Genomic DNA, 136,381 nt, shown 5'->3' with positions numbered 1-136,381 from the left:
ACTGGCCTTTCCTAAAGAGCCTATAACCTTCCATTCCAACACTCCAGTCATAGGAGCCAACCCACCATGTTTCTGTGATGCCAATGATATCATACCCCTGCAGCCATGTACACATCTCTAATTCCTCTTGTTTATTGCCCATACTACAGGCATTTGTATAGAGGCATCTGAGCTGAGCTCCAAATGAAGCCGACTCGTTGGCTGGAACAGCTGAAATAACTCTGCATCACTCAAAACATTTATTACAGGTGCTGGCAACTGACTGGGAGTGTTGGGATGGAATGATGCCCCCCATCCCCCAACACATCTAGTTTAAAGCTGCCTTGACCAGCCTGGCAAGTCTCCTACCAAAGCAGTTCTTTCCCTTTGTCAAACCAGCTTCACCAGGCTCCAGTATACCTGGCCTCCCAGATAGAGTCCCATGTTCTAAATAACTAAACCCCTGAGTGTGGCACCACTGTTCTAACCATTTATTAACCTGCCAAATCTGCTTGTCATTTTCAAGGTCCTCTCCTTGACCTAGAGGATCAATGGAAAAATTATCTGAGCCCCAGAACCCCTAACCACCTTTCCCAGGGCTCTGTAGTCCTTAATGATTCCCAGACTACTGCTGTCAGTATCACTGGCACCCACATGTACCACAAGAAGTGGGACTTCCTAGACCAGGCAGCCTCTCCGCAACATCCCTGATGAGAGCCCCTGGTAGGTAACACACCTCCCTTGAGACTGGGTCAGGCTGACAGATGGATGCCTCTGTGCCCTTCAAAGTAGAGCCATCTACTGCTATGACCTGCCACTTTTTCCTGAAGGCACCAGTAGTGATCCTCTTTACTGGTGCATCTGCAGGATGTTCATTTGATGCTGTGTGGTTTTCCTCGTTAGCTTCCTGCAGAACTGCAAAGTGGTTCTGGGTGGGGGCACCAGATTTTGGAGGAAGCCCCTGGCTTTTAATTGTCCTTTTCCTCTTTTTTTGTTTTTGTTTTGTTTTGTTATTGTTATTATTGTTGTTGTTACCGCTGTTGTTACAGCTCCCTGGGTTACTGCTCTCCTCCTTTTCTGCATGCGCTATGGTGGACGCCTGTGGCCCCTGCAGAGTTCAGGCCTGGAGCAAGCAGCCCAGCTCCCCTGACACCTTTCAGGTACTGACAGTGCCCCGCAGCTCAGCCCCTGCTGCAGGAAGGCCTCCACCAGGGCACCGAGTGCAGTCCTGCCCATGGCGCACCCTCCCCTCACGACTCCAGTGCAGGCACTTTCTGCCCCCCGAGCTCCCCGCTGCAGCCTCCCCTCCCATCGGCTCTGTCTGGTGCCGGCGCTGCCACCGCCGGGGCAGCCAGAGCAGAGCTCCCACAGCTAGGGCATTAGAGCTGCAGGGTCCTGCAGAGCAGGGGTAGCCAGTGCTTTTCTGCAAGAAGCAGGTGAGGCCATGAGCTGATTTCCCCTGCAGCATCATTGCAGAAAGAAATGCCTTGAGGAGCTAAATGAACTGCAGTGACTGATAGGGTGAAAGGATCTCAATATCACACAGGATTTCAAGTTTTGGAATCGTATTTGGCATCTGTGAGAAACTCCGTCCTTCCTCTATTAACAAGAGATTTTAGGAAGGTTCAGTCATAGTCTTTTGTAATTGCAAGGAAACATAACAGTTCTTATTTCATATTACCGTTCTTACCTCCTTAAAAGGCAGTCAATGGCAGTCAGCAATATGCCTGTAATGTTCACATAAAACTGGCTGAGCCATTTATTTTATAGAAGTCATAAAGTTGTTGAGAGCATTTTTGCTGTGCAAGGATTTGGAGTCAGTATACAGAGTGTACCGAGTACTTTCTGCTCTGTACTAGCACACACATGTGTAGTTCCATATTTATTCTGTGGGACAGGCTGCAGCATCTCCCCTGCACAGCAATGCCTGGCAGTGCCTCATGGTAAGGAGGAGAAGCGCTATCCAAGCCCAGTGTTTGGTTCATCTGTTCAGTGTTATCCAGATTGTCTTCAGCAAATGCTATATGCAGCAGTTTGAGGATGCACACTGACTGCAGTGGATCCCCAGGGTCTGCCAGGGAGGGAAGTCATCCTGTAGTCTATACAGGATTTACTGTGACTTTTCAGGAAAAGACAAATTCAATTACACTGCCTCCTCATGGTGAATATGTATGGATGTGAAAGCAGGTCGATGACAGACACTGGCCTTGCAAGCCAAATCCTGCAGCAGGTTGGCAGTCAGTGGTGGAAATTGATGGGAGACAGGTACATCTGCAGACTCCAGACTGTCTCTGTCTTCCAGGGATGACTTGAGGATGGCCAGTTTTCAACAGCTGTGGGCAAACAAAAGGGAGAATCAAACTGTTAGAAGCTGAGGGGCTCAGATTAAAATATCAAAACTGGGAGTGATGAGCTCCAGTGAGCTCATTAGACACCATGTGTTGTTTTGGCACTGCCAATCATTCCTTTCACATCTGTTGCATGGTCTGAACATCAAAGGGTGAGTGAAGGGAGTGTAAGCCAGGCATTGTCACTAGACTACTTTATATGAAAGATCATATGTGCATCCTTTTTCCACTCTCTTTCAACCTCCAGCGTGCAAAAATCCCACTATTCAGAAAAGCACCACCCCCTACTGTTAACTATATATAGAAAATTCCAGTCCTTATCTGAAACATTTATCATACCTTTATACCCACGCTTAGAGGTCATGCTTATTTTGTAGTATAGTTATTTGGTTATCAAAGACTGTTGCACACAAGCAATGCTATGGAGTTGTCTAAGGAACCGGAACATTAGAAGGGTAATTGCTATATCCAGAGTCACCTCCCCAGGGTCATGCTACTATTGGCCTCCATTGCCAGTGCAAAATGGGATGCTGGGGGCTGTAGCATGAAATCTGAGTCACGACTGCATCACTCCTGCATGGCTGCAAGTGGCTTTGCTGGCTGGACAGGACACGGCAAAGCAGCATGGCCTCAGTCATGGTCCTCTGGTAAGGACAGAGGAGGGGTTTGAGCAGAGACATGCCTGAGCTGATTAGCAGAAAAGAGTATTTATAATGAGGGAAGAACTTGGCTGTTATTTATTCCCACATCCCCTCACTATCACAGTGCCAGAGCTAGAATTGCTCAAATCTGTCTCACAGAAAAAATACATGTTTCAACAAAAGGGTTTTTTTCCTCTCTCACACTGCACATTCCTTTCACTTTGGCTTGGTTCCTCTAACTAAATCATCACCTTGTGACCACAGAGGCTGTTGTCAGGCATAAATATTGAGGTAAATTGAACATTGTCTAATTTAACTGTTGACTTAAATAAATGCATGGAAGAAATATAACAGAAATGGTGAAATAAAAGACAAAACATACTTGTAAATAACTAGAACTGGTTATTAAATGATGACTCAGACTTTCGAATTCTCCTTTTTGGCTTTGTCAGGCCATCTTATATCAACATTTAAGAAAAGAAGAGCTATTCTTCAAACCCAAATGCCCTGGAGTCAGTTATATTTTGGTACTTTTTTATCAGTATTTTAGACAACTAAGGGCTGAATGAAGCACACAAGTGCTACCCATGTTAAAATTCAGAAGGTGTATTGAAGCAAAAGAAAATGAGATTTCAAGTAAAAACTACAGGATACAGCCCATGATGAGAAAGAGTTTAATGGTTCTTGGTCTGAAATGGCTTCCTGATTTCTTAGCCTGATACCACTCTGGACACTTAAGCTCTGTTTTTCAAGTCAGACTACCATATAAATGCTTCTTGAATTGAACAATGGAGAGGGAGATGTCTAGCTGTCCAGATAACTCTGTGGGGCTTTTTATTTGCTAAAGCATCCTCTTGCTAGGACCAGAATGAGAAGACTTTGTTCCTTTTTAACCTTACTGTGCCTCACCCTTCAGGCCGCATCTTCCCTCACAGAAAGGCTGGTTCAGTTGTGATCATCCTGTGGTTTGCTCAAGGTGAGATGTGATACAGACTTTTAACTGTCACCACTCTATGCCCTGTTTTCTCTTGATTAAGTTTCTGAGTCCAACTGGGTTTACTTTTGAAAGCCACCCATCCCAGCAGTGGTGTTGTTATGTTTCAGCTGATTGGTACTCCTGGAGACCAGAGGGAAACACCAAGCTGTGTGGTTCTGTTGATACGCTAGAGGGAAGGAATGCCATCCAGAGGGACCTTGACACACTTGTGAGGTGGGCTGATGCCAACCTCATGAAGTTCAAGTGCAAGGTCCTACACCTGGGTCAGAGCAATCCCAGGCACAGCTACAGGTTGGGCAAAAAGGAAATTCATTGTAGTCCTGCGGAGAAGGACTTGGGGGTGTTAGTCAATGAGAAAATGAACATGAGCCAGCTTCAGTGTGCGCTTACAGTCCAGAAAGCCAACCGTATCCTGGGCTGCATCAAAAGAAGTGTGACCAGCAGGTCAAAGGAGATGATCCTGCCCCTCTACTCTGCTCTTATGAGACCCCACTTGGAGTATTGTGTGCAGTTCTGGTGTCCTCAACATCAAGGAGGACATGAAACTGTTGGAACAAGTCCAGAGGAGGGCCATGAGGATGATCTGGGGACTGGAGCACCTCCCATATGAAGACAGGCTGAGAAAGTTGGGGCTGTTCAGCCTGGAGAAGAGAAGGGTGCATGGAGACCTCATAGCAGCCTTCCAGTATCTGAAGGGGGCCTACAGGGTTGCTGGTTAGGGACTATTCATTAGGGACTGTAGTGGTAATACAAGGGGTAACAGGTTGAAACTTAAACAGCAAAGGTTTAGACTGTATATAAGGAAGAAATTCTTTACTGTTAGGGTGGTGAGGCACTGGAATGGGTTGCCCAGGGAGGTACTGAATGCTCCATCCCTGGCAGTGTTCAAGACCAGGTTGGATGAAGCCTTGAGTGATATGGTTTAGTGTGAGGTGTCCCTGCCCATGACAGGGGGGTTGGAACTAGATGATCTTGAGGTCCTTTCCAATCCTAACTATTCTATGATTCTATGACTTTTGCTGGTACTCTTTGCTTGTAAGAAAAGCCTTATAATGGCAAGAATAAAAGAGCCCATGACTTTGCAACCTTTTTCTGCTCCCAGATTCAGTGGGTCTATTAAGCACTTTAAGCAGTTTGCTGATTCAAGCTTTATATGAATCATCAAATTGAAGAACTCTCTGCTTTCTCGGAGATGTCCACGTTGACTTTCTTTACACCCCACATTGCCCTCTGAGGTTGGAGAACTCTTACCAGACATGAGATCCTAACCCCGGCTGTCTCTTGGTGGCCTTTATTGGAGCTTTTGAAAGTTACTGTCACAGTGCTCATGGCAATAATGGAAAGTTGAAGTTTGCTGATATCCATGGCACATCACAGTGTGTGCTGAGCTTTCTGCTGAGCCTTATTTGAGACCTCTATACCAAGTCCTTGCATATCTACCATAAAGCCCTGAAATTCAGGCAGACTGCATAGCTTTCAGCCAGAATGCTTCTATGAAAGAGAAAAGGAATAAAAAAGGAGAGGTTACTGTCTCATAGGAACAGTGTAATGCTCTGCTGATCTGTGTATCTAACCTCAGTTCTTAGGACGTGATGTGAGAAAAGAGATGCCTCTGAGCTCCCTTCTGTGGGTGAGTGGTTTTTCAGTGCCTAGTCCTAAATGTTTGAAGACAGGGTTTCTTATTCAATTTGTCTGAAACAGGATTAAACCCTCTAGGAAACACAGTTCCACTTAGAAAGGAATTTTTTTCTCTGACTTGGACCATAAATATTTTTGAGAAATCCAAATGCCATTAAGGGTGTGCCTTACTTCGTTGGACTCTTCAATTATTAAAATACCAGGACTTTGGAAAAAGGAAAAAATATATATATCCAGGGTAAAAACAACTGACAGGTTTCTAAGATCATGTTATAGCTAACAGGTATTGAGACAGATACTCTTACAAAAGTGCAGCAGGCTGTGTTGGAATGTAGCAGTTCTGTTAAGTTTGCTGCCTTGCACATATATAAATATGATAGTTGGAAATTCAAATTGTAAGTTTAGTCCTTTTATTTTACAAGCAAGGGGTCACATTATTTATGGTTCAAAAGAGAGAGGACAGGTAATGACTAGTATGCAAACTATGTGAGTAAGAGGGCTAATGCACTGAAAATGGTTCTTGGTGTTTCTATGTTATGAAGGAGATGCTTTATGTACGTCAAGATACAAAAGATCAGAGTTCACTAATGAGAACAAGTAATCTTGTTGGCCTGCATCAAGAATGCTTATTTCAAAATGTTTTGGTTTGCCTTTTATTTTTTTTTTTAATAGACCATCTGGGAGCACTCTAGGAATCAAAAACATGTATGAAAAGACAAAGGCTATATATTATTTGTCTGAGTCAGAGTTAATACTTCCTTTAGATGCTAAGTTACAGTATATTCCATTAAAATGAAATATTAAAACCAGTTAATCACATTCCCAAGAAATTCATACACATTAAACTGATCTTTTTTGTAGGAAGAGTTAAAGAGCAAGTGCTGAGTTAAGCATTGTTTTCATTTGGAGGCACAATTGCTATTCCAAGATCTACATGGATCCCAAGACTTCGTATTTTTCCATTCTTTTGAGGCTTTCAAACACAAATCTAACAGAGGTTAGTACTAATGTTATGTAGTGCTGACAATCACTGTATAAAAAAGAGGATTGATCTTGAAACTAGCAGTAAGTGGTGTGTCAGGATTAGTCTCCACTATTTCTCTATCTTAAGCACTAGACTTGTCTTGTCAGGTCTCCAAAATGAGGGATACTCAGAGGAGAGGTAGAAGGTACTCTCACCTAAAAGCATCAATCCCCAGCTGTATAACAGATGGGGATCAAACCCCCCCGTTTCAGTGGAGGAAGGTCTGGAATCTGCTACCTTGGGTAAGCATGTATTCTTGCTGCAGCTGTGCAAAAGTGAGGTGGTAAAATCACCAAAGCAGTTGACAGTAAATGCAGCGCAGCCTGAGTAAGCTAAGCATGCTCTCAGCATTGGCAGGAAAACTAACATCCTTTTTGTACTTGAGTTTTCTGTACGCCAAATGATTTTACACAAATACAAATTCCCAGGTAGTTCCTGTAGAAGCTCTATTCCACAAACATCTCTTTTCAGCATTGCAGCCTTCTGCCATTCCCTGTGAGCCTGGTAGCTGGAGAGGAGCAAAGACCTCTCATAGACCCTTTTCACTGCTTGGAGAGCAGCTGTGTTTCACCACTGTAATTTAGTAAGCAGGCGACCTGGATCACTCTGAAGTCAGACATCACAGTAGGCGCCCAAATCCACCTAAGTCCCTCAGCTGACTGCTCAAATACAGCTCTCAGCTCTCACGTCAAGGGTCACTTGCTGGAGCCAAATAAGTATTCTGAACAAAAAGTTTTGATGTTCCTTGTATAAAAGGGATCAGAATTACCCCTTGTGAAGCTACACATCTACATTTACTTTTTTCATCTGTCCTTCCTATGGGTCTCTTATTTTTTAAATTGAAGATCTTCCCGACTCTTGTTTTGATTCCTTTAGAGTATTGACAAGTACATTATTGACACATAAGCAAGATCATTTTATGGTGTTTAGAAATTGTACCATTCCTCATCCTTGGAATAATATTTTAAAATGTAGTTCTTTTCAACAGACTGTAACTCTAGGAAAAATTTCATCTAGAAGATGAAATGCAGCAGATGCTCAGGGGAATTAAGTCATCATGTTCTACACTTTGATGAAATGACAGTAAAGAATTTTCTCTACTTAAAGAGATCTCATAATTAATACTTAATTGAATAATATAATAAACACTAAATGAATTATCAGTGGGATTTTTCAAAGGTGCTAGGTATTGACTTATCTCCACTTTCATTTATACAGATGTTCACAAGTCAGCTGCCCTAAACTGAGGAAAATTCAGTTATGCTCATTTAAGTTTTCTTCATCCCTCCTGCCTGTCCTGCTCCTCCTCATCCACCCTGCACCTCTAATATGTGGAATCAATTGTGCTGCTGGGATCCCACTGCTAATGTCAGACACATCTTCACTTTGTCACATACAGGGTTTGTCCAAACATTCCCAGTAACTAGGAATAGGATGCTGGAATGAGAAACCTGTGACTTGCTGCAGCAAGACTGTGCAGTCTTAAAACCAATTCTGATTTTGTATGAGCTAGATATGTTCAAATGTTACCACCTCAGGGACTAGAGTTACTACTGCCTCACATAATTCATTTCCTTTGAAGAGCAGGAGAGTCCCTATACTGGGAGAACCCACTCCTGTGCTTCCTAATTTCTTACATGTTGTTTCTTTGTTTATATTTGCTGTTGCCTTTAAGGCCTTGAGCAATGAGGATCCAGTTCCACCTCTCTTCCTTTGTACTCTCCAATTTGGAAACAACCTCATGGGGCAAATTTATGCATCATCATCCTCTATAACTGAAGACTTCCCTCTCTCGCATCTAGTTTCAAAGTTTGAATAATGTACTAATTCTGACTTTTCATCTGCAAGCACTGTAAACTCCAGAACATCAGGCTATTTTGTGACCTGCTGTTGGAAGCTCACTACTGACTACTTTCTGGTTTTTTTCCTTTAAACTGTAATAACAGATACAGGTATAAGTGTATGTGCACACATACACACACACACACAGAAAGAGAGGGAAAGTAAGACTGTGTTTACTTTGGGGTGGAAAAGGTTATAGTTTCTAGCCTTGACTTGGATAAGTGATTTTCCCACAGCTTTGTGGGAAATGATTTATATTACAGTCTTTCAATGATTTATAAAAGAGAAGCATGCAAACATGCACACAAATCTACTCATATATTCATAAATGTATTTTTATGCATTTAACCCCCAATAATGTCATTACTGCAAAATAACTGGATGAATGACACAATAAAATAAAAGATAATAAATACAAAATTATGCTAAGTCAGCAGCATACCTGGCTGCAGGGGAAGCAAAGGGCATTACTGACTGCTCCTACATTTTGCTGAGTAACCTATGGCTTTTCCTGGAGGTGGAGCACAGCATAAACCTCAGTCATGATTAAATCCCTGCGGATACCTTCTCCCTTCTCGGAAAAGAGCTGGGGCTGAGCCTTTAGGTGGAGCTCACTTCCCACTGCTCCTGGAGCTGACCTGGCCCAGCCCTGCAAGAGAGAGCCAAGAAAGCAGAGTTAGTCTCCTGAATTTCACAGCTCCTGTTAATAACCAGGTTACTCACATGCTGAAAAATTATTTCTTTCAAAAGCTATTTCAAGGTGACTTTTGTCCTGCATGCACAATGTCAATTAATGCATATAAGGGACATAAGGCTGCTAGTGGATCCACCTTGGCTAGATTACATTGTCAGGGCTGGAGGTTTTGTGGGCACCTGGCTACTACTGCAGGATGAGTATGGTATCAGAGACTCTTTATATAGGTCCACACTGCCAGGGAAGCTGTCTTCAGATCTACATCACGTCCCAGTCTAAACGGACCCCATGGACCTTCAGCTCCAGAATGAGATGTAGTGTGGCCCAGAAGCACAAGACAGTGGAAGCACTGGGCACATGTTGCTGCACGGCTGCAAAAGGCTGTGCTGAATTGTGGGATGGGGAGGGCAGTGTGGAGGCTGTATGACTGGAAGGAGGACCATTGCACAAGCAGCATGAAGAAGCAGGCTTCTGTGCAAGTTTAGTGCTCAGCAAGGGAAATTTGGCAGGCTTGCATCAACTGTGAAGTGAGTGGTTCCCAGTTCTTCCCATCCCTTCTGTGAGATCTGGCAAGCTGGAGAGTAGGCAGAAATAAGTGGAAGGAAGCTTCATGCTAGCAGCAAACCCTAAATGAGTGGACTGCAAATAAGTCACATGTAAGGGCTTGCAATTTTGTTTAACAAAGCCAGTCTTGTAAAAACTGTTTATATCACACTGCAAAAGTCATACCAGGCATCACAAACAGATCATGTCTTAGCTCAGGAGGATGAAGAAAAGGAGGGGATAGCTCTAGACAGCAGAAGAATGTTCCTTACTTAAAAACATGAAAAAGCAAAATCAATGCATTCCACTTGTCTTATTATTCATGAAGCTGCCAGCAATATCACTCCACATTCACAGAAGAGTCTGACATCATCCTAAATCTTGTTCACCGTATTTTTACACTATCAAGCCTCCTGGGATGAACAGATATTTGGACTGTAAACTTTTACAAAAGCAACTTTACACTGAGGCTGTCCTGTTGCCATCTGTGGGATGGTGAGGATCTTGCCTGGATACCAAAGAAAGATAAGGAGATGCCAAATACCCTGTTGAAACCCTGGAAGTGAATGAAAAGGTTAGAATTATAACAACTGCCCAAGCTTGCTGCCCCAGGGCTGAACTAAAAAAATTGGGTGATTAGAACAAACCAAGGCTGTGGGATCAGTGTGCAGACAGCTTCTCCTGACTCTGCTGCCAGAGTGGTGATGTGTGTTAACAACAGGGTTGCTCTGATGCTTTTGTCATTTCATGACATTTTGTGAAATACCACGACTATGAGCTCTTGCTCCTTCTTGTACTTAATGTAAGTTGACACGAAGTTTGGTCAGGGAAAAACAAGGGTGATATTGCCAGTCTACAGCTTTGGACAGCAGAATCTGTCTTACAGCATCTGAGTTTATGAAGCTAGGACAACTGAAGGGGAGTTAAAGTTCAGATATTCGTTTAGCAGCCAAGGCTTTTGAAGAGGAGATTTTGTGATACAGCTTCAGCTTTGTACTTAAATGATATTTAAGTCTTTACAGCTGAGAATCAGTAACAGGTAGAAGAGGAGATGTAAACTGATGCCGCTAAGGAAGAACTGTCAGCAGCAATGCTAGAGACAAAGGACAGTCCGGAAGTTCAAGAGGCATTTTGAAAGAAAAGAAAAACCAAATCTAAGCCTAAATCCAAACCAGACAGACTTTGTAATTCTGCAGTGTGCAGAGCTATCCTTCTTTCTTACTTTAGTGCCTGCTTATTTTTATTGGATTCTCAAAAATTCCTGGTCTTCTTCTCTACTTGTGAAAGAAAAAAACAAAAATTCTGAAGATTGTGAATATCTGTAAAATATCTAATGGTTCAGTGAGCTGTTTTCCAGACAAAACTTCATCAGCTGAAACTACATCTGTACTAAAAATCCTTCCCCATTTTGTGATCTCTCTTACCAGTATCCAAATCTCCCTCTCATGCATTTGATATGAAGTTTTGATAGGAAATCAAGTTACAAGGGAAACCAAATTTTAAGTGTTGCTGGTGCATGCTTCTCATTCTGTTAGTACTTCATTTTCCTTTCTAGTACCCTGTTATTTTTCATGTGATAAAGCCCAACTACCAGAAATGCAAGCAACATGAGCAGTTTAAGATGTTCTCATAGGTCAGGGTTAGGAAGATTCACCATCTCTTCACACAACAGACCACAACCCACTACAGTAAGCAGTTCTGAGATCAGCAATGACAAATTCCAGTGCTGTAGCATTACTCCTATTTGTAGGGTAAATACCCTTCTCACTGGTTTCCTTCCACACTCTAAAAATGTGTGCCAAAACATGACTGAATATAGTGAATACAACATATCATCCTGTGTGTTATACAGAACTTAGCAGGAAAGGTTTGGCTCACAGATCAAGGCATGAAGAACAAGCCCATGTCTAACTTCCTGATGCAGTCAGTGAAAATCCAGTTGAGACGACTGGGACTAGAATCAACTCACCTGACTCAATAGTAATGTATACCTCTGTGTGAGCTGAGTAGCCATCTAGAGTGAACTGTCTGTCCTGACTAGATACCTGTGGATTATAACAGCAGGTTAGACACCTATTGCATAGGTAGACATATCCTCTCCAGTGTTAAACTGCAAGGTGATCAACCTGCTATTTCTTTCCTCCAAACAAAAAAAGAGAGCAATTCCATTACTATAATTTATTACTTTTACTATTATTCTTACCACAGAACATCACATGTACATATCAATATACTGTACACACACGAAAAAGGACAGTTTTAAGTCAGAGAACCCAGATCAAGGTACAGCAGCTGTAGAGTTTAATAAGTGTCACAGGGATGTTCGCTCTTACCATAGTCTCTCTAGCGATATCCTCACAAATAAAGTGAGGAAGCATGGTCTCTTCTGAGGGGTGAGTGAGCAACTACTCTCAGAGAGTAGGTACTAGTGAACACTGTCAAAATGGGAGATTACATCAGTTGGGGCCTTTTAGTTTTTCACTGATGAATGAGATGATGGAATAGACGGGATTTTAGTGTATTTGCACATGGCATTAAGTAGGAAGGACTGCAAATACAAATTAGTATTCAAAGCAATTCTGACAAAGTGAAGTTACTGCCCAAAGTAAACAGAAGACAGATATGAAAGATGCAGCAGACAGGAAAAAATAATCAGCTGTGCAAATACAAACCCTCACCAGGAGAAGATACAGGGGTTATGGTGAGTCACAGCAGAGCGTAAGTCAATAACAACATGTTGTTATAAGAAAGCTAAACACAATAATTGGTGGCATCATGAGGTACCCAAAGCAATCCTTCCACTTTATTCAGTGTTAGTGAAGCTTCAACTGCAATAGTGTCATTGGTTTTGAGCTCCAGAAAGAAGTTTGTTAACTAAAGAAAGTATAGAGGTGAGAAATTTTAATAAATCAGAGGGCATGAAATCATGGCCTTCAAGAAAGAACTGAAGGAGTGGGTTGTATAACCTAAAGAAGACTGAGAAAAAATTGGCTGCAAATATTAAAATATGCAAAAAGCAGCTGCAGAGATTAAACTCAGTGTATCTATACTGAAAAAAAAGTTCTTACATGAAAGACAATGAATGACTGGAAATAGTTGCAGTAGGTGTCTGTTAAGACATTTCTTTAGGTGCCTTTAAGAGCAGTTTAGAGAAATATTTAGGTATAGTCAATCCTATATCAGTGCAGCAAATTAATTATCTCCTCAGATCTCTTTCCGTGCCCATGTATGTAACAATGCATCATGACCGTTTTGTGACAATACCTTTATCTTGAATAAGTTCATGATGCATGATCCCTAAGGAGAGGGTTAAAAAAATGTGCACTAAGCTAAGCAGAGGAGGTCAAGGCATGTGTCCTCATTGCAGGGGCTGCATGGAAAAATTATGTCAAAGTGATTCTCTGATTGGGAAGCAGAAAAGGAGAGTCACTTGAAACTGCGCTAAAAAGACAGCAGAGCTGCAACATTTAGAAAAAGTAAATATACCATGAATTTGTTTCACATATCGGGGCAGCCTGCACAGGCCTGACAGTATTTGGCTTGTTAAAGTGTAGGCTAAGGTAGCCTATTTGGCCTGACTTTTCTTTGGCAAGAGGAAATCTAGCTTTAGCTTGCAGCTGTGAGCTTGAGCTCTTGGCAGCCACTGCAAATGCCTGTAGATCTGGGGTAGATTTAACATAGACAAGTCTTGAACGTACCTCTGTGCATCTGTTTTTACCCTTTCCCCCCACACTTTTTTTCTCTGTGGGTGACTTGATTCTTTTCCTCCTGGTTTTCATTTTCTACTACTGTTCTTGATTATACTTTACACTTTCCAAAGACCTTAAAACTCTTATCATGTAGCCAGGGGGCTTAGAAATCTCTTGAGGCTTGAAGTCAGGTCCTAGACACAACCAATATCAACATAAATCCTTCCTTACTATAATGCTCCAGCAATAAACAGATATGCCAGTGTTCTAAAGTATCAAGATCATAAGAAATAAGATATCTTGTTTTTGAAAAAAGGAATGGAGAGGTTTAAGCTTCATAGCCGTGAAGGTCTATAGGAAAGTGGATGGGCAAAAGGTGGGGAAAAAAAGTGTTTTGAAACCTCAGAAAACAGCCCAAGAGAAGGTATTTGAGGGTAGAAGGTAGTGGTAAAGCATAGGAATATGACTTCTAACTGCAATTCAAAAAAGGATGCAGGTGCTGGTTCCACAGAGCTACACTGTCTAAGAGCAGTCATCTACTGGAGCCTCTGCTAACGGCAAAGAGCAAAGGTAAAGTGAAGTTGTGTGAGGAACCTGAGACTTTCACTGAGTGAGCTTTGCCATGTGTACACCTCTGCTAAAGCACTATAGCTCTAAGATACCAATTCAGGAGGCTCCTGGGCAGGTTTGCAGATTGCTTGTAACACAGTATCACCTTTTACTAAACCCTGTTTTCCGCTAGAACTGATCAAAGCAAGTACTTCCACTTTTAAAAAGAGCTGATTATGCTTTTCTCCTATTTTCCACCTCCCTACTATACAACCCCAGCTAACGAGGGAGATATGTGTGTACCCCCTGCTTTTCTACCTAGTTATGGGGACTCTGGAAACAGCTGACTTTCAACTGAAGCAACATTAAAATGCCCTCTCCTGTATTCACAGACAAGCTCGTGGGGGAAAAGACCACAGAAACCACCAGGAAGGAGCTAGACCAAATTCCTCATCCTTTGGATTCAGCAGAGCACCTCGTCATACAGCATAAAGATGTGTCACACCATACTTTTTCTGGTTTTAAAGTTTGTGACATTTATTTTCCCTGTCTGCATGGATAGATAGCAGCAACAGCCTGCTGGACATTGGCTCCTCTGCTACCTTGCAACATGTGAAGCAAGGAGCAGATCCATGTTGCCTGAGGCTTGTGGTACAAATTGTTCATCTTATGATATTTCTCTTGAGTATTTATTTGTTACAAACATTCACAAATAATTCCTCTTGTAGAGCACTAATAACGTTGAAACACAACAAAAATTACTACAGTTTATGATTAATATTAGTGCAGGATAGGATGGGACTAATGCTAACTGCAGAATATACACAGTGATGGCTTGCCTTTGAAATGAACAATATGATGCTGCATGTGGAATACATGACTTTTAAGCTACAGCTTGTATCTAGAAGTGCTATAAGTATTTCTTCACAGTAAGACATTCAAGACCTATACTATTTCTAGTTGACAGAACTGAGATATGCATTTCATATCAGCCAAAGGCAGACATACATTTATGAAGAGAAAGGCTTTTTTCTTTTTTTAGAGCATCTCTAATAATTATCACAGAATGGTAGAATCACAGAACAGTTTGGGTTAGAAAGGACCTCAAGATCATCTAGTTCCAACCCCCCTGCCATGGGCAGGGATACCTAACACTAGACCATGTTGCCCAAAACCCTGTCCAGCCTGGCTTTGAACATTGCCAGGGATGGAGTATTCACAACTTCTCTGGGCAACCTGTTCAGTGCCTCACCACCCTCACAGTAAAGAACTTTCTTATATCTAACCTGATCTTCCCCTGTTTAAGTTTTAACCCATAACCCCTTGTTGTATCAATACAGTCCCTGAGGAAAAGTCCCTCTCCAGTATCCTTGTATGCCCCCTTCAGATACTGGAAAGCTGCTACGAGGTCTCCACACACCTTTCTCTTCTCCAGGCTAAACAGACCCAACTTTCTCAGCCTGTCTTCATACGGGAGGTGCTCCAGTCCCCTGATCATCCTCGTGGCCCTCCTCTGGACTTGTTCCAACAGTTCCATGTCCTTTTTATGTTGAGGACACCAGAACTGCACACAATACTCCAAGTGGGGTCTCATGAGAGCAGAGTAGAGGAGCAGGATCATCTCCTTTGACCTGCTGGTCATGCTCCTTTTGATGCAGCCCAGGATATGGTTGGCTTTCTGGGCTGCAAGTTCACACTGAAGCTGGCTCATGTTCATTTTCTCATTGACTAACACCCCTAAGTCCTTCTCCACAAGGCAGCTCTGAATCACTTCTCTGCCCAAGCTGTAGCTTGACCCAGGTGTAGAACCTTGAGCTTGTCTTGGTTGAACTTCATAAGGTTGGCATCTGGCCACCTCTCGAGCGTGTCAATGTCCCTCTGGATGGCATCTTTTCCCTCCATCTTATCAACCAAATCACACAGCTTGGTGTTATCTGCAAACTTGCTGAGGGCTCACTCAATCCCACTGTCCATGTCACTGACAAAGATGTTGAACAGGATAGAATCATAGAATAGTTAGGATTGGAAAGGACCTCAAGGTCATCTAGTTCCAACCCCCCTGCCATGGGCAGAGACACCTCACACTAAACCATATCACCCAAGGCTTCATCCAACCTGGTCTTGAGGATCAGCCCCAACACCAATCCCTGAGGGACACCACTCCTTACCAGTCTCCAGCTGGACATTGAGTTGTTAATCGCAACTCTCTACACGTGGCCATCCAGCCAGATTTGTACCTATTGAGTAGTTCATCCATCAAATTTATGTCTCTGCAGTTTAGAGACAAGGATGCTGTGCGGGACAGTGTTGAATGCTGTGTACAAGTCCAGGTAGACAATGTCACCTGCTTTGCCTTTATGCATCTGTTCTGTAGCTCCACCATAGAAGGCCACCAAATTGGTTAGGCATGATCTGCTCTTTGGGAAGCCATGTTGGCAGTCACCAACCACCTTGTTGTTTTTCATATGCCTTAGCATAGTTTCCAGGAGAACCTGCTCCATGATCCTGCCAGGCATAGAGGTGAAACTGACTGGTCTGTACTTCCATTGGTCTATAAAGAATAATAAAACAATTCCTCTCAGAAACAATATTATTCCATACTTGGGAATTAATGACATCATTTGAATTTGATGTTGTACCTTTAAGCTGTCCCCAGACATTAATATTCATTTCTATTTTATCTTCACTCCTCCATGACACCCAGAAGTTATGGAGTTTGGAATTCATTGCTTAGTGAATTACAGATTTTTATCCTTCAGACTCATGTCACTCCTCAGAATTTCTGTAGGAAATAATGCATCTTCAGTACAATTTGAACTGGGAATACTATGAAGGTGATGATAGCTGCATGATCATCTGCAGATCACTTGCCACAGTCTTACAGAACACTATGATTTCAAGTCAAACAGTTCCTCAGGACTCATTTACAGGGTACAAAGAATAATTTCCTTTAAAATTTGGAATAACATTTGGTGGCTAATAAGTAACACCATTGTTTCTGGAACAGGCCCTTGTTCAGGATGTATTTCACAGGCAGTCAATGATAATGATCAGCAGGCTATGAAGGTTGGAAACTGAAAGAAATTACATAGTTACTGCCCATGACATATCATCTAACCTCAGTCATTTGGGGAATGGTTAATGCACAGTACAATCTAAATATGCAAATCTCAGAGCCAGGTTACTATGTTCCTAAGTTTAAAAAGGTCCTCAAATCTAACAGAGAGTGCCCTAGCCAGTAAGACTTACTGTATGCCTGCAAAATTATACACAGAGGAACTGTGCTTGAGTCTGCAGTATCCTTGTGCTTACCTTTATTAGAGTGTGTCCTGTCCACAGGTGCCATTCCTGTTTCAGTGATTGGTCACTGGTTAACACTCATGTGGAGCTTGGGACACCTAACATAGCCTGTTTTCATAATTTTTGTCAGAGGGGAGTGAAAACAAATACTGCTATTCCTAATGAAGACATGAGTCAACAAACAGCTTTCATGACAATACTATGTCTGGATCAATTAAATGTCAATGCATGCACACCTCTGCAGTACCTGCTCTACCGTAACCTACTGTCATCATAAAGTCCTTCATCTAAGCTTTATTTGCACTTCCCTGTGTACCAAAACCTTGTACACCTGTAGCTTCTTTTTCAAGCATAGCAAACCACTGTGAAAGTAGGTGCAGCAACAGTGCCAAGTCACAAGATGAGGAGATAGGAAATTTCACAACACAGTTTAGAAGGCATGAGCACTGTTTACTTTAAAAAGGCTTATGTGAAGGAAAACATGACATGAAAAACTGCAGGCATGATACTGGGAAAGATAAATCAAACTTCTTGATAAAGCAAAGTTTCCTGGAAAGAGTCCGTGACTCACATATCTTCATATTCAGAGTAGCTAAAAAGATTGTTCAAGTGAACAACAGCACTGCTTATTTTTCTGGGTTCCTCTACACCTTCTTAGGCCAAAATCTCATTATTTTTTCACATGGATTAGCAACGTGTTCTGTGTCAGCACTGCCTGAAATAGTGTGAATGCAGCCTCCATCCTGGCTTCAAAAGGTTTCTACATCAACACTGAGCTCATGTGTAACCTGTGAATTTGCCTCTGACCTTTTGAACAACCTGGGTAAACACAGACACTACTGAACAGCCCAGCTCTGCAACACAGTTTTGCAGTAGCACTGAACCTAGAAGACAGTTTTATGTGTAGTGATCTCCTAGGGGTATAAAAATGCTGCTGGCTTTCTCCAGGAGACAGCTCAAGGGCAGAACAGAGGGTTTTGAGTTTGACTCTCAGGTATATAATTCAGTGGCTACTGGCCAGCTTTTGCAAGATCTCCCACCATTCACCATGGGATCAAGTCTATGGAGCCCAGACCCCACCAGTTGTGCAATGAAGTGCTAATCCATGCTGTACAACACCTTCTTCAGAGTCAAACCTTCTGGTTCCCAAGAGGATGAGATTTTAGCGCAGTAAAAGCCAGTATTCATGGGGATATGGCTACTGAATGCTGGTTTAAAAGATACAGATACATCAGAGAATCTCACTTCAGAATACATTCCCTCATTAAGCAAGCCACAGGGTTATACAATGTTTACAATCCCATAATCTCCTATGAAAATGTTAGGATATTTTTCAGAAATACCACATATATTTGCTAATTAATCATAGTATGTTTACTTTTCTTATCTCTACTGTTTCTACTGGTCAGTTAATCCCAAACAAAATACCCTAATGAATTCAGGGTATTTCAAATCACTAACCAATATTCAAAAGGCCCTTTCTTTCTTGTATCATCTATACATACTCTCAAAGTATGAAAGTATGCAAATATACTTAGTTTATTAAAATCTTACATCAGTGCTAAGACATTTATGAATGTGAATTTATAAAACCTGACTGACAGACTTGCTTCAGTTGCTTACTTGAGTGACATAGCTTAAAAGTCACATTTATTTGCCAGAAGAATTACCAGATGAGACATTTCTTGTACCTTTATCCAGATATCTCTTGACTGGCACCAGTTCCAGAAACATGTGTGGCTTAGACAAAACTCTGTCTAACATCAGCAAACTGTTTGCTTAAGTTAATGTTCTTTTCATCTAAAATCTTGTATGAAAAACATATTTTTCCCAAACCCCAGGAATTTTAGAATAGTGATAAAAACTTTAACACAGGCTCTCAGAAAACAGTTCCTGACACCAGTACGAAACTCTCCACCATCCTTGATAGTCACCATAACAAGATCACAAAATATGTCAATGATCAGCAATATACCAAGCAAAAAAAAAAGTGGCAGAAGCTGCAGATGACTATAAAGAAGAAGCAGCCCCTCACAGCACCATCTGCCGTACTAAAAAAATTCAAACAATGAAATTTATTTTCTGACCTATCTCCAAACTGGTGGGCATAGTGGATGGACCAACCTGCAGCTGAACTAGACATATGCACAACATAAACAAGTGCAGTAAAGCAGTGCTACTATATGCAGAAAGATATCATAGCCATTTCCCTGACCACTATGCTTATATTGTGGATATATGCAAGTAACAGGAATAGAGACAAGGAAGTTCAGCCTTATTCAGCAACAGTAGAGAATGCCAACAATGGGGAACCAGAAAAAAATAATGCAAAGTAAGATAGACCAAAAGGATGTTAGGGAAGCAGGGAAGACTTCAGAATGATTACTAACTCAAATCAGTGCATTGTCTGAACCCAGGGCATCATCTGGAGTTCTAATAGAGCATTTTAAATAGTAGAGTTCCTGTCTGCACCAACAAAGCAGCTGGAAATAGCCTTGCAGAGTACTCTGCTGCAAGTGCCTTCATACAATGAGTTACAGAAGTCTGACACACCACCACTGGGTATTGACCATTCCCCAGAAGGGCATGGGAGAAATCAAAGGCCACTGTATACAGAAAGGAGGCAATCAGTGAAACACACATGATGGCTCAGGACCAAGATTTTAATCCCAACAGAGAAAACACAGAAGTCTCACCTTGATTTTTTCTGCCATCTGCTATGAAATGATAATTGCTAAATGAAGGATCACTGCAGTTCTCCCAGACATGCAGACATTAGGGTCAGGTATTTTAATGTTACAAGCTTCTATTTTCATACCACAACCTAGATGGTTGATGGTATTCTAGATTCTAGATGATATTCTGATTCAAGAATCTTGTTCATTAAGATAGATACAGGACCAGGTGATGTCTTTAGGTAAAATAGTTGAAGTTGCTCTCAATCCTAACAATTCCATTCAATGCAGTCACCAGCAACAAGAAACTAGATCTCCTTGAGCTGAGGCATGGAACAAAGACAAGGCCTCCTGGTGCTGTCCATCTGGTTGCTCACCTCTGTAAAGTAACAGCTTTTTAAAATATCCCATCTAGTAATGACCTCCTCTAAAATTCACCTTCTGTGAAATACAAACCACAGTAATACTAACTACATGCTGGCTGCCTCATGAAACCAAAATTCTGATCACGAGAAATGTGAGAGGACATCAAATAATAATTTTACCTGAAAACTGTTGTTCAGTATCTATCTGTGACAGTTAAAATTCTGAAGTACCTAAACTCAAAATATTTTTATTTTGTTGAAACTTCAATATCAGCTTGTGGAGGTGATCTGTAAACATAAAGGGAATGCAGCAGGCTCATTTGACAAAAAACAGAATCCTGTCTGATCCTAGCTGTACTGTAGAGAAGTGTTAATATAAACATAACACCTTTGCAAGTTAGGCTTATTAGAATAACCAAGCATTTAAAAATAAACAGGCTATAAAATCAAAGACAATAAGTGAAGACAGACCTAAATACTTAGAGTGATAAAAATAGCATGGAGACAATATGTAAAGCTCTGCTCATTATTAGACCATATTCTACAGATATTTTTGGATTTAGTTATCTGTAGGAGGTTTATCTTTTATGGAAATGAGTGAAAGGAAGCATACAAAGAAAATTTATAAGGAGCTGGACTTGGGAATATATAAAGTAAAGCTTTTGGAGAAAGTTTAGGTCTGAAAAGAATTAAAACAGTGTATACAATGGAAGGGAAAAATGAGTATGTAAAATCTACCCCAGTTCTCAAAGAACAGGATCAAGTTCTGATCCAGCAGATTTTGCAGAGGAAGACTCAGATTAAACTCAGAACTTTGCAATGCTGGCATTTTGAAAGTTTAGAAAACAGAGTGCAAAGGGCAATTATAAGATAAAGACTTGATTCTGATCCAGTATACAGCTAATGCTGTTTGTTGGTGATTAAAATCTGTGCTATGATGTTAATAATTAGCAAGGCCTCATTCTTCCTGTGTAAAGGGGTTTTCCATGCCCATTTAAGAATCTCTATCAGCTTTGCTTCAAGACACTGAGGGGCACTGATGAAAGGCACAGAGTATGAGCAGGACACTTGGAGCTAAACTTGGCTAGGGATGTTAAAGATAACAGGAAGGGATTTTATAGGTAAGTAGCAGCTAAAAAAACAGACCAGGGACAATGTAGGCCCCATCCGGAAGCTTTCAGGAGAACTGGCTACACAGGATTTGGAGAAGGCTGAGGTTCTGAATGGCTTCTTTGTCTCAGTCTTCACTGGCAAAGGCTCTGACCACACCACCCACGTCTTGGAAGGCGGAAACAGGGACTGTGAAAACCTAGACCTTGGGCCCACTGTAGGAGAGGATCTGGTTCGAGACCATCTTAAAAACCTGAACATACACAAGTCCATGGGCCCTGATGAAATCCATCCACAGGTCCTGAAGGAGCTGGCAAATGAAGTTGCAAAGCCACTGGCCATCATATTTGAAAAATCATGGCAGTCAGGTGAAGTTCCTGATGACTGGAAAAAGGGAAATATAACCCCCATTTTCAAGAAGAGGAAAATGGATGACAGACCAGTCAGTCTCACCTCTGTACCTGGCAAAATCTGGGAGCAGATTCTCCTGGAAGGCATGCTAAGGCACATGAAAAACAACAAGGTGCTTGGTGACAGCCAACATGGCTTCACTAAGGGGAAATCCTGCCTGACCAATTTGGTGGCCTTCTATGATGGGGATACGGAACTGATGGACAGGGGCGGAGCAGTTCATGTCATCTACCTGGACTTGTGCAAAGTGTGTCCCTGTCCCACACAACATCCTTGTCTCTAAATTGGAGTGTCATCAATTTGATAGGTGGACCACTCGGTGGATAAAGAACTGGCTGGATGGTCACACTCAAAGAGTTGTGGTCAATGGCTCAATGTCCAGCTGGAGACCAGTAACGAGTGGTGTCCTTTAGGGATCGGTGTTGGGACCGGTCTTGTTTAACATCTTTGTTGCTGACACGGACAGTGGGATTGAGTGAGCCCTCAGCAAGTTTGCCGATGACACCAAGCTGTGTGGTTCTGTTGATACGCTAGAGGGAAGGAATGCCATCCAGAGGGACCTTGACACACTTGTGAGGTGGGCTGATGCCGACCTCATGAAGTTTAACCATGCCAAGTGCAAGGTCCTACACCTGGGTCGGAGCAATCCCGGGCACAGCTACAGGTTGGGCAAAAAGGAAATTCATGGTAGCCCTGTGGAGAAGGACTTGGGGGTGTTGGTCAGTGACAAAATGAACATGAGCCAGCTTCAGTGTGCGTTCGCAGCCCAGAAAGCCAACCGTATCCTGGGCTGCATCAAAAGGAGTGTGATCAGCAGGTCAAAGGAGATGATCCTGCCCCTCTACTCTGCTCTCGTGAGACCTCACTTGGAGTATTGTGTGCAGTTCTGGTGTCCTCAACATCAAAAGGACATGGATACTGTTAGGAACTAAGTCCAGAGGAGGGCCACGAGGATGATCAGGGGACTGGAGCACCTCCCATATGAAGACAGGCTGAGAAAGTTGGGTCTGTTCAGCCTGGAGAAGAGAAGGGTGCGTGGAGACCTCATAGCAGCCTTCCAATATCTGAAGGGGGCCTACAGGGTTGCTGATGAGGGACTATTCATTAGGGACTGTAGTGATAGGACAAGTGGTAACGGGTTGAAACTTAAACAGCAAAGGTTTAGACTGTATATAAGGAAGAAATTCTTTACTGTTAGAGTGGTGAGGTACTGGAATGAGTTGCCCAGGGAGGTAGTGAATGCTCCATCCCTGGCAGTGTTCAAGGCCAGGTTGGATGAAGCCTTGGGTGATATGGCTTAGTGTGAGGTGTCCTTGCCCATGGCAGGGGGGTTGGAACTAGATGATCTTGAGGTCCTTTCCAACCCTAACTATTTTATGATTCTATGTAATCCTAGCTTTGAGGGAACAGCAAGGAGCCAATTCATCTTGACATTACAAACTTCTTCTACTTCTCAGGAGGAAAGACAAGATTCTATGGTCTGTACAAAATAATCTGAGTGGTAAGTTTCCAGGAAAGATTTTTATTGGTTTCTCACTTTTTTCTAGGTAACAAGTATTAGCATTTTTATCACCTTCACTGAAGAACAACATGAGTAGCAATTTGCTTCCCAAGTGCATACCTGGATTAAGACTTAGTTCACTAGTTCTAATCACCTGAGCATTGAACTAGATAAAGTTCAAGTCAATTAGTTAAGTGTCCTTGGAGAAAGCCAGGTATCTCAGGAGGAAAGTTGTCCTACCTCTCTTGATTAACTAGTGTAGTATAGTATATATCAGTTTACAGACCTACCTATCTCCTCCACTGCCCAGACAAGGGATCTTCTTGGCCAGTGCAGATGGTCAACATAAGGAGAAATGATTCCACCTGTAAAATCTATAAACTCTTAACATTCTCCTCTTTAATTTTAGATTTTTGTCACTAGAAACCATATTTCCCAAAGTTAATTATATTCAGGCTTTTCAATGGAGCCACTTCAATTTATACAGGGCCATCTTGGAAAATGGAAGTGTGCACAGAAGTATAAGCAACATCCCCCCGGTAGTCACAGCAGCATTATCATATACACACATAGAAATACATATATACATTAATAATAACCTCCTCAGTGGTAGTAACCTCCATATCGGTACATGATAGCCCATTGTTCATTATTTCAATTCTTTCCTAACTTTGCACTGTAGTAGCCTACAGAGTACCTTCCTGAATACTTTTTCCTGCAGAACATGAGCTTAGCTACTGATGTCAGTCTATTTCACCAAAGCTAACAATTAGAAAATGAGGCATTAGAAGAAGCATGGGGGGAAAGGCATAATAAGGAAGCACATGAATGCAAGCCTAGGAATGACTTTTGACTCCACTTCAGGTGAAATAGGTTAGCAGTGAATTAATGAAAGTTGGCAGTGGCCAGACTGAGAGGGAACTATCTTCCAAGTGACAGATGGAAACAATGTGCTGTGACTTCAATAGATACAAAGCAACAGGACCAGCATGCTTAAGAAAAAATAAAAGGTCACCTGCCTTATTCACTAAGAAAACATTTGACATGGGTGAGAGGCATAACCTATCTCTTCAGGAACTCTTCAGATTAGGCTATTGGTGAAGGACATGGCAGGTATTTTTGTTAAAAGGATGAAAGTGTTTTATCTCCTCATGTGTTTTAAAGTATGCCAATGCATACTATACAAGCACTGTCTGTTTAAAGGTGCAAGAAGGAATTTCGCTGCTATCATCTGCTTTGCATCTTCGGCCTTTGCTCATTTGGTTCAAGAAGAAAAAAAAAAGCTCAAAGCTCAAACAGATTCTAAGCAAAGATCCAAAATGAAAAAAAAAGGCATTACATAGTAAAAACTATTTTCAGTTTTCAGATTTTCAGTTCAGAACATACGTCTTTTGGTCACTGTTTAAAAAATGTTGATTATTTTTGGAACAATGCCCTTCGACTGCAAATTTAAGTCTGTTCTGACTGAAGCAGAAAGATACTCACTTGGACTGCTCTCTGCCATTCCAGGTCATGCTCTGCCTGGTTGTCAATTTTGTGGCATTCAGGCCTTCAGAGCACCTCATTCAAACTCATTCTCCAACATGGACAATGGGGGAACCAGTGCTCCACCTTGCCTTGATGCACACATGGAACTAAGTTTAGCTGCTGTTGCTGCGATTTTTTTTTCCATTTTCCATTTTTATTACCTTCTAAGGGATTTTAATTTTCTAACCCCTTTAAATCTACTTAACATGTTGCTTTCCATTCTGTCTTTATCTTTGTCTGCCTGGGTTACCTGTGGGCCTGTCTGCTGGTTTGCTTGCATGGCATGAACTGGCATTGCCTGTGAATGAGTGCAAAGTGTCTTCTGAAACTGGTAGAACTGTACGTTATAGATGCCATGGCAGTACCAGGCACTTGTCCCAGATATACATGCTCGTATCAATAGTGAACATCACTGCAAATGTGATGGTGGATTTCTTTTGAGGGAAAGTTTTGCAAAAGGGAAAAGGCATAGGAAATTGGACCAGCCTAAACTTCCAGCTAATAGTCAGGAAGAGATTAGCATAACACAAGGATGAGTTTGACGCTGGTAAAATAATTTATGATTTTTTTTCCCTGTTTTTATTGTATTTGCTATACTAATAAGCATGCACATACTTGTATAATTATCATAATTGTTATTAATCTCTGCAACAGAATGGTAGTTGCATCAGTCACAGATTAGTAAAAGCAGGCTTATAAAGAGTGGGAAAGGGAGCTAGAAATTATGAAATGGACTAGATGGAATGGTTTGAGACATCGCATTAACTTTCCTACATTCCTTGGGATTTCATTACACAAGCCGTCTTGATGAATGGGTTCTCCATGAGATCTAATGAGGGAACATGTGATTGACTTACTGTTGTGTTACAGCCTATATGTCTTTGCTCCACTGAACTGGAGGCTGCGAGGCTGCCTCTATATTCATTACAGATGATTTTGGCCAGGAGGATCCTTAAGTCTAAATAGATGAAGAGCTAATAAGAAGAAAGTCAAAATTATTTGGGGTTACAATGCTGTGGTCTAGAAACTTGTGCACTTGTGTTTAGTAATTATGGTATCAGCAGGGACATAATTTTGCTGGTCTTTCTGATAAACCTGAAAATATGCAAAGCCGTTTTCACTCAACTTGAGGGCCCTGAAGCCCCTGAAACATCAGCTCTGACTGCCTCTTGGCAGCTCCCCAGTGCTCCCCATACCTGCTCATGGCCCAGGACCTCATATCACCCCTTTGTGGCTGTCAGCCACTGCCCCAGGGACACTAGAGCTGGTCTCCAGTTCCTAACAGCCCTGCTCTGCCTTGCCATAAACCCAGCTAAGCCATGTCCACTTGCAGGACTATGGCCTTGCCCTGCCTCACTAGTCCTCATTCCACAGGGATGTGCTTGATGCCTGGGGCTGGGACTGCCTCGTGCCCCAGCTGCTCCAGTCTGGGGATAGGAGAGGGTTGCCAGGACCTGCCCTGTTGCCATCCCATGGGGTCTCCCGTGATCCCAGCCTCTGGCCTTAGACAGCTGCTTGGCCTGACTGCACCATGGTACTCAGCCCCTTGTTCTATTCTTGCGCTAAGGCTCTGTGTGCTGAGGAGTAATGTGTTTACATTCAGTCATTGCTTTTACTAATAGGCTTAATCTTGTAGGTTTTACATTTAATGATCAGTCTTACTTTGAATGGAATCTGACTGGTAAAATATTCAATTTTTGCTTATTAGCTCTAGATTAATGTCAGACTGTTTCACATTGGATTAAAAATCTTGGCTATTAACATTTAACCTCTCCAGTTAACATTCACTGCTAATTAAGCTGATGCCACCATAGGGCAAAGGAACAGACTAGACAACCTCCAGAGACTCCTTCCAGCAGTTTTCCTTTATTGGAAAGCTTGGCATGGAACTTATGCTCATATAATTGTATGCTATTTCAAAGGCACTGAGATGTGCTTTCAAAGGCACTGAGATGTGCTTTCAGATTTTCTACACTGATTGCTTTAAAGAAAATTGAAATTATGTAAAATATATATTAAAAAAAATATTTAACCCTGCTGGTCTTCTGTAACATCAGTATTCAGAAGACACAAAGGTACTAATCAGAAGAAAAGCATGACCTGGCTGCAGACTAGAAGAAGCAAGCCATGTTCATTCTACCTTCAAAGGATTCTTCATCACCAACTACTAATGAAGTACAAGTGCCAAATTCACTAAGTGCCTGAAAGCACAAGTCTCAGTGTACACTCCCTGCTGGTAGAAGATGCAACCTTGCTTTTAATTACCAATCTCTTTGTTATCTTTCTTTTTGCAGTTTCCCTGTATGTGATGGTGATGCCCTAAAATTGTGTCTAGACTTGCCTGTACTCCTGAGCCTGAATCTCTGACCATCAAACAGCCTAAAACTTGTCTTGTGCCCTGAAGAAGTTATGAAGGTCTGTGACCCACTGCAGTGTACCATGGTATCCACCCAGGCTGTGTGTCCAGGTTTTCCCCCTGTGCAGTAGGGGATGGTGGCAGTGGCAGGGAAGGGTTGGAGGCAGGATGAATGCCCAGGGCTCTCTGACATGGAGTTGGAGCTGTGGGAGTTTGCATCCAGACCCAGGAATTTAGGAGAATTCCTGGCTCTGATTATATCACTGTTGCTGAAGCATCTTAGTGATGCAGGTGCTAATATAGCTTGCAGGTAATGGAGGAATCCATTCTGATGCCTTGAGTAAAGGTGATGTCAACATTTATTACCTGCCAGCAGGAAATTTCAGCAGTGAAAACTGGCTTGTCCTGAAGCAGAGGCTTTCCTACTGAATCTGATGAAGAGGGACTGTAACATGTAACAAAATAACGAAAAGGGGGCTTATTAAATGCATTGCTATGTAGGAGCAGAAGCTGAGAGGACGTGTAATTACTGTTTTTACCAGCCACTGACCAGACATCCATGAGTGATGTGTCTACATTCTACCTCTCAGTCTTTGTGAATTTGAAGATCTTTTGCTTTGACCCTGTGTCCATCAATTTTCCACTAATTTCTCAAAATTAACCCAGGGCCATCAGTACATTTTCTCCCAGACAGTATAGCTATTTATGCCATCTCATTGCCACAGTGTCTAAGTGCCTACCAGTTATGAAAACAAGATACTTTGTCTCAGACAAGTTCTCTTCCGAGGTGAGAAAATGTGGAGGCTCTCAGTTGCTCTGTTTTCTCAGAAAGTTTGCTCTGCTTTTAACATTTAGCATTATACAGTCAAAGGATAATGCACCAGAATCCAGACAGAAGGCTCTTTTACTTGTTTAATCAGTTAGAGCATCATGGGATGAAAGAAGTAATGGGGCCATAAAAAACAGAAACAGAATCCTAATATGATTAGAGGTGAGGTTTCCAGACCCCCCAAAATAAATAAATAAAACAGTCAAATTTTTATGCAATCAAAGAGGCTTTATTAGGATTATGTCCACCATTCTGGTCATAATTGTTGAGAATAGATATGTTTAAAAAAATTCAGATGTATAAAAGATTAGCATCAAATGTGTATCCCAATATGTGAGGATACTAGTGTGCTTGACAAGCATCAACACTGCAAACAGAAAAGCAGAAAGGGGAATACAGTATATGTTTAAATGCATCATGGTGTAAACATTTTGGAAGCAGAAGCTACAGAGATGAGAAAAATGAACATCTGAAACAGACTTTTTGTGGGAGAAGAAGGAAAGGCTACTTACCTGGCTTTTGGTTTGGCCAGACTTTAATTTGACCTGCTCTAGACAGAGATAGATTTATTCATTAAAGAAATACACAATGTCTCCATTATGATAAAAACAGATGTTTGCTTTATTGTATATCAACAGCAGCTTTTTGAGGACTTTGTGCTCTCAGATACTTCCATGGACCTTTGTATGGCTCTAGGGCACAAGCCATCTACCCTCAGTTGAAAGCAGTACAGCCCTGTTTCAAACCCTCTCATTAAAAAAAAGAAAAAAAAAAGATTATTCCTTAGCACCACAGGAGGGAGATAGGGACCAGAGGAATCCCAGAAATAAGTGTTACATATTGTGGACATTTGGAATCTGTGGCACTTGGCATTAAGTATAGAGATGTAACCATAGCTACCCCTGTGAACAGCCCAAATAAAATCACCTACTTCTGCATTTGAAATAGCCTCCCCTAACTTTCAGTGGTTCATATGGGGTTTGAAATAATCTCTATAACTATTATTTCTGACAGCCATTGGATAATTATGTGTCTCCCACTATGAAGAGTTCTTGGAGTCTGATTCATCCTTGAATCAGAATTGTTCTTTTAATCAGAGTGAGAATATGTACTTCTGGGTATTTTCTGGCTAACAATTCAGCCTCATCAGTCTCTCTGTAAGTTTTTATTCCAGCTGTTTGGAAAGACCTCTTTCTTCTCCACTAACCATGTACTCAAAGAACACAGAATTTCTCCTTGCAAATGCTCAATCATGTACTGTTACTTCAGGCAGACCAACCAAGTATCACTGAGGAAAACTGTTTTGAGAGGGAGATACTTATGACACTTTTAATGAGGCAGAGGTTCTTGTCTTCACATATCTTCTAAGTAGAAATGCAATAATAAAAGTAAAAAGGTAGATACTCTCATTAGACTGCTTTCTTTTGTAGGATGTTGATACTTATATGGCCTCAACAAGAAAAAGATCACATCTGAAAGTACACAGAAAGGGTATTAAACAGCTAGGAAGAGATCTAGAGAATAGACCTTAGATGGAGCAAGAACAAAAGAGAAAATTGGGGTAAGGAGCAATGCTTTCTTTTTTTTTTTTTTCTTTTTTCCCACAAATTTTCATAATTTTTTAAAGTAAGATCAGTTTGATCAAAGCAGACTTCACCAGTGCAAAACAGAATTGAATTCTAAAATAATCTGGAATTGCAGTGCCAGATACAGCACCTAATCACAGTTATGGTCTTCATAACTACAGGGATGAAATGAGACCCAAATTTCATATACAGTAAAATATCCTAGATGTTAAACATATTAGGTATGGCAGACCCCCAAAAGAATATGTTTACTAGCCAACTACTTCTTAGGACTAGCATCCTCAGAATGAAATCCAGTTCAAGTTCTGAAGTATATTGGTTGATTTCTCACCTTCGGAAAATAATTAAAAGGAAATGAAAAAAAAAATTGCACAGAAAAGAGGCAAATAAATCAGGGTTACTGCCCTCTCCTCTTCCTCTCTCACACCTTTTCCTTTTCTCATTATTTAGCCTGATCTCTTCTCCTACCAGCAACCATCCTGAACTTCAGAAATATAAATGTAGCATTCCAATAAGCATATAAAAAGTCCTAAAGATGATGGCTCAATCCCTGACACTGTGACAACCCTTGCACCTCTGGCATTTCTTCTCCCAGCCATCCCAGAAAATAATCATCATCATGGGGGAATTTGTTTGCTGGGTATCACTACTGAAGTTATAAATCTGATAGTCACAAAGTAACACAGATATCAGGTAAATCAAATGAAAATTTCATACTTCAGATAGTGAGAACTGTGATAAACTAGTTTCAGCTAGATATTGTTCTTTCTCTAGGTTTTGGGTTTTGTTGTTTGTTTCTTTCAATTTTTCCTTTAACCCAAACTTCTCCTTATGGGTTTATTTTGCTAGTTCTTCAGGTTTGGGGGCTTTCATCCTAAAAGCTGGACTTCATCTGTCAATTGGCACACAACTTGGAGAAAGATAGGTGTGCAGGAAACCAGCCTAAAGGCTTCAGGCTAATTTGATGACGCTATTGCTTCTGGGTGAGCCAGTCCTCTTCCCTCCTGATGAGCCCCTTGGGAGTCTCGGCAGCCCACTCAGTGCTCCTACCGATCTGGGGGAGCACTGACACATGCCACCGGCACACAGCACAAACCGTGGCTGACACAAGGTGCTGCTCATTTTGAGGGGCTCTCGAGGAAACCGCTGGTCTTTCCGGAGTCTATACAGCCTCAGCAGCCACAGGTCCCTTCTGGCAGCTCCAGGGAGGCTGCAGAAGTAGATAGACTTCAATATTTCCATTGCTTTTGGGAAGCCCAGGGTAGCGAGCCCGCTGCTGCTCTGCCTATGGGGCTGCTCTCCTCAGCCAGGGGCTGTGCTCAAATAAGGGCACGCTACCTCCCCAAACCGTCTGGCAGGTAGGAGAGAAAGTAGCAACACACACGGCTCTCGCTGTGGGTGAGTGGAGCTGATGCGAGGAGGGGTCAGCCATCACCTAGAGGGTCGGCGGCCCCTGACCCAGCAGCAGCCCTCGCCACCCCCCGACGCACAATCCCCGGTGCGTGTCACCGCCAGCCCTCGGCCGTCGGGAGGAGCGGAGTGAGGAGGCGCCCACCACCGGGGCGGGGCGGTGTCCGCCGGGGGACGCCAGAGCCGGGCTACAGCTGCGGGAGGGAGGGAGCGAGAGAGCGGCCGGTACCCAGCGCAGTGACATGGCTCAGAAATACGACGTGGTCGTGATCGGGGGCGGCATCTCAGGTGGGTCCGGGGGCACAGGGCGGCGGATGCTGTCAGCCCCTGGGGTGCCGAGCCCGAGTGGGATGGCGGAAGCAGGCGAGGCGCAGCCTGCTTGGGCGCCGTCGCCCTGCACCCTTCACAGCCGCCGGCCCGCCCGGCCACCCAGACGGGTTAAGCGGCGGTACCGGTGTGGCGGGGGAGAAGCTGCGCTGTCGCTCGCCTCATCCTCCTCGGCCTGAGAGGGAGGTGCGACCGCGTCCCGAGCGGCTCGTAAAGCTGGTGGAGTGGAGTCCCCGTAACTGGGGTTGAATGCCACATGGGGCAGGCAGTATTTTATTGGTTTTGATATTCTTACACTTCATCTGATGTCAATTAATATTAATTTTATTAATTTTTATTTAATCAAGGCTTAATGTTAATTTTATCCCTTATTCTTAATCTATTATTTCTTATTAAAGTAAATAAATTTTATTTAATTAATTTCCAATTTATTGCTTTTCATTTTTTTACTTTTCAATTTATCGATGTGTATTTTATTAATTTTAATATAATTTATTTTAATCCTATATTTCTTGGTTTGTTTTTATGATTTTATTATCTTTGTTTCATTATTTAATTATTTTTAATATTTTTATAAGTTGTAGATTATTATTTTTGCTATATTATTACCACATTACTATTTGATTTTTTACAATTATTTAGATTTTTTATTAGTTTATTAATATGTCCGTTTTTAATTTATTATCATTTATTTACTTTATTTTTTCTGGTTTTTTATATATGGAATGTATGGACAGCAGGCCTGTAAGGCATCTTGCACTGAGTAGCAATCTGCTGTTCTTAACCTAATCCTGGCTAGAGCACCTCTGTGTCTGCCCAGAGTCAATTTGTCTCATGTTTTGTTCTGAGATACATGTGCCCAATAAATTGTCTATGTGCAACAGTTTGGGGGTTTTTTTTTGTGCCTTTGACATGTCAAGCAGTTGCGTTTTGTTTTTTTAGTGTTGGGAGGTATGTAGTGTAATAACTCCTGTGCTGTGTGTTAATCTCAGTGCATCTGAAAGGTCTTTTCCAACCTAAATGATTCTATGATCCTGTACTGAGTATGCATACAGCCACAGATCCAAGTAGTATCTCTTGCCAAACTGCAAACAAATTACTCAAGATATGTGACAAAACATGATTTTATTAATCCTTTTTTTATATGGCTTTTAATTTTCAGTACTTATTTATATATATTTCTAGATGTCTGTTTAACTGTTATATTGAAGTGTGCAGTGTGCAGTTCAAATGAGGTACAAAATGCAGTGAACAAAATCATTGGCATTATTTCCTAAGGATGATTCTCTGATAACAAACTGCTGAATAATTATTGAATTCAAGTATGTTTATGCAGTTAGCAAAAATTAATGATCGTTTTTCTATGAAGCAAGGTCGATTCTGTTATGGTGAATTTTAATTTGTGCTGTGTTTTGCAATGAAAGTCAAGTATGAAAATTAACCAGTGGTAACTATCTAGTCATGCCTTCTTAGCAAAAATACTTCCAATGGCATGTTTTTATGCAGCAATAGTGCTACCCTCCCTATGTTGCATGAGTTGGAGTGAAGGAGTTAGTGTAACAGCTTTTAACATACCCTTATCTTTCATGGTTGCCATGGGAATATTTTCATGGCAGGTCTGCACAGCCCACGTGTTTTTCTGAAGCAGCAGTTAGAGCCGAGAAGCAGTGCTATACCATATTAAATCATGTGCTTCACTCTTTGCTACCTGCAGGCAGCAGCAAGTGGCGGGGGGGGGGGGAGTATAAGGAACCAGTTTTCTATTTACTTCCTTTTACACTAAATCCTCACCAAATCACTGGTTTCCTGCTGTTGCAACTTTTCTCCTAGCTGGAGAAAGCCAGGAGAGACCACAGACACTGAAAAAATTTACACAGATAAAAATTAGTATTGACTAAGCAGCTCTCTTCAGTCACTTTCACTACTTTGTACTGCTTCTGATTCACCTTTGTCTTCTGCCCACATACTTCTCTGTGAATCATTGACCTTGCAGCCAGGTGCTGAAGCTATAGTTATGTATCTCCTTGCTCAGATTGAAAACTCCTGCTGATGTGCCAAACTGCTGCAGAAATCTCTTCTCCTGTCCACTGGAGAATGAAGTACATGATTTTTAAAATGGGTCGCTCCTCAGAGACCAGGCTTGTTATTGCTCCAGATTTGACGATTATTCCTTCAGAAAGTCACTGGTTTTGAGCCTTTTGAGGTGCATCCAACCAAGACTCTATGATTACTGCCTTTAGGGGAGGAAGGCATCAGTTGGTGCACAGCTGTAAAACAGCAGAAAGTGCTCATAGCATTCAGGTGTGCTTGAGTTATGAGCTACAGCCATAAGCAAAGCAGGTAATTGCAGAAGAAATAAAGAGCTGCGGTGCTGATGTGAGCAAACATGTTGCAGAGATGTCACTTCGCTATTTCTTATTTAATTATTTAGGTTAATGCAAACTGTCTCTTTGCAGTGCTTTGACCCTCTTTGCCAGCGCTTCTGCCCATTTTTCACCCAGATTTAATTAGCATGGTCTAAAATTTTAGGAGTAAGAAAACCTGATAATGGAATAGCAGTGCAGAGACCTTCACAACCCTGAGAATCACTGTTCTACTCTGAAGGGACTGATGTTGTATCTGAAGATACCACTGCCTTTGCTGCATCATTTTCAGTGTCCTTTAATACAGGTTTGTTGAAAAGCAAAGAATAAAACTGAGGAACTGGCTAATTTAAGTGTTCTGTAATGAAAATCTACTCTAGTTTAGTCTTCATTAATTTCTTTCAAGCATTAAAAAAATGGTCTGTGTCTTCTCTGAAGATCTCAGATCATCTCAACAGACCTGATAAACTCTGAGGAACAAGGAGAATTTACTAAGGAGTAGATTCTGTTGTATGAGTAAAACATTTTCTGAAGTCCTTGAAATTTTTGTGAATAGTGTAGATTAAAATGAAATACATTAAAAGAAAAATTTCCTAACTTAAAAATGCATGTGTGAAAACACTGTGTTGCATGCCTGGTATTAAAGATTGTTTAGATCAGAAGCATAAAATGGCCTTATGGAGCTGGAACTTGCATTGTGACAGGTTCTTCTGTTGGCTCAGAGCTAACCCTTTTTCTTTGAAAGGCTCCTCAAGCAAGAGGGTGGAAACAACTGTAGGAAAACTATGAGGTTATGTCATCAAATTTGCTTATAATCTTAATTGAGACATCAGTGACAGAAATTTTCTTAAAATCAAATTCTGGAATCTGTTCAGAGGTTTCATTTAAATACTTCCTCCATTTGTTTTCAAAAGTGCCTTCCGGTCCCTGCTTTTGCTATGGGGACCTGTTTCCTTTTTTTTGTTTTTAAAGAAGTTACCAGATTTCATCCTAATGCTAACAACACTCCTATCTGAGAAAATGCTGCCCTTAAATTCCTGGTGCACAGATTTTACAATCAAAGTGAGGTTAATTGATTTTTTTTTTCCTTAATCTGAAAGGTGAAGCCTTTTCTTAATTATGGTGAACCAAAACCTACTTTAATATTTCAATAGAAATATTTTATCTATATCTAATATTTAGATACCTATTCTTCCATTACTGAGATACCACTACACTCTCTAGTCTTCTTCTTACGCCTTGCTTTCTATTTATATGGTGTTCTAATACTCTGTGTAATTACATCAGCTCTCACTGCATCTGTGAGCCATTTTCAAATTACTTTAAAAGAAACAAAACAAAATCACAAAACAGATCAGGGGCTCTGTGGCCTATTATCTGAATATTTTCCATTTGTTTTAAAATAGACTGAAACTGAGGGCAAAATTGTTTTTCAAAACAAAAGTAAGGGATGTTGTAAGTAGAAGTATACATGAGACTCATAACCTCCACTAGTTACTTGTTTCTCTTTGCTTTCCAATAGTAATTTACTATGCTATAGTACTCCTAATTTGAAAAGATAGTTTGCTAGACAAGCCACTGTTTTTGGAGTCCTATATTAGACAACCATTTGGAGAGGAAAAAAAATCCCGGACCAAAACAAAATGTGGCATGAATGTAATAGCTATTCATAATGAAGTGGAATGGATCCATCTGTGGGAGTACTATGACCCTCACCAGCAATTTATTTCACCCTCTCTGGGATGCATGCTGGCAAAGGGAGTCCATGTCCCCACCAGTTGACATGATGAAGCTCTTAATTCACATTCTTGGTCATCTGTCTCTATATCTGCCATCAGGGGGTACTTCCTTTTGTATTCAAGTACTGTCATAGCTACTGCAAAGGAGTCTGAGGTAGTTTGGTGAAGCCTGCTGTTTGACTTCTAGGTATTTTGCAAAACCACTTGGCAATTCACAGTAAACAGGACAGAATGTAAACAGCTGCATAATGCTGTGAAATATTTTGGTAGCCTAGGCAGCAAGGACAGTACTTGCAGTTCACTGGCTGATTCACTGATTGTGATTCACTCCTAATTGGTCTGAAAGTTGATTTGCTAAGAAGCTTTTCAGTCTACCTGCAGGAGCCATCCCATCTCCCAAGGCTCAGAGAAATGCGTCATTAAAGAAAGCTTTTACATTAGCTTATTTAACCATTATGGAAGGGTGGTATTAGAGAAAGTTCATTCAGTCTGTTCAACAAAACGTGAAACCCCCCCTGGAAAGAGCAGAAAAGGTAAGTTAGGGTGCCAAAACTTTGGGCAAGGGATTCCTTAGTGTTATGGAAATAACTGATGGAGAATCCAAGTTTCTGCGTAGAAGCTGATGTCAGGGCTACAAACTGCACAGACCACAGGGTTATATCCTGTATTGATGAATTGCATTATTTTTTTAATTTTTTTGTTTTTAACAAACAAGATTAAACACAGAAGAGGATGAAAATTCTTTGTAAGGAAGTTCAGTGCATTGTTTACTTGGGCAACCACCTGCAGTGGTGCTTTTAGTTTGTTAGACCTTTCAGTCTAAACTAGCACTTGACTAGAACCTAATCACGCTGCTTATGGTGGAAGGTAGTCATCTGCATTAATGTATTGGTTTGGATCACATGTGTACCTTGAGTAAATCTCCTGATTTACGCTACTTACTGTGGTGTGCACCAAAGAGCAGGATCAGAGCATATGCGTTGGACAACTTTTTGCATGAGACTGGAAGTTAAGAGATGGTCTAGGAACTCACCTTTTGAGCCTGTAAGACCATGCAAGACCTTGTCTGAAATAAAGCCCCTTTCATGGATATAGTAGGGATACTGAGTATTCAGGGTAGAACTGTTACACTTATCAGTTCTGCTCTTCCGCACTATTTGCTAACACAGACACTACAAATTTTCTGTCTTGGGAAACTTTTAGTTTTGTGGATCAAAAGTAGTAATGTAGAAAGAGTAAGCATTTCAATTCTGTGCTCTTCCTTCATGAAGACACAGTTCAAAATAATTTACTTGGTCATCCTGACCACAGATACGCACCTGTGTCCTCTACATCTTCTTGCCTGCTTTTTTCTTTTCTTTATTTTTCTTGTAACATCAAGAGATAGCCAAGAAATCACATTACGTGCACTGGCGAATTTTGTTTTGCTCATATTACTCCTCAGCAGCATCAAGTACAGGGATAATTTTAAAGGCACATAATGCAGCATGCTTCCCTTGCTGTAGCAAGTGACTGAAGTGCCAGTCTCCAGCAAACAGTAAAATGTCAGTCACCACAGTGATATGAGTCTGGGTCAAAAGCTGGTGTCCACAGTCCAGAGGCTGGCCCACTGATTTGGCTTCATCCTTGGAGCATCCAGGCTGTCCAACAGGATCTCAGGAGTACATCAGGACTTAAGGACAACTGATGAATGGACATAGTCTTATCAAAAGGTGGAGAACTGTGGCAAGAAACTAAGCAAGCATGTTTGTACTGCCTAATTAGCCCACACTGCTCAGGCTGCCTTACACAGCCCTGATAGTCCCAGAGGTAAACTTCCAGCGCTGCTTGTAGTATCATAAACTAACAAAGAGTTTGCTTTATGTTTACATATCTCGCATGGCAGCTAATGACAATAAATAAGGTCTTATACATAATTTAGTCAATTGAGAAGGCTTTTCTTCTTCAGAAGTTACTGTTCTGTATGTAAAATATCTGGGTGCTGCTGGCACATTTCCCTCTGGCACAGCTTCATTCTTTGTAGCACAGGGGACAACTGTGGCTAAGTAATTCTGTTATTTGAAGATAAAAAGCCATATTCTCAATGCCCTTTCCCAGAAGAGAGTGGCTTGCCTCTGTGTTTTTTCTCAGTTCTATAGCAGCTACTTCACAGAGTGCTCTGATACAATGGTGAAGTTTACCGTGCTTATAAAAATTTGCTGAGCAATGCCATAGTGGATTGTAGACCTTCTTTTGGTTTTCCTTTACAGAGGATGTGTCTTGGTGCTATTAGAGCTCTCAGATATGTTTCTTAAATCAGTCATCAGCCATAGAATCGCACAATAGTTTGGGTTAGGTGGCAGCTTTAAAGATTGTATAGTCCAATTCTCTTCTAATGAGCAGGGACATCTTCAACTAGATCAGATTACTCAGAGCCCCATCTAGCCTGACCTTGAATGCTTCCAGGGATGGGGCATTTATCACTTCTCTGAGCAACCTGTGCTAGTGTTTCACCATCCTCATTGTAAAGAATTTCTTCTCTATAGCAAGTCTAAGTCTACCCTCTTTTAGTTTAAAACATTACCCCTTGTTCAGTCATAACATGCCTCACTAAAGTATTTGTCCTCATCTTCCAGTACCTAAAACTCCCTTTACATACTGGAAGGCTGCTATGAGGTCTTCCCAGAGCCTTCTCCAGACTAAACAGCTTGTTCTTGTAGGTGTTCCATCCCTCTGATGATATTTGTGGTCTTCCTCTGTACTCACTCCAACATGTCCATGTCTTTCCAATGCTGAGGGCTCCAGAGCTTCAGCTGGGCTTCAGTCCTTGAGGAAATTCCATTAATCTCATTACAGTTTAAATAGTTTATTTTTTATGCAGCCATTTTTGAACTTAACATGATTTTCCTTCTGGGCTGATAAGCTGTTTCATCTCTGTAAACATAAGTCAGATATAAAGGTTCCTGCTGCCTTGTGAGATGTTTTAAAAAGATGTGATTTTTCATCTAATTAGCTGGCTTTATTTCCTTATGGACTGATTTGTGTTCAAGGTTTATAATTTTGTAACGTTACATGATCCTCGTTTAAAGGTTTTTTTGCTGATTTCTGTGGTCAATGAGAGTACATGACACCATGCTGGTATTTGAAACAATTTCTAGCATCCTTTTAAATAAGGTACCCATGCACTTGTATTTTGTGCAGCCTTTTCTGTCAGACAGTTTTTTGTTTGAACAGCTTGCTTACCAGTAATGTCAGTGTGAAGTACCACAGAAACTCTGCTCACTCCACAAACTGTTACTATGACCATAAGACAAAGTAGTGTAGTCTAGAAGATTTGAGACTTTGTGAGCTATTTCTGATAACTGGTGTAAATGGCACAATACATCATAGATGTGCTAATTTTTAACACTGACTTAACACTGAAGAGTCTGGCTATGATTCATTAGAGCTTCTGGTATCTTGCAGTTACAAGGCTTAGGTTATGGTGATGACCACTGTTCAACACTTCATGTTTCAGTCGGTTGAAGAATTCCATAAAGTTTTAATTAATTCGAAACCTGTTCATATTACAAATACTACTTTGTACTGTTCGACTTCTTCACATTTTTCAGTTGCTACCATATAGCTCAGTTGGGTTTGGGGGAGAAGGGGTAGAGGAAAGGTGCCTTTTAGCCTCTTGCCTCCCAGCCAGTTTGTCTTTATTTTGGTGGTATAATTCATACGTGAAGCATTGAACACAGTCTGTTTGGTTGACTGCACATGGCAACAGCTGATCAAACAGCCGCTGCATACTATGCATCATGGTTTCCTGGATAGCTTGCATATAAACTTGCAAACTATATTGCTAGAGTGATAGATCTGTGTTTGAACATATTAAATACTGGAGCAAGACACCTCTTTTGTTCCAATATGAGTTATTTTTTATAAGGCTAGTTTAGCCAGAGTCTGAATCAGTGAGTTATATTAAATAGTGAGCACAAATGAGAAAAGGAAAGAATGTAAATTGCTTTCTTAGATACTTCTCTCTTCCTCACCTTTTTTCTTTTCCCCATGGATTTGATCAGAATGGTATAAATCTAACAGTAGTATTTTTTCTTCCTTTATACTAACCTTTTTATGAGCTGTCTGGCTGAGGCTTTCCCTGCCTGCATTTAGAGATGGAGGGAAGACAGGCACTTGAAAATCTTTTTGTTTAGTTGTTCCCTTTTGGGCTTCTCTGGATGACACCTGTGTTCTCAGCCTTTGGTATCTCAGCCAGGGAATGGTTCATCAAGAGATGAAGTGGGCTTTCAGCAAAGAACTGGCTGACGTGAGACATGATTATACAGGATGCTGGAAAGTAGTAGCATTCATCTTCATTTTTCAGGTGCTCAAATAGATAAAATGTTCACAAATCCCTGTAAGCTTTACACACCAGTAGTGTCTAGCCTGTGTGTGCATGTGTGTGTACACTTACCTTCTTGTATATATGTGTGCTATGATGACGATAGGAATTTCCAGAGAGTCACTGGGACATAGCTTGTTGGGTATTTGGAAATTACACCGAGATAGGCTCAATGTAACTGGGTGAAAATAGTTCAAGGAGAACATGAAACAAAATGGATACACATGGAAAGGGGGCATAGTGCCTCTGCTGATGGCTTTGCTAGCTGCTGTGAGAAGTGACCTTCTCTGGATGGATGCCTGTGAGTCGCCAGATACTGAGAAATCTGGGAAATTACATGTCACTCTTCAGCGTCAAGATTTGAGAATGATAGTCTGTTTATTTTTTTAAGTTCACGTCTGCTACTTGATCATGTATTTTGAGCATTTACTTTTCTCAGGGGTCTAAAAATAATAATAAAAAAGCCCTTTGCTTGAGAACAGGAAAATTTAGCAAAGCAGATAAGTATTTCTCTTTTGAGGCAACTGTTGCATAATATTGCAAAGTTTTCCAGATGTAGCTTAGCCTTTTTTTTTCCCACACTGCTGTGTATGGAAGGCAAAACTCTTCTTCAGGCTGGCTTTTTAGTTATTTGTATATCTCTACATAATAACAGTCCTTAGAAGGATACTTTTAGTAAACTATCCCTATAGTGCCTCAGCCAGTTCATTATGCTAAGCTTTGTTTATTCCAATGGTATGATATGCTTGTTGTAGTGCTACCTTGTCTTTCAGTTCTCTTTATCTCCTTTCTTTCTTCCTTCTGTCATATTTAGAGGCAGCCTAGGTTGTAAATGGCAGAAAGGGATGATCTAAAGCAAAGGAGGGGCACAGACTGAAAGTGTGGGGATAATACTGGAGTAGAGATTATAACTAGAATAGTGCAATTAACTTTAACTTGTTAATATATCATAGAGCTATAACATGTGTTGTTGGGATTTTTGTGTGGCTGGTTTGTTTGTTTTGGTTTGGTACGGTATGGTTTGTCAGGAGACAAACAGACTTCTGAATTTTCTTGTCAAAGTGTGAGATGGGCACTGAATGGGTATACCACTCTATGTGTAAGACATGACAAGTCCTTAAAAAGAACAGAATACAGAGTTAATGATTGATACTAGAAATACTCATCCTTTGAAATACTGGAGTGCCCAGATTTATTAATCTAAAATTTCACTGGGCACTTCAAGTGTAAAAATGCAATGGAAACTAACGGGAAGTCATGGGCAAGGGCAGAAATGCTGTTGATTCAACATTTGATCCTGGGTGCCACCACACTGAAGGTGCTGGGTTTCCATCTGAACACAAGAAACTGTTCTCCTGCCATGCTTGCCAGGGCTTGAGTTTAAGGTACCATTACTTCAATGGTTTCACTTATAACTGGCTAGGCTCTATGTCATTGAACCAGGTGTGATGCCTGGGACAAATGTAGGCTTTGTTTGTAATGTTAGTTTTAAGAATTCTGCTTACTAAAAACTGCTCCCTGCACTGTGGATGAATTGTCTAGGGGCACTGCCAGAGAGAAGAAATTACACACAGAAAGCTGGGACTAGAGTTTATGCTCGAGTAAAGTCACTTTAGCTTGTGGACACAGTCTTAGTGACCTCAGTGACAAGGTTACAGAATCAGCACCACCACCCCTTCCCCCATGGTCAAAATACTTGCATCAAGAAAGAGTTGCTTTGATAACCTTTCACTGTACTGTTCAGCACATGAAAGTAAGACATTGAGAATAACCAAGAGTGACAATTTAGACAAGAAAATACATTGCCTTGCCTTGGCTAGACAATTAAATACTAACAGAAATAAATCATATTTGCTCGTGTAGTACCATATTCTAGGCAGAAATGGTTTGTCCTTTGTAGAAATACTGTAAGTAAATGTACCTTTAAGCAGATAGGCAGATGGGTATGTCATATTTTGATCCTTGGAGCTTCTGAAACTAATTTCATTATTTTATGATTTTTTAAGTTCTCTAATGTTGGAGGTGAGTGATAGTTTGCATTCATTGCTACATGGTGATACAGCTTAGGAAGAGGGAGTCTCTTCCCCCATGGTCAAAATACTTGCATCAAGAAAGAGTTGCTTTGATAACCTTTCACTGTACTGTTCAGCACATGAAAGTAAGACATTGAGAATAACCAAGAGTGACAATTTAGAGACCCAGCTCTACCATGTTTTTAGGTTCTGAACTATATTTTTGTCTTTGTTCCATGAGATTGGGTCAGATTAGATGTACCTTTGTAACGGTGGCCCAAATTATTGAAGTTAAAAGATTACCTTCACCCTGAAAGCATATGGCTGTAGGTGAAGGGCCAAATTAATAAAAAATATTGGTGGTTTTTCACTATCTTGTTCTTACAGTCCTTTGCTTTTAAAAAGTATTGTCACCTAGACAACTCTTGGAGCAGTCTTGATGCTGTGTGCCTTGTTTTGCAGAGGACTAAGAAAGCAATGAAGCAGGAATACTAACTATTATTCATGTTCACTATTTTTTATAGCAGTGTGCCAGCCTGATGTGAACAGAGTTTCAGGCAGTTAGCTATCTCTGTTGTAGTTCTCCCTTTGTAACTCTGAGCATGTCTCTTCAATTTATAAATAAAAACATAAATTTAGAAATTTATTTTTCTTCAAAGCAAAATCCCTTGACCTTTCCATAATATGAAGTTACAAAAAATGCTTGTACTACCTTAACTCACCCAGACCCTGAGCAAATGTTGATATTGGTTTTTTGTTGTTTTCATTTTTATTTTGTTTACAGTCCTCATCTATAATGTCTTACAGGCATTACTGTCTTAAGCCATTATTTCAATTAAAATGACTTAGCTAGCTAATGATGAGTGACGAAGGTAAAGGTGACCAGTGCCCGGTTCAGTCTCTCAGTGGCAGAGCAGTAATCAGATTGTGTTCATTAGAGCAATGCAAACAAAACCAGTGCTATTAAATTGCAGTTTCTAACACAGCAATGTAATAAAGAAACCATGGAAGACTTGAAGAAGAAAACCCACTGGTGCAAAATAGCCACTTAGCTGCAAGACAGTAACATGTCTTTTCTCGGGTTCTGTCCTCCATCCCTTCAGTATTGCAACAGTAAGCAAGCAGTATTACACTAACAGCATTGAACTAACCAGATGGTTTTGATATCTCTTAAAATGAGGTCAGGGAACACTGAGTATAAACAAGAAGGGTTTTTATTTGAATTTTAAAGTAATTTGGTGTAAGCAACATCAATCAGGATTCTTTTATTAACTTTAGCTAATTATTAGATGCTAGGAACTTATCCAGAGAATATTCCTGGCTAAAGGAGAGTTTTTTTCTGCTTCTCTTACAGCTTGGGACATATTCCTCTTTATTTCTTCCTCTTTCTTTGGGTCAAACAATGCAACTGTGTTGACCACTAACAAAGGGGTTTTCCTCAAAAGTTCTGTAGTGTTAAGACAGATGGGTTTTGTTTCACTAGGAACAAGAGTTTGGCCAAGCTCATTTATTTGCTCTATGCATTTTGTATGTATTTCTAAGCATCAGAGGTGGTAGGTAAGGGTTACTGTATGAAGGCATCTAATAGTGGGGGAAGTTGTTTCACATGTGATTCCACAGCAACACAGCTTCTGTAACTTTTTGTAGTTTTAGACCAATTTACTGTTATTTTTGGAGGTTTTTTAACATTTCTGCTACTTCAGGCTATGTGAGTTTTGTGAGACTCATCACTTTCTTTAAGAAATTAAATTCCCGATCCCTCTGGTCAAAATGAGACTAAGATCAAGGAGAATCTTGTGATTTCTAAAGTAACATCTTCAAGACATTAAATGTCCATGGGCAAAGGTGGTCTGACTAATATTCTTGAGTGCTTACGTTAAGAAATACTTGTTTTCATTTACCTTAGTGACCCTGAATGTAACCGTTACTTGTTTGCATATAAAGAATTAGCGTATGTTTCCTTTTTTTGTGCATCAGTCTTGTGAAACACTTTTACATGCCACAGTTTCTCCATTAATGCCAGGGCAGAGGACTGTGCTTGTTCTGCAGGCTAAAGCATATGACATTTCCAAAGTTCATTTTGTGATGGATCCTCATGTTGAGCTTGTGCTATGGCTGTTTACTGCCCTGGACCCCATTGATGTGCTCAGGCTCAGACTCCAGTGCTGCAGGCTGTTCTACTCACTGCTCAGGGCAGAGAAGCACCTGCTACCTGATGTCTCTGCGGACAGGATTTAGATGTGGATGAACAGGTTGAGAGCAAGGAAAAAGTCCTGAAGAAGCTTGTCAGTTTTGGCTTCATTTACAAGGTATAGTGCAGCGGCCATTTCTCACACAGACATTGCTGAGTACATGGAGGATGACTGGCAGTGCAGCTACTGCTCTTGCAAATACACTGGGAAAACAAGGTGTTAGCTCCTGCTTGCACACATGATATCAAGAGGGATGCTGTCAGCAGTTAACCGAGCCAGTACAGAGCTTGTTCACACCTGAACATTCAAGTTGTGAAGGCACAACAAAAGTAAAAATCAGTTCTGTACCTCTTTTAAGGGTTGGATATTTCTAATGTACATGTATAGCCAATGTCTGTATGCAGAGCCTCACTGGCTGGCATCTGTTACAAACACTAAAACTCCCCTGGGAAGTACTTTGTAAACATCTCTTTAGTGTAAAAATAAATAAATAAAGAGGAGGAGAAATAAGTACCATCAAATTTCATGCATTTAAGGAAGTCCAGGTGTGAGACATGTAAGTTCTGCAATAAAACCTGCAAGTTAGTACGGTATGATGGAGGCCTTTCCTCTAGTTCAACATGAAATTTTAGTTGGGGAGAAAAGAATTTAAGGTTATAAAGTGAACAATTTTTTGACAGCCATCTTAGAAGATGTTAAATGAATGCCAGTAGCTTAGAGGTTCTTTCTTTGCTCCCTACATGTATTAGAATTTAGAATTTGTAGATGATTTTTATGATTTCATATATAAGAGAATTTTTCTTTTGTTCTTAAAAGGGAGGTAATAAATATGGGGGAACATGATAAAGTAATGAATAATACAGAGAAATTACATCGGAACCGAGGGAATTCTAGATAATTGCCATCCAGAGAATGACAGAAATATCCTTGGAAAAAACAAACAAACATAAAAGGCAAACCTAGATGGAAGAAGACACAAGTATTGTTTAGACAAGTATCAAAGGTCCAACTTCCAATTGTGTCCTTCCTAGAGGAATCTTTGTGGAAATGCGAAGGTTAAAAAGATATCTCAGTATATTTGCTGATTCCAGGCAGAATCAGACTGGTGTTGAAAAATTCTCAATCAGCTTTTAAAAAATCTATTTTAAAATGGTTTTTTAGATAGTCAGATGTGTTTGGTTGGAAGGCTTCACTGTAGCAGGGAGTCAGATGAGAAACGTGACTCATCACATTTGTCAACCCAAATGCGAGTTTTGATTCTGTTCTAGCACAGAAATTTAAGATTTTTCTCTTAAAAAATATTAAAAAATACGAATTGTTTGTTCTCTTACTACAAGAAAGCTGTTAGGAATTGAGGTTACAATGAAGGTATTTAATCAAATGATACAATTTAGGATGTTTAGCAGGTACAGAGATACCAAACAAGAAAGAAGTAAGTTGGAACTGAAGGTGAAATCATTATTGTAATTATTACATATAGGTAAGATTTGTGTGAATGCAGAATGCTGCATGATGAAAAACTGACTTTCGTGGCTTGAACTTGCATTATAAAATTTTGGGGTAGGCAATCTCTCACCAGCATCTGTGAGTGGCTGCGGCTGAGTACCGGGTTACCATGGTAACAGATGAAGTCTTGCCTGGTTAAACATCCTCTAAGCACAATGGTATTTTCACTCTAGGGCTTTAAATAAGACTTATCATTTTTGCTTCTTTGTTTGCATCAATTATCTGACTGTATATATATATATATATATATATATATATGATGTATCAGCTTGAAGAAGGCTGACGAACAGTGGAAACTAGACCCAATTACTGTCCTCTGCAAAGTGGTGGCAAAAGTGATTGAGCCCCTATATTTCTGTTTAAATGGTCTTGGGAAGGAAGGGAAAGTGCCACTTGGTGACAAAACATTGGGTACAGGGAATATGCAGTAGTTATGTTTTTTGAGTGAATTTCATATTTCAATGTGACTTCTCACTTGTGAGGAATGGGACAATATTAAAGATATACCTTTTGGTAAATTATGTGAAAAGAGTGAGAGGTAAGCCTGTGGCAATGCTGAAATGTGAAACTTATGAAGGGTTAAACCTCTCAAGAGGAGATCTTTCATCATGTATGAAAGATTTTTTCAGGCTTTGCTTCGCAGGCTTTGTGCATGCTCTGTGCGTGACAATTGTAGTATTAAGTAGAGAGAGGCCAGTCTGACCTTTGCCAAAAGGAAAGAGGTTGTGATTTGTAAGAGTTTCTTGCAGCAGTGTTTCATTTCTGAAAAGCAAACCTCAATGTAGAGCCCCAGTATTCATGTGCTAGTAATAATTACCATTTTAATATGTTTTTGTTACTGTTCCTGATGCCTTGTATGTCCTTTTACCACTTCGGCTTGAGGTCTCCCTCGACAGCATCCAGTTGTCTGTCAGTGTTTATCCAAGAGCCCATCTGGGGTCTTGAGTCCAGCTCTGGGGAACAGGTACAGGGTGATGTGACAGTACTGTGATTCCAAATGTGTGAGATACCAAAACTAGCAACATTCCCACCTGTCCATATTGCACTGTAATGTGGTAACTGTGACCATAGTCTTGCCTTATCCTGTACTGTGTATGCTTTGAGACATAATCTGGTCCTTCGCTGTGCCATTTGACCCTATTGGGCCTCTGCCTTCCCTTAAGCCACATTTTTCTCCAGTTACATGTTTGTGATGAAGGAGAGGAGGAGCTAGAGATTGTATTCCCCATCTTCGTCAGCAATTATCTGTGTAATTTCTCCAGAAAACTGTATACAAGAACAGAGCTATCATGTAGGTGAGAGAAGGAGGTGGACCATCAGCCCTTGAAAAGAAATGGTCAGGTGGTGCTTAGGTTGGGAACCCTCTAGACTGCAACTTTCACTATGGAATCATGCTCCAAGGACACATCCCTCTGCCTACAGGTCTGATCTGCTAGAGAATTGGCATAAGGCAGCGAGATATTAATGAACCTGATCCTCCCCTCAACACTTGGTAGGATTTTTATGTATTTGTGTTAGAAAAGAGGAAACTGTTATCCATCTCTAACAGGTACATCTGCGAATCTTTGGGATGGGGTTGCAGGGTGGGGGAAGGTGACAGTAGGGGGTAAATAGTAGGTAGATGCAATAAGGTGGATGAAATGTACATAAGGAAACAAGGAGATGTATCTGGGCTTACCACTGAGCATCAGCTGCTTTTCATCTGAGTCTAGTTATCCTTTCACAAGCTTCTCTGTTTATTCAGCTCCTGGGAATAAACTGCCTTTGTTCCCAGCTGTACTGAAATGTTTATTCATTAGATTTTAATAAAGAAAGTCAAATCTCATATTCCTTAATCAGTGTTGGTAACTGAATACTGTTAATTGATTAGTCAGTATCTGTTAGCATGGTAAGCCAATGGAAACCTGAGGTGACAACAGCTTTCAGATTATGTACTCCTTCTGTAATTTATTAATAACTACTATCGATCCTCTCCCAGCTGATGAAATATTTGGCTTTTAAAAAGAGAAACTTCTTTCTTTTTTTTCTTTTAATTTTCCTTTAACTGGTAAGCTGTTTTGTTGTCTATTTTTCTTTCAGGAGCTCATCTCTTTTTGCAGGTTGTTTGCAGGGATGGTCTGTGTTTGTGTAACATAACTGTTTGATGTATCTTTTCCTTCCTTGGTATCTTCAAATATTTGTGAGTGTAGTCAAGGCCACTGATCCAGCCAGATGTTTTTGCAATGTAACTTCCTTAATCAGGACCTCTGTCAGTGTCACCACTGGTTTTCTCACTAACACTTATGAAAACCCAGGAGAAATAAACCCATGAAGCTAGAAATAAAATCAGGACAGTTGACCTTTTAATGGAAACATCTGCTAGACCTCGTTCTTCTACTCCCGAGTCACTAGCTGCTACAGAACATCCTGGTCATCACCTTTAGTAGCTCTCATTAATACTCTTCCTCTATCTCAGGCTGCTATTTTTTCTTCATTATCATTTCATTCAGTCCTGCCATGCTAGCTTTGGCCATCTGATTTCCTTGCCAGCACTTTTGCTATTTCTTCCATGGCTGCCTTATGCTTGGAACAATCTACTTGGACAGCTCCTTCTCAAAAACTACATGTACTAGGACACAGAATGGAAGCTGATTGCCTTCTCATAGTGACTAGGCAGAGAGCCAGAAAGGATAGCTAAGTTATGATTGTGAGTGTGGCTTCTAGCCTGGCTTGTGCTGAACTGTATTCAACACATCCTATCAGTCCAAGAGGATGTTGCAGCTCCCTAGAATATAACTTTTGTCATCCCAACAGAAAATCACTCACATGTGGCCAAAGTAAGAACCCCAGTTTATACAAATCTCAGTTTGTGTTTTGAAGTAAAAGGCAGAGATGCGCTTAAGAAGTTGAGAGGTTGCATACTGTATTCCCTCCATGTTGTGCATCCTTTCTAGTTCCCTTCATTCCAGTAGTGTCTTGACACACTTGCTGCAGTACCTGATGATATTTTCCTCTGCAATTATGGGGATTTATGGCATGAGAACTAAAATGAGATGTTCCCTCCTACATTCCCATTGTTCCCTCTCTTGGTGTCTCAGCTTCAAGAATTGTAAGATGGAGATAAAAGCGTATGAAGAAAATGGTTGAGGAATGAAATTTTTGAGGTAGACTTACTCATACATAAGTGCCTATTATGTCTCTTCTGAATCAGACCATGTGCTCTTCAGGAGAAGAAACCTGTGAACTGACTGTGTGGGATCTTTGCTAATGTGCATCAAAATATTCAGAGCTGGAAAGCAAACACATATAGCAAGCTTCAGGAAAACTTTTGAAATTTAGGACAGTCCTAATAAAACTCCACTTCTTCCTTTTTTGTTTGAGTTATAAAAGATGATGTGCTGATGTTAGAAAACAGGAAGTTAAGAAAGAAAAAATGCAGCCAAATTCTCACCTGGCTGAAGAACTATCATAAGTGCTGATGTATGCAGCAGAAAAACTGAGTATGTGGTGTAAAATGTGCTCAACACATGTAAAATTTGACCACATTTTTTTTTATTATATGACTTCAGTTCCATTTCATGATTATTGTTTTGGTTTGGTTTGGTTTGGGGTTTGGAGTGTTGGTTTTCTTTGTTTGTTTTTTTTTTGTTGTTGTTGTTTTGTTTTTTTGGTGGGTTGTTTTTTGTTTGGGTTTTTTGGTTTTTTGTTTTTTTTTGGTTATTCCATCTTCATCTCACCCCCTGGCAAAGTGTTTGAATGAAATATTCAGGATTTGGATGGGCAGTTGTGTGAGTTTACATGTAAAGTCACAAAAGCCATGGGTGCGTGTACAGAAGTATCGTCTAATTGTTTTTCTTTTATCTTTTAGGTCTCTCAGCAGCCAAACTGCTGACTGAGTCAGGCTTGAATGTGGTGTTGCTGGAAGCCAATGATAGGGTTGGTGGAAGAACTTTCACTGTAAGGGTAATTATCTCCAAACCCATTTATATTACATATGCGTACATATAGTATATATCATATGTGCATATAGTATACACATAAATGATGTATATATATATATGTATACTATAGTATAGTATATGAGTAGTGTACATAAATGTATTTGTCTTTACAGCTAGAGCACCTACTTGAGGGGAAATTTCTAGAGCACTAGCAGGTGGGAAATTTACTGATGTTGTCCCAGCAAGAGTAGGGAAAGACTGGCATGATGATGGGTACAGAATACTTCCATGTCATCTGCAGGCTCTGGAGTCATCAGTTCTTTCCTCTGGGAAAGAGAACATTATTAGCTACGTTTCAATATAATTTGCCAGAGAGAGGCACTGGAGAAATCTCTATGAAAGAAACACCCTTAAGGCCAACCATGCCATGAAGAGCCTTCAGCAAAACCGTAATAAGCAATGTGAGGCATCATGTAGGCTAAAGGAATAGCAAGGGTGGCTGGGAACTAGTACCAGCATGACTTCCTTCACTTCTTTACTTTCTGCCCTATCTTTACCTAGGAGACCCACTTCCTCTGCTCTTTAGAATATCTTACCTGTGCTACTTCCTGGTACAGTCTGTTTTGAACGAGTTGTTGCTGTGATGTCTGAGTAGGAGCTGCTCAGATTTCTCTGATCCTCTTCTTTCTCTGCCTGTCAGATGCTTTCCTATCATTTTTGTTAAGGCTGTAATGTCACATCAGGCCAACCAAGACGGTTATGATCCTTACCCAAGATTCTCGGTTATTGCCACACCAGAACTCTACCAAAGGATTAAAATTTTCCATGGGGAGAGGAATCTTGCCAAAATGCTCTGGCAGTGTTTAATTTACAGAATTTCTTTGGATTGCTCTTTTAACTTGTGTGCTATTTACAAAGGGTTTATCTTTTTTTTTTTTTTCCTAATCCTTCCCCTGCCTTTTTTTTCAACTCTTGTGTGTTGTCTGTGATGAACTAGAATAAGCAAGTTAAATATGTGGACCTTGGAGGAGCTTATGTGGGACCAACACAAAATCGTCTCCTGCGATTATCTAAAGAATTAGGAATAGAGACGTATAAAGTGAACGAAGTGGAGCACCTGATACATCATGTCAAGGTAAGATGCTCTCAAGCATGCTGCTGAAAACAGGCAACTTGTAGTGATCTTCTTTCTCATTGCTTTTCATCCATGCTACAGTGGAGCATACATATTTAAGAATGCATTGAAAAAATTCTGTACAATGAGGGTGGTAAAGTACTTGTACAGGTTGCCCAGAGAGGTGGCAGATGTGCCATCCCTCGAGACAATCAAGGCCAGGTTGGATGTGGTTCTGGGCTGCCTGATCTAGGTGAAGATGTCTCTGCTTATTGCAGGGGATTTGGACTAGATGACCTCTAAAGATCCCTTCTAACCCAACCTATTCTGAGTCTATGACTCTATATTGGTAATGAAGAACTCACAGATTACTATATGCATACACATCTATGCATGTACCCTGTAGACACATCCTGTTTGCTGATGCCTTGGTTCAGGTCTGAGCTCTTATTTAAAAGCTCTCAAAAATATTAACTGCTTATGAACAGTGCAACTGGGACTCTTCTGTACAGGTCAGCTCTCAAATATACTGCCTGAGGTTTCTGAAAGTCCGTTTCAGAAGTCCCAAAAGTGTCTTTAATCAAGTTGAAAGTTTCTCAGGTTGGGCTTCCTAAACCAGTGACAAGTACTATCCTTACTGAAAGATGCATGAGAGTTTAAGTCTATTTTTGCTGATGGGGAACATCATGCAGAGTAGGAAAAGGTATTGTGATAGTAATTGCAAAAGGCTACCAGAGGCAAGCAGTCTTGTGGAGGCAGAGCTAAATGATCTGTTTATTATCTGAAACAGGACAGCTATGGTGGAGCTGTTGAAAAGCCCACTAGTTCTCAGTATTAGTACTGTACTTTCTCCAAAAGAGCATCCTTTCTCCTTTTCGGATATAAAGCAGTGTTGCATTCCCACAGAAGTGAAACTTTCTAAGTTAGTCCTGAGGAAATTAGCATTGAGTTTCCTTCTACTCTGCTCTCATGAGACCTCACCTGGAGTATTGTGTGTGCAGTTCTGGTGTCCTCAGCATAAAACGGACATGGAACTGTTGGAACAAGTCCAGAGGAGGCCCATGAACATGATCTGGGGACTGGAGCACCTCCCATATGAAGACAGGCTGAGAAAGTTGGGTCTGTTCAGCCTGGAGAAGAGAAGGCTGCATGGAGACCTCATAGCAGCCTTCTAGTATCTGAAGGGGGCCTACAGGGTTGCTGGAGAGGGACTATTCATTAGGGACTGTAGTGATAGGACAAGGGGTAACGGGTTCAAACTTAAACAGGGGAAGTTTCTTTACTGTTAGAGTGGTGAGGTACTGGAATGGGTTGCCCAGGGAGGTGGTGAATGCTCCATCCCTGGCAGTGTTCAATGCCAGGTTGGACAGAGCCTTGGGCAACACTGTTTAGTTTGAGGTGTCCCTGCCCATGACAGTGGAGTTGGAACTAGATGATCTTAAGGTCCTTTCCAACCCTAACTATTCTGTGATTCTATGATTATATGCTTGTGAAAAGCCATTGTGCAATGACTGGCAAAATATTTGCCAGTTGGCAGTTGTTGTTTGATCAAAGGTTAAAGAAAGCATAGACAGATTTAAAAATAGCAATAGAGAAAAGATGTTCTGTCATATGTTTGCCAATATTTTTTCCACTCAGTTGTTATGAAAAAGATATTCTCAAAGTGGTTTGCTGTGCTGACTGTCCACAATTACTTCTGCTGTGGTAGAACTGATGGTATGTCCGTGCTGTTCTGTTTTGTATACCTCTGATACGACCCCCAAAGCCAGATTTTTTGCTCACTCACACTATTTAGCCTTCAGAGTCTTCTCAGGAGCAATAGGAGGTCATGCCATGAGGGATAGCCTTAATGGTAGAAGACAATTAACATGGCCAGTCAGTGTGAACAGCTTTCAGTATATCCTAGCATGGGGGCAATCCAAAATGTTATCAGAAGTCACTGAAGTCAAAGGTGAAACTGACGTGTGAACTTGCCTTATTTTCAGCAGCCAGTCAAGCTGCTTGTTTGGTAAGCCAGACCTCACTTTCTTTTAGGATCTCTAAGAGCCAGCTTGTGGGGAAATACTGGTATTACTATGCTGGTTGAAATAGTCTTTTGTTTTGCAGTAGGCGTTTACAGTGAGGAAAATGGAGAATGTCACAGGAGTTTGGGCTTTTGCCAAGGGCAATCTGTCCTTCCCTTGACCACAGGTGTCTTATCGAATGAGTTGCCAGAGGCTGCACATGGCTTTTTTTCCATCATCTGAGGCTACATTTTAGCTGGGGATGGTGAGTGCTGGTGGGAGTCAAGGCTCTCAGCTTTCCTCTCTACCCAACACTGACAGGACTTGCTGGCATTCAGAGTCATATCCCAGGCTGGGAGAGAGGGGCATGCCTGTATGTTGGGTGTATAAAGGGCCTTGAACTGGGACACTAAGGCATTAGGAGACAAGTCCAGGGAATGCAGTAATGTGACTTCTATCCTGAAATCCAGAGGTAGGTGAAACCACTCTGCTCCTGGAGACATTCAGGCAATCCAAGCCTGGAGATACTGAGTGCTTACTAATTTGGTTATTATTTGCATCTGTGAAAGAGATTCTGGGGTAGCTATGAGAAAGGCTGGGGCCTTGGACTTGCTCCAGCACACATGTGCCCGTGGTAAGACCTATTGAAAAATGCTCATAGATATGCCAGAGGAATGGAGCATCCGCAGCAATTTGATACAGGCAAATGGATTGGTCCGAGTGCTAGCAGGCATGTGTGAGATTGGCACTACACCTTATATGGAAAAACTTGCCCTTGGAGGTTCCTACTCCACACTGGTCTTGGAGCAGTGTCTACTCACAGTTAGATCATGTTCCCTGGGGCCATTCCCAGTCAAGTATAGAAAGTCTCCAAGGAGAGAGATGCTGGCTGAGGTGCTCCCAAGGCATGCAAAGAGCCTGCAGGTTGGATTCAGGCAGAGCTTGTAGCCTCAGGCTCCCAGTATGGCTGACTGCCTTTAGGAAAGCTCCTGAAGAGAGGAGGCAGAGAGGTGAGTGACAGCAGGACTCCCTGGTAACCAAGCAGGCAGTAAAGAAAGGATATATTCCAGAGTCAGGAGAATCTCCTTTAATTTTCCTAATTGCATTAATTTTAAAACTTTTACTTCCTTTTTTTTTCCTGTGTTTATACAACTGTGGAAAATAATATAGTTGAAGTTAAAATACAGTATTGGACCATGAGCACTGTGTAGCAGACATATGCATACTTGTGTATAAATTTATACATAATAATCTGCTATACATATAAGTTTAGCATAATAATCTTGCCTTTTGCATTTCACATATTTGTAATACATATCTTACAGGTGTCTCACTTTCAGCCATGGGGCTTGCCCATGCTTTGCCTGCAAATAGAAAATGCTCTTTTGTGCTCCCTGAAATCTAAGTGGTACTCCCAAGTCATAGCTTGCAAACCAGACTCTAAAATAGGCAAAGGTCTGTCGCCACTGTGTGAGTTTGAATTCACATGCTAACTCAAGCTTTGTGACTGCGGCCAAATATAATTAAATTCTGGACCACAAAATTCTCTCAACTCAGAGGCCCTGAAATCTGAGGGTTTTAATTCTTCTCTTGCTATATAAGAAGGCATCACAGTTCATCTTGTAAAATTGACTGCTGTTTTTACATATACCCAAAGGCAAAATCAAGCCTTTCACAGTTAATTAAATTCATTTTAGAGGCTTTTTAATACAAGTAATGTATGCAGCTTCTTTATACTACAAAATGAAAAGAATGCATTTTGGTGATCTCTGGGTGGGTCTCTGCTAATTAGGCTTTACCCACTTGATTGGGTTGTGTGGTTTTTTTCCCCCTTTAATCTTTCTTAATGTTCTATTCTGAGATTATTTTTGTTCTCACTTATATTGTGTGTGATATCTTCACAGAAACTCAAAATTATATTTCTTACCCTACACTTTTTTTATTTCTCTCCACTTACTAAGCAGCCTTTTTCATGGTCTCTGAAAGGAGATCAGTATGTTCTTTTCATTTGTGTAAATACTGGTTCATCAGCCTTAGTGAGAAAATTAGTATAGCTCTGCAAGTACTATTTGGGCAAATTGCTGTCTGAACACCATGGCTTTTCAGTAGCATAACTGAAGTTAGGTTCATCATTCCAGATTTAAGAAGCTAAAGCAGATCTAAGAAGTCATCATCTTATACCAGTATTTCCATTGGACTGGTAGGCAGAAGTAAAACACTCCTTAAAATAAGGTAACTTTTCCTTAGCTGCCCAAGAGAAGATTCAGGACCTTACCTTAGATAGGTAGATTTCAAATTTTGACTAGTGCTTTTCTTACCAAAATGAGAGCTTTTGGCTCAGAAAAAAAGCCAAAGTATAGTCTAGGTAATTCAGTCTAAATATAGTCTCAATAATTTTTACCTATGCCATGCAGTAGGCCCTGGAAAGAAGTTTTGAAGTATGAAAGCAGGAAGATTATTTTGAGGGTTTAATTATCAACTTTTCTTTCTTTTTTTTTTTCTTTTGTTAATTGAAATAGTAATTCACTTTTGTGCATCCCAATAGCCACGGAAATTTCCTGCCTTTTAAAACACAAACTTGCCGATGTTATCAAATGTAACACAGGTTCCTTTGCTAAATAAGATAACTGCAGAGCTGGTTTACTCCGCTATCCTAAATCTATGTAAACAAACATTTATTAGTATTACTGGTTTGCCATATTCATCTTTTTAGAACTTGATTCATTCATATACATGAAGGGTGATCCATTCTTTGTCCTGCTGTGGTGCAGGGCAAAGAGCTAAACATCCTCTTATCCCATTTTTGCTGATGGAGAGCTTGCATGAAAACCTGGGACCATAGACTGGTAACAAGAGTCTTCTCTGGCTACATTCGACCAACAAAGCTTTTTTCTCAAAACATAATAATAAGGCTATTGTAGATCCCCCCTCCCTCCCCCCCCCCCCCCCCCCCCATCGATGCTCCTTTTAATTTTTCTACAGATGTTTTTCCCACTAGAACTTTCTATGGGATAATGCCATGATCCATCTTGGAATTTCACCAGATTATAGCATCATTGGTAGAAAGCGGTAACAACACTTTTTCCTTTTAATCTCTGTGTTGTCTTAGTGCAGACTGCAGGCAGTGCTAACAGCTGGCTTAGGTAGCCAGCTATGTTCATAGCGTTGCATCCAAAACATTCCTCATGTAGTTATAATTGAGATAAGCCCTGCTAGTTTCCTTAACTCCAAAAGGCACACTTGGCATATCCGGGGGGGTCTTCCAAGTTAAAATGCTGGGTGAAACATGAAACATTCCCTCTCAAGTCACTAGAAAAGCTCTTGATAGCAACTTGCCAGTACCTCATTACCTCAATTAAGTTCCTTGTAGGAGGATGGAGTTCGCTCACACTCATTCATCTCCCAGCGGCACTGGCTAGAGGTACCTGAATGCCTGTCATGCCCCCTTCAATTTTAACACCACTTTCACATACATGTACACACAATTGGCATCTCTGGGAAGAATGCTAATGTGAAACTTGCCTCCAGCACATCACTGAAGGTGAATGTTTAGTCTTACACATGCAGTACTTTTAACTAGGTCCACAAATCTGCACTAATTTTGCCAGGTTACCTACTGATCTACAACAGATCTGCAGAAAAAATTTTACAGCCCTCTTGGGCGTCATTCATTTTCAGTACTACTATGCTTATTAAAATGCAGTTTGCTGTGGTCTTGTTCATGAATTAAAAATGTGATGGTTGTGTTGTATTGGGATTTAATTGGCAGCTGGATAAGTGACTGCTGTATCTAAAATCATAAAATTTAGTGGTATTTCTTCAATGATATCAGTGATATATGAGCTGAAGCTAAGCAATATGATTTATTTAAGCTTTTGACCTGCTTCTCTGCAAATCGAAGGGCAGTATCTCCTTTCATAGTCCGTAGTATAGAGCGTAACAGCTTAAATGGATTTTTGAATTACTAGATAAAAATGCTTTCATTTTTCTTTGCGTATCTTAATTAGAGTGCAGTCAGAGAATGAAAAGTCTGTGAGACTCTTGGTTGCCATTGATTTAAGCCAGGGAAAATGGCATGAGGTGTTTTGTTTTTTCCCCCTTTTTGCTAACAATCCGTAAGCTAGAACTTGGGGAGCTGAGAAGAATACATCTGAATCTTTAAGAAGCTGGGCATTTAGTATCTTTAAAAGGAAGCTAAGTGAATTAAAAGATGCTTAAGGTGCTACTGGGCCTTGGTAGTTTCACAAGACACTATTGGAATGCAGACTTTTATCTCTTTCTAGATATGAGGATGTAGGCATTCCTGTCACAAGATGCTATATCATTTATCACACTCACCCGTAGCCTCAAAAGCGAGTCTGAGGATTGAATAGGCTGAGGTTGGTGAAAGCATCTTCCAAATCCTCGCAAGGGATATCATCCATGCTTTAAATGAAGAGCAGTTATTGGCAGGACTATAGGAAAGGCTTGTCTTGTTTTGGTGTTATTGGACCTGCCCTGTAAATAAAGGGCCATTTTCCCTTTTTGTGCCAGCTACCTAGCAGTAATTACAAGAAGGAGATTCATAATTAGGACTTTTAAAGTAAAAGATGGATAGTATTTGTGTTACAGCAGCTTAAAAGAATCAAGATTATGTACAGTAAATCTGTGATTTCTGTCAAAGGGGACTGTAAAACAAGGTCTTGCAAAGGATGTTAGTGGATCAAGAATGTTGATTGGTAGACTGGCAGCTGTAACCTAATGGTAGCATGCAAATGAAAGCAGTAAGAAAACTGAACTGGAAATAAAGTATGTATTTCTTAATTAAATTTGAATAGAAAGAAACTTCCTCAGTCTTAACTCTTCCAGACCCAAGTCTCTTCCCTAGGAGATAAGGAAAAGGAGCAGTGCTTCTACCTAGCTTGTTTAATTCAGGCTGCTGGGAGAAAAGCTTCAGTTGCATCTGATTGTAAGAACCAATTATTGTCTCCCTTGAGAGGCTAATTGAGGTCTACAGAAAAAGAGAATTAGAGAAATATGTATTTCATGCGGAAGGATCTGGCTGAGCATACTGGGTTTCATGCATCTCTAACATTTTATGTAAAGTTTAATTTTTTTTTATGTAAGAAATTTAATAACCTGGAGTATCTCCAGAACAAAGCAAGTGAGTCCAGCATTATCTTCTGCTTTAAATAGTATGAGAGAGCTTGCATACCCTGTCTGCTTGGTTATACTATAGGCAGATGCTCATTTGATGTCTTTCTCCCAAATGAAACTCCTCTTTTCTCCTGTTTTCATTTAATTTATTTTGTTTATTTATTCACATTTGGGAGGGGAAGAAGGTTTGTTTCAAGACTAATTCTAGAAATACTGAAAGGTTTTCTTACTGCTTTTATCCACTTTGTTGGCAGGTTTAATTTAGGTGTTGAAAGCACATGCAGGACCAGTTTCAAAGAGTATTTAGAAGCAAAGTGTCTGTAAATATGTGCTTCATAAAACACCTGACTGCTTTTTAGTGACCAAAACAAAAAAAAACCTTCATGTTCTTGTAGGAAGATCTAGTTAACTATTTTCTTAGCTGATTAGAACAAATAGTTATATTCCCTTTTAATTTCAGAACAGACCCTCAATTTCCCTTTCTAAATCACTTCAGTGTTGTTGGTTTTCTCATTCTTCCTTTTTTAGGGGGGAGGGTAAGACACATATTCAAGGGATAACATGGCTGATAGATCAGATAGACTTTATTTCTACAATATGACAGAAACAAGTCATTCCCGATGAGTTCCTTTCCTTTTCAGGATGTATGTTTCAAGCCAATGTGTCTGTCTTTGCTAAACTTAAAATAGAATTACTTTTGCTGACAGAATTTCACAAAACACTCTTGCATTCACAGCTGATGATCTCACATCAAATATTGAAAGATATCTGGAGGATATTCTGTTGTGTCTTAATATTGTAACTTGGCACCTTTAGTTATCCAGATTTTTCTTGTGCTGCATTTGTATTTTCTAACCTATATATCTTTTTACCTATAGGATATCTGTCAGTAGAGTAACCAGCTGAGCGTATGAGCTTCTGAACAGATTCTCAAAGAGGGCAGCTTAAATGAAGCTCAACACTGTTAGTTTTCTAAGCAAGCTTATATACCTCTCTCGGCTTGGTACAGTTAATTGCCATCTTTTATTGAGACTTGTGATTACACAGGAGGCTTAGTCCCAAAACCATATTTTGCTAGATGCTATGGATTAAAAAAACCACCCCCCAAACCAAACCAAAAGGGTAGTTTTCCACAAAAGAAGAGAAACTGAATATCAAAGACAGGTACAGAGTTATCAGAGTTACAACCTGAAGTTATGCTTTTCTGTTTCTTGTTTTCCTTCTCACAGTTCTGCGTCTTACTATTTCTGTGCTTTAAATAACGACAATACTAGGATTTTTAGATGAGAGAACAAGGTGTGTGCGATGTACCATAGCTGTGAATCAGCAGAGGGCACTACGTGCCTGTAAACCTGTGTAACTCTGAATTAATATGCAGAGTGACATCTTGGTGAAGTTAGTATCAGTTACTCCAATGTTTGGACGATTTAGCTGGTAGAATATCTGTGCTCATTCAGTGATGCAGGAATGCACCACACCATCTTGTTTCTTCCAATGAAAGCTGACTATATTTATAGGATGTTTATATCACACTATTAAAAAATGCACGGATCATTGGCACCAGGGGCTTCAGCTCACCATAATTGCATCCCACTCAGGTGCTACCTGGCTACATAATGTTTAGGGCACCATGAAGTTGTCTTGTACCTGTAAAAGCAGACTTTATCCTGAGATCCCACTGTGCATTGAGATACTCATGGTGTTTCCTGGCAGAGCTAGCCATTCACTTACTGTCACCATCACAGGAGGAGGTATGTGGCATCCAGTCCCTGTGCTCTCTGAAGTGCTGGGGTTGATATTCAAGGGGCTACTAATATTAAGTTGCTGTGCTGTGGGGTTTTTTTCTCCCTGTAAAAACCCACTTATGTCATCTATTTGACCTGAGACAGAGCCCATATATGCAGATAGTTTATTTCTATACCAGTTATATTGCATGAGTCAAGTGTAACTAAGCCAAATGTCAGTTGATATGAAGCAGATGGATAAGAAAATCTGTTGGGAATTGTAGTATTTGTGACAAACACTGGATTTCTCATTTTGCTGTTTGTTTATTCCTGAGACAGCTGGGGTACATGGGTTTTCTCCCTATAGTTTCAGCTTCTTCATTATGCTTTAGCCCATACTGCAGCAGCAGATTTTGTAAGCATCAAGTGACCCATAAAACAGCAGGTAGACCTCCAAGTGCTGATGCTGGTGTTCTGCTTTTAGAGACATTGCAAGTGGCATCATGAAATAGTTTCTAATAAAAATATATGCCTATATTAAATCCCACTAAGCCCTAGAAAAAAAAAATTAAGAAATCCTTCTGAGCATTATAGTACTGATGTTGAAATATGCTAGATGATCAGAAGGTGGGGTTATAGTAGCTGGTTTTATACTGCTCTGATTTGAGTATATGAGAAGGAAATATTTTGTGCATTTCAGGGCATATTTTCCATCTGCGTTTTGTTTTTTCTTTAGAGATGATACAGCACCAGGAGGCAAGGAGAATGCTATTCTTCAGCATGTTCTTCAGTGATAGAAACAGGCAAATTTGCCTAAATATCACAAAAGTTGTGTTTGCAAAACTGCAAATTCATCAGAAGTAGAGCTGAAATATTTCAATTTGTTGGAAACTATGAGCTATGTGTAGTCTTTGGTGCTGCTATTTTTGTTTCTTTGTAGAGCCTAGTCTTGCAGTTTCTTCTCAAACAAAATTCTGATTGACAGCTGTTGGAGTTTTGTTTATGTAGGAAATAAGGATCAGGCCTTAGGTAATGTCATAGGAGCTCTTCAAAGTAACTTTCACAGGAGACTCCCTAACTTTGATGATTTTTTCCATTTTTCCAGGTTGAAGTTTTTTCTTGTGCTTTAAGAGGCTTTTCACCCCAGATTTCTGCACAAAAGACATACCCAAGATTTCCCTTTCAACAGTTCAAACACAGTGAAAGAGGAGAATAATAAAACAAAGATATGTTTTGTGCGTCTCTTAGCAGTGAACTCATGAGGAAGCACCATGGGGAATTCGTGGGACATGAGTTAACTCAGAGGGGATAACTCAGTTAGGATTGCCTCTGGCAGAAGCAGGAAGTTTAGAACAAAATCAGTAATTGGAATAACCCATTCTGATGCTGCCCTGGTTTTCTTGAGCACAGCAGTACGCATGTTTCGTAAACCTAACTCTAGGAAATATTAGGTACTTAAAAGCGAGCTGATATGCTCTGTCTTTGGAATACCTATGCAGTGTTTAAACTAGTGAAGGCTGTCTCCAGTGTTAAGAAGAAAACATGGTAAAACTTACTTCTTTCTGCCATAATAGTTAGTTGTGGAATTTTAACATGCCCCTAAAAAGCTAAAAGGTAATTACCAACATGGTTCAGATGTTACTACCTGGGGTGGAAAAGTAATGAGTCTGAGAGCTTTTGCTCTTCTGTTATAGCCCTTTGGCAGCAGAGTATGAAGGTGTGCCCCAGTTCAAATTAATTTCAGTTTAAGAGACTGCATATAATACTCAGATGTCCATGTTGGAACCAAATGCTTCTGATGAAACAAACTCATTGAACATCTACAGGGATGTTTTCTTGATTGCAGTATTTTCATATAATTTGAATTAGGACTCTTCAAAGTTATTAGCCGGCATTTTTCGAGGTTATATCTTATTTTGTTATTTCTGGAACAAGTTTTAAGTCTTTCAAGATGCTTTTGTTCCCCTTTTGCTGTCTCTTCAGGTGCTTGGGAACATCTGCAGATTTGAATAATGACCCTTCTTTCACATTATTAATAAAGAGGCTAAATCAAAGCTAGCCTGTGGCTTCTTTGTGTCTTTGTATAGTTCTCTTCAACAGGACACAGTGGTGTTGTTACCTGGTTCTAAATATTAAATCTTGATGCAATATTTCTTTTGAAGCCAGTGCAAATATTTTTTAGTGATGAGTTGGTGTGGGACTGCATCAAATATTTATTAAAAGTTAGTGCTTCTACCAATTGATGCTCATGCTGTTGCAGTCCGCGCTCAAATACATAAGTTCTGAAAATCAGCTGTAGCAAACAATATGGCCTTATTATTTATCTACTTTATGGAGTCCAGAATGGATTGTGAAAAAATGAGTAACCATGTAATGCTAATGAGCATTTCTTTCTGAATTTTGAAAGCTGTTATGCTGCCATCCATATAGTCAGCCAAGGAAATTCCATGTAAATAAAATATCTCTATAAATTACCTATTGTCTTCCACTCTTGGTTAAGCTAGACTTTCTGAATGTTTAATAGTGGAGATATGGGACATTTGTATTGGCCACATTATCACTCTCAGGAATTTATGGCCAGGGTGTTGGATTGGAAGTATGACTTTTTAGTAGTAAATTCTATATTTTCTGTAGGGCTGGAGATTTCTAGGTTAACCAAAACTATTGTTTTCCAGAAGGTCTCTGAGCTATTATTTTAGTGTGTAATAAAGCTTGTCACAGCTGCTTTTGTCTGATTTTGAAAGGGGAAAAATGAAGCAAAACACTAAATACAATTAACAGCAGTTTTTCAGAAACAGGACAAAAAAGAAAAACGTAACATATTTCTGTTTTTCATTAGCAAACTCACAATTTTTCATCTCAGTTGAACTGTGTTGTTCCATCTCTTTATTTGGGTTTTTTGGCTTTTTTTCTGTTAGAATTTAGTGATTCCACTGAAGGGTGTTAGATTTATTTCCCAGAAATGCCCGGTATAAAACTTTAAAGATACAAAGCAGTACCAGTTCTGCACACAAGTGACTGGATTCTATGATAATTCAATTAACTATGATAATTCAATTTTCTCTTACACTTAAGTTGCACATGCAGAATAACAGGATAATCAAATGTTTGAGACTGGACAGGACCTTCTGGAGATCACCTTGTCTACCCACCCTGCTCAAGCAGGGCCACCTAGAGCTAGCAGGTGTCCCAGGACCATGTTCAGGCTGTTTTTGAATATCCCTGAGGATGAAGACTCCACAGCCTCCTGGGTAACCTGTGCCAGTGCTTGGTCACAGTCACAGTGAAAAAGTGATTCCTGATATTCAGAAGGAACCTCCTGTGTTTCAGTTCCTCTTGTACAATCTGGCAGAAGCTGTTACATGTATTGATTAAATTTGTGCTTTTTTTTCCAGTTAACACTTAACCATTTGGTGCAGCTTCCCACACACAGAAGCCATGATTATGCTTATATTTAGTTTTTATGATGTTTTTGTTTGGTTTTCATCTTGTAGGGTAAGTCTTATCCCTTCAAAGGTCCATTCCCTCCTATGTGGAATCCATTGGCCTACCTGGACTACAACAACTTGTGGAGGACCATGGATGAAATGGGGAAGGAGGTATGGTATGACGAATTGCAGCTGACTCTCTCAGCTCAACTTTGCCTCCAGGAGGGGCAGACTGAAGATGGGACTGTAATGCAGATAGGCAAAGCTGCTCTAGCTTGAACAAACATGGTACTGGCAAGTGCAGCATCACACCATGTATTTTGGTACCCAGTGATGTTCAGTGCATGTGTATAAGTGGCATCTTGGCAAGCTCTTCTTAAAGGTCATGCTTATGCTGTCTTACCTTCGTATTTCTGAATATATGAACATTAGGGTTTATGCATGTGATTTTTAACACTTTGCCTGATGATTGCTTAAGCGGTATTTAAAGAGGCATGTACAACTCAAATGTATGCCCTTCTCCACCTTTAAATTCAACTTCCCCATTTTAGTTTGTTATCAGTAGTGTATGTTTTCCATTGACTGAGCTACAGGACTTGGGAAGAGATTACTCTTACTTGGTGTATGAGAGAGATAGGAGATATTCCCCAGCACTGTACTTTGCTTTTCTAGGCAAAGGTCATAGCTCTTAAAAGTATTCTCTATTCTTCAATTAAAAAAAATATATATATGTCCTAAGCAAACGAACAACAGAAAACCTGAAAGCATCCTCTGTTGTTTGCTGTGTTACCAACAGGAATTTACAGGATGAATTACCACATAAAGATGAGATTTTTTGTGTTTGTTGTCTTTCTCATGCCCCTCATTCATTTCATTTATGTCTCCTTAGATTCCCAGTGAAGCCCCATGGAAGGCTCCACATGCAGAAGAATGGGACAAAATGACTATGCAAGATTTCATAAATAAAATTTGCTGGACAAAGTAAGAACCTATGAAATATAATAGCTTATATTTATATATCTTACAGCTCCAAATAAACATCACTGCTTTGCAAACAAATATAATTACACTAGAATACAGCTATTCTAAAGAAAACAGGTGAGAAAATCTTGTAATAAAGGACCACACCACCTGTCAGCACACACAGTAAATTCTGTTATATTTCCAAAACTTTTTAGACTAAAATAAAGATAAAAGGAAAATGTATTTGGGGAGGGTTACTTCTGAAGAGATGGGTAGTTACATCATCTGTTACATGCACTTTCCCTCTCCTTACTGTGTGTTTAACCTTTAAGAGAAAAAATGCCCTGGCTACAGTAGGTTTTGAATCAAACTTTTAATGGAGCAGCACATGTTTATTTTGTGCTGGACCACTTGATCTTATCAAAGTGCTATAAAAAATAACACTTGTCTTGAAATAGCACTAAATCACTCTAACACACATCATTCTATTGTTTAACTGCCTTACTATATACCAGCCAGGGAAACTAAAATGCTTCCTGTTTTTAAGTATACATCAAAGCAATTTTTCTTTAGTTGCCACTCAACAACATTTTGATAGGTTTTCTTTGCACCAAATTAAAAATAAATCCATTGATTCTGCCTTGCTGTGGGGCAAGTTGATTCTTGCAGCCACCTGTTCACTATTGCTAAGCACCCAACACAAGGCTGCCCCAAGCTTTCATGAGCTTGGTGCAGAAGGCTGCTAGTACCCACTCAAGCTGACACTGTCATTGACAGGGGCATTTTTCCATGGCTTCAGCCAGCCTCTAGAGAGCAACAAGATTATTGTTAATGGACAGAAGGCTCTTATCCAAAAACTTTTAAACCTCTGATTGTTTTGCTTGGAGTGACAATTGCATGATAGGATATAGAAATCTTTTCTTGTTCGTATCACAGTTCATATTCAGTAAAACCAAGTAGAAATGTCTGCTGGCAGTTATACTGGCCATCTGACTCTCTGATTTGGTAAGGAACTATAAAAGTTAGCAAACTGTAGTGCATTGGTAGTCATTCAATATCCAGTAGCTCATGTGACTACAATCATATGTTTTTCAAACTTTGATGGAATACGACTTGACATTTTACCTGAATATTGGCATAACTGTCAGCCTCCCTCAGTTCCAAGATGCTTTTCAGATTTTATATGTGCATCTCAGCTTGATTTGCCCACTGTGTTCAATATTTAGGTAACATGCCATAGAAACTTCCTGCCCTGGAAGGCAATGATCCAGAAGAGTAATATTCTGCTATTTACTGTCTGTCATCTAACAGACCATACCAGATTTGCTCTTAGCTACAGTTGCATGCTCAAAATACCTGAGTGCTCTTGGTTGAAATCATACTGCCACTTCTACATAGAACACCAGGGGAAAATGGGAAACTGCAATGCTGAAAAGCAGAGGGAGAAGGTGGCAGAAACTAGCAGAATTTAACTACCATCTAACAGCTTCTGCTTATGAAATTTTAATAAATACATATACTAATGCTTCTATTAGACAAAATATCTTTCAAAGGTGATCATATTTTACAGTATGTTTATACAGACAAAAATTGATAAATATTTTCTGTATTATTTTTGGTTGTCAAGAATGAAACCAGAATGCACCCGTATTTCAGAAAATGAGTCGGCCTTATGCTTCAGTGGGACTTTGCATTTTTAGGAAGAACAGAATATGCCTTTCTTCTATGTAGACCTACAGCTGTTTTTTAGTATGTTTGAGCTATGCTTTTCACTTTTTCCCTTTTTTTGTCTAAGTTCAAAGACTGAAAAGATAGAGGAGCAACTGAAATTGGATCCTGTACTGGCTTGGAAAGTTACTGATTGCCTGATGCATTGCATATGAAATAACTATAGAATCTCAGTACCTGTCAATCACAATGCAGTTAAGCTGAGTATTTCCTGGTCCTCTCCATGTCCCTTTGAACTCCTCCTCAGATTGAGGCAAAGGAAGCATTTACTTCTAACAGGATGAATGTTTCCCTAAGCCTTAATTAATTCCTGTCTTGGTGCACCCAAAATCTTGTGCAGGTTTATACAGTAATTTTCAGAAAAGGTGTTATGAAAGCACCAACTAGAGGACTTTTTTTGAGACACAGATCAGTTTTCCCCATCCATGTTCATTACCACTGGCTACCAGACCACTGTTTAAAATACTGAGTTGAGGAACCAAAAGTATCCCTTCCATTTTTGTTGCCAACATTTTTGCATATATGTGTATATACTGTTTCTTCACTATGGCTTTCTATTTACATTTCTGTCCTTGTTGTGTTCCAGCTGCATCACCCTCCCTGAGCACAGCAGAGGAGCAGGCAGTAAGGGGATGCTGACTAATCCAAAGAGTTTAGATAATTAGCTTAGACAATATTCCTAACATTTTTATAACAAGTGTTGTGTTTGAGGGACAGGAATGGAGCAGGTGCACAGAGCTGCAGATCCTGTATGTGACCCAGGAACAATGGAAAGACATAGTAGTTTTAGAGTCCATTGGAGGCAGGAGGGATTGCTTCCCTTAGTCCTTACTCTAGAATGAGAATCTAACTTTGCATTAGTAGGATAAACTAACATAAGATTTCATGAAGAGGTTGCCAAAGACAGTACTTGAGAGCAACCCTTCTTGGGTTTTTAAATTAACATACTTTATTATCTTTGCTGCAGTGCTGCCAAGAGTTTTGCAACTCTGTTTGTGAACGTGGATGTTACTTCTGAGCCCCATGAGGTCTCTGCCCTCTGGTTTTTGTGGTATGTGAAGCAGTGTGGAGGGACAGCAAGGATATTCTCAACGACCAATGGAGGACAGGTACTGTTACCTATCACCTGCAGCTCATGACAGGCCCTGATTTAACTTCATTCTTCTTCTTGAATATTTTAATTCAGAGGGCCAACTGAGAAATCCATGATTGTGAGCCAGTAGCACACTAATAACTAGTTCTATTAATTAGCACATTAATCTGGATCTTGCAAAACTAGTGTTGAAGGCTGTTCCTGTGCTAATGTCATTGGTCCAAGGATCAGTAGGCTTACATCTGTTCCTGACACTGGCTTCCTTTTGGGCTCTGGTTATAACACACACTTTGATTATCCATGTTGAAAAATAAAAGTTTTACTTATTTCTGTCACAAGGCTGAAGCAAGCCTTACCACTTCAGAAGCACTTAATGGAGATGGCAGTGCTAGCTGCATGAATGTGGAGAGCACTCCAAATTAATACTGAAAATGTAGCCCAGAGCTGGATTCCTAAAGATGCAAGCTTCCAAGGATTCAAACTGTTAAGATTTTGAAATTAGTCTGAGAAGAAGTGAACACCCCTTCTTAAATATGATATTGCTCTGAAATTTTTGAAATCCAGTGTATTAGTGCTGCTTCTGTATTCCAAGAAAGTAAAGATGCTATTAATGGTCTTCTTAGAAATGCAAATTTTGCTAATTGTATGGCAAATTATATTTTTTGAAATGCAAAGTGTTTAATCATCAATAAATAAAATACAAATACATTAAAACATTATAAAATACATTAAAATGCATAGATAGGCAAGAATTATAGATAATTTAACTGTAAATACATCAAATAAAATAGTATTTGTATAACTTAGAGGTGATTTGTATTTAAATTGGGTTAGATTATATACTGCAGGAGACATTTTGATGTGAGCTACATCACTTCTTATACCTTGTTATTTATTATGACGATTGGGATTCCTGCTTCTGATACACAGACCTCTGCAGGGATAAGACTGAACTCAGAGAAAGGTTTAAAAGCTTAAGCACTTTTCAGTAGTCTTGCTGATTCACACAGGTCTGTGATATCCATTTGGAGATCACATGGTAAGGAGTTTTCTCATGAGGTTACTACTAATTATGGCTGGTGGTCAAATATGGGAAGGATTTGAGTAGCTCACTGAGATATCCACTGATGTTGATAAGTTTTCCAGATGAAATTCTGCCAGATTTCCCAGAAATGTTTTGATAACAACAGAACGGGTTTGTCTTGAACACCAAGCAAAATGTTTGTATTGATACACTTCACAAGCACTGTTCAGCCGAGTCCACTTTGCCAAATTATTTTCTGTTTCAGGAGAGGAAGTTTGTTGGAGGCACTAGCCAGATCAGTGAGAAAATAATGGAGCGCCTGGGAGGCCGGGTGAGGCTGAGGAAGCCAGTCATCCGTATTGATCAGTCGGGTGAAAGTGTTGTAGTGGAAACCTTAGATCGTGAATTATATGAGGTAATGAAATCTGTAACATTTAAGTAACTGTTTGTGCTGGGATGGCTAGAAAACCTTTCGCTTTTCTTTTCTGACTTCTCAAAAATCCTGTACAAGAACATAGCAGAGATGTGACTGTGACAGAAAGTTGCACTTTCTGATTGTCCCAAAGCAAGAGCAACGACAAAGCTTTAAAATGATGCCTGAAAATCAAAGTGTATATTCAAACTCATCCTATGCTAGCATCCCTTCTTTGTGTTCAGTTACCTTCCAAAATAAAGGATAATTGTAAAGTGAACACAAAAACATAGTTTAGTAATAGACTCTCTGTGCTTGCTTATCAACACAATGTCTTCTGTGAAAGACATTGCAGGTGTTGCTTCCAAGTTGCAACAGAGGAGTCCAGGTGGAAGGGAGACCAATGGACTCTTACAACACAGTGCTTTTTTTAAGTGCTGGGGAAAGAGCAGCACCCATCATTCAAACAGATGGATGCCTATATCATGCTTGTTTTTGAACAAGCAGATTTTTGTGAGGGTTCAGTTTTGCAATTCTTATGCTAAATGCCAACATCGCTTCTGAATATATACCCTGCAGCCTCCCCAGATGTCTGCCAATCTCATTAGAGCAATATACTTACAATGAAGTAGTGGAGAATATATTTGGCTTATATATAATTTCTTTTCCAGGGCAAGTATGTGATCAGTGCCATTCCCCCAGCTCTTGGTTTGAAGATTCATTTCAACCCACCTTTGCCCCCAATGAGAAACCAGCTCATCAACCGAATCCCTATGGGCTCAGTCATCAAGTGCATCGTGTACTATAAGGAAACTTTCTGGAGGAAGAAGGGTATTACATTTTAATTGAAAGGAGTAGTAGTGACAGAGAGAGGGAAGAAGGTACAATGGTAATGGAGTAGATTTTGTGTTTACAGGATGCTGGACCTTAGAAGGAGACTTCATAGACTTCTGTGCCATTTTTGCCTTCCTCTGTTTGAGAAACTTGAGAGATTGTTTGGGAAAAGAGGGGGATGGGAAAATAAAAAGGAGGTAGGCATGAAGAAATAACTCATGCCTGTTGCTTATTGCCTTCATTGTTCTTTGTTGTTCTCTCCTTTTTCTTCAGTGGCACCTGGTTATGAGATGAGCCTCTCCCACTTGTACAGTAATGTAAAAGTACAAGTGATGTGTGAATGGAAAGAGGTTTTATCCCATCTGTTGTCAGCCTGCAAAAATTCTACTGTCTGGATGCATTGAGCAAGATTAATTGAAGGTGTCTTCACACCTGCCATGAGCAGGAACACCTTCCACTAGATCAGGTTGCTTGAAGCACCTTCCTGTCTGGCCTTGAATGCTTCCAGGGATGGGGCAGCCACGACTTCTCTGGGCAACCTGTGCCAGTGCCTCACCACCCTCACTGTAAAGAAATTCTTCCTAATATCTAGTCTAAACCTACCTTTTTGCAGTTTAAAGCCATTCCCCCTTGTCCTATTACTACCTGCTCTTATAAAGAAATCCCTCTCCAGATTTCTTGTAGGATCCTTTTAGGCACTGGAAGGCTGCTCTAAGGTCTCCCCAGAATCTTCTCATCTCCAGGCTAAACAAGCCCAACTCTCTCAGCCTGTCTTCATAGGAGAGGTGCTGCAGTCCTCTGATCATCTTCATGTCCCTTCTCTGGACTTGCTTGAGCAGGTCCACGTCCCTGTTGTGTTAGAGGTCTGAATGAGCCGAATGCAGTATTCCAGATAGGGTCTCACGAGAGCATAGTAGAGGGGGAGAATCACCTCCTTTGACCTGCTTGGCTATGCTCCTTGTAATGTAGCCCAGTCGTTGGCCATATTACATTGCAGGCGCACACCACTGACTCATGTTGAGCTTCTCATCAGCTAACACTCCTAAGTCCTTCTCCTCAGGGCTGCTCACAATCCATTTTCCACTTGGCCTGTAGTTGTGCTTAGGATTGCCCTGACCCAGGTGCAAGACTTTGCACTTTGCCTTAAAGGTTTGTACTAGTCCACCTCTGGAGCCTGTCAAGGTCCCTTTGGATGGCATTCCTTCCCTCCAGAGTGTTGACCATACCACACAGTTTGATGTCATCAGCAAACTTGCTGAGGTGTACTCAGTCCCACTGTCTGTGTGGCTGACAAAGATGTTAAAACAGAGCTAGTCCCAGTACTGACCCCTGAGAAACGTTACTCATTACTGATCTCCGCTTGGACATTAAACCATTGACCACAACTCTTTGAGTGTGACCATTCAGCCAATAGCTACTTTGCTAGCCAGGTTGCAGAATGAATTATTTTTTATCATCAATTCAACAATAAGAGATTCCTTTGTTGACTTTCTGTTTTAAAGATGATTGAAAAGGATTTGTTAATTGTCAGAACATCTCAGACCTAAACTTTCTCTTCTAGAGAGGAAAAAGTGCCTATCTCACTCCAGCACTAGATCCTCTCTAGAAGACAAGGTTTAGATCTGGGATGTGTGCTAATCTTTGCCACTTAATAGGAGTCATGTTACTTTTATAAAAATTGTCTCTGTTCTCCTTTATCTTCATATCTCCCTGTATTACAACCAGAGAATGATAGAGATTAGGAGGAACCTCTGAATGTCATATAGTCTCATACCTTGCTCAAAGCACAGTGAATTAGAGCAGGTCATTTAGGGCTTTTTCTAGTCCAGTTTTGAGTATTTCACAACTTCTTGAAAGCTCATTCCTGTGTCTGGATACATGGATCCTAACCTCTTTTTCCACCTTGTGCTTAACAGGTTATTGTGGTACCATGATCATTGAAGATGAGGATGCTGCAATTGGTTTAACACTTGATGATACTAAGCCTGATGGCAGCTTTCCTGCCATAATAGGGTAAATGACAAAGAAAGTGTCTAGATTTTTCTGTTTATTTGGTGGGGTTTTTTGATTTGTTATGTTTTGTTTGTTTGTTGTTTGGTTGGTTGTTGGTTGGTTTTTTTTTCATTATGTCTTAGAGACAACAATTGAAATGGAAAACTGCTGCTTTTGAAGGGAAATACTTCAAAATAGTTGAAGGGTTTAGTTTCTCAAGGGTGGTGAATATGTGGTGAATATGGCTTTTTTCTTTCAAATAAAGTTCTCTCTTATTTAATTGAAAAAAAATCTGCTTTTTCTCACTGTTATGTTTTGCCTTTTCATGTGGCAAAGTAAAAAATTGGAGAAGAGAAATGAGGAAAAAATATTATGATTGCAGAAATATAAAGTTTTCTCCAAATATTTTGCCTTCCCTGAATTTTCCAGTTCTTTAGATGAAAGTTTGTTTTCTGGAATTATATTTTGTTTTGTTTTATGTTTTCTAACAGCCAGACGCTTTACCTGTTGTTGCTATATGCCTGCCCCACTGCTGTATAAAATTAAGGTTACTGGGAAACAGCTCATACAGATATTCTAACCTGAATCTCAGATGGTTCTTTCCACACTGAGTCCTACAAGCAGCAGGCAGAAATATAACATTATCCAAAATACCCATTTCCCCTCTCTGCAAAAAGTCCCTAAAGCTAATACTATGAATGACACCATCCCATCATAAGGTATCGGCATTTTAAATAGTTCAGGAAACGTAACATAATGGAAATAAATTGTTTGTGGTCTTCCTATAGCTTCATCCTTGCTCGGAAGTGTAGAAGACTGACAGGTCTCACAAAAGAAGAAAGGTAGGTACAAACGCTGGAGATCTTTGTGGACTGTGAGTCAGAATGTTGTTATAAATGACCAGAGCAGGAATAAAATGCCCCGATTTGAAGGAAGTTGTCTGTAACCTTGTGACAGTAGGCAGACATACCACTAAGCGAGAAGTTACCTTAGCTGGTTTTGGGTTAAGTTCTGGTTCTCACTTTTCAGCAGAGGTTCTCTGTTTATGTGACTCTAGCAAAAGAATGGTTCAAAGCTGCTGAATTTGAAAGTAATGTAGATACTCCGCTGTCCTCACGGGAAAGTGTCCAGGGCCAACCTCTTTCTACCCCAGTGTTATCTCTCTGGCTTCCTGCAAGTGCGCTGAGCTCTTGAAAGCTTATCAGAAGGGACATGTTTGGCCACTGTGCTTGATTTCTTTTCTGATCACCCTTGAGGGTCCTTTCAACATCTGTATTGTAGTGCAGCCTTGAGGCTGCTATAGCTGCTGTGAATGAGATCTCAGCATTGTGAAGGGGTCAAAAAGCTACCTCCATCTCTCCACCTTTAGTTTGGGAAAAAAGTGCCCTTCAGACACAGATGAAGGTCTTTTTTACTGTCTTCTTGAAACAAATCTCTGCATACATTAGTGCTTTTTGGTTTATTACTGAAACGGAATTTACAAAGTAATGAGATTTTTCCATCACACTGATTCACAGTGTCTGATGAAATTAAAGCTACAAATAGAAAGTGTGTATATGAGGAGAGCCTTATTTGGACATGGAGAAAATTAATTTGTTTTTAAAGCCACAAGGAATATTATGTCCAAGTAAACATTATTATGGTAATTACTAGTCTAACTAGAGAAGATGTAGTCATCTCAGTCTAGTTTTGCAGGTACCCTGGCAGCCTGTGAATAATGAGCCTAAATGGGGCTGTTAATGTCCCAGTCTTTTCAAATGACAGCCTGGTACCACAAAGCATTTTTAATTTTGGCAGGAATGGACAAGGCAGCCTTTTACTCAGCACTCAGGTTTTGAGACAGACCGCCAGCAGGTGACCAATGACAAAAACAGTGTAGTAATCTGAAATTCAGTGTGCCCAGCATTTTTAACCATCATAAACATCAAATGGTATCTTAATCTGTGTGTCAATGCACTAGATGTAACCAAGCATTTGCACTATTTAAGAATGGCTTCTCTTTCTGTGAAATGAAGTGCTATCCTGTTTTTGAGGCATCACGAAGGAAAGGTTGCTTTTCTCTAGACATTAAAAGTATTAGCACAATTATCTGACTCTGCTGCTGCCTACAGCCAAGTTTTAAACAAAAAGAGTTTAAACTCTTGTCTTTGGGGGAATAAACTTCAGACTAGGAAAGACTTTGCTTTGGTAAAGAATGGTTATAAAATATGCTTGGGTTGGTATCTGATAGACGGTACGCTGGTGCAGGGGTACCTCTCTGATTCCTGCAGTCTTGGCCACAGCCAATCAAGTCAGGAACCTTGTGTGCTGCACTGCAGCTACTTTCCTGCACATGAGCACAAGTCTCCTTCAGTGGTAAATCAGGGTCCAGGAGAAGGCATAACTTGAACCTGGACCTTCTACCAACATACATGCAGGGTGTAACCAGTTTGTGTTTTTTATACTGGGACTACGGTGCTCACAAAAGAGGGGTCTCTTCTGAGGACAGGCTTCTTGTGGTATGCTATAGAGGATGCATCTTGCTGAGATGCTGTGCTCACCTATCAGCACAAGTTGGGCTCTCCTTTTATCACACTGATGACAGGGTAAGTTTTTTGGAAATCCTTGGATATGAAGAATAGGGTGTAGAGTCCATGCAACTATCCTAAATCATGACTGAGAATGGCTGTTCTGGGAGGGGATGAAAGATGTTTTAGAGCCTAAACCAGACTGAAAGGAGTAAAACTCACTGCTGCCTTCCAGCTGATCTTCACAGGCCAGGTGCCAATGAGTATTTTCAGTGGTCAGATTGTGCCCTACATTTCATAGCTGTGCAATGAAGGTGGTGGCATTGCACACTGCCATGGAATAAGAGACCAGGAAGAAGAATTGTCTGTCTGTGTGTGCATTTCTTCCACACCAGGCACAGTGTAACTCTCAACAGGACCTACCTAGGTAGCTCCAGGCATAACATTCTTCTTACTTAGTGCTGGTGGCAATTTCACAGCTGAGCCTGGAGCCAAGAAATAAGGATTTAACCTCTGTGTATTCCATATGTTCTATGCTAGCATTAATCATAAATGCATAAATAAGTATTTATTTAAACTGTTCTAGGACAAATAGCACAGATGTTGCAGAAACACCAGCTCATCTGCAAGGATTGTTCTTGTTAGGGGAAATGTCCTCAGTGATAGATTAATGTTGGTACGATTCAATCCTTTAGATACTGCTTTTCTCTGTTTTCTTTTTTCCTTTTTCCTTCCTTCTTATATTTTTTATTAATTTTTCTGTTAAATAATACCTTATTCATGAATAATTTTTTCAAGGTTGAAATTTCTTAAAAGTCCAAAGATGCCCTTGACCTGAAGCTTAACGTTTTCTTTTGTATTGCTGTCTTTATCTATGTGAGCAATGTACTTACCAAACAGTGGTGCATTTGCACCTTCTTGGAGTCCTGCAGTTGGCTGTACATGAGAATCCCTACTTAAATGAGAAATCTACCTATTTCTCTGGTATGCCATTTCCAGGCTCCCTGGAGGGTCTGCAAGTCACGTGTGGGAAAAAGGTAGAGCACAGCCAGATCTAGAGGCATCCATCTCACCCTTGTTGTAGTGCTGGGAGGAGAAGAAGCATATGGGTCCCAGGGTAATAACCCGCTTTCCTGTGGAGCCCTGTGGTATTACTGACCTGCCTGAAAGCAGGAGCGGGTGGGCATATTGGAGAGGTGGCAGGCAGACCTCAGCAGAGGCTTTACTAGCTCGTGCTATTGAAGTGGCTTTAGTCTGTTCAGACACAACATGGTCAGTGCCGGTAGCTTTCAGTGTGCGGTGGTCATCATCGAGAGATGGAGGAACTGTTCCCTTTTATGATGGCTGTTGCTGGATTCATGTCACCCCTGACTGCAGAGGGATGTTCATATATAGAGATTGTATATATGTTCATATATAATAGATCCTATAACTCTCCAAGCCCACCTGGCCAGTCACTGTGTCACCATGAATTTCTGTTTCTGGAGCAGGCTGACCCTTGTCCTCCACTTCCTTCCACTCTGTTGCTGCTGGGCTTGACATATGCCAGCGGTTAAATCATCCGAGGGCCATGGCTCTTCCTGAACTGTAGCAGCCTTTGTCTTCTTGCTCAAGCCCCCACCTGCAAAGGAGGACCTCCAGGTCTTCTTGGTTTGGTTGGTTGTTTGTTTTTTTTTTTGACCCTCATCCCTTTTCTATAGCACTCTTTCGAGTTCAGCTGCTCACAGGTGTAACTGGCCTCCTGTATAGCTGGGTTGTTTCATACCGCAGTATAGATATGGCTTCCTCATATACTGATATAGCTGCAAATGTAGCTCATACAGTTACAGAGGTGAGACTGTTCTATTTCTCTGCCCAGCATGGCTATCTGTGGAGCACAGGATTTGCTTCCAGAAGCAAGCTTCTTTACAGCATTGTGTTTGCATGTTTGATTCTCGTAATTGTTAACTTTCATTTCATCTTCGTCTTCTCGTGTTTGGTATTTGGTGCAGTGCAGTAAAACAGTAAGACCCAAAAGCTTGTAAGAAAAACTTAATTGCACTTGGGATTTGCTACAGAATGAAGTAGATTCATGGGTTTATAGACTCATAAACAAAAACAGCAGGAAAGTTTCTACATACCGAAATAAAGTACTAATACCCTGAGAGTCTCAGTCTATCAATACCTGCATCTTTATATGAACAGACCATGAGTTAGACTATGTGCCAAGACAGAAAAGTGCAATGACTTACTACTTCCTTTTCCTTACAGCCTGGAGGATCTTTGGGTAATGATTGCATTTAAGGTAACAACTTACTTTGCAGCCAGTAAGCAGCAGAGGAGTTTGAGTATGTTATTTCTAGTGATCCAAAGGCTGACCAATTAGGATAGATATCAAAAAGCTGGAAACTCAAGTTCAAGCGATATTAATATTTATTCTTTTGCAGTTAGGATGTATTAGAAGTGGTTGGTTTTGTCTTTCCTCACATAGAAGTCTTCTGCTGCTTTTCTTTTGCAGGAAGACAAGGCTTTGTGAGCTCTATGCAAAGGTTCTGGGATCAGATGAAGCTCTACATGTAAGTACAAAATCAAAACCACGGTGTCAGACTCCTTGAGGTAGGGAAGAGCAGAATAAAGCTGAAAACAGCAGTGCCCTTGAACAGTCCTGTGTAGTGTTTTGGAAAAGATACCTGCTATGGGAGTACTTGCTACACATTATAGATGAATGGAGAGAAGGTTATGGCAATCTTTGGGTTGTGTTTGATGAGGAGGATAAGAATGAGTTTATGAAACAGTTAAAAGGCAGGTATGTTCTTGTCCATCTTCATCTGTGTCATTCACAGTGCTTATCACCATACATCTCAACTGTTCTCAGATGTGACAGGCTTGCCTTTCCCTCAGTCATAATGTTTGATCATAATGTTTCTTCTCTCTTTCTAGTTGCTAAGATCCATTCCTGCATGTGCTGTTTGCTTTGTGTGTTGGCTTTTTTTTCAGTTGGGTGGTTAGTTTTGCTTGTTTTGGTTTTTGTTTGGGTTTTGGTTTTTTTCCCACTTTGCCTTCTCTTCCGTGTAATGGTAAATATAAATAACTGATAGGATTTGTGTGAACACTTGGTTTATGTGATTAATGTAATTTTTCCTTTAAGAGCAATTTTACACAAGTTAAATGTTGTAGACACCAATCTCAAGATTACATTATTTAAAACACAAAGATATTGCACGTAAAACCATACAAATGCCATTCATGTCATTTTTAGCAGTATGTATTTATATCCAGTGTACATATTACAAGTATTATACCTTTGTATACAAGAGGTTAATTTTGCTTTGTGTGTCTCAAAGCATAAATTTGTGCTCAAAGCATACATTCACACTGACAGTTTAAGAGGATTATGTCCTACAGTAGCCAGATTAGCCAGCTTTTTAAAAAAAATAGCTGGCAGTGTCTAAAATTAAGGCCTTTTTATGTCGAATCCATGTCACATTAAAAGATTTGTTAAATGTGCTCCTCTTGTCAGACATTGACATGCAACAAATCATAAGCTATTCTTCTCTGCTGTCTCCTCAATTCTTTTATTAGCTTCCTCAGGACTTTGTCCTTTCCTTGAGTGAATTAATCTCTGTTTTACAGCCAGTACATTATGAAGAGAAGAACTGGTGTGAAGAGCAGTACTCTGGGGGCTGCTACACAGCCTACTTCCCACCAGGCATAATGACTCAGTATGGAAGGTATAGTGTCTATTTATAGTGGGCTTTGGAGTAATATGATAAGACCAAGTTAATAAATATCCTCAGAAAGGGTCATAAATCCTCTGTCACTGTTCACTTTATATCTTTAAGATCACTGGGGAATATTTTAAATAGATATTATAGTCACTTGTGTCAGTTGGTCTTTATGATGGATGATTACAGTATCATTAGGGGTTTTATTGACTTCTGTTATTTAGTAAATACAGATGAGTAGGAATAGAGCTAGAAAGCTTTCACAATCTGTTTATAAAATTAGTTTTGGATATTTGAGATTAGCATTACTATTTTTGGCATACCTTTAGTTGTATTTTGTAAATACTGACAGTTAATTCTCGCCAACATTCACAGTAATAAGTGATTTCTTTTGACTGTTCCTTTCCTGTTAGTAGTTAAGGCTTAATATAGTAATCTGTGTGCCATTGTATACAGTTCTCTCTGACACAAGTTTTTACATGAAAATAAGATTTACCAAAAAAAGCAAAAAAAAGGCTTACTGGTCAGACTGGTTATCAGGTTCAGATACATAGCTTTTAATGTGATGGCATAGCCCTACTTTTGAGGTATAAGTTTGCACAATTTAAAAAGAACTGAAAGCAATAAAGCTGTTGTAACAAAGATCATATGGAGGCCTTAGTATTTAAAGTAATTGCAAATTCTAGCAAAAATAGAGGAAAAAATCAAAACAATAATAAACACCTTGTTTAATTAATTACTTATTTAAATATTATTTCCTTATTGCTTTTAGATATTGTGGGGATGTAATTCAGAGTGCTACACTGTGCCACTACTGCCTAACATTAGTATTTATGATGCTAGCTAAAATTAAGAGATAGAATAAGTCTCAAACTAGTTGTCCTTTACACATATCAGCAATGTAAATGTTTAGAAAATACGAACACTAGTGTGTTTGTTGTAAGAAATGAAATGCAACACAGACTCCTCCTCCAGCTCAACTCATCCAAAGTTACTCTAAGAGCTTGCTGTTACTTAAACAACTTTTATTCTAATATTAACCCACGGATTTCAGTTATCTGTCCTGATAATGGCTGATATGGTTTACTGCTTGTCCCCCTCCAGGATTATTCGGCAGCCAGTTGGTAGGATCTATTTTGCTGGCACAGAGACCGCTACAGAGTGGAGTGGATACATGGAGGGGGCTGTGCAGGCTGGAGAAAGAGCAGCCAGAGAGGTACAAATGCAAGCATAAACCAGGGGGAACTGTCAAATATCCTATGGAAAATGAAAGATCTTCTGGTTGGAGGTGAAATGGGAGCTGAATATTGACAGATTCAGGTGTTCTGAAATCTCGATGCAAATCCTTGTGAAGGGGACAGACTTCAAAAAGGATGAAGGTTTTCCTGAGTGCAAATCAGTGATCTGGAATGCTTAAGAAGGGCTTTGGTTGTTTCATCACTCTTTTCTGCTTCCAGGGATTAAATCTTTCTTTAATAGAACAATCCCAAATTCTCACTGAGTCTTTTTTTTTTTTTTTCCCCCAAAATGGGCACTTTGTTAGTCACTGTATTGAGCTATCGTGGCTCTTAGCCTCATTAGGAACCGCTCAGTTCTGCAGCTCTGCACACCACAATAGTCCCTTCCTCAATTGTTTCCAAGAATACCATTGACACTGACATACCATTGAGACAGCCTTGCATAAAGTCATCAAACAAGGACTTAAATATTTTGCTTCTGAGAAAATGTCAATTCCTCGAGTATTCTCAGGAATATTACAGTTTATGGTGCAGCTAAAGAAATTCCATCTTTGTTTTATGAAGTGAAGGGAATCTTGTGGCAAAAAAACTACAATAGTGGAACAGAAATTAGCTTGAAAGGGAACTGGAGAGTATGTCTCGCCCATACCCCTGCCCCAAAAGACAGGGATCAATTGTCCCACGTGTGAAGGTACATAACCTGTCTCTGAAACCTCCAGAGGTAGTGCTTCTCAACGTCTCTAATGTGCAGACATTACAGCAGAACCTCCACAGGCCTCAGCAGAGAAGTTTGCAACTGAGCTTGGTTGCTAAAAATATTTTCCTTTCCTCGATTACTTGTGAAAGGAAAATATGTTTAAAATCTGGTGCAAGGGTGTTTCTCACTCTCCTGTATTGAAAAATTGATGGGGTCCATGAATCTTGTCTAGAATAAAAGCATATCATAAAAGATGGCAAATTGTAAATCTACAAGTGCCTGGAGTAGAAAAAACAGTATTTCATAAACTTCCTTTTTATTTTACTGCAGAAGAAGTTAATTTTGCTGTCTTCCATAACTAAATTCAGATAATTCTTGCTATCCTACTGCTCTCTGGCATCTTTGATACTTTGAATTTTCCCTTGTGAAAGTTCTCTTTTTTAGTCTTGCTCTTCTCTGAATGAAAGTGGTAGTCTGTCATCACTCACAGGCTTCTGTTCCTCTCCCTATCTCATGGTGAAATTTGTAAAACAAGCTAATCCTGTTTATATAGCTTGCCCATGCTGTAGCTGCTTTATGCATGGTCAGGTTGGATGGGGCTTTGCGCAACCTGGTCTAATGGAAGGTGTCGCTGCCCATGGCAGGGAGATTGGAACTGGATGATTTTTAAAGTCCCTTTCAACACAAGCCATTCTATGATTCTGTGTTCTATGCCTCACTTTGCCAGGAGTATATACTTAACTCTCAGTCACTAGTTCCCTATGCTACTAGTCAAATTCCAGTATCTTGCATAGACTAACTAAGCATAGTGAGATTTTTCTTTTACTGTTTCTATTTTCCACTAGAAGGAGTGTCTTATTAAATATCAGGCGTCCCCACAAATGAGTTGTACAAAGGTTAAGTCTTCTAAAACTTGAATACACAATGATGTTTGTGCTCAATTGTTCTCTTCATCTTGCCATTTTAAAACAAAAATTGAAGCCAGCTCTTTTTCCCATCCATCAGAAGATGAATACTTACTAGGGAATGTTATTTATTTGCAGATACTGTTTGCTATGAGGAGAATCCCAGAGAGTGAAATTTGGAAGCCAGAACCTGAATCAATTGTAAGTCTTTCTGTAGATTAATTGGATTATTTTTTCATGCAGTTTTTGCTGATGAGATAAAATTTTGATGGCCATTTTTATTTAATTTCACTGTATCAAAGCCATCATAAACTTTTATTTACTCACCAAAACTGCCCTTCCCTAAACAGGAGCATACTAGAAACTCAAACAGGGCGCCCATTTGACAGCTCTGTAACACAAGATTGGAAAGAACTACACTTTTAACCAGGCTATGAAACCTTTCCATGTGTCTCCTCTTCTTCCCGTTAACTGAGCAGAAAATTTTGATACAGCATACTTCTTGATAACATGAACTACTTCAATCCAGTTTTGCTTCTGCCACAAGAATCTCTATTTACACCTTACCTCTCACAGTGGACATACTGTTATGTTGATAATGGATGCTTTTCCCACAGGATGTTCCAGCTTTGCCCATCACTACAACCTTCTGGGAGAGGAACTTGCCATCTGTGCCAGGACTGCTAAAGCTGATTGGATTTTCCACTTTCTTCACCTTTGTGACTGCAGCTGGGTTATTTGCCTGTAAAAAGGGATTGCTAGTTCGAAACTGAAAAAGGTGCCAGTGCAAAGCCTCACACTTGAGCAGTTTTCGGGTTTTTCAGAGGTTTTTTGTTGTTTTTTTTTGGCATGTACTTCCCTGTCTCAAAAATCAGATCCAGACTGGGGAAAATAAGGCAGTAGAGGGAAGAGGCTGAAGGGAAGGGGTAAAGGAAGGGGATTCAAAAAGAGCCCCTTGAATTCAGGTCTGCTTCTGGCAGCTCCTTTTTGGTTGTTGAATTTGTAGGATACCGTGTCAAGTGTTATCACCTTGAGGTTTTTATCCATGTCTCAGAACAGAAGTGACAAAAATCTTCTCTAAAGCCTGTTCTGGTGAGACTTCCAGTTGTTTTTACACATATACCTGAATCAGACCCTGAACTCCGAGTCTTCACAGGCCCTCCCATCTCTAGTTGTAAACAAAGAATTTCTGCCTTCCTGTGTGGTAGACTGAGAAAAGAAATCCAGAGCTTAAAGAATAATAAAGTAGATCATGCAGATTGCATGGATCTTTTGTAAGGATCTTTTTAATGTTTTTACTTTTCCACCCCTATATCCAGAGCCCAGGCAGCACCTAACAGACAAGTGAGGCTAAATTTGTCCATCCAAATTATTCAAGTGTGACCATAGGTTGTTGGCATATCTGACGGCATGTTTGTCCTACAGTGACTTCAACAACGTTTTGACTGCCTTTGGCAATGTGGTTGAATTTTAGGCTCCACAGCTTTGATCATAGTGCAGGATTGAATCTCTTCTGCGTAGCAAATTGGCAGGCTTCAGACAACAGCTGATATGTGCAGCAGTATGGCAGACCAGGCTGTTGGACCTAAGAGTGCCAATGTACTGATACAAGCTTTCAAATCTTTTTTGCCCTGTCTGACATCTCTTTGCTACCAGACTCCTCCTTTTAGCTCCCTAAATTGCTGCAAGTTAACAATAGAACAAATTAACCTCTGCCTACCCCAAGAAGTTTTAAAGATCTCCATTAAAAACCTCTTTTACATATATTTTTTCTTGCCACCTTCCTTTCTTTTGTCTACTTAAATTTACTTTGAACACCTTGAGGCTGTCTCTTGCCTGGTAGGACACAATGGACTTCAAAATCTAATGTGAGCATCAAAGCAATTCAACAAAAACCTCAACATCACTGCTACCCAATGCTTGCTTCATGCTGAACACTGCTTAGCTGATTCAGAGCTTCAGTCTCTCCTAGCAACCATATTGATGGGATTAGCACTTCCACTTCTGCCTGCTGTGCTGCGTTATACTGACTCTGCACCTTTGGCAACTAATGAAAGACATAAATGATAGAGAGATCAGAGAACCATGGAAAGGATAGTCACATGAAAGTGCTCTGCCCTCCCTAGCTTGGTACCTTTCAAGCAATGTAAAAAAAGAATAGGAAAGAGAGGGGGAACCCCAACCACATAACCTTATATACCTGCCTGTAAACATGACTCTACCTTGTTCCCAGTATTTCTGCTGGTTTACAGCTGCACAAATATAGCTGAGAACAGGATTGGGTGCACATGAAGTCTGAGATGCCTGTGAGCCTGTTTGCTGCACTTGTCCCTTCAATCAGTGCTGATTTATATGTAAAATATTACATTGTAGTAGAAAGCCATGGAGGGAATTACAATAATATATTTAGCAATTAGTGTGAGCAGAAGGTAGAGGAATTGTATCACTAGTCTCAGGCAGACTTTTTGGGCTATGATCGGATCTTACTTGTACAGAGAGGTACTTCATTCTCCAAACAGTCCCACAGAAATCCACTGAACCACTTATAAAGCTGTAATATTTGTTAGCAGCACATCAGTTTCTGGCCCTTAGGTTTCATTTTTTTTAACTTGATGTGCCATTTAAAAATCTTGTAGCAGCAGCTTGGGTTTTATCACAAATGAATATCCTCATAACAACCTTTTAAAATGCATAGGGGAACTTTTCAGACATAAAGATCTTTAAGGCAGAAGAACAGTGCAGCAGTGTACATATGGCCTTTCTCATTGTATCACATAGAGCAGCAATTGGCTGGGACATTTGCCTACCACAAAGTGCTTCTATATGGCTTTCTCTCTGTAATTTATTTACTAAATGAATTAGGAACTGAAAGCTGAATGGGTAAGTTCAGAGCTTTTGTAACTCAGACAATTCTCGGGCCAAAAATAAACACAGGAACCTAAATTTGGGAAGATAGTTTTAAAGTGTTGGCCCAATATTTGTAAGTGCTAGACAGTGAATACATACTTAACATATAAAGAACTGCCGCATTTGCAGATGATTTCTCTGCCAAAACTGTTCGGAATTCAAGTCGTGCTTCTGCCCTAGAAATAGTCTCTAAAGGGGAGCAAATTCATGAAAGTAATGAGGATAAACTGGTTTTATTCGCATCTGATATGTGTAATTCTTTTCTTTGCTCCTGAATCTGGCAGAGGTTTTTCCCAGTCTAACAAGACAATGTTGTGTGCCATGAGGGCAGAAAAATCAAGGAAAAAAAAGAAGTTAATTATAGTTAGAACTGAACTGAATCACAACCAAAGCTTTTAATGAGAAATAAAATGTATATGAACCTTTCTTAATCTTAGTTTCAAAGTGAACAAAAATAGAAAAAAAAAAACAAAACACAGACATTTCTTCTGTTATTCTGCTGCAACTAAAAGTATATGCAACTTAAATTCTCAAATTAAATTTGGATTCCCTGAGATTTCTAGCCAAATCTGATGGAGCTGGGAGTTCCAAATTGCAACATCTGTATTAGCACTCAGAAGTCTCTGTCTTCCTTCATTCCAGACTGCCAAAGCCTTAGCCTTACCTCTCTTTGTATTTACAGCTGTGTCTTGCTGTGATGATGCTGTGGAGCTTATCGCCACCATGGGATTAAAAAGAAGGATTTGCTGCTGCTTTCTCGGCATCTTCCACATAAAAGGAATATATGGCACTTCGTGCATGTGGATGCCAGTGTGATGAGAACATTGATAAATGTACGTAGAGAATCAAGATGCTTCCCCATGGGTGGAGGGAAGTGTTAGCAGTGGCTTGCATTTTTTGAAATTCCTTTGTGCCAACCCTTCAAAGAGAGGAATGAAGTCTGGTTTAATGGGTAACCAGTCATGATATATTATTAATTTCTTAACATGTTTGATGAGAAATCTGCTGTCATGAAAGTTCCAGCTGTTTACCAGCTTCATAAAATGTATTATAGAACAACCATGGAAATAATCGTATTGTCTCTTATGAACTGATTTGTGTTATCATGCATATTTTGTAAGGCTCTTAGGAGTTCTGATAGCAACTGTATATCACAAGGAATGTTGGGTAATGGCATGAAAATCTGTGTTAACCAAAGTGCTTGAAAGCTAACTGTATGAACTACAATAACAAGGAGGTGAGAGATCTGAGGCAGCCCCTTGTCTTTCCTTTAACTACTGTGGTTTTTTTCTCAATACTGATTTTGACTCCAAATAGCACATCTACTGTCAGTACAACAGTAGATGTTTGTAAAAGATGTATTAATTACAATTAAGTATATGCCTGAGCATTGTCCATCACTGAAACCCAAGGTCTGGAATCGCTTTTGTGGGACTGTTGTTTCACTAAGGTAAAATTTACAAAAGTGCAGAAATTTTAGGTTTTTTTTTTTTTTGGAGACATGAAAGAAAAATATTTTTGAGGAAGAGGAAATTGCATGTTCTCCAAAGGTACTTGGGTGCAAAAGGAAGCCAGGGTGAAATGACAACAGATCTGCCCCTGCTCTCAGGCAAGAAGCAAAGCCATTTAAATTGCAGATTGCAAATACTCACAAATAAACCTGACCTGCATTTAAATGAACTAACATTACCTCCCCCATCTCCATGACCTTATGGTCACCTTGATCTTACAATCTGTTATTCAATAGAGATAAAAATGCGACAGCCAAAGCAGTCTTGCTTTCGAAGTATCTCTGCAGTCAAGTTGTTTAGCCGTTGTCATAGGCTGCCGCTTATAGCGTGTCTCCTGTGGTCATGTACAGGTCAGTGTTCAGTGATGCCTGCCTCTGTGTTTTGGAAAAAAAAGAGTGACTTCACTGTGCAGGAATATATATACTGTGTGTGTGATGAATTTGTGCCTTTTATAACTGTAGCATATTCTCAAGTGCCTCTGTGGTGACTGTCTCCCTTGGTTTCCTTCTTAAGCTCCTTTTTCAATAGACTGCAGATATTTTTATCTGACAGCTGTGAACTTTTTTTAACCTTAATTAGAATCAATAAATATTGTCATGTCACACTTACTGTTTGAGGCTTTTCTTTTGTGCATGTTCGTTTTGATTTGGTTGTGATGGTTATTACTTAGTAACACAATATTCTGCATTTCAAACTGAAGCCAGTGAGGTATCTTCAGCTTTTCTCATTTAAGACAGCACTTTAAAGAAGAGGAGAAGGATTAAACAAACCAAATACCCCCCCCCCCCAATAAAAATAATTAAAAAAACAAAACCCAATACCAAACACCCCCCCCCGCAATAATAATTCTTCCTAATGTGTAGATGACCAACTGTCTTACACTTAAAATTAGGTTTTATTGCTGTAGACAGATTTGAAGTGTCCCCAGCATGAACATCCGTCTCACAGCACCTTGTTTACCAGAACACATATGGGCGGGGACATGTTTTCTAGCTGCTCTTAAGAGTCAAGGGCAGGTGGTATTTGCCTGTAGCTGAACATGGGAAGAATCAGATCCTGTACCAAATACTGTGTGGTGTAAACATAAAATAAAATGAAAAACAAAACATACAAAAATTACTGTCTTAATTTCATTCAGCAGCTCAGTGTCAGTGCTAGACAGATAACGTAACTGAAGAACAAATTCAGCCTTGTGAATAGACCTGTGTTTCACAAAAATACAGTCTATGAATACCAGAAAAAGTGTAACCATCCATGTGAAAAACGCATCAAAAGCATGCGATGCTCTTTGTATAGGCTTAACTTTCAGTATTACTTACAAGTTATAAAGAAGCACAAATACCGTGAGAGCAAATACCCTCAGCTAATCCTTTGCATGCTCTATAAAGCATCCATTTCCTAAGAAACGTATCAGAACCAGCAACACATTTCACAGTCCCTCAAAGCAGCTCACAAATGGTTATGACTTTTAAACATTGCTGCCTTGGGTCAGATTTAAACTACCTCTTTAACCCTTTGTTCAGACGTATCCTGTGGCATCCCAGAGGAGGTACTGAAATAGTAGTAGCAGTAGTAGTTATCTATTTATTTACAAAGCTTTCAATGTGCAGAGACTATGTCAGCCAGGGGGCACTTCATTATTTCCAGCGGTCCAGTGTACAGAAAATTAATTTGGACAGATTAATACAGGAAAAAATGCATTCTGTAGAACATCTATAGAAGATAGTAGCAGGATTTCCTGAGAAACTAATTAGAAATGCCACTCATTGTTTAGGAGAGGATTGGTTGTGTTTCCAAATTATTTGGCTAATCCATACAAAACTCACTTCTAGTATGAGAACTGAGGATTATTTATTCCTCTCACCTTGTATAATTATACTAACCTACTGATCTGAAGAAAATGCTGAGCATTTGAGGGACTAATGAGTTGTTTTGCTTTCTGGCTTAAGGCAGGAAAAATTCCCCATGGGCCTCAGAAAAAAAACCCATCCACAGCTGAAAGGCAAACTGTCCTCAGATTCTACAGAACCAAGATACAGTTTGGCATCTTTCTTGAAACAAGGGGAGGCTTTCTGTTTAATTTAGACCAGTGCATTAAGGTCCAAGTTTTTGCTTCCTCATTTGAGGTACCTTGGTCAGCAGGGTTGCTGAGAACCAGTTCTTGTTTGGCTGGTCCTCCTCTGTCGGTGAGCAGGGAGAGAAGAGCTCCTAGCCTCATGGTTCAGCCCGTGCAGAACTGAAGGAGTCCTACAGACACATCCTTCTCTCTTGGTCTCTGTGTGGGAGAATACCTAAAATTGACAGGGTTTCTGACTTCAACATCTTAGTTACGTGTTTCAGATTCATGGGATTAACTGAATTTTAATGCATGTGTTCCACTTGTTCTACAAAGACACTGATAGCAAGGTTACATGTTTTCAAAGAGCATGTGATACCTACCTAGAGACCAATTCAAGGGCCAAAACACAGTTGCTTTGTGCCTCTTGGACATCTGAGGGCCCCCTGTCCAGCCTCCAGCTGCTGCTATGAAGGGTGGCAACACGTACAGAGGTGATATGTCCTAAACCAGCCCTGTGAAGGTGGCACAGATGCTTTTTGGATACTGAATTAGGCAGTTTCTACCTCCCACCAACTGCTGATGGCAATTAGGTACTTAGATGTTTCCTTGGGGTATTCAGCTATGGAGAAATACAAACACTGATAATGTAGGCCCTGTGAATCTAAAGTGATGCAAGTTAATAAATTGCATGTTAATAGGTAGCTGTTCTTTGTGCAGGCAGGCTATACAATTATTTTGTTAGCCACTGATTTTGTTGGTCATTAAAAAGAAAAAGGTGTGATATTCTAGTCAGAATATTAGTAGTGTTTGTTAGAAAAGCCTTCAATTAACAGCTGAGCTCCAAGTTAAGCTGTAAAAAAGACAGCAAGAGGGTTTATAAGTTGATTTTAGTTTGCATTATTTGTGAAGTCAGTAGCAATAAACTATTTTGAAAGTAGGCTAGAATAGACCCAAAAATTAATTGTAAATGGCTGTGATTGATAAACTGTGAAACACACATTAAGGATCCTGTCCACTGGTTCTTTACCCAGTGCCATGCTGGATTATCCCAGTTTTCCATTCTTCCTGGCTTTGCTGAAAAGGCAAACAAAGTTGGTTTGAGTTTTTACATCCATTGTAAGTCAAAGCCAGTCTCGCTCTGTCTTTTGGCAGAATGTGAGAGATACCTTTTCTAATTTAGAAGAAAAAAATTATTAGCTTTCACTCAAGGATGGTTTTTGCTATGTGTACAGGGAAATTTCTGTTAGCAATATTTGCAATCCCTCCTTAGCAGAATTGCCCTAACAAAATAATCAATATCCATCTAGCTCCATTTATACAAGGCATCTACAGGCTCTGTAGGCTCCCTCCCTCCACCTCACAGCTCTGGGGAGGGAAGAAAACCTAATACAAATTCAAACAATCTGTTCATCTGATCTATAGCAGAAGGGGTTTGAGCAAATACAGACCAGCCTCACCCACCCAGGGGCGTAAAGCCATTGAAGGCCAGCAGTAACTTTAGGGGAGGAGTCTCATTGAGTGCCATTTCCCTGCAGCAGCAGAGACTTGCTGAAGAAGCACTTGAGGAAGCTGAACCCAACAGAAACACCAGCCTTTGGCTGATTAGATTTGTCAAATGACTCCTGAATCACTGTCTAATGGGAATCAGCATTGCACTTGAGTATGCTCTGATGCTTGGAAGGGAAGGAAGGGAGAAAAGGAAGTGTATTAATAATGCACTGAGGCATCCTTGTCAGCTCTCAGGCTGTTCACCCCCAATTTGCATATGCTCCAAGCTGTAAGAAAACACTTTGCACAGCAGTGTTGCATTTAACAGAAATTACATTATAATTTCAGATGTGGAAACTTATATTTCAGGTCTGAGGCTGTGAGATGTCCCATCAGGCTGTGCTGTCATTATCTTCAACAATCGAAATGCATGTTCACACTTAGTCAAAATCAAGGGAAGAAGTTACTCCAGCCTCCACTTGCCAACTCAGACCAAAGTGGAACGAGTATAAATTAGAAACTTCGTTATTTCCCAGTAATTTCTCTATGAATTGGAGTTTGTCCAAAGCACTTTTTCAGAGGTTGTGTAATTGAGCCAATACCTCTCTCTAGCTTTGTAAAGCAAACTGCCCCCAAAGAAACCCCCTTCTCAGAGAAGGGGAGTTTTCAGGTGCATTTAGGATCTGCACTCACACTTTTGTTCCAGCTCCTACATGCTGCCAAGCAGCAGAAAAGCCTTCAGCTGCTCTTCAGAGGAAGTCTTGCAGTACAGACAGAGGGGTACTGTAGCAGCCAGCTCATTGTCCTGATTTCTGCCAGGGACTGGCTGGTCTCATGAATCAGGGTTGCAGGGGTAGACCCTGCCTTTCTCTGCTTCCTCCAGTGTGGCATATTGGAGCTTAGAGATGGGTGAAAACCAGGGCCTGAAGCTGGGAAATTGCATCCCTTTCTTTTAGTGTGTTTCCATTCCAGAGTTTGATATTTTGGGTACCCAAAGGGAATGGTAAGCACCAGTGCAGCAATACCCACTGAGACCTTTCTGCAAATCACTGTTAAGCTTCTGTCACACTTTTGTTTGCTGGATGACAAAGTACTGCTATTACATAACCAGAAGATGGCAGCCTTTATTTCAGTCTGTTCTCTCTTTGCAGCAGATCTACACCAGCCGTACTTCAGCACAGCTGTCTGCAACTGGCATCTACTAACAGCAGCCTCCCCTAATGCTAGGCTCTGACTTTTATAATTCAGAAGGACACCCTGGATTTAGCGAAAGTTTTGATGACAATAATGGTGCTCAGGCTATAATCCAAAGAGTTTTGGAGTGAATGATCTGGCTATGTGTTGTGATTTAACCACAGCTGACAGCTAAGTACCACACAGCCACTTGCTTACGCCCCCCCAGTGAGCTGGGGAGGATAATACTAATATTAATACTAATTTTAATACTAATAAGAAAAAGAGAGGGAGGGATAAAACCAAAGAAAGACAAGTGATGCACAATGTAACTGCTCACCACCCACTGATCAATAGCCCAATTAAGCACTGACTGGTCCTTTCCAGGTAACACTCCCCAGTTTATGTACTGGGCATGATGTGCTGTGGTATGGAATACCTCTTTTGCTAGTTTGGGTCAGGTGTCCTGTCTCTGTTTCCTCATAGCTTCTTATGGCCCTCCTCACTGGCAGAGCATGAGACTGAAAAGTCTTTGATCAGGGTAAGCATTACTTAGCAACAACTAAAACATGGGTCTGTTATTAGCACTGTTCTCAGATTAAAGACAAAACACAGCACTGCACCAGCTACTAGGAAGAAAATTAACTCTATCCCAGCTGAAACCAGAACACCAATGTCCAATGGAAGTCCAATGCCAACATGAGCAGTAATTATGTCCTTTGCTTCATTTACAACCCCATGTCAAGTGGAAGTTGTCTTCTTGTACCATGAGCAGCAGCAGAGCTCACAGTTATATTTCATAGAGTAACAGCAGGAAGATAGAGGTAGCAAAGGACATCTGTCTTGTCTTGTGCTTGGTAAGGTCATAGGCAGTGCAAACTCATCCCCCTGTCTGACCCATTCGTGGTTATAGGCTGGTGCATATCACATCTCCTGGGACACCTGGAAGAGGAGATGGGCAGTTCAGAGCAGAGCAAAGTAATATGCCTTGTTTACTGATGGGTCCTGCCCTATTCTGGGAAAACGTCGGAGATGGAAGGCAGCTGTATGGAGTCCTCAACAAGTTGCAGAAACTGCTGAAGGAGAGGGTGAATCAAGTCAGTTTGCTGAGGTGGAAGCCATCCAGCTGGCCCTGGACATTGCTGAACGAGAAAAGTGGCCAGTACTTTATCTCTATACTGACTCATGGGTGGTGGCAAATGCCCTGTGGGGGTGGTTGCAGCAATGGAAGCAGAGCAACTGGCAACACAGAGGTAAACCCATCTGGGCTGCTGAACTGTGGCAGGATATCGCTGCCTGTGTATAGAACCTGGTGGTGAAGGTACCCCATGTAGATGCCATGTACCCAAGAGTCAGCCACTGAGGAACACCAGAACAACCAAAAAGTGGATAAAACTGCTAAGATTGAAGTGGCTCAGATGGACTTAGATTGGCAACATAAAGGTGAATTATTTTTGGCCCAGTGGGCCCATGACACTTCAGGCCATCAGGGCAGATGGACACTATTGCCCAGGTTATTCATGACTATGAAACATGTGCTGCAATTAAGCAAGCCAAACGGTTAAATCCTCTTTGGTATGGAGGACAATGGCTGAAGTACAAATATGGGGAGGCCTGGCCCATATTTTACTGCTCTTTTCCCAGCTGAAAGCTGCCAGCATTCCTCTGCTAAAGCTTCCTTTCATAAGTAAAGCACTCTTGCTTAGGAAACTTTGTTCCCTGCTCCTTCTATGTGCCCTGGCTTATTCTGTCTCTACTGTGCAAGACGAGGCTAAAAAAAAAATCAAGGAGAGCAAGAAGCAAGGAACAGAAACTGGGAAGTCAAGCGCCACAAAGAAAAACAAGAGGAACAGGAACTGCAACTGAAGCCTGAAGCTTGATTGCCAAGTGCAGAAGTTAAGTGGGAAAAGAAAAAGTTACAGTTCAATAACAAAGAGCACATTTAATTTTCCCTTCTGGATTTTCACCAAGATGAAATTTGCTTTCTCTGTGTGTGTGTGAAAAGCAACTATTGCAGGGAACATTTACAAAGCAAAATTGTTTCCAACTGCTCCTGGAAGAGAAACAGTCCAAAAGGCAAAAAAGGAAACCGACTAAAATGATGTTTCCACAGAAGAGGACTTTCAGAATTTGACCACTTTTATACTTCTTGACACTGCTATCAGGACCTGGGAACTGAGCTCTGTGCAGAGAACCTAAGAGCAGTCACCAGCTTGTTCTCAGCTTGGTTTCTGGCTGGGGAAAACCCGTGCTGCCAGGCAGCAGAACCTGGTCAATGGGACCTGGGAACCCACTGGTGGGAAGCCTACACATTATGGCCTGCCCAACTGCACAGTGTTGGCACATCACAGTGGGTGGTATATTTATTCAAATATATAATGCTAATTGTGCCAGTGTTTGGGAGCATATTTGATCCTGGGAAATGAGATTAAACATAAACCCAGGAGCTGGATCAGCTATGGACTGGAAAGTATTGCTATCAGAGAGACCAAGTACAGCTGCAGTTGCTTGCTCAGAGTGTATCTTGAGCCTGGATGTGCCTTTAGCACACTCCACGTGAATCTAGTCAGACCTAGTCCTTGCCTCCATGCTAGAGCATGGCTGGAGGGATGCTGCCTTACCTGGGGGATGCTGATGTCCACTGCACCAAAGCACGCAGACCCTGCAACCCAGCACTTTGTCCTCATGACCTCTCACATGAAGGATTTCCAGTCGGAGGAGTTTGGGTTGTCAGGTCCCATGCTGGGCATTTTGGAGGTTGTATGATGGTCAGATTGTGAGGGAAGAAAAGCCTTCCTGAGGCAATGATATCAAATAGCCAGCCAGCAGCTCTGCTCCTGCATCTCCTGCCCCTCCAGCTCCTGGTGGCCCAGCAGCATGTCTTGTTCCAAGGTCCCCACCCCCATGGAGCTGGCTAGTGGCAGCCACATCACCCTGTAGGGGCAGGAGTTGCAGCTGAGGGGAAAGGGGAGAAAGGTGATGAGAAGCACAAGAATCTCACAGAAGTGTTTTTTCCATCCCCAGTGCTGATTTCTGTGGCTCTCAAAGGTGTTGACAGGCTAATTATGTGACCTGCTGTGAGGGGCTTGGGCACAGCTGCTGTGGTATCTGTAAGAAAACCCAGCAATTTAATGAAACAAGAGGCAGGTTCTCTCACGTGCATCATCTCCACCTGATCTATCTGCTCCATGGTGCTTCTTATTTCACTGCTAGCATGGAGGATTAGTCTTTTATTTTTCCTTTTTTTGTTTTTTCCCCTCTTTCCCCTCCATTGCTCCTTCTGTCAGTGCTTGCTCTGATCCTTGCTTTATTTCCAAGCATCAAAAAGTAGCCTTTTCACCTGAGGCTTTTCCATTTCTCAGACATGTCAAAGCAATTCAGTTTCCTCCCTGGTGCTGAGGGATTTGGTGCAGACTTTGGTCTCTGCCATCTCACGCCATACTCTGATAGGACAGAGCACCTCCCACCTCTGCCAAGGGAGTCCAGGGCTCTTCCTTCAAAAACTAGGGCACTGAGCACCCCTACTCAGGAAGGTCACCAAAGGCTGTCCCACCCCATGGTCCAGGTGAGGACCCTGCTTGCTCTCCAGCAGAAACAGGTGTTTCCACAGTGCTTCAGACTCACGGTTTTCATAGCAGCAGCAGCTTGCTTTGAGACTTGTCAGTAGTGATAAACTCAGTCCCATTCTGTTTCAAAATTGGTTTAAGAAAGATGCCAGGCTGTTAATATTTAAGCTAAATGTTTAATGTTTAAACAGGGAAATTGTTCTGATTGTCAGAAAGAGCATTAAAGCAGGATGAAAACTGGTCTATAATTGCTGACAAACACTGCCCTTTCTCTGCAGCAGCGTGGTGCCTGGGAGCTGCAGGAGTTTCAGAAATGACAATTTTAATCAACTTCTTCTATTCATTTGCCACTTACCACTCCCACAGCAGTGAGACGTGCTTTTTCCCTGCTAAGTGGGGAACATTGTACCTGGCCCTGTTTAACAGTTGGAGGCTAGTTCAGCTGAATTGAACTTGCAATTCAAACCCCAAATTGCGATAGAAATGTGTGTGGAAAAAATGAGGCTGGATTGTGTCTGCTCATGGATATATTCCAGATGATTTGGGGTCCCTTTTGCATGCACACACAAAAGCTATGAAATTCAGATGTCAAGTTTGAAGTCAGCACAAAAATGATTGCCTCTGGTTGCCACAAATACAAGTATGGATGAATATTTTTTAACAGGTATGGACAGTGTTTTTTCAGGTGGTGGAAATACCCACATGGGGGAAGTGTGTAAGGCTGCAGAGCCATTTCATGCCACAAAAAGCTTGTCAAGAGCAAGCCCAAGCTCCCTCCCCAGCCCCTCAGGAAGGCTTTGTGGTTGTGCCAGGTTACATGACTGGATAGTCCCAGCACACAGGAACTCTTGCTCAGGAATAGCTGAAACTGGGGAGAACATATTCAGCAGGGAGCCCTCGAGTCAAACAGCAATGCACATTAGTCATTTTCCCCTTCTTAATGTGTTCCTAAGGTGGATGCTAAACCAACCTGTCAACCAGCCTTTAAACAAGCATTTAATACTACCGTTTAAGGTGTTCAAAATCCAGGCTGGGTCCTACTGAGACTATTCACTCCTTTCCAGTGCCGGTAATTCGAAGTGCATGCAAAATTAAAGGTAGATGGGAAATTTGAAGCTGAAAATATAGACAGTCTTTTTATCAATAATCTGTCCAGGCTTTTTTTCCCCTAGAAAAACCAGTAGTGGTTAGCTGATTCTCACACAGAATAGCTGTGAACAGTGAACAAAGTAGCTCAGGAGACATGTACTGTCCATATGGCCGTTTCTGTGTGATACTTAACACTGGCACCAAGAGCACCCGCTCACATCTGATGACACAGGGTCACCTGAAGCACTCTTTCCCTTAGGAAATGGCTTCTGGTTCAGAGCCCACCAGCACCTAGGCTGTAATTGGTCTGCACTTACATTGTCTACAAGGCTTTGGTACAAAAAAGTGAGAGGACATACAAAAGCAGTTAAAGTGGAGGCTAGGAGCAAAGTCATCTTGGGTATGTAGGTATTTCTGTTGGTGTATACGTATGGATCATGTTGAGCAGAGCAAGGGGTTGGTGGCTGCTCTGTGTGATGTGCCCAGTGATTTAACACAGTAGAGAAACACAATCATCCACAAACTCACAAAAAACTAGGCAAGAAAGAATCTGAAGAAAAGTTTATAGAAGAGCTCCTCTTATCAAGGTTTCAGGACCGTTGAAAAGCACATTTCGCCCATGTTGAATGACAGTTGAGTCCATGGACACACAGGATGCTCAAATTTCAAGGCAAAAAGACTGCAAAACGGTTGTATGCTGTGAAACATATATTCCAGACTTCAGTTAAACACTAAAGTGATTATTTTAAGTGTATCATGTACAGAAAAAGAGCGGAACAGGCAGATGCATCCAATTACTGTAATTTACAAGGCAGTAATTCAAGTCCCGAATATATTTCTCCTTATTGGAGGAAGGCGGTACAGATTACAAGCAAAATGAGGGGCAGTGAACTGACAGGGAGCCAGGAAGCTGCTGCCATTTGGAAAACAACAGCTAGCAACTGCTGCCATTTGGAGGGGTTTTAACTTTGTTAATTTATTTCACTCTGCTTTAACAGCAAATGTCTGGGCTGGATTGGATGCTCTTGGGCCAGGAAATAAGCCAGAACCACATCATGGCCGTGCCACACTGATGCAGACCTACTTCAGAATAGGTAAGCATAGATACTTGCTTGAAAGTGGGCAGATAAAGTCCACTCATGCTTCCTCTTGCTGTTTAGAGAGCTGCTTCCTGCTAATTACATCTTTTCATCCAGCTCACGGTAAAGTTTCACGTTGTGATGATTAATAATTAATCAAAGGCATGTGAAAATTAATTTGGCAATTCTGCATCTGATTGGCATTCTAATCTATTCTGTAAAGCAGAGATGTGGGAATAACCTCAGATATTCTGAGCTGCTATCCAAGGTGAATACATAAGGGCATTTATTACCTTGTGTGGTAAAAAAGAAAGTGGTGAGTGATAATGAATGCATTCTCCAAGGCCTCTTTGCCTTTTGACAAAGGTGTGATTTGCATTTTGCCTTGCCTGCATCAGGAATATGCCATCAATATTATCATGTCCAATCAAAACAAATGGACAAGGAAAAGGCATATTTGAAAAACACCTCCACAGCTGATTTATTTCTGCTTAGCTGGTAGCAATGGCAGGAGATTTGATTCCTTAATTGTGGCACTAAAAAGAAAAATCACAAGAACAACGTTTGCCCTTTCCAGCTGTCCATGCCACTTCTCTCCAAAAATAGCACTCATCTGATAAAAGGGAAGAAGAGGGAGTATGCAGCTTTCACTGGACATGTGGTCCTCGCTAGTTTCGAACTAGTAGTCCTTTTTTATAGGCAAACAGCCCTGCAGCAGCCACAGAGGTGAAACACATGGTTGAGCTAAGCAGGCACAGCAGTCCCGGCACAGAGGGCAGGTTCCTCTCCCAGAAGCTGGTGGTGAACGGTAGAGCTGGGACATCCTGGGGGAGAGAGGAGATGGTTACCCTCCCTCACGATGTGAGCAAGGAGGTGGCAAACATCCCACGCTAGGTTGGAGAGGTCAGAGGCTTTCCCCGAGGACCAGACCAGGGGGAGGAGTGCCACAGCTACAAAACACCTATTTTCTGTCATCCCCAAAAGCCACAGGGCAGTGAAAATGGAGTTACTTGTGACAGGATAGATGTTACATTTGACTTAAAACCACGGCCTAGGACAGGGCAGAACTAGGCTGATTTCCTACATTTTGCAGTCCCCGTGGCTCCAAGATCCTTGTCCCTGGCTCTTTGCCATCCATTGCTCAAATAGGAGTAACCATATTCTTCAGACAAAAAAAATTAGTCCCATCAGCATGAGTGGTAACCAAAACCTTGCATGGGGTCAGGCCCCACAGAAACCACTGAAGCAGGGACTGCAGCCTTACTGAGGGGTGTGCGCCTGACCAGGTAACAATGAGAAAATCTGGCTCACCTTTGACTCTGGCTCTGGCATCCAAACTTCATTCTCTGAGATCCTCCCCATTCTATGCAATATCTACAAGAAAATATTATTTAGGTTTTTTTTTTGTTTGTTTGGGTTTTTTTGGTTTTTTTTTTTTGCACCAGAGAGAAAAAATTAAAAAGCCCATGCTACTTTCAGTTTTGGAAAAGGAGAGCAAGTCAGAACAAGGTGACATTGTTAAAAGGCAGAACTATGATCACCTGAAAGGGATTTGAAACAGAAGATATATAGTGATTTCAGAGAGTAATTTCTAAAAATTAGGACTCAGAAATCCCCATGAACTACAACTTCTTCAGATGTTTATTTCCATTTTTTTCCTGAGTACAAGTATAAATGCTTTTTCATGTGACAGTTTGAGAATGGAAAGGTGAGGTTACCACCATGCACTCAAGATGCAAAGCCTATTAGGAGTGATCACAGCCCAGAAGAAGGAGAAATACAACTCTGGACCTTTCAAAGCATACATCATGAAGTTATCTCTTGGCAGTACAAAGCTTGTAAAGGATTTTTCTTGAGAAACTGATTGTAACAATCATGGAGGTTCTTGAGGGCAAATAAATGTCTCCAGAAGAGACAGACTTTGAAGCTACTGCTCACAGGCGTGGAAAATAGGAAAGATAAATAAGGTGACTTGAAACAAAGCAAGTAATGATGATTATAAGGTAAATATGATGGTCTGTCAAACAGAAGCAAAAGGCTGATTTTTCCCTTAAATAACAGTTCTGTGGCTCTGCCATACAGCAGTTGTAACTGTAATGTATACCTTTTAATGTGTTTTTTTTTTCCTTCCCTCCAGACTGTTGTAAAGGGATTTCACTGTGACTGGGAACCTAGCCCAGTGTGTGTCATTGTGAGGAGTTTTAGCCCTTATCAGAGCCGCCCATTACAAATTCATAAAGGAGAACTAACTGCACTCTCTTGTAAAAGGAGAAGCAGACGGGACTTATCAAAACTGAGAACAATGCTCAGATACAAATTGCTGCATAGGAAACAGCTGCAAGTATTTATAATGACTTAAATAACTTTTAAAACATACTGTGATTAACTTGTTAGACATTGTGGTAGTATATCTAAGGGCAGCATTAGGTTGTAGGGTTTTTTCTCTCTAGACATGGGGTACAGGGCATGAGCTTCATTTTGAGTCTCCAGTGCAGCAACACACTGCATAATGTTCTGATTTGGGTGAGATTCTTGGCTTCACTTTATTCAATAACAAACTAAGTAAAGTTGTTTGTTTTGTTTGTTCATTTTTAAAAGAAATGTTTTGGTTCAAATCCTTTTCTGGGATTCTTCCCCATCAATTCTATCAGCTTCTACAAAATTAAAGGGTTTGATGCACAAAATCAGACCCTCCAAGCTGTACTTAATCCTTTTTAGCCTTTTAATAGAGATGTTGAAAGCAAACCAACAGTATGTACCTCTCTGGCTGCTCTCTCTCCTGCTTGTACAGCTCCTTCCATGTATCCACTCCACTGGGTAGCTGTCTCTGTGCCAGCAAAGTAGATTCTGTCAATGGGCTGGCGAATGATCCTTCAAAACAAATTGAGAATATAAGACAAAAAGTAATAGGAAGGTGATGGTCTTTCTAATAGCAATTTATGGGCTTTGATGGAGCACTCAGTTCTCCAAAATTCCTGCAGACCTGGCCTGGGGAGCATGGTGCAATAAGCTGTCCCTGCAGGACCACATACTTGCTTCTATACACAACACTCAAGATCTGAGAAAGAGAAAAACTAAGGCATAAATCAGTGTTCCTGGCTCTTGTACAAAATAATATGAGACTTATTTTAGTGCTGGGATAAAGGGTGATCCAAACAGCCTCCAGAAATACAGTCAGCTGATAGATTTATGTTTTCTGCATGGCAGTTTTGTTGTTATCCTGCCATTACAATGGGATGTGAATGATGTTTTTGCAGTGATGGGTCACTAATACCAGCTTATATTTGGAGGCTGGACTTGCTTGACTGCACGTCCTGCCAAAAGGGGATAGCAGCTGAAGGCCTTATCATTCAGAAAGTTGCATTTGCCCTGCAGGGCCATATAAGCCAGCCCCTCAGCCGTGCAAAGCTGCACAAGCATCCCAGTTAATCCAGCCCTAGGTGATAAGCTCCCTTTCCCATAGAAAGGTGTGCTTGATCTACGGACTCCCACCCAACCCCCAGTTAGGTTTTTCCTGTCTGCCTGACACCAGCTTTCCCAGGTCAGAGACATCACCCATCAAGTGTTCAGACAAATTGCAGCAGAAGAGTTTGTGCACAAGATGACTTCTTCCCACATGCATCTTGGCATAGAGACAGGGTGGACATCCTAATGAGCTCATGCTGCGATGTGCTGCATCGTTTATCTGGTCTTTCATTATGGATACAAGACTTGTCTGGTTGTTCCTATTATGTGCTGAGCCATGCCTTCCACAAACTTTTCAGGAATATACTGAATATTAATCAGTATTATCTACTGCATTCCTTTAGGAATATAGCAATTCTGCATGGGGAGGGCATGTGAGGCTTTGCTGGGTGGAGGAGCAAATGAGTTTTCATGTAAGGGAAATGTATGTCTTCCTCTTGTGATGTGACTCAATGAGCTTTATAACCTCATGCTCCACCTACAGTCAGTGACAACTTTTAATCTGTCCGAGATGCGTGCCCTCAAGATCTTAGAAAGCATTAAAGGGATCTGCTGCAAATATTGTGTAGCAGCAAATACTGTACGTAGCCTAGTGGGGAAAGGTTTTGTGGTTCTAACAGGTCCCCTTGTAACTGTGTCTTGTTTCCTTGAAAGTCACAAGAGAACCACTGCTGTTATTAAAGTCAGTAGTAAGATCCTTATTAGCTGAAGAGTAGGGAAGCAGAACGAGGGTTGGCATTCCCCCAGTATGCTACATATGCCATAAGCCTGTTGCATAAGGTGTATAATTGCACATGAGCTAAGAATTGTATAATAGAAAGCAAATAATTCTGTGTTTTACCTTCCATAAGAATACATTATGCCTGGTGGGAAGTAGGCTGTGTAACAACCCCCTGAATATTGTTCCATGCTCCAGTTCTTTTCTTCATAATGCACAGGCTGTAAGTATCAGCAAACATTAGAGAGTGAAACAGTGACAGAGAAATTGGAAATAAAAAAATTTCTTTTGAAGAGGAAAAAACCAGGCTAAGGATACCTGTCAAAGAAGCACCCTGTCATCTGGCTGATGCTATCCATCTGCACAAAATGAATCTTTTCATTTTTACAGAAGCACTAGCCTCCCACTGGGAAATGACAGGACAAATTAAACCATGCACTGCCTTCTCTTTTCTGTAAAGAGTGAGACTGGCAGCTCTTTTCTTCCTGTACTAGATGCTGTTGCCCTCCCTTTGGGAGTATGGATTATATGGAACAATATGCAATTTCAGGCACACAATTTAGGTAATAAGAATTTTGGCTTCCTCTTCCAGAACAAAGAAGGAATGTTACTGTACAACAGGGGTGAAAACAGGCATTCATTCCTTACATGTAAAGCCTCTTCCATCCCCATTGCCTTGGCATATGCCTCACAGATCTTCATCTTCCTATATGAAAATAAAATCAGTCATGGTAAAAGAAAAAGAAAAAAGGAAGGTGGAAAAAAAAAGTCTCCATTATTGCTTTTATTATATAAAACCATCACATTTACTACAAAATACTAGACAGAAAGCTGAATTTGGCTTTGTTTTTAAGTCTGATTTCATGTTCTTATCTCAGCATAAATATTTCAAATGCTGATCTCTAAATGTGACACCCAAAAATGGACCTAGGGAATGGGAAATGAAGGTTGATTTTGGCAATGAGCTCTAAAAAAATAAATCTTTGTACAGTTATTTTAGTATGCAGAGCCAATTCATTCTCATGTTCACTGACTTAAGATCAGAAGAGAAGCAACATAAATCAGAAAAATCTCTACAGATTTACTATAGCTCTCAGCAAAATACGATCTCGAGAATACTATTTACACTCCTAAACCAAGCTCCTCTTTTATTTGCATGTGTACCCAAAATCCCATTTAAAGAGTACTGTCTGTTCATTTCACAGGCTAAAGGAAAACCCATGCTGTTGTAAACATGGAGGTTTGAAAAGTTTGTTGCATGGTCTGAATGTGAAGGACACCAGAAACTATGCATGTCAGTGCTCCCTATATTCCTAGGGTGAAGCATCATTCAGTCAGGATGCAGTCTGGGAATGTGGTAGGAAAAACCTCTTGAGTTCACATAAAGACACAGAGATGCTATGTCATAACATAGAAGAGTGGACAGGACTTGGAAACTTATCCCTACCTGGATGACTATTAACCTAGGCTTGTTTCTTGGCCTGTTTATGCTAAAAGCTCAATCTTTGCTCCCGTTTCCATATTAGTAGTTGTGCTGAGAATGTGCATACATGAGTATGCACACACATATTCACACACATTCCTGTGGGGAACTATCCCAGAGAACTGACTGACTTCTGAAATGTTTGCAGTTTCTGAACTCTTACCTCTCTTCCTTACTGAGATGGGCCAGTTTAACAGCTTTTCTGGCAAGGATGAAACTGAAAAGAAAAATATGGCATGTAAATATCACACAGTGTCAGCACCCTGGCCGATTTGCAAGGTCTTGCTAAAAATTAATCCAAACTTTTTTTATCAAACATTTTTTTTGTCATACCTCATTATTTAATAATTACAGGTTACTAGCCTTCACTGCCTACCCTCTTACAGATAGATCTTATCCAAAAGGATGGAGACCCTGAGTTTTCTTAAGGTTTTGAAGATTTGCAGACAGCTGGCCAGACCACTGCCCATGTCATTGGGTGTTAGCAGGTGATGGGAACCTGCTGCTCTGACAAGCACTGCACAGTGTCATGGACTGGTTCTATTGAGAACAGGGATCAATATTTATTCAGCTTGAAGGAAACAGATTTGGCAATTAGTTCATCTGACCTTAGTGGAGATACCTGGGAGATGATGTTCCTGCACTCTTAGAAACTTGCATAAATCCACAGGGAGAAAGCAGGAAACTATTTGCCATGTGGGGTTTGGAGGAGACTTATTGCTCTCAGGCCATGGAATTTTTTAAACATTGAACATGGTCATAAACACGCACAGTTCATTAGAAGTTGTAAGTTTTCCTTGCCAAGTACTTAAGGAGTAGTTGCCTTACATTTATATTGGCCTTTTTTGGCAGTCTCACTCAACAGTGGAAACACTTGTAAAGATTGTTTGCTCATATTGGCTCAACCTATTTTAAAAGCCAGCTATTCCGTATGTTTCATACCTGTTTGTCCAAACTACAACTTTTTTACTTGGCAGTTTCTTCAGAGTTCCCATTTCTACACTGCATAGCTGCTGTCCCACTCAATCACCAGCTGATGTTCATTGTCTTGCCTCAGCAAGGGGAAAGGAGGCAAATTAGGATTTCTTGGACAGCTGCACTTTGATTTTGGTTCAGGCACTAAATACGAGGCTCAATATAAGCCAAACACAGGCTCATAAAGCTAGGTGAGAAAGGGATTTATTTCTAGATCTACTCCACGACAACAAAAAATCCTTACCTGAATGATTAAAATGAATGAACTACATGAATGAACTACAGCTGATTTCAGCAACTCTCTCCCAACCAAATCCTTTGTACAAGGCTATTTGTAGCAGAAGCATCACCTAAAAAGTTACATGGACTAGAGTGGCATAAGATGCTTGTTGGAAGTACTCTCCTGCATCTATGAACACTGTGGGAATGAGTAGTACCACTGAGGTAACCTGGCCATTTCCCCTCTTCCTTCTCCTCCCACTCCTTCATACAAAACTGAATACACATCTGTGAGTGTAGGCTAGAAACTCTTAACCCCATAATGGCAGGGAAAGTTCCATCAGGTTTCGTGTCATCTATGGTTATTCCAATTGGAGACTCTTCATCCTCAATGACGAAACAACCACAATAACCTAAGGGAGGGAAAGAAAACAAAATTACTTCCAGAGAAACTTGCTGATCATATTTTTGATAGCAATGAGCAAGGAAGATTATGCAAAAAGGACTTGTACAGTAATTCCTTTGTCACCAATAATACCTACATGTCTGAAGTGGTTTTGTAACAAGCTTTCTCCTCTCTTCCCTCTGACTCTGGGACATTTTGTACACAGGTTCATAAAAGTCATATTTAAATTCCAGCATTACTTAGCAAAGAATGTCTTTGGATTATTGCAGGTCCCTCTGGCTCTCTATAGTAAGGGTAATAAACACTAAAATAAACAGATCTAGTAAAAACTATGAGTAACTTTGGCCAAAACAATAGCAGCAGCAACAAAACCCAGTGTAATTGCATCTGGTCACAGTGGGCTCAAATTTACACCATGTATTGATTTTGCTAATGGTAAGACTGTCAGGATTGGTATCCCATAACAACATTGTAGAAGAAGCATGGGCCGTCTAATCTAGTATCACATCAGTACATGGTTTAGATGAACATACAAAAATTCCCATATAGATAACAATGTATAAACCTGCCTACATTTCTTTCTAATCCCAGTGTCTGGTTTATACCCTGAAACATACAAATTTATATTCTTTTGATTAAGAAGTATTCTCACCCAGTACAACTCTCAGTATTATTGCACAGGAAGTGGAAACTAATCTGCTCATACAAATAGTTCCGGAAATGGTATCAATTAAAGCTGAGAAACACAAGGTGTTGCAGCATGTGGAAAAAATATCTTGAGTTAAACAAAAAGCTAACCTATATTTTCTATCCCTTAGAGATAATCGAGTCTATCGAACAGAGGATTAAACCCAGGGAAAGTCTTGCTTACACCTTAAGCTTTCCTTGTCATCTGCTGTAAATTCTCTTTGGCTGCACTGTGTCCCTGGCAGGGAGAAGCAGGGACCTGCTACTGCAGCTCTCAGCAACGCTTCCCAGGGAAATCTTACTTGTTCTCTAAGTCATCCCTCCTCAGCAAACAACAATGGATCCTGTTTGTTTCTGGCCCCATCTTTGGGAAACGTGTGCACTCAAGCTTGGAGGAAGAGTTCTCCTTTCTGAGAGCTTTACCTTTCACTTTTCTGTGTGTTTGGTTTTGGTGTTTTGCACCTTTAACCCCCATTGGATTTATTTCCCAACAGACAGCAGATCTTCAGAATTCTCCTATCATGGGGCTCCCAAGTCTTTCATTTTCCCCACATACCTTTCTTTTCCCAGAAGGCTTCCCTGTAGTACATCATGCATTTTATGACACATCCCATAGGCAAACGCTGAATTAACAGGTTTCTCTTTGGTGGCAGTTCTGGTTTGTAATGAATCTTCGTTGTCAGGACTGGGGGAATAGCACTGATCACATACTTGCCCTGAAATGTAGAACAGAGTCAGTACAGACAAAGCACTGCCTCTCAGTGAGCTCACCCTGCAGGACACTTTTGAAAGATGATCTTGTTAGTTGTTAAACAGATTTCCCACACCTGACTCTACTAGTTAGTTTTCCCCATACTGATATTTCAGGTGACCAAAATAATTCTGCCATTTCAGAGAAAGGAGATGGAAAAAGCATATTTTTCTGCAAGTAGATGATTCTTGACAGCTTTCCAGACACTACAGGACCAGAGCCGAAACTTGGCTGGAGACAAATGAGAAATAGGACAAGATAGATCTTATGGCATAGGTAAAAGTGCCTTTTATCATGCCCAGAAAAATCTGACCCACATTTATACATTATAAGCTGTTACAACAACAACAACAACAAAAAAGTATTCTGTGCATTTTCACAGGATACAACTTTAGGGCAAGCAGCCCTGGTGAAAATGCTCTATCTCCCTTGCAGGTACTGTATCTGATTGGAGCGATGAAGGACACTGTTTCAGGGCTCAGGGTGACACTGTGTAACAACTGGCGCTTCTGCTCTCAGGTGCTCTCATGCAGGAATCCTGTCTCCTCTAACTTGGTTCTCACTCACCCAGCATGGAGGGAGAAGCCAGAGGTTTTACCCTGAGGTTTAAAAACTCGCTGGTGAGGGAGAGTCCCTCCTCCAGGACATCCTTAGACCAGCTTCTCTGTCAAACAGCCCCTTCCCTTTCTGCTAACATTCTCTAAATATCCCACAAACACTGCCAGCAGTGAGATGGGGATCTTGCAGACCCTGGTAGTCCTGCACAAACCCCTGTGGAAGGCTGAGCTCTGTGTTCAGAGGGAAGCTGCCACCTTATGTGTGCCACTGCAGGTAATCATGTACTGATGGAGAATTTCACTGCACCACTGCACAGAGGCCAATCTCACTAAAGGTGTTTGAAATGTCTTTTTTTGTTGTTGTTCTGCAAACCACAAAGTTCGATATGAAGAAGAACATTATTTTTCCTTTCTTTGAAATGGTCTCAGTGCAGAACCAAAATGTAAAAATAAATAATCACAGAAAATGTTAAGACAGAAAAGACAGAGTAATGACAGAGTAATGACAGAAACTAACTAGCAGCACACCAAGAAGAGACCCAGTCATAAATAAATCTGTAAAGCAAATTTCACAGAGTGTCAACATTGTCCGAGAAATGGACACACACAAATGGGTACTTCCTGATTACATCTGGCTAAGAGCTGCAGCAGATGTATTCCCCCACTAACTGCATACTCAACTTTTATTCTGATCAAATTACCTCATATATCTCATGGTTTAGAGTCTCCACAATGACATTATCACCTGTCTGATCAATACGGACCACAGGTCTCTCGAGTCTGACTCTGCCTTTGAGGCGTTCCATTATTTTCTCTGATATCTGACCAGAACCCCCTTTAAACTTCCTCTCCTAAAAAACAAGCAGAAAAGAAAAACAAACAAAAATATCACCAGCATTAATCATGATGACATTCAATAGGACTTCTGCTTACAATAAAGAAACTTCAGGCCAGATCTGCAAGTTGTAAGGTGCATAAAGTGGTGCAGACTTTTAAAAGAGCAAAGGCATAAACCTCAGCCTCAGTGGGGATTGCTGCCTAAGCCATATTTGCAATGGTTTCCTCAATTTGCTGGAGTAAAGACTCTTGAAGCCCAGTGAACAAACACATACAATGCAGGTATTCTAGCTAGTATAAACATACCACTTCATTAAATGATGTTTTGAGTATTTTACACATCGCTGTGCTACCAAAACCCTCTTGTGTGACAAAGACATCACCTTGCATCCATACAGTAAAGCCTGCATCAGTGCAGGAGCAAGACAGATCTTTAGTTGGGTCTGGCCTCAAGTGCAGCAGACAATGAGTTTTATCTGTCCCTGGAAGGCATGAAGACATTGCTGTCTGGAAAAAAAGGACAACCTGTGACACATATTTCCTTGTGTTGTCTGTGCAGATGCTCAGGGGAAGCAGTAGCACTCTTTTATCTACTAGCCACCAGCATTATATCAAGCAGCTCACTTCTACATATAAGATACTGGTATTGGCAGGAAGCAAAGGATCCACAGAGTCTTCTGCTGAAAGACTGGAATGGCTGTCTGAAGAAGTCTTGTAAGACTTGTCATGGCCACTAAGTCAGAAGCTTTTAGTGCTTTTTGTTCAACTGGTTTGTACTGGGATGAGGGGAGAGTGAGGGATGGTAGAAACCAAGACAGATTGCCCCATCTGGCCACAAAGAATTGGAAGTGCTCTTCCCAGGCTGGCTTTCCCCTCTCCAGGTCTTGTTAAGATGCAAGTATCTTGGGATTAGTTTTATTTCTACTTCTTGTTGCAATGTCTAGCAGTTGCTGATGTGGCTGCAATGTTGTAAATGAGGAGCTCCTGGGGAGGAAGGCTCCCAGATCTTGCTCCTGCTCCAGGGCAGCTCTACTTGTATCCTTGGCACAGGGTTGCTTCTTCTTACCCCAATGGACAGATGTTGATGGAGTATTTGCATTTCTCCAGGCAACTTCCCTTAATGTCTCCATATCCTGGTGCACTTGGAAGGGTGTGACGCTGTTGCTGGTTTTGTTGTTGGTAGCTTAAGTTTGAAATGCTACATGTGCTTTCTGAGGCTGCATTAACTGAAATAAGAGGCCCGCAAAAGGTGCGGATATATTCCATCCAAATTAATTTGCCAGCACCCCCTTCCCTCTTCTGAAACTTCATTCAGAACAATCATGTGAAAACCATGATGTTTTGCACCTAACCAGGCACCTGCCACAACCAAGGTGAGAAACACTCTGAAGTAGCTCATAAAACTTGCTGCCATGCAAGCTGTCCCAAGAAGGAAGGGTCTTTTGTTACTTAATTCCAATTCTTGTCATTAGAGGCTTCAATGGCAAAAAAACCATATTGCACTCTGAAGTACACTTGCTTTGAAGTCTTGAAAATACTCCAATGTGCTAAGTAACCCATAGAAAACAAATTGGCAAAAAAAAAAAAACCAACAAAATAGCAACAAAAGAACTTTGTTGAAGTGAATACAGGAAAAAAACTATTGACTGAATTGTCCCAGTTTATCCCAAAGCCCAGCTAATAAAATTCCTCATTGTACAGAGTTAGCCAAGAGGGCTGTTCCAGCCCATGGGAACACAACTGTTACCAGTGCCATGTGCACTTGATGTTTTGCCCTCTTTTCATTAACTCCAGGGCTTTGACGAGTACAACACTCCACTTGCTTTTTATGGTTTCAAGAGAGGAGGAAGAATATGAGACATTTTATACCTGGCCCCCATTGGTGATAGAAAAAATCCTGGCTGTGCCCCCACACTGTCTCACATACCACAGGAACCAGAGAGCGGAGACTTCCTGAGGCTCAGACGTGACATTGACATTCACAAAGAACGTGGCAAATTCTTTAACAGCTCTGCATGAGACACAAGAGCAGAAGCAGACAGTGAGTAAATGTGAGTTCCTGACTGCTTACAGGTTTTTCTTCATTATGCTCAACAAGGGCCGCTTTTCCAAAGTCAGAAAAGCCAAGGTGATTTTTATGTGTCTCACTTTTTAACTTGTAGCAAGTCTGTTTCAGTGGGTTTATATCAGCCCTCCCCTCTGCCCCAAAGTATTTACCCATTCAGTATGAAGTTCTTCTGATTTCATCTTAGTCCTTTCTATAGTTTCTCAGCTGCTATTCCTTTCATCAGAACAAGTATTTTTCTCAACGTAAGAATGCATCTGGTAACCTATTAGTGAAACTCTTCTGCATTTAATCTCCATCGGGAGCCCATTGGGCACGTCATTTCCAAGGTCTGATGGGTCCTGAGGGACTCAACTAGCCCAGACGTTCTCCATCTCCTACATAACATTGCTACACAGACTTTTTGTGAAACCAAGAATCAGACATAGTAAATAACCCAGAGAAACCAAACTGGCTATCATTGCCATAAACATGAGGAGAGGACCAACTTCTACCACAACAAACTTACACAGAGTTCCAGCAGCAGGAAATGAGGACCTGGCTATTCACATTTCTTTCATTTGTGGCTACAGATTGCTAGAAGAATAGAGATCATTTTGCAAAGACGATGAAATGTCTTTGACTTGGATGAAGTTTCATGAAACAACATGAATTTATAATCACCTGCTAAAGGAAGGAACTTTGAAGGTTATATAGGCTAAACCACGTAACTTATAAACTTCCATAACTTCGTTTCCCTGGGTACTAAGTCAAGTCAACTCTATTTCTTAAACCAGGATATGAAAACATCCTGCATGCAAGAACCTTCTGCTGCAATCTTGAAAGCACCAAAACACTAAACAGCTGTAAGAGGCTCACACCTAAGAAATATGAGCAGGGTCTGCAGGTTCAGAAGATGCTGATCTGTGACACATGACAAACAAATTTTCTTCTATAATCTTGCAGCAGGTCAGACAGAAAATGCTGCAGAAGAAGGTTTTTTTCTTTTTCTTCTTTTTTTTTAATTGTATTTTAGGGTGCTATGGTTTTAAACTACTTGCAGAAAAATCTGCCTTGGCTTAAAGATCTAAAATGACTTTTTACTGAGTTTTTAAACATGTTTCAGCTGAGTTCATCCATTGAAACTGAAGTGCCACAAAACCATCAGTAGTAGAAGCAGTCTTTCTGAGAAGCATGCTAGAGGAGAGGTCACTGTAAACTATAAGTTCTGCTTTTATTCTGCTGGCTCCCTGACCAAGAGGAACAGTAAAAACTAGAAGAGAAAAAGCCAGAGAACTTGCAACAGAAAGGGTAGTTCAAAGTTTGCAGGCAAATGGCTCATAAAACTAATAGTAAAGAAAACCATAATGCCACAGAGAGCAAGAGCAAGTCCAAACAGCTGCACCCTATATCACATGGAGCTGGAGCAAGATTTAAGCTAGCAAAATAAATTTCAGATGGAAAGTTTTGGTCAGGAAGCTGCAGGCATAGGGCTAAACCACAGTCAGAATGAAAGAGCAAACAGCACAGCTGCACACACAAAAGTCACTGAATACACAGGGGAGGAGAGTGTTACAGAATAGCACGGAGGATGGCACAGCAAGAGGGGACAAGAACTTACACGAGCATACTTCTCTTTGCTTTATAAGAAGAATTAATTCAAAAAAGGAAGAAAAGTGTATTTCCAGTTGTTATCACCTCTTATTGAACATTGCTTGTTTTTTTTTATTCATACAGTTTGGTCCCTCAGAGACATATAAAACACACAGGCCATTTTCTAGGTGATAAACCAATTTGGACCCTCTTCCGGCCAACTAGGGTTGGTGCTCTCTTGGACCTGCTACCGACAACAAGAAAGACCTGTTGGATGAGGCAAAGGTGAAGGGCAGCCTTGGGTACAGTGACCATGAGACTGTGGAATTTAAAATCCTGAGAGTAGTAAAACAAATAGCAGAATAGCAGCCCTGGACTTTGGAAGAGCTGATTTTGTTCTCTTAAGGACTTGCTTGGCACTGTCTCATGGGAAAATACCCCGTAGGACAAAGAACGCCAGGAGAGCTGGCTGTTATTCAAGGACAGCTTCCCAGGAGCAGAGGGAGGGTGCACTACAATAGGCAGGGCTGAGCAAGGGCAGCAACAGGCTTGTTGGGATGAACACAGAGCACTCAAAAGGCTAAGGCAACAAACCAACCAGGAAAGGGAAAGGCAACAAGAAAGGTTGCTTCAGCTGCCTTGTTTCTCTCTAAGGGTTTTGGTAGCCCAGCAGGCACTACTGCTGAAACAAGGAGCAGCATCTGAACTTTTCCAGAGTTTCCAGAGCCAACAGCTGCTCACTCCCCACTCTTCAGGTCTCACACTGCCCTATCCATGGAGTGACCACTGGAGAGCAGCTGCCCTCTGGTACAGCATGCTGCTCTGTGATTTGCCAGCAGCACCTGCCTGCTGCCTGGTACATGTGATGCAGCTCACACAATAAAGTCAGACACATATGATAACAACGCAGGAGGACCTAGCCAAGAGTCAGGGGACATCACTCCTCAACTCCTAGCCTGACGTGGGGCTGGGGAAGCCCCTTCACCCCTTTCTGCCTCCATTTTTGTGCCTGCAAGTAGCTTTTATTCATGCCTATAAAGTGGAGATTTATTTAAAAGGTTCTTTTCCTAAAGACAAAGGCCCATGCTCTCCAAGTGCATGAAGTGAAAGCATGGAGGAAAGAGCCCACACTGACACTCCTATGTGTATGGGCCTCCTGAGGCAAACCCCACATTTCTCCAGTACCTTATTCCCACCTGCCAGCCAAACCAAGCTCTGTCATACCGCCTTTATCCTTTACAGGCTACCATCTTCTCAACAGTGCATCACAAAGACCTGCCTCATCTCAGATACTTCCTGCTCTCTCATCACCTGTACCCTTGTTGTACTCAGCTGCACCCCAGAATTTGCCACTGGCATTCTAGATAGTCGCTAGATTTCAAAGTGAATGAAGAGTTATGTACTTGGTCCAGCAAATCTTATTTATCAGCTCTTTCATGGTCATTTTATCCCATTCTTCAGCATGCGGAGCGTCCCATGGTGCTTCTAGAGGAATCTGGAGAGAGAGGTGTAATATTCAAGAAGTTATTTAGCACTATATCATTGCCTGGTTATAGCTAGTTAGTAACACAGAGCTGACTGACATATTGACCAGAAGTTGCTTTTGTCCCCCTGTAAATTTGGAATAAAATAACTAAATGGAAGAGCTTCCACTCACACCTTAGAGCATAAATTGTACTGTGACCACTAAATCTGGCTTTGGCTGACCAATACAGTGGGACTTATATGGCCTTTAATTGTCCAGAAGCAAGGTGTGTGTTCTGATTTAGTTGTCCTGATACCCGCCTAGTGCTGAGGGAAAAATTCTTTTTCCAGTCAGAGATTCTGTCAGATGGGTATTCAGAGGCCCCTATGTCTCTCTGTGAACTACAGAGGAAGCAGAAATGCCTAAATACTATCCAATTATTTTTAGACAGTTAAATTCTTAACAGTAATCCATTGCATCAAAGTACCATGATATGTGATGACACTAATACATATCTGAAGCGGTAAAAAAAATATGTATTATTTTACAAAAAAAATGTAGTATCATGGACAAATTTGGGTCTGCAAAACCACGTGAACCCAATGAACTTTGCAGGAATATTGTTAGTTATACTTGAAGGTTGTTATAAGGTAGGGCCACTGGTTTGAAGCCAGATTATAAGGCAACTGGTAAATATTTGAAAGACAGGATAATGTTCCAGGCTAATTTTTGTGCACAGGAAGATCTACAGTTGTACTGCTTTAATTTTGATGGCATTTACTGTGTAAGAATTTTTGAAATAAAATTTTAGAAATAAAATAAAGTGGATTTTTAGGCATCTACAAAAAAAAAACCCAAAAACAACAAAAAGCACACACACACACACACAAAATCCCTAAAGAATCATCGTTACTCAAATAGGTTGTCACAATGGAAGGGGAAAAACCCTTCTCATTTCCCATCTCATGGAACAGCTTTCCTTGACATGAGAAAATACCTATACTGAGGTTCAACTTATTTTCTTCAGATATCTTAGACATCTTTGGACCTTTTTGTATCCTCTCATGGAATCATAGAATGGTTAGGGTTGGAAGGCACCTTGAATGCCCTATTATTCCTGATACTTCCTGGGCAACACAGGTGTTTTTCCTGATGGATGTTTCTTTTCTTTTTTCTTTTTTTTTTTTTTTTGTAATAAGAAGCAATAAAAATTCCTGCCATATACAAAACAAACCAAAACCAGATTTGCTCATGGTGACATGAACATTTTAAGAAACAGATGCAATTTACACAGCCTACCTCTTTTCCAAGCTTGTCCACTGTCCTCCAGAAGTTATTGCAGTCCAAGTAAACTAAGGGATTCCATGTTGGAGGGGAAATACCTGTGAAACGGCGTGACTTCCCCTAAAATACACATAACAATGTAAGCAATTGAAATAGAATAGAGCATATCTTCATTGCTCAAGAACACAATTCTTGAAGTCATCACATGGTTGACCTTTTGCCTTTTGGTGTCTAAGCACCTTTATGGTACACCTCACCTACAAAAGCAAATGTGCCTCTTTATTATTCCAAGTACCCTGGTGAACCTACCAAAAATGTGCCAAAAAAGGGTTTTGGCTTCAGGAAGAAAAGATCTATACAGTTTCAAAAATTGTATCAGTACTTACAATGTGTATAAAACATAACTGCAACAGATAATAATTATTATCTCTCAGATAATCCTGTGATATCACAATAAGCAAAACTGTCTAACAGCAGGTGGTTCTTTGTGATAACTTTAATCTGAAAGGACTAGATGAGCAGGCAACATTTTCTCATATTAAATTGCTTGGAACCTTCCCCCATATAAATCAACCGCAAATTTCTCATCAGACCTCTTTAACTGTTTTTGTTCTTCCAGGTGTGTCAAAAGTTTACATGAGGTCTCATGGCAGGATGCAGTGAACATACTGCAAGATGACAGGTAGGAGCTGTGGTGCTTAGAGGTGTGCAACATGCTTTTCGGTGCAGAGCATACCATGCCAACCATACCATCACACCTGGCAGGTGGGAGTCACAGACCAAGCGAGAGACTGCAAATGCAGAAGATGGTGACCCAGGGACAGGGGGACACTAAGCAGGAGCCAAATGCACTTTCCCCACACTTAGTGAAAGAGAATTTATAGGTCTTCCCCATTGGTAATGGTGTATGCATGTGTAAATACAAATGGATTTCTGATATTCATCAGAACATTTTTTCTGCAAAGATCTTAATAAAGATAAATGGTGCAAATGAAACTCAGAGACCACAGTGAGCTTCCAAACTTGGAAAAAGCAGTAAAAAAAAAAAATCCAAATTCCCACATTTTGGTCAATGTTTGTCAGCCCCAGGGCAGGTACAATGGAGGAGGAGACAAGAGCACATGGCTAAGGGAGAAAAATCACTGTGGCCAATACTGCTTGGTTCTTTTCTCCCTAGAAGACAGCTGCAGCAGTAGCTGAACCATGGTGTCCATGTGGGCCCATGGTGTACCTCCTCCTCATTTTCAGTGAATGCATCTGCAGATATGCTCTGCTGTTCAGTCTAGACATAGTAATCTCTGCTCTCGGCCAAGAAAAGAGCAATCTCAGTACTTATGTCAGTTTCAGATCCAAGTGCTTTAAAGCTTTCGGTTATATATCCAACAAACCCTGAGTTTTCAGTTCACCAGGATGATTCTGGAGGTGGCTGGTTACTTCTGGATTTCTGGGTATGTAATCTTAATCTTGTGTGAAACATTTTTTTTTTTGTTTGGTTTGGTGGTTTGTTGGATTTTTTTTTTGTTTGTTTGTTTCTTTTATCTAATTTTATTCTGGTTTAGGGGGTTATGTTGGAGGAAGGTGGGCAGGGAATGCTACTCCAGCCTTCTCCAGGTGCATGTGTGTATGCAAAACACAATCCTGCCGTGGCAAGGGCAGAGAAAATTCTCCTATGAACTACCAGCAAGGGAATCCTGTGCATGACTCTTCATCTTTGTTTTCCAGAGTACAGTTTCTCACTGCCAGTTTGGAGCACTGTGTGTTCAGCCACAGAAAAATGAACAAAAAAAAAAACACATGCAAAGGGATATACTGCATGCTACAGCTTTTACTATCATAAACCCGTGCTGTACCAAACACGGAAATTGCGACACAAAGCAGTAACATATTACTAATAATTTTCTTTTTATTGCACAACATTTTGTTTTCCCAAAAGATAATCAAATACTGCTCCTTCAATGTTCATTTATTGCTAGACCTTTTATTCTGGTTAAAAAGCAGTTGCCATCAATGTGCCTTCTTTCACATGCTTTAACACCAATAATCCTGCCCTTAGGCAGAGGTGAGGTGCAAAGCTATCAGGCCGCCCAACAACAGGTGAAGATAAGTTATTACTGCAGTTCTGTCATGTTGATACTGCAAGGGGCAAAGGGAAAAGATAAGCATGCCATTCAGGAGTTGCAGTGAAATCTTTCCAGTTTTTCACTGCTGAGTGATACCTCTTTTCAATCGACTTTTTGATAAGTGACTGTGTTTGTACTGAGTGGAGTAACTTGCAAACACCACTCCTATCCTCAGCTTCCTTAACTCTAAAAAGAAAATAAAAAAAAACCACAAAAAAAAACTTCTTCTAAAGCTCCTCTCCTCCTCTTGTTTTCAGCCAACTCTATTCCTTATATTGCTGGAAACAACACCCTAAGAAAAGTCTCTCCCAGAAACTCTATGATGAGCTTTGCATCAAAGCAACTTTCCCAACCCCCAGCAGTAACTTTACTGTGCTGAGCAGCTACAGGCTGAGAAACTCCTGAACTATCTTGATTACTCCAGATGGGGCAATTAGCAAGTGAACACTCCCACTGCCTGGCTAATATTTTCCTCCAGCTTTTCCACCTCTGCACTAATTTTAGACCACCAGAACCACAAATTGCTGAGGACTGACCAAGAATATGACAGATTTCACACTGGATATTCACTTACCTGCTATTTGAAAATAATTATCCTTTCATTACCAATCTGAAAACATTATTAAGCTCACATCTTTGGTCAATTCATGACCCAGGGAGATTAATGGCAAAACCTATTTTATCCCCTGAAAACTAGGAAATGCCAACTTAACAGTCTAAAAATAACAGTCTAAAGCTGCATTACTTGCTGCTCTCCTCTGCATGCCAAAAAAAAAAAAAAAAAAAAAAAAACCAAAAAACAAAACACCAAAACATAACTTCAGTAAGACTGGAGACCAACGGCAGGAAAAGCTGGAAAAATACAACAGTCTAATAGACCTGAAAGAGCTTGAGATTGAACTCAGAAATCCTGAAAGTGTTCGCAGACACACTAACTCCACAGCAGGGAATAAATCTAGCCCAAATGACCTGGGGCTGGTAAGTTATTCATTTGGTTTTAATATTGTCTCCCTACTAGGTAAAGCAGCTCTGGCTGCATGTTTCACAGAGGAGATCACTGCAAGAAAGCAAGGTCTTGCAATATTCCATTTTAAACAAGTTTATAGTGTTCTGGGTGTATTATTTTGAGAACAACTGTTTTCTTAACTGGAAGGCAAATAACGTACTGGCTTTGCTCCCATGCTAACACAAGGCTGCCTGCCTGACCACAGAGTTTTTCTATCATTTCCTGGAGTGTTGAATGCTTTCCTGCAGACCTCAGATCTGAGTCCTACTGCCTGCCTGGATTAGTTACCCCACACCAATCCAAAGGAAACAATATCCCTAAGCACCATACTTCAGTGGTTACAGAGGCAGCAGAGAGCTGTGCTCTGCAAGGTGTCTCTCTTTCCTCTGCCCAGGGCTACACTGTTGCTTGTAGCCATAACTACAGGAATTAAGCCCAAGCTGCCCAAGCTGTGACACCACTCCAAGTTTAAAGTTGTGCAAGAGGAGCAGACAATTTTGGCAGTCTGGTAAGGCTGTCTTCTGCCTGCTGTGCTGAGGAGCTACAGGAGAAACATCCCTTGTGCACCAGAGCAGGGATTGCTATTGCCCTTGGGCCACCCATAGTGCATACACCTACAGCACCAGCTGTGTGAGCCCTGAGATAGGCATCCTTTACTGCATAGAAATGCTCATCTTTCATCAAATTACCTTGCTCTCAAAATCATAAACAAACAAATAAACAAAATCTGTCCTTATTTACTAATGTATACTGGAGCTTGGTGCTGCTGCAAGATATTAGAGGACTGCAGTTATATGAGAAGTTTCATATTGCACCAAGACCCCACTGCCTGTACTTTCTAGGATCTTATACTAAAGAGAAGGTGAAAACAGGACATAGACTGTCCTTCAAGGACCTCTGTAAAAATAAAAAGCTGTCTGTATCCTCTGAGAAAGAAGAACTCCACCACATCTGCCTTTTCTCAGTCCTAAAGCATTCTTGATGAATTAAAGGACAGTAGCCACAGAGCCATCTGGCTGGAAGGAAAATCTGGGGCTCGTATCAAAATCTACAGTTTGAAGTTCCAGATTTACAATGACAGGATAAAAACAAATTCCCAATTGACATCAAAGCAGTCCATGTTACCATGCTAACTGATGTAAAAGAATGAACAAACAATAATTAAAAAGATAAACAATAGTTATATATTTGGATTTCTTCAATAAACTTTAACTACAAAGGGAACCTGTCCACATGAAGCAACATGTTTTTTAAAGCTTGCAATATGTGGAATTTTTCCAAAAAATGGGAAAAAAATTTCCAAAATATGGGGAAAATTCCTTTCAGAGCAAAGAAGCTCATGCAAGCCCTCTGGGGATCTTCACTTTCCTTTGGTTGCTTCCACTGCTAGGATTAAACATTTCCCCACTTTCTCCTAACTCCGTCCAAGCAGTATCCTGGAAATATTCAGGAAAAGCCAGACTGAAATGGTACACAAAAGACCAAAAATCTCCTAATCTGGGGGTTTTGGAGTTTATATGCCATTATCTGACTGTCACAACAAAATCTACAAAGATATTTAGTCATTCCTCAAAACACTGTCCCTCTTGCCTCAGACAAAACTGCACAGCATTGTAGACTTTGGAGAAATGCCCTTGGGAAGGGAACTTCCTGTCTGTCCCCAGATATATGCTCCCTGACAGCCATCAGATGACAGAAATGTCAGATGAGACAAAGGAGAAAAGTTTCAGTCAAACTTTTCAAACCTGAAAGGCAGCAGATGGCCCAAAGCTGAGAGCATATTAGCCCAAGAAACTGAACATATCCATATTTCAGTTTAATATCTAATTTCTGGGGCAATGATCCTTTAATATCAAGCCATCTCTTTGCTAACATTTTCTATCTAGGGGATACCATGGGTGCTCGGGTTCCTGGAGCATCCTTAATGAATAAGAGGGGGTGTGACTATAGCCAGGAGAGCACAAATCCCTAAATCCCTACCTGGCCAACTCACCATCATCACAGCACAGTAACAGGATAGGTAAAATATACAAGCCCTTACTGCCCTGAGCATTCACCAACCCAGCCCATAGCCAGGACTACACAGATGGTTTTCAATAGGCTTCTTGTAAATGTGGGATGTAAGAAAGGGTTCAACAACAGATACCTGAAACAAAGGGCATGGTGACTACATGGTGGCTCAAGGAAAGGTTATGGAGAGGAAGCTGCAGAAAACCTTATGTAAAAGAAAGCAAAAAAAAAAAAACAACAAAAAAAACCTGCAGTTGATGGGAAGATGATGTGGGAGAAATGAGGCCTACTGGAGAAAAAGCATCAATATTTCTTCAGTGCTCAAGTCTGTTTGCACTGGGAGACCTTAACCCCCCTTTGCAGTCACCCTGGTCCAACAACTATGCCTCCTTTGGGGACCTCAGTTAGCTTGGCAGAACAGATCCACAGCCTATGTTCCAGCTGAATAGCTCATAATATTGCCTTTTGCTTAGAAACATGCTTTTGCTTCAAAGAAAATTCACAAAATTACATGGTCGTTAGCAAGGACATGCAGAATGTAACATGGAACAAAAAAAAAGCTGCAGCTTCAGTGCTAGAATGGATTAATAGCTGAAATTCATGTAACCCATTAGAGCCTTTTATTTTACACGCAGAAGATGAGTGCCTTTTAGGATGCTAAAAGATCCACGTCCAAGCTTAAATAAATAGAGTGGGCCAAACATTCAGCTAGTACAAATCAGCCCAGCCCTTTTGCTGTTGAATTTCTCCAACTTTACACCAGGTAGTGTAAAATAACTTTTTTAGAATTATAGACTAGCTGTGCAATTATTTAAGATGTGACTATTTTATGAGCATGACATGAATCTGTCCCGTAAGGAGAGGTCACAGAACCAGATGATAAAACCTTGTGGCATGAACACATTGGTCTAATTCTTGCATGAAAAAGTGGAAAGATAATAGAAATTAAGCCATTTAAGGTTCCACCATTTAGACCTGTTTCTATCAGGTACGTCAACTCTGATTCATACAGGCTTCAAGCCTTTTACCAGAGCCCAGGAAGTACCAAAACTAAAGGATATTAAAAAATATGAGAAGTTATGGTCTTTGGAAAGTGTAGTTTGTGAGTTGTGGAGATAGACGATTGTACCTCATACCTATGAATCTTAGGCCTCTCTGTCCCTCTCATTTCTGCTCTCCCTTTGTACTTGTTTTGGCAACAGGACTTGTCTAAGACCTGAGAAAAAATTTGGTGGGCTAAAGATCTAAGACAAGGGCTGAAAATCTGCTCTGAAGGCAGGCTTCATTCTAGTTCACTTCAACCAGCACTCAAGAGTGGCCATCTGTACTCCCACTGCCCTACATCTCAAACGTGAAGTTTACAGCAAGCCTTGGAAGAGGCTTGTTTCTCACCATTAGTTACAGAGGGAATCTCAATGAGTCTCATAATAGATGTCCAGCTTCCAGACATCCCTTTGTAAGTAAGATGAATCCCACACTACAGGACTGGGAGGGAACTTATGTGAATCTAATTATGTGAGTGGGGCAAAAATATTATACTTACTCCCATGCTAGTCTCATAATAATGTTGTCTAGTATTATCAGTCAATAGTATCCAACAGTTTTAAATTTCTTTCTTATTTAAATTTGGCCTGTATTTCAGAATAAATATTTTATTAAAATTCCACAAAAAAATTCCTCAGAGGATATGTTTAGAGGATATGATTCAAAGAAAATCAGGTGCCAAATGTATCCCAAATTTTTTAACTGCTGTCAGCCCCATTTTTGGAACACTTTACAAAGAAAACAAGAAGCACTGGTCACACTCTCAGTAAGTTAAAATAGAATAACAACACTTCAAAGAGGTGCCTATTGGAAGACTAAAACTGAGCTGTAAATGAAACACTCTCAATGACTGTCAGAAATTTCCCAAGCTAAGTGGTGCCTTTAGGTACCTCAACATGAAAAATGCAATACTTGCCCCCTTATAATGGATCATAGTGCCATCGAATTTCACTTTGTAGGTTTCAATACCCAGCTCTTTTGCCAGACGGAGAATCCGGTTTTGGGTAGGTCCCACATATGCTCCACCAACATCTACGTAATTAACCTGATTGTTCTGTTAAAAGAAATAATACATGAATCAGAAGCTGCACAGGATGCTTCTCAACACAAATGCAGAAGTAGAAAGAATAATTCCATGCTGATTAGCACTGCAACTACAAGCACATGTAATCACAGGCACACAGAAACCACAGTGTCTTCATTCTGTCACACACGTGTGCAATTTGGTTTAACTCTTGTTTAAATTCCCCTGTAGTTTTTAGTATTGGTTTTTAGGTCTCACAAAAGAGAATCTGAAGAAATATCCAACCAAAACATCGCAAACCATTTATTGTTGAAACTACCTCCAGAACCAAGGCTTGTTTTCTCTGTAGATAACTGCTTAGACTTAATGCAGTGGATGCTGAGCACTGCACTGCAGTATTCATGGAGAGTAATCTCCTTTCCAGCACTGCACACTTTGGCTCCAGCTTGGTGTACTCTGGCTAGCAGCTCCCAGCAATGCTTGCCACCAAAGGTGTTCCATGCATCCCTCAGACCAGCATTATGCTCACTTGGGAAGAAGAAAGAAAGCCGAAGGTTTCAGGAATGAATACTATTACAAGCAGGTTGATTTTCCAAGATAGTAACTCTTTTTAACACTGTTTATAGTGAGCATTTTAAGCTAGGCATTCTCAGTGTCACAGAAAAATTGTGTTTATACTTAGTGTTTCATGCACAATGATTTCTGTTGAAATACCACTGTTTATCTCTGGTTCCCCAGAAATGGCATCTGACATATTTTAAACTTCCCTTACTTTCAGGGTGGGAAGCAGAAGTTATGTCTGTATTACACTACCCTGTGCCACAGGTGACTCCTTATTTCTTTAATTTTCTTTTTAATGGCAACCAAGACGTGGTCGATTTTTAGAAGCAGGAGTGTTATTTCAGATAATTTAGCTGTGTTCAAATGTATGTCTGAGCTGTAATGATGTTTGGCTCTGCTCAGGCTGCTTCTTATATGGCTCTTAGTTACCATGCCTGTTACAGTATGCAAAGGGAGATGGAAATGACAGGGGAAATGCTTTGATACTCATGGTCTCAAGATGATAGTTTCCCTCTACAATGTTAAAGACAGAGCAGATCCTGCCACGGACAAAGGGTATAGACTATGTGGATGGAATTTAATTACCTTAATACAGATATTTAACACAATTTTAGACAGCCCATGGTACCCAAGCTGAGCAAGGCTGACAAATTTGTTTCATGACCCATGGAAGACCTACAGCTGGATGCCAGGCAAGGTATCCTAGGCAGCTAAAACGGTACTACATGCTTCTGGTTAGGTACCCAAGTCCCATTCGATGGCTCTCAGAGTTGCTTCCAGTCCAATCTTAAAGCACCTCCTGTCAAGAGAAGCCCACTGGCATGTATTGCAGTGCAACCCGTTCCAACAGAGCTCTTTTACTTGACAGAAGTGATGACAAGTTGGGACACCTGTCTGCTTTGGGAATTCATACTCCCATTTTTATCCCTGGCAAAAGTCAAACCCAACAGAATCACAGAATGGTTGAGGTCAGAAGGGACCTCAGGAGGTCATCTGGTCCAACCCCCTGCTCTGGTAAGGTCTCCTAGTGCAGATTGCCCAGGACTGCATCCAGACAGCTTCTGAATATCCCTCTGCTCTGTCAGCCTTTCCTCATCCAAAAGAAGCTACAGTCCCTTCATCATCCAGACCATTAATGAAAATGCCAAACAGGACTGGACCCAGTATTGACCCTTGGGGTAAACCACAAGTTACCAGCCTCCAACTAGACTTAGTACCACAGATCACCATCCTGTGGAACAGGCTGTTCAGCCAGTTTTCAGTCATCTCACTGGCTGCTCAAACAGTACATACTTCATCAGCTTGTCTATGGGGATCTTATGGGAGACAGTGTTAAACTACTGAAGTCCTAGTAAATAATACCCACTGTTTTTGCCTCATCTACCAAGCCAGTTATTTTACGTCACAAGGTTATCAGGTTGATCAAGCATGACTCTCTTGGTGAATTCATGCTGACCGATGACTTTCTAGTCCTACATGTGCCTGGAAGTGGTGTCCAGGATTAGCTGCCCTATCACTTTCGGAGGGACTGAGTTCAGGCTGACCGGCCTGTAATTCCCTGTTTCTTCCTTCTTGCTCTTCTGGAAGACAGGAGTGACATTTGCCTCATTGTAGATCAGCACAAGTGAGAGTCCAGCATCTCATGAAGCACTTACCCTAACAGTGAATGTTCTTCCTCCAACTCTATCCCGGGCCTCAAGAACCACCACGTTGACCCCAGACTCAGACAGTAATTTGGCAGCTGACAAACCTACCAGAAAAAGACAAAGAGCTTTAAAACAATGGTCAAAACCTGAACCAAAGCTTCAAGGTCAGAGATTTCAATACTGTTTTCAAAAATTCCTGAGAGAAGTCAGAAACTTTTAATGTCTTACCACAGAAATCATGTGGCTGCTGCTTAGTTGCATGTTATAACCATATCCATAAGTAGCATTCACAGACTGAAATTTTCCTCCTGCCAGTTAGTATTTGGCATTTTAAAATCAGTAAAATCTCAATTATTAAGGGACAAAAATGTTACTCTTCATTTGCACAGTACCTAGAAAGGCAGAACCCAGCTTCTGGGGCTTGAAATGCCATAGAGATAGAAATAATAACATACTAAATGGGCATGTTACAGCAAGGTAGGCTTTGAACTTCTCTCACTCATCAACTCTCCATTCTACTGCTATCCAGTGTCCTCATTCACATGCAGGAAGAAAGACTGCTTCACTGTCAAGATTAATTTTAAGCAATGGAGTTTGATCATGGCAATCAAACACAGATACTTTATAAAAGGAATTATGGTCACAGCAAAAATCATCTAATTATGGGACTTTGTGATGGAGGCAGTACAGACAACCGAAAATTCAACAGGACAGAAGTCCTCTTTGCTTTTGACAAATGTGAGCTGAAATTGTAAAAAGCAATTATGAGTTTGTGAAATCAAATTATCCCACTGCCCTGCAGGCCAATTTAGCACTGAGGCATTGTTTCCTTGGAGTCGTTTCCCCTCCTTAAGTAAATGAAAGCCAGCCGTATTGATCAGAACTTCCAAGATAGCCCGCAGTAAAGAATAATATTATATTCATGTTTATTACACTACCTCAAAATGTGATTAAAAGCAACTGTTCATGAGCCAACAAAGAATGCATGTCTGAAAAGACCAGAGGAGAGGAATTATTCTGGGTAGCATTAAGTGTACTTACTTATTCTGAGGACAATACAGAAAAACCCATAAACTTCTGTGCACATAATATTTAATGGGGAAGTGGAATACCATCCACTGGAAACCAGAACTGAGGAAGTTCAAATGGCTTACATTGACAAAAATTATATATACAATTTCCATTCTCATCTAAAAATAAATTTACATCCTTGCACTACATTCTTTCGATTGCTGCAGCAGAAGTATACTTGATTGTCTATTTATTTAGTCTTCTAATTTTCAAAAATGCAAGCAATTTTTCAGTGGAGTGAACAACTTCTAAACTGATCTCATTTATTTCAGCAGTATTTGATCATTTTTTTCCTGCATGAAAGTCTATAGAGAACATTTAAATTTCAATACTTTTGTGATAGCCTTCTCTTCTTCCTCAACATAAGCATAGAAGACACAAGTCTATAATGCTGGGAATACAAACTGAAGTATTTTCTTACAAATATTTTTTTTTATATGAAGAAAACTTTTTTTTAAAAAAAAAGGATTTCCTACATATATAAAATAAAACTTGAATTTCTCTATTCTGCATAAATATTACTTGGATATTCAGGCATAAGTGTGCAATTCTTATGTAAGAATTACAAAATTACAAATTTCTCTTGTAAGAAAGTCTACCATAGATATACAAGTCTTGAAAAAATGAACAGTACATTCATGTGTTATCCTAAGGAGCTGGCGAATGAAGTTGCAAAGCCACTGGCCATCATATTTGAAAAATCATGGCAGTCAGGTGAAGATCCTGATGACTGGAAAAAGTGAAATATAACCCTCATTTTCAAGAAGGGGAAAATGGATGACCCAGGGAATTACAGACCAGTCAGTCTGACCTCTGTGCCTGGCAAAATCCTGGAGCAGATTATCCTGGAAGGCATGCTAGGGCACATGAAAAACAACAAGGTGCTTGGTGACAGCCAGCATGGCTTCACTAAGGGGAAAATCCTACCTGACCAATTTGGTGGCCTTCTATGACGAGGTTACAAAAGTGATGGACAGGGGTGGAGCAGTTGACGTCATCTACCTGGACTTGTGCAAAGTGCTCAACACTGTCCCACATGACATCCTTGTCTCTAAATTGGAGCGTCATCAATTTGATAGGTGGACCACTCGGTGGATAAAGAACTGGCTGGATGGTCACACTCAAAGAGTTGTGGTCAATGGTTCAATGTCCAGCTGGAGACCAGTAACGAGTGGTGTCCCTCAGGGATCGGTGTTGGGACCAGTCTTGTTTAACATCTTTGTCGCTGACACGGACAGTGGGATTGAGTGTGCCCTCAGCAAGTTTGCTGATGACACCAAGCTGTGTGGTTTGGTTGATATGTTAGAGGGAAGGAATGCCATCCAGAGGGACCTTGACACGCTTGAGAGGTGGGCTGATGCCAACCTCATGAAGTTTAACCATGACAAGTGCAAGGTCCTACACCTGGGTCAGAGCAATCCCAGGCACAGCTACAGGTTGGGCAAAGAAGAGATTCATGGTAGTCCTGCGGAGAAGGACTTGGGGGTATTGGTCAATGAGAAAATGAACATGAGCCGGCTTCAGTGTGGTCTTACAGCACAGAAAGCCAACCGTATCCTGGGCTGCATCAAGAGGAGCGTGACCAGCAGGTCAAAGGGGGTGATCCTGCCCCTCTACTCTGCTCTTGTGAGACCTCACTTGGAGTATTGTGTGCAGTTCTGGTGTCCTCAACATAAAAAGACATGGAACTGATGGAACAAGTCCAGAGGAGGGCCATGAGGATGATCTGGGGACTGGAGCACCTCCCATATGAAGACAGGCTGAGAAAGTTGGAGCTGTTCAGCCTGGAGAAGAGAAGGCTGCGTGGAGACCTCATAGCAGCCTTCCAGTATCTGAAGGGGGCCTATAGGGATGCTGGTGAGGGACTATTCATTAGGGACTGTAGTGATAGGACAAGGGGTAACGGGTTGAAAGTTAAACAGCAGGGGTTTAGACTGGATCTAAGGAAGAAATTCTTTACTGTTAGGGTGGTGAGGCACTGGAATGGGTTGCCCAGGGAGGTAGTGAATGCTCCATCCCTGGCAGTGTTCAAGGCCAGGTTGGATGAAGCCTTGAGTGATATGGTTTAGTGTGAGGTGTCCCTGCCCATGGCAGGGGGGTTGGAACTAGATGATCTTGAGGTCCTTTCCAATCCTAACTATTCTATGATTCTATCCTACATGAAGCAGACAGAAAACTGGCCTAGGTATGAAAAAAAAACCAAACCACAACTGCTGTATGCAAATAGTTAGTGCCTGAGACCATCACTCCATGCTGTATATGACAGCTATATTCATGCCATAGCTGGGTAGGAAGAAGAATGGTTCCACTGGACTGTGTTTTAAGTTAAGCTTGCTACTGTTTTACAGCTTAATTAGATATGTTCAAATAAAGAAGGGCTGTTGAAGGATGAAGAACATGGCAGTAAGACTGAGGTTCTCCGACCTGTCAAACTGTAATTCTTGCACTCCTGCCTTACAGGTTTTTAGTTTCATTATTGTTTACCAAGTGTCACCTCAGACACTGATCAGAAGAAAAAAAAGTCTTCAGAGATACACAGAGTGGGGATGGGCAAGAGACACATTGGGACAGCAATTGCTTACTGGCAACCACCTGAGGGCCCAACTCAGAAATCAAAACAGTGCAAAGTATGTTGATTAGAGTGCTACTATGTATTTATTTGTTTAAACTATAGAAACAATATTCTTTGAAAATGGAAGACTAGAATCAACACCCACACATGAGGTATTACTATGTAGCTGCCTATAGAACCCAACTCTTTAGCTTCATCCTGGTGTGACCAAAGTGCACCAGATATTGCATCGCAACAATCAGGAAGACTACATGCTCTTGGTACAAAATTAGCCTCTGAATAGATTGCATATTTTCCCTTTATCTTCTCCATAGCTTGTATTTTCAAGACTTTTATTGCTGTTCCAGTACCCTCCACAGGACTGGATGCCAGAGAGTGACCATTTCATTCTGTTTAATTGATGGGGAGAGAATGAGAAGAAGAAATGAGTTTCCAGCTGCTTGCCCCACCCCTGCCTGCTCAGCTCCCCTTGGGCCACATAGATGTAGTCTTCACCTCCTCTTCAACATCTCCATTACTTCCCCAGAGGACATTGCATGCCTTCCAGGAGCTGCCAAAGCGGAGGGCAGGACCTTCACACCACAAGAGCCTCCTGCGACATGAGCATTCTCCTAGAGCCATGGCCCTCCAGCACACATGGGCTCTGATACCACAATATCCTGGGATACTGTGGATGTCCACAGTGGCCTGGGCAAAGCCATGCACTGGGCTATGACCTCTCAGGCTGCAGCCAGGGCTTAGGTGAGGAATTTTAAAAATCAACAGATTATGCCTGTACAACTGCATTATGGACATGCTTGTCATAACCAAGGCCACTGCTGTGCCCCATTGCCACCCCTACCTCTTCCAAGCAAACCACACCAAATCACTGGCTGCACTCCTTCCAGATACCACTCTATGAATTAGAAAGAAACTGCTTGCCCCAGAAAGATGAAAAATACCTACCAAAACCATACCTCATTTGAAATATCTGGCTGTAGAAAGTCACTTGTTATTAGATGAGAATAAACAAGGAGAGATGACTTATACATCCTCCACAAGAGTTTGTATGGCAATCTCACAGCAAGCTCTCCCCCTCATCTGAAGATGCCATGTGGTAAAGCCCTGTTCCTATTGATTCTGCAGCACTATTAAGGACTCAGAATTGCTGCTACCGCTGGAGATCTTACTACTGCTATTTTCCTTTCAGAAAATTGCCATAATCCTATCAAGCAAAGCAGTTTCAAGTGCATCAAAACACCAGATATACAGTTAAAAAATAAATAAGTAAAAGCAAGTAAGATGAATTCAAGCCAATCTGCAGTCTACAAGACATATGCCATGGCTGAAACAGAGATGCTGAACAAAACTGTATTTTGCATGTAGCCTCATGGAAAATAGTAAAAGCATGCCCCTACCTCATAGGAAAGAAAGGTTCAACTCTACATGCAGTGCACAAGGCCAGGGCTTAAGAGACCTGAGTTTGATTCCCAACTGAGCTGCACAATGTAGGAAATATTTGCCTATTTTGTATGGAAGTGGTTATAAGGGTAGAACTTCTGAGACTAGTTCCAAGGTGCCTCAACACTGGAATTGATACAGAGCATATGAACAGATAGAGGTTCTGTAGCACAAATAGTGGGAGTTTTAAAAAAGTTACTTTATTGGAAATGTGATAGTAATTCTACAGTAATAGTAGAGTAATTTTTCTTTTCAAAATCTAGGCTCTGTAACCCACAGCATCAAACAGATTTACTGATACACCATGATGAGAAGCAAAAACCATCATCATCTTTTCCAGAGACAGCATACTTCTTATGTAAAGCATGCTGAACATCTCCAAGCCACAGAAGGGCAGTGGAGGGGCAACAACCTTTTAACCGTTCAAACTGAGGCCACTACATAAGTGCTGTATTGAGCACACCAAAACAAAGGCAGAAGTTAGCTGTCAATACTGGAAAGGTCAATTTCTGCTGGTTTTCTGGACACATTGTTTGCCTACTTGCCAGCTGCTTTGGAAAAGTGTGTTTGCTTTTATAGATCCTCCATTGAGTTAAGAGTTTTAAAAAAACAACCTAATACAACATTCCTTCATAAAATCCTTGTTAAATCACCCTGCTGCACAGGAGTGGGATAATTACGTTGTGCGAAAGACTACTAAGCCATTACTGTAGTGTTCTAACCTAGCAGGCTTTAATTGAGTACTGTACAGAGAAAAGCTTTCTGGAAAATCTCTACATTTTTCTGATCTTAAGCAGGGGAATAATTTTTAAACTTCTTCACACATTATGCTAATACACATCAGTAAAGCAAGACAATTGACAATATATCCTTGTGAAAGTTCCACTGCAACAGCATGCTAATGCTGGGATTATTTTTATCATTTCACTGGTGATAAACTCAACTTTTTCCAGATGCAACTGGGTAATTATATCTGCCAGTGCCCAACTTAGAATAAGCTCTCATTATTCAGCTAGAAGTTTGTTTGCCAAGTAACATAAACCAGTCAATAAGAGATGAAAACCTTTCTGCCATGACCACAGGGTAACCTCTCGCTTCCTCACCTCTTTCTTTACCTTGCTTGGTTTTGTTTGTTTGTTTTGTTGTGCACACCATTGTATGAAAATAAATTTTACAATATAGTTAAAATGTACTCATTTATATCAGGCTGACTAGAGAAATCACAAATCAGCAGCAACATATAGAAGGCTGAGAATGAAAGAACTGTTTTCTTTCACATACTAAGGATTTGAAGATTTAAAATTGTCATTGAAAATGAACAACAAAAAAAATAAATTACAGCCTTTTAAATTTGCACAAACCAGTAGGAATACACATTGCAGATCATAAGTCTACATTCATTTCTTCTTCCATGTTGCCTAAATCCATAACATTACTAAGTCTCTGTCACCAGTTGCATTATCTTTCCACATGTGATTTCACAATCCTTGATATAGAATACTTGATTCTGGGGCTAAGGTTGTGTTCATTTATTTTGTCATTTTCAGGTAAATGTTTTTCACTTACTTTTCATCAATTCTTCTCTTCCCCTCAAGCAAAAATAATCCAGTTGATTCAGCAAAGATTTCAACCAGAAGAGAACAAATATTTTCTGTTACAAACTACATTGTTCAACTGAGACCAACCACTCTGACAGGTTTCAGTGGAACTACTGTCTAAATGCTTTCATCGGATTCAAGCCATGTTCTGAAGGGTACAAAGGCAGTTTTTCATGGAAAATGTTAACAGAAACACAGTAAGCAGGGACAGGGAATTATGTCCTGAGGATTAATCCATTCCTCCATACACACCCACTCAGATTTCCATGTCCAAAGCCCATTGCAGTAAATGTCTCTTCCCCAGAATAATGCACATCCCCTAAAGACAGAAGAAAGTTAACTAATATAAGTGTGGGGTTAGAAATGCAACATCCTCCTTCCCCTTAAAATGAACACCACCAGGTAAGATGATGATGATGGTTTGATACTATTTAGTTAATGGAAACATCTCACACTCCCTATTAGTGGGTGAACAATCCAATGCTTGGTGAATTCTGCTTCACAATGATAGGAAGAGCCGACATCGAAGGATCAAAAAGCGACCATCCTGAGACAGGTTAATTTTACCCTACTGATGATGTGTTGTTGCAATAGTAATCCTGCTCAGTATGAGAGGAACCGTAAGTTCAGACCCCTGGTTCATACGCTTCGTAGAGGAGCCACTGGCTCAAGGCTACCATCTGCGGGCTTATGACTGAACATCTCTAAGTCAGAATCCTGCCTAGACGTAGCAATACTGCAGCATTGCAGGCACCTCAGTGAGCTTGTGAGAGTGGTTGCTTGAGACTGATCCAGGAAATTACAGTCTTGCTCAGAATGCAGGAGAAGGAAAACTCCTATCTTCAAACCTGGGCTGATGGAGCTCGTCTTGCCTTGTATGGTCTTCCATCTAAGAGAAGGACACTCTTACAAAACCTATGACCTGCAAACTTTGCTATCATCGTCCTAGCTCTAGGCCGTGGCAGTTAAACCTCAGGTGTAAAGGATGGGGCCAGTTCTGTGCAAGCTGTGCCTCACCTAACAAATCCCCTACACAGGCGGAAAGGGCTTGCTTTCATTTGTTGGTATGGATGGGTGAGGGCTGAACCTGCAGGTGACAAGGTGCATGGGAAGCTACAGATCCAACCTTGCATGTAGGCGGACCAGCGTATGGGTAGCTTGAGATTACTCAGGAGATGACAGTCCTGGTTGAACACTCCCTGATTGGCTAAGCACCCTTTTCAAAACAGATTTGCACATCCCACTCGTCCTTCATCATCGTGCTTGAAGTGAGTGTGGTTAAAGCCCTTCCCAAAATCTTCGCAAGTGAAGCCAAGCCATCAATGGAAACATCTAATGTAATTGCACATATTTTCTAACTACTGTTAATTGTCTTGCTCAGTAGGCAGAATAAACTCCTGATAGCTAAATGGTGATCTTCAGTTAAATAGGTATGAGAAAAAATGTTGCTATACTGTGATCAGTGTCATTGACACAAATATCAAGAACATAGGTATTCCCAGAAAAGACATAATGCCTGTCCCATCCTGTTCTTGTTATGCTAGGATATTGAAAGATGTGTTCTAGCTAATTGGACATTTATTTTGCTTACTGGAGTAAATAACACTCTTAAGACTTCAGACCTACTAGCTAACAGAAACACTCTTTCTGACCTTTCAATACCTTTCACCTAAGCCTGAGACATAATGCAAAATCTGCTCGTCAAGGATAAGCCATAGGTTTCCAGTGGTCTCTCAAGAGCTCTGAATTTGCTAACCTATGAATCATGCTGGTGTACATTTTGGTTTAGCCAGAAAGAAACCTAACACATTCTTCATCTAGGGACAGAACCTGCTGTGACTATTCAAGTTACCTCCTGAGTTAGACAATGTTTAGAAATGATGCATTTACCATATAAAACAACATGACAAATATAATGAAAAATGAAGAAAATAATAATATTTTTACATCTGGTTATATAATGAACACATCACAACCATATTTTGACCAAAACTAAATATCTGGCACTAAGCATAACACTAAGGAGTGTCTTATCCAAAACCCATACTCTACATCATAGGATTTTGTGTCTTTAGTAGCAAAACTTTAGAACACATTATGAAGGAGGTAGATTGAAACTGATATGTCTGTTTATTTGCAACTATTGTATAGAATATCTATGACACTTTATACAGGTCCCTGTTAGTTTTGTCCCTGCTGTAAACTTTTCTCATAGTGACAGTCAGCTTGCTAGTAGGTCATGGGGAACCAAGAGCTCTGTGAAACATTGCTATTTATTTCTGCATCCCCAAAAATGTAGGAATTTCTGGTGATCAGTGACAACAATATCACTGATTAACAGATTTCCTGTTGGATGCAGAAAGAAAGCAGTAGGGAATCAGGTAGCCAAAGTATAGGACAAGGCAGATGTAAAGAGACAAACACAGGATAGATTTTAGGAACTAGCTACTGCATTTCTACAGGTCAAATTCTGAAATGTAGTGCAGATTTGCACAGGTGGGACTGATTGTAGCTTCTACCAGTAACTATGTATTTGACAGTTTATCTGACACTACCACCCGCTAGCAGCACAGCATGCTGTTAAAACAAACAAAGTGGTATACAACACAAGTTGAGCTGCCATTAAAGCAGCCATTTTAGCAAGCAAGGAAAATCTGCATTTCCTCATTATTCTCTCTGAGACCTCAGCCAATGTGTGGGTAGCTCAAGTGGTAAGGTTCTCGATCATCTCACATCCCATCAATCTCACATCATGGAGCAGGAGATGCAACACATAGTGCCCTTCCTTGGAGAGAGAGAGAAAAAAAAAAAAAAAAGCCTTAATAGGGTGTCATATGGTTTATTTCGGCATAAAGACTAATTGCTACTATTTTTACACCCCAGCTTCTTCCTACAGTTTGTGGCCTTTGGACTCCTTAAGTGCAACAGAAAACTGCTGTTTCCTGCATGTGGCTGGCAAATCTAAGCATCGTTTTGTTGAGCCAAGAGATTTCCTTGCTTCTAACTAAGAGCAAATGTGGTTTTATGTGGAAATGAGAACTGTCCATATCAAAGAATGATAATCTTCAGCATAAGTTTCAGTGATGACTGTGTTTCCCTTGTGCTTTGTGCTTGTAACATGATGTGCTGAAATGTCTTCCAAGAGATATTTGTATACAAGTTTTCTTGGGCTTGTCTGCTTCTGGACATTGTTCTCCATTTGTAATATGTCTCTGTTTTGCATTACATAGACAAACATTCTTAATGTCCTTTGCCTTGTTTTGATAAACTTGGCTCCCAGTGTCCAAAATTCATGTGTAAGGTGAAGCTGGTACACAAACATAGCCCAAACTTTCCACTGAAACAACTTAGGGTATTTTGCTTACACTCTGTTGTTGCCAGAATTTGAATTATTTAAGACAGAATATTCAGAGTGTGTTTTTCAGGCTGATTTTTTTTTTCTGGAAAATCTTTGTCAAAATCGTCTATTTCCAAACTCTAAACCTTCATGAAACAAACATTTTTTGATTTTGAAAATTCATGTCTTTATTTTATTCCTGTTTTGGAAGTTCTAGCAGCAACTTAAAATTTGGCAAGAAGATAGCCTTTGAGTCATCATAGCGCATTTTGTTATCCATGTGAAAATATGCTGCAACAGGGTCAGTTACAAAGTTGTGAGGAATTGCAGATCAGATGTAGGCAGCAGCCACTTCCTAGATCTGAAAAGCTGAAATGTCTGAGGTTTCTTTCAAACTCCCTGAGAATTTAATGCTGACCAGTCATTATCAAGCCCCGAGGAGTGACTGAGCATCCTGGATGTTGTAACTGATTTCGTATCTCAGAGCTTTTGTGCACAATGCAACCTAGGGTTATGGAGCCAAAATATAAATCTCCCTTAGCTTCAGGTGCAGGTAGCAGCTGAGGTGCGGACAATGAGTCAGAAGAAATATAGCAGTGTTCTTCTGCATAAAAGAGACAACTTCTGAAAGCTAACAGTAGTTAGTCAACATATAGGATGACAATGTCCTAGTCCTCAATTAGTGTAGTCAACCCAAGCAGCAGAGGATTCTCTGATGGGATGTCAGGGTCATGATCCTGCTGATTAAGCAGACACACACCCATGGCGCACCATGCGCTGTCAGCTTGCTGTGTTTAACAAATGAGGGAATTTAATAGTCTGAGCCAAAATGTACAAGCAAAAGGTCAAAACCAATCCAAACCAGAATATCCTCTTCAGCTCAGTAGAAAGCCCTATAGGTAGAAAATGAGAGAAATATGCAAGGCATAAAATTAACAACTCCCTGTGGGTATGGGGAAAGTCTTAAATTTCAAGATTCAGTTTATTTCATATGCTATTGTATAAAACATTATAATTAATATCAACAGTATTACAGGGGACATTATCCATTACAAATGATACAAACATGTGTCTGGGGCCTTTCCTGGTCATGACCCACATTTTCAACATGTGCGTCCATGTGAAAAGAGGAATCTAGCCCAAACTCTGCAGCTCCCTCTCTGAAGGGGTCCAAGTGTACTTGCTAATGAAGTGTGGGTTGTTTGAACATGATTCCATGGAGCACAGCAGGAAAATATCAGCAGTAGAGTCTACCAGAAATGAGTTCTTCCAAGGGCTTCTCCACTCTGAAGCATACTTTGCAGAAGCTTCCTCCACCCCTAGAGTGCAGCTTCCTACAGGCAGACTCGATTCTGTGTCCCTGTGAATGACAGATGTGTGCATACAAAGGAGAGGAGCACAGATGAGAAGAGTGTGCTAGGTTGTACAGAAATTTGCTCTCAAGGGCACACTTCACGTTGAGGAATAGATAATTCCAGAGATGCCAGTAATGATTTGAGCTTTATTTTGCAAATATTGCACAACTATTTTTTAAAGCCACAGTCTCACTGCTGGGAAGCTCACACTTAATATATTAACAAGTACCTTGTTTATACCTGATGCATCTTTCATGTATGTCTGGTAAGTAACTAGTTTACCCCAAAGTTTTCCATTCTTTCTTGCAAACATCAGGTCATGAGTATTTAAAATACAGCAGAAGGAGAGAAGGTAGTAATCTTAGCAGATAAGACAACTTCAAATAGATCTTCGGAGAAATAAGCAGCAGCAAGTCAAGACTGGAGTCAGAGACATGTTAAGGGGAAACCCTGTCCATACTGGAGCATGGTTTTCATCTCACCAATACCAAAGTTCTGAATATAGATTACATTTTTTAAGACCAGAAAGCAGTGCTGCCTAACATCTTACAGAACTGAGATGTAGGTACATTGGTACAGGAACAGCGGGGACAGAGAAGCTGTGTAAAAAGCAAAACAAACCAGAATAGGAATTATAGTGCCCAGCTATGAATGGTATTATATACTGAAGATAGATTAATTATGAAATAAGGCATTTATAGTCCATTTTTCTAAGGCTGTTTTCTTCAAATGATGTCAGTTGTAATTCATAATAGGCAAACACTGATTTTTATGCTACTGGAGTGACATAAAGGTTTCCACTGGTAAGAAAAATGTTCCTGTACCCCAAGAGTACTATGACATGTTTATTTGTCTTCCTAATGCCACTGACAAATTTCAGAGACTTCAATGCCTTGGAATTTCCTGGTTGGCTCAATTTCAGACTCCACACCAGGCTTTAGTCCAAGGCATAAGTGTTCTGAAGAAACTTATTAATTCTTGTACTAGTGAAGCAAGATAGCACTTAGAAATGCTCAATGTGTTTTCCAAATCACTGCTACAGTTTGGAAAGCTGGAGAAGCAAGAGAAAAGGAGCTCCTCAGAGCCCTAAAACCCACATAAAGTTCACACCACCATCAGCTGCACACAGTACAGGGTGATAATTTACTAAGGGCACTCTGTTTGTTATATGAACATTAAGCATGAAGACCCAATGACTCGTGATAACAGAAAAATACCCAGGCATTTGATGAAAGAAAAATGCAAGCAAAACTATGTCTGAACTCTTTCTTTCTACAGATTTTTAAATAATTACATTGTCACAAGAAATAAACAATATTGTTTTAGCAAATTATATAATGTAATTAAGTAAACTGGTTGCTGTTTTATGCATTAATTCACTGTAGATTAAATAAAGGAAATCTACCAACTCCTCCTCAATTCTAATAAAAACTCATTTTACCTATAGCCATAATGGTTGTAGTATCACTGAAGTGACATAACTCACCATTATCATTAGTGAAGTAAAGATTCTCTGAAAACTGAATCCTGGCCAAAGCTGCTAACACAGTATTTATGCCACCGGCAAAAAACAGATTTTCTCCATCACAGCACCATTCTCATTCTAGGCACAGTTAAGTGCCATAAGAATAATTCTTTCAGGGGCAGGGGGTGTTAAGCATGAGAATCAGTGGTCACAATGTATGTGCCAGTGTTAAAGTAGATCTGAAGGGTGTTTGGAGAAGTATTTCCTAGCAAAGTGTGAAGAGTCCACCGTACTGGGACAATTTGGCTGGCGGTAGTCCAGCTCTTGTCACAATAACAATCCCTAACGTGTTTTTACAGCTATTCCAGATGTCTTTCTGCAGCATTTATCGAAAGAATACAGTTGCCAGTGCTGCAAGAGCAACTTAAAACCTCACAATTTCAAAGCACCATCTTTCTAGGGATGTAAAAATCCCATCCTGTATCCTTGCACTCCTCCTCACCTGTGGGCGTTATAAAGTCAGTTCTCCTATAGACTATCTTCTGATGAGCACGAAGTACAAACCAGAGCAAGCAGCAGCAAACACGTGATAAAATGACAACCGGCATATTTTTTCCCTTTGTTTTGTATATTTTTTTATTTCCCCAATCGTAGCTGATGCCCCTGGGGACCTGACACTCTCTATAACCATCGCCTAAGCCTTAAAGCCAGCCGTGGGAATGAGCCACCCCCTGCCCCACCGCTCCCCGTCCCCGCGCCGTCCAGCCGAGATCGGCCAGACCCCGAGCACTGGAGTGATGCCCCGAGGAAGGCCGGAGGATGCCCGGGGACTGCGCCGCCCCAAGAACCCACCTGAGATGCCGCCCCCGACCACGACCACGTCGTATCTCCCGGCCATGTCTCTGCGCCCCGTCCTCGTCCCTGTTTCCATCCCGCCCTTCCGCGGCGGCAGCGAAAGCTCCGAGCCGGCTGTGGCGGGCGGGCAGCACCGCGCCGTCCCGCTCGCCCCGGCCCCGCCTCTGGGCGGGAACCCCACGCACCTCCACCAATGGGCTTTGGTCGGGGGGGGGGGGGGGGGGGGGGGGGGGGGTAACTCTTAGCCACGTCTCTTCGGTGCTGTCCCACCCGCCGGGCCCGGCCCAGCCCGACGGGATGGTGTGAAACCCCCGCGGAGGAGGAGGGCAGCTGATGGGTAGTGCATGTTCTGTCTGGGCCCGGCTAGGTACTAGTCTGTCATGGGTGCACGAGAAGGTGACAGGATGCAGATGGGTGAAAAAGGATGCCTGTTGCAGGGTGCAGCAGATCTAGCAGCCTGCACTCACCAACCTTTCTTTATTTACTGAAATATAAAACGTGCTAGCAACGAGTGTGCAAGAAGAGCAGACCCAGGGAGCTAGTGTGTCAATGGCTACAGCAATATACAAGCTCCACCTTCCACTAGAGTCAAGTTGCATTCTGTCCATGAGCTGGGGAATGAAGGGTTAATCTTTACATGAAAGTATCTTCCCAAAGATGATGCCTGAAATAATAACTGTTTGCCAAATACCAATTTTGTTTGTACTTACCTACAGTTACTGCTATGAAATACATGAAATTTATTAAACTACACTTCAGGTTTGAAGAACTAAGGACTTGATAGAATCATAGAATGATTTGGGTTCAAAGGAACCTTTAAGATCACCTAGTTCCAATGTCATGTCATGAACAGGGGCACCTTCTGATTTTTCTTTCTTTTTCATGCATTTTACAGCTCGTACAATTTTTATTGCTAAAGTGTAAATGTCATCTCTGTGAAGCTAAGCAGAAAAAATAGAGAGCCTGTCCATCCCATTCCAAGTAAGCACAGAAGACCTTTACAATTTACACAGTTGCAGAAAAAACTAATGCCACTTCATGTTAAATATTGATATAAGTTCTGAGAGTTGCCCAATTCTGCAATCATATTCCATATCTGGTTGTGACCAAAGGAGAGAATGAGTGCAATACTACACAGGCAGGGGCTTCAGAAATGCCTTGGCTTTCTTACAGTGGGAAAAATTAGGGATTCTTGTGTGTGCTAATTGTGACAAATGAGCAAGGCTCATTGGAGTGTGTCCAGAGGAGGGCCACAAATACTATCAGAAGGATGGAGCACCTCTCCTATGAGGATAGGCTGAGAGCTGGGGTTGTTCATTTTGGACAATAGAATGCTCCAAGGAGACCTTATTGCAGTGTTTCAGTACTTAAAGGGGGCTTATAAGAAAGATGAGGAGAGACTTTTTAATAGGGTCTCTAGTGACAGGACAAGGATTAATGTTTTTAAACTAAAAGAGGGTATGTACAGACTAAATATAAGGAAGATTTTTTTTATTTTTTTTTTTTTTTTTTTTTTTTTTATGATGAGGGTGGTAAAATACTGGGACAGATTGACCAGACAGGTGGTAGATTTCCCATCCTTGGAAGTGTTCAAGGTCAGTTTGGATGGGGCTTTGGTCATCCTGATCTAGTGGAAGGTGTCCCTGCTCACTGCAGGGAAGTTGAGCTAGATGATCTTTAAAGGTCCTTTCCAACCCAGCCCATTCTATGATTCTAGGACAGCAGCAACTGAATGTAGAAACATCTATGAAATCACTAGGCAACAGTATGAGAGCCAGAATAATCAACCTTCCTCCAAAAACAAGCAGGTACTTTATAAAGTAAGGTATGCGTGCAGTGTTTATTGTGTTGTGCTAGCTGCAGACACACAAGTGCCAGGTGCTATAGCAAATTAAGAGCAAGATCCTTACTGCTCTGAGAGATTGTCTGCTGACACAGAGGCTCATTATCACTGAGATTGCTGCTGCTTGCATGCTAAAGTGA

General features: G+C 40.8%; 2 protein-coding genes across 2 annotated transcripts; one reads left to right on the top strand and one right to left on the bottom strand.

Annotated features, from left to right (window-relative positions):
- The first annotated feature begins 31,198 nt into the window (after positions 1 to 31,198).
- Positions 31,199 to 84,960, top strand: LOC101871866 (amine oxidase [flavin-containing]). Its single transcript, XM_031051422.2, has 16 exons — positions 31,199 to 31,302; positions 49,364 to 49,458; positions 50,434 to 50,571; positions 62,908 to 63,012; positions 63,731 to 63,822; positions 66,500 to 66,641; positions 67,915 to 68,064; positions 68,733 to 68,892; positions 70,812 to 70,908; positions 71,676 to 71,729; positions 75,892 to 75,949; positions 77,007 to 77,104; positions 78,203 to 78,314; positions 80,077 to 80,139; positions 80,556 to 80,716; positions 83,528 to 84,960. Exons 1-15 carry the CDS (start codon positions 31,257 to 31,259, stop codon positions 80,709 to 80,711), a joined length of 1,566 nt encoding a protein of 521 aa, XP_030907282.2. The 5' UTR covers positions 31,199 to 31,256; the 3' UTR covers positions 80,712 to 80,716; positions 83,528 to 84,960.
- Positions 84,961 to 94,274: 9,314 nt separating this feature from the next.
- On the bottom strand, positions 94,275 to 134,530 carry LOC101869228 (amine oxidase [flavin-containing] A). Its single transcript, XM_005151720.3, has 15 exons — positions 134,396 to 134,530; positions 120,715 to 120,809; positions 118,391 to 118,528; positions 111,310 to 111,414; positions 109,949 to 110,040; positions 106,778 to 106,919; positions 104,773 to 104,922; positions 103,320 to 103,479; positions 101,987 to 102,083; positions 100,640 to 100,693; positions 99,642 to 99,699; positions 99,117 to 99,214; positions 97,570 to 97,681; positions 96,122 to 96,184; positions 94,275 to 95,634 (listed from the first exon to the last, which is right to left on the bottom strand). Exons 1-15 carry the CDS (start codon positions 134,472 to 134,474, stop codon positions 95,479 to 95,481), a joined length of 1,599 nt encoding a protein of 532 aa, XP_005151777.3. The 5' UTR covers positions 134,475 to 134,530; the 3' UTR covers positions 94,275 to 95,478.
- Between the last annotated feature and the right edge of the window lie 1,851 nt (positions 134,531 to 136,381).

The sequence above is a fragment of the Melopsittacus undulatus genome, chromosome 2 (assembly GCF_012275295.1).
Source record: "Melopsittacus undulatus isolate bMelUnd1 chromosome 2, bMelUnd1.mat.Z, whole genome shotgun sequence".
Taxonomy (NCBI): domain Eukaryota; kingdom Metazoa; phylum Chordata; class Aves; order Psittaciformes; family Psittaculidae; genus Melopsittacus; species Melopsittacus undulatus.
This window is presented reverse-complemented; position numbering and strand designations above follow the sequence as displayed.

Excerpts from the sequence above, each read along its gene's own strand:
- LOC101871866 (XM_031051422.2), top strand. The coding sequence starts at position 31,257 with ATGGCTCAGAAATACGACGTGGTCGTGATCGGGGGCGGCATCTCAG. Across the intron at positions 70,909-71,675 it reads AGCTTTCCTGCCATAATAGG|CTTCATCCTTGCTCGGAAGT; the intron begins GTAAATGACAAA and ends GTCTTCCTATAG. Across the intron at positions 78,315-80,076 it reads GAGAAAGAGCAGCCAGAGAG|ATACTGTTTGCTATGAGGAG; the intron begins GTACAAATGCAA and ends ATTTATTTGCAG.
- LOC101869228 (XM_005151720.3), bottom strand. The coding sequence starts at position 134,474 with ATGGAAACAGGGACGAGGACGGGGCGCAGAGACATGGCCGGGAGATAC. Across the intron at positions 103,480-104,772 it reads TAAACCATGAGATATATGAG|GGCAAGTATGTGATCAGTGC; the intron begins GTAATTTGATCA and ends TCTACATTTCAG. Across the intron at positions 100,694-101,986 it reads ACTTTCCCTGCCATTATGGG|TTTCATCCTTGCCAGAAAAG; the intron begins GTTAAGAGTTTC and ends TTTTCTTTTCAG.